At 42.5% G+C, this 134252-nt stretch overlaps 1 protein-coding gene across 3 annotated transcripts; it reads left to right on the top strand.

Moving 5' to 3' along the window:
* The first annotated feature begins 21845 nt into the window (after positions 1-21845).
* Positions 21846-90136, top strand: ZC2HC1A (zinc finger C2HC-type containing 1A). Of its 3 annotated transcripts, none has more exons than XM_075826098.1 (9): positions 21846-22088; positions 33356-33423; positions 41370-41486; positions 48120-48261; positions 49387-49535; positions 51830-51929; positions 55030-55135; positions 63128-63229; positions 83244-85097. In XM_075826098.1, the coding sequence occupies exons 1-9, from the start codon at positions 22073-22075 to the stop codon at positions 83425-83427; spliced, it is 984 nt and encodes a 327-aa protein (XP_075682213.1). In that variant the 5' UTR covers positions 21846-22072; the 3' UTR covers positions 83428-85097. The 3 variants fall into 3 exon arrangements, with proteins under 3 accessions (XP_075682213.1, XP_075682214.1, XP_075682212.1); XM_075826099.1 differs by lacking the exons at positions 21846-22088; positions 83244-85097 and adding exons at positions 22197-22724; positions 89811-90136; XM_075826097.1 differs by lacking the exon at positions 21846-22088 and adding an exon at positions 22216-22724.
* Positions 90137-134252: the final 44116 nt, after the last annotated feature.

Below are 134252 nucleotides of genomic sequence, written 5' to 3'. Positions count from 1 at the left end.
GGCCATATACTACTGTACAGTATGCACATATCACCGCCACATAGTGCCAAAATACTGCCATACAGTGGCAATATAATAATGCCATGTAGTACCCAAATAATATGCAGTATCCAAATATTTCTCCCATAAAACACACACAGAATACTGTAATTCAATGACCAAATACCACTATACACAGGGCTGGGCTGCCCATCTGGTAATCCTGGCAAATGCTAGATGGGCCAATGTCCACAGTGGTCCGTTCCCTTCTTTCTCCTTGGCAGTCAGCTCTAACGCTCCTCATCCCGCTATCCCTGAGCGGTGCTTGCACTACACAGCCCACTTCGAGGAGGAAGCAGTTAAGGAAGCCAATAACCTTCTGTGGAGCCAACTGGATGATTTTAAATACAGCCAGGGCTCTGTCTTCAGTGTACTGCAGCACTGTCAGGACCCATTGGGATCCTGTCTACTTCTCCCTCTCCTGCAATTGTACAAGAGCACAGCTTTTTGCTGTTACAAGATACAGAGTGCTCCGTAGTCGAAGGTGTAGAAGAGTAACACAGAGAAGTACAGGAAAAAGATACAAGAATCTTCTGCCCCCCCCTCCCTTAGCGGCTCTCATCTGTCCTCTTCCCCCTCTGTCTGCTCTAACCTGTCTTCTGCCCCTTCTAGCTGCTCTCTCCTGTCTTCTGCCCCCTCTAGCTGCTCTACCATGTTCTCTGCCCCCCTATTGTTGCTCTCACCTGTCCTCTGCCCCCTCTAGTTTCCCTCACCTGTCCTCTGCCCCCTTCTTTCTTCTTTCCTGTTCTCTGCCCCGCATGCTGCTCCCACCTGTCCTCTGTCCCACTCTAGCTGCTCTCACCTGTCCTCTGCGCCTCCTCTAGCTGCCCAAACCTGTCCTCTGCCCCCTCTAACTGCTCTTTCCTGTTCTCTGCCCCGCATGCTGCTCTCAACTGTCCTCTGTCCCCCTCTAGCTACTCTCACCTGTCCTCTGTCCCCCTCTAGCGGCTCTCACCTGTCCTCTGTCCCCCTCTAGCGGCTCTCACCTGTCCTCTGTCCCTCTCTAGCGGCTCTCACCTGTCCTCTGTCCCCCTCTAGCTGCTCTCACCTGTCCTCTGTCCCCCTCTAGCTGCTCTCACCTGTCCCCTCTAGCTGCTCTCATCTGTCCTCTGCGCCTCCTCTAGCTGCTCCCACCTGTCCTCTGAGCCTCCTCTAGCTACTCCCACCTGTCCTCTGTCCCCCTCTAGCTGCTCTCTCCTGTCCCCTAGCTGCTCTCACCTGTCCTCTGTGCCCCTCTAGCTGCTCTCTCCTGTCCTCTGCCCCCTCTAGCTGCTCCCACCTCTCCTCTGCCCCTCCTCTAGCTGCTCTCTCCTATCCTCTGCATCTCTAGCTGCTCTCACCTGTCCTCCAGCTGCTCTCACCTTTCCTCTGCCCCCTCAATCTACTCTCACCTGTCCTCTGCCCCCCTCTCGCTGCGCTCACCTGTACTCTGCCCCCACTAGCTGCTCTCTCCTCTCCTCTACCCCACTCTAGCGCCTCTCATCTGTCCTCTTCCCCCTCTCTCTGCTCTAACCTGTCTTCTGCCCCTTCTAACTGCTCTCTCCTGTCTTCTGCCCCCTCTAGCTGCTCTACCCTGTTCTCTGCTCCCCTATTGCTGCTCTCACCTGTCCTCTGCCCCCTTCTATCTGCTCTTTCCTGTTCTCTGCCCCGCATGCTGCTCCCACCTGTCCTCTGCCCCCTTCTATCTGCTCTTTCCTGTTCTCTGCCCCGCATGCTGCTCCCACCTGTCCTCTGTCCCCCTCTAGCTGCTCTCACCTGTCCTCTGCACCTCCTCTAGCTGCCCAAACTTGTCCTCTGCCCCCTCTAACTGCTCTTTATTGTTCTCTGCCCCGCATGCTGCTCTCACCTGTCCTCTGCCCCCCTCTCGCTGTGCTCACCTGTACTCTGCCCCCACTAGCTGCTCTATCCTGTCCTCTACCTCACACTAGCTGCTCTCGTTTGTCCTCTGCCCCTTCTAGCTGCTCTTTCCTGTCCTCTGCCCCCCATGCTGCTCTCACCTGTTCTCTGCCCCCTTTAGCTGCTCTCACCTGTCCTCTGCCCCCCTCTTGCTGCTCTCACCTATCTTCTGCACAAAAGGTAAGTGTGTGTGTGATGTGTGTATAAATACTGTATATGTGCGTGTCAAGTGTATACAGTATTTGTGTTTAATGTGTAACATTTGTATTCGTGTGTGTAATGTGTGTATGTGCATGTAATGTGTGTACATTTTTACTATGTATACGTGTGTAATATATATCTATGTGTGTGGGTAATATGCCTATATGTGTGTAGGTTTGTATATTGTGTATAGGTGTGTAATGTATATGTGTGTACTGTGTATACTTATATGTGTACAAGTTTGTAATGCATATATAAGCGTGAAATGTGTTCTATTAATTGTACACTACATGACACTAATTTTTGCAGCGTATGTCCTTATAATTTTAACACTATCTTCAGCAGGTTCCCATTCTCTTTCTGCGCGGCTCATATATTTCAAAACTAATAATCAGACAGTTCATGTATAAAAGCCGTAACCGGTGAATACATTCTGCCTATTACATTCTGCTCTCATGTAGCAATTTTGTGGGATTTACTGACTTATGAAATATTTCAGCAGCATAGATGGAAAATGGTGCTTCAGGGAGCATCGGGACGTGAGTTCCGACATTAATAATTCTAAACTGAACATACATTGCTTTGGTTTAATTGGAGGGTGGGCCCAAGGACCCCCAGTGTGACACGGTCTACTTTCCTGAGTCCACTGGCTAGACCTTCTCATTGTCGCTAAGGGGAAGGGGGGCCCCCCACCAGCTTTTTGCTTCTCCAGAATACCTGCACTGCGTGAACATGTTTCCCTTCCGCCTACCCACATACTTTATTGTGCAGTGGCGCGATCAGCTCGCAAACCTGAAAACAGAAATAGTACGATCCTTGGCTAGGGCCAGGCAGCATAGGTCTGAAAATAAAGTTTGTCCACTAACTACCCTCCGCCATTAGGTAAGTAAATATATTTACAAATTACTGTCATCCCCATCCTGTCCATGTGGAACCATAACTCCCTCTCCATGTGGAACCATAACTCCCAGCATGTACTGGCAGCTGTAGACCTTCGGGACCTGCAGGAAATTATAGTAGGCCTGTGTGCTTTAAAATGCCGTGGCTAATTTTAAGTACAAGTTCGGCCCTGGTAGTCACGCTTGTTGTCTCTGCTCCATCCTATTTACCCAAATGGAGGCAACCGCTACAGCAAAATCGCACCCACAGGGTAGGCCACTGGCCTGTGTGGGAGGCAGATGTCTGACCTTGACTCCCAAACAAAATTAATCAAACCAAAAATGAAACAATAAAGATACAAAACATTTTAATTGGGTGTTAAATGTTCTCATCTTTATTAAAATTCACATGACTACACTGAAAATGGCAAACCCCCGACTCACAAAGAGTCATCCTTCAGCACTCACGAGAGGAAAAACCCCTGTGGAGGAAAACCTCTAGGGAGCCATGGCTGAGGAATTGCCCTTACCTTGGGCTTAGAAGGTTAGTGCCAGAATATAATATAGCTATTTTTTACAGAATTTGGGCATTTTAATGTATTTACACAAATATAAATAGACATAAAAGTATGCAAATTACAAAAGTCCTACAGGTAAAAAGGTGAAATAAACACTTATATAGCATTTAACAAGGTAAATGGAAAAAGCCTCTCCGGGCCACACACATGAAGCAGCAAGTGCTGGATAAGAGGGGAATCTGTCTGCAATGTCATCCCATTTCATTTCAGCTGATCTGGTGTGGTAGAGAAATGTCCCCTTTCTCCTTGTGGACCCTCTTCTGTTACATTTATATGCCCTAACAAGACAAATATTATATGCAGCTTGATGAACCTCTGCAGACCACCTGTGTAGAACTGATATCTGACCATTACAGTGGTCCCTCGAGTAACAATATTAACCCCTTCAGGACTGAGCCTGTTTTGGCCTTAAAGACAAAGCCGATTTTTTTCAAATCTGACATGTATCACTTTATGTGGTAATAACTCTGGAATGCTTTTACCTATCCAAGCGATTCTGAGATTGTTTTCTCGTGACATATTGTACTTTATGTTAGTGAAAAAATGTGGTCGATAAATTCAATATTTATTTGTGAAAAACACCAAAAATGTGCGCTTTTCTAAATTTAAATGTATCTGCTTGTAAAACAGATAGTAATACCACACAAAATAGTTACTATTTCACATATCCCATATGTCTACTTTATGTTGGCATAGTTTTTAGAAATATCCCACATGTGGCCCCAGTGTGCTTATGGACTGAAGCACAGGCCCCAGAAGCAAAGCAGCACCTAGTGGATTTTGGGATCTTCTTTTTATTAGAATATATTTTAGGCACCATGTCAGGTTTGGAGAGGTTTTGTGGGACTAAAACAGTGGAAACAATCCCAAAAAGACACCATTCGGCACACTACACCCTTCAATGAATTTATCAAGGGGTATAGTGAGCATCTTGACTCCACAGGTTTTTTGCTGAATTTAGTGGAATGAGGCCGTGAAAATGAAAATCTAAATTTTTTCCAATAAAACGTAGAAATGTTAAATTTTTACAAGGCATAAAGGACAAAAAACATCCCAACATTCGAAAAGCAATTTCTCCAAATTACGGCAATACCCCATATGTGGTAATAAACTGCTGCTTGGACACACGGCAGAGCTCAGAAGGGAAGGAGCGTCATTTGGCTTTTGGAGCTCAAATTTTGCGGAACAGATTTTCGGATGCCATGTCGCATTTGCAAAGCCCCTGTGGGACCAAAACAGTGGAAAACCCCCAAAAGTGTCCCCATTTGGGAAACTACACCCATCAAGGAATTTATCAGGGGGTACAGTAAGCATTTTGACTCCACAGTTTTTTTGCTGACTTTAGTGGAATTAAGCCGTGAAAAAGAAAATCTAAGTTTTTTTCTAATAAAATGTAGATTTACCGCAAGGATTTTTCAATTGTCACAATAAATAATGGAGAAAATCACCCCAAAATTTGTAAAGCAACATCTTCTGAGCACAGAAATACCCCATATGTGGTGATAAACTGCTGTTTGGACACACGGCAGGGCTTAGAATGGAAGGAGCACCATTTAGCTTTTGGAGCTCAAATTTTGCTGGAATGGTTTGCGGCACCATGTCACATTTGCAAAGCCCCTGCGGGACCAAATCAGTGGAAATCCCCAAAAGTGACCCCATTTGCGAAACTTCACCCCTGAAGGAATTTATCTAGGGGTATAGGGAGCATTTTGATCCCACAGGTTTTTTGCCGAATTTAGTGATATTATGCCATGAAATTGAAAAGCTAAAATTTTTACGATGAAACGTGGACATTTTCAATATTCACAAGGAATAAAGGAGAAAAAGCACCCCAACATTTGAAAAGCAATTTCTCCCGATTACGGAGATACCCCATAAGTGGTCATACACTGCATTTTGGACCCATGGCACGGCTCAGAAGGGAAGGAGCACTATTTGGAGCTTAAATTTAGCTGGAATGGTTTTCAGGTGCCACTTCATATTTAAAAAGCCCATACGGGGCCAAAACTGTAGGAGCCCCCCAAAAGTGATCCCATTTGGGAAACTATACCCGTTAAGGAACCCTATCTAGTGGTATAGTGAGCATTTAGACCCCACAGGTCTTTTGCATAATTTATTGGAATTAGGCCGTACAAATTAATATCACATTTTTTCCACTAATGAGTTGAATTTTTTCATTTTCACAAGGGATAAAGGAGAAAAAGTCGCCCAACATTTGTAAAGCAATTTCTTCCGAGTACGGCAATACCCCACATGTGGTCATAAACTGCTATTTGGATAGGAAAAGATGGTTGGATCCAGCGCTGACAGTAGTTAAAAGGAAACTTTTTCCAAGTTTTAATAGTTCTTTGTTAAAAGAAGATTTTCATTGGCGTATATAGTATATCTTGCAATGTTAGATTGGAGGTAGGTAGCCTACGCGTTTCGGATGGTGTCTCCGTCCTTATTCATGGCTTAGAAATCCTCCCTATTTTTGCTTGGTATTTGGATACACAGCAAGACTCTAAAGGGAAAGAGCGCAATTTGGTTTTTGGAGTGGAGATTTTCCAAAATTAGATTTCGGACTTTATGTTGCATTGAGCTGAAGTACCAGTATATTGGAAAACCCTGAAAAATTACCCCATTTTGGAAAATACATCCCTGAAGAAATTTATCTAGAGGTATTGTGAGCATTTTGACCCCACAAGTGTTTTGCATAAATTAGTGCACAGTGGATGTTGCAGATTGAAAATTGCCATTTGACATCTGTGACCAATATGTTGTGCCAGCTTGTGCCACTGGAGACACACACCCAATAAATTGTTAAGCGGGTTCTCCAGAGTACAGTGATACCCCATATGTGGTCATAAAAAGCTGTTGGGCACACGGTCAGGCTCAGAAGGACCGCCATTTGGCTTTTGGAGCGTAGATTTTGCTTGGTAGTAGTTTTGTTTGGGTTACTACATGGATTGGTGTGGTATGCTTTGAACCAATGCTTCACGCACAGACCGGGTTTTTTTGGGTATTGTACAAACTATGTTCGCTCCAGGATTGCCTAATCTTTGACTTCTTCACTACCCCTATAAGGCCCTAAAGTTTCCTCATCTCCGCTGCATCTACGGGTTCCACCTGTGGGGTCTAGCAAATGACGATGTGGGGTTATTAGTGAAAACCTACTGGAGCTAAAAAAAAATTGTCTGGGCCGTCATTTAGCATCATTTTGCATCTTTGCATTTTGAGAGTCATAACGTGTTATTTTTTCATTAACGGAGCTGTGTGAGGGCTTGTTTTTAGTGTAACGAGCTGTAATTTTTATTGGTTCCATTTTGTGGTATATGCAATTTTTTATTTTTATCACTATTTATTCCATTTTTTGGGAGACGAGGAAACCAAAAAACAGCAATTCTAGCACCGTTTTCTTTTTTCCTTTTTCGAGCGTTCACCGTGCAGTACAAACAACATGTTGACTTCATTCTGCTGGTTGATACCATTACAGCGACACCAAATTTATATAGTGTTTTTTACGTTTAACTAGTTTTCCACAATAAAAATAAACTTTTTTAAAAAAAATCATGTTTTAGTGTCGCCATTTTCTGACAGCCATAACTTTTTTATTTTTCAGTTGATATCGCTGTGGGAGGGTTTGTTTTTTGCGTGACAAACTGTAGTTTTTGTGGGTACCATTTTGGGGTACTTGCGACTTTTTGATTAAATTGATTAAAATGATCACTTTTTATTACATTTTTTCTGAATCAAGGTGACCAAAAAAAGAAATTCTGTCATTGTTTTTTAAGGTGTGCACCGTGCAGTAAAAATAACGTGATATTTTTCTATTTCTTGCCGTTCAAACGCGGCGATACCTATTATGTATAGTTTTTTTTCCCTTTTTTTCTAATTATAAAGGACTTGATCAGGGAAACAGGGCGATTATAGTTTTTATTACTTAAAATTTTTATTTATTTATTTTTCTTAAACATTTACTTTTTTCAAATTTATCTGGGGACTTGAAGATCTGATCTTCTGATCCCCTGTACAATACACTGCACAACTTGTGTAGTGCAGTGTACTGCAACAGTAATTTTTCAACTGACAGTTAAAGAGGCTCTGTCACCAGATTTTGCAACCCCTATCTGCTATTGCAGCAGATAGGCGCTGCAATGTAGATTACAGTAGCGTTTTTATTTTTAAAAAACGAGCATTTTTGGCCAAGTTATGACCATTTTTGTAGTTATGCAAATGAGGCTTGCAAAAGTCCAAGTGGGTGTGTTTAAAAGTAAAAGTAAAAGTAAAAGTAAAAGTCCAAGTGGGCGTGTATTATGTGCGTACATCGGGGCGTTTTTAATACTTTTACTAGCTGGGCGCTCTGAAGAGAAGTAACATCCTCTTCTCTTCAGAACGCCCAGCTTCTGGCAGTGCAGATCTGTGACGTCACTCACAGGTCCTGCATCGTGACGGCCACATCGGCACCAGAGGCTACAGTTGATTCTGCAGCAGCATCAGCGTTTGCAGGTAAGTCGATCTTACCAATGCACTGAAAAGTGGATGTATACAGTAGATCGATAGTGGCCTGCAAGAATTGGTGATCCCAAGCAACCCCAGTCTGATACTGCCACTATATATAGGGGTTATACATAAAAACTCTTACTAAATTATTAGATTGCAATTCAGACAATTCTCTATTGGCTCTGTGCATGAGCTGTGACAGGATCCGATTTACTATTGGTCTCTCCTCCATTGCTTCAAACAATAAGTAGAAATTCAAGAAAGTCAACATTGCAATGTATAAACTGACAACAAGATGATCAATTCATGTTAGTTGTACATCAGAACGCTGATACTAAACCTCAGCTCGTGTATTCTATAATATTGTAACGCCGGACTCCCCTTCAAGCTGCCAAGCATGGCATCATGTCCCGATTCGCTGCTATCGGCAGCCATGTATCTCCCTTGCTAGGTGCGTTCCTCTCCCGGCCTTTTAAAGGGCCAATGCCACCAAAAGCCTCCTCTCACCTGCTGCCCTAGGTGTTTTAACCGGTTAAGGACTAGGCTGTTTTACAGCTAAATGACCAGAGCAAATTTTACAATTTTGCTATGCGCTTCTTTAGATGACTATAACTCTGCAGGTGAATAAAGTTCATCTTTGAATTTTACACTCTTTTTAAAGGACAGATCGGGCTTTGTTTTAGTGGCATTTGTCAGTATATATCATTTTTATTTTTCTCTCTAAAGTGGGCAAAATTGGAAAAAAATGCAAGAATTTAGCAATTGCGTCAGTTTATGCTAGCATTTTTCACACACGGTATGGACCACGGACAAAATTCATCTCCTTTCACATTCTTCCACTTCTCCCGTGCATGGGGATACCAAATATGTGTGCCTTATTCACTGTGCGGGCATGTGCCAGGGCTTGGCATAAAAGGAGGCTTTTTGGCCTTTTTGGTCCAGGAATTTTGCATTTGATTTTATAGCCGCATACGGTTTTCTGGGGGGCCTAATGCTGCTGAAAAATTAGAATCACCCCATAAATGACTTCATTCACACAAGTAGACCCCACAAGGTTTCCTTCAAGAGGTTTATCATATTTTTAGCAAGTCCAGTTTTCTTCTGAAAGTTTCTTGAATAAGATGGAACAAAATAAAATCAGCGCTTTTTTAGCAAATACGTCAGTTTATACTAGCATTTTTCACACACGGTATAGACCACGGACAAAATTAATCTCCTTTCACATTCTTCCACTTCTCCCGTGCATGGGGATACCAAATATGTGTGCCTTATTCACTGTGCGGGCATGTGCCAGGGCTTGGCATAAAAGGAGGCTTTTTGGCCTTTTCGGTCCAGGAATTCTGCATTTGATTTTATAGCAGCATACTGTTTTCTGGGGGTCTAATGCTGCTGAAACATTAGAATCCCCCCATAAATGACTTCATTCACACAAGTAGACCCCACAAGGTTTTCTTCAAGGGGTTTATCATATTTTTAGACAGTCCAGTTTTCTTCTGAAAGTTTCTTGAATAAGATGGATCAAAATAAAATGAGCAATTTTTTAGCAAATGCGTCAGTTTATACCAGCATTTTTCACACACGGCATAGACCACGGCCAAAATTCATCTCCTTTCACATTCTTCCACTTCTCCCGTGCATGGGGATACCAAATATGTGTGCGTAATTTATCACATAGAGACGTAGGAGGGCGGACGATAGAAGAAGCTTATTTCACAAATCGCTTTTTTTCAAAGCTGGTTTTACAAAACTCAACAGAGTTTCTATAACACTTCCAAAATATCTGCTCTTGAAGCAGAAATCCCAAAATATTCATCTAGGGGTATAATGGGAATTAATTTTTTGGGGTTTTCTAAAATAAGAAATTGCAGGTTTATGCAAATGGAGCTCTCCAGCAGATGAACTTTAGAAAACATCAAACATGACATCCACCCCCCACCCATTCCCTCCCTCACCCTTGGAGTAAAATCAGGGGAAAAATAAAAATGTAATGTAGGACAAATATATTTTCAACGAATTAACTAAAATCTAATAATTCAGAACAGTGTGGTATTTTTTTAAAACATGGCTCAATGCACAGGCCTGGTTGCGAGGGACATGAGGGACAGAAATATCGGGAATCTTTGCGGTGCCCGTCTTTTCTGCAGACGCGGCACTTTTTCTGGGGGTTGCTTCTGGTTGGTGTTGGGGGAATCCGACTGATGAAGTGTCTTTCAGTCAGTCGCGTGACATGCTCAGACTGGGGGCATTCTCGGGTGTCCTGAACATCAAAAATGAGGCCTTCAATAATTTTTTCCTGGAAATCCAGGTATGTGTCTCTGCCTCTGTTTTTTTTGTAGAGCACAAATGAATTGTGGATTGCCACCTGTAGAAGATAAATGGCCACTTTTTTGTACCAGGTTTTAGTTTTGCGTTTTACTAAATAGGGCTGTAAAACCTGGTCGCTTAAATCCACCCCCCCCCCCATGTACTTGATATATTTGGACACGCTCACTGGTTTGTGCTTGTCCGATGTTGCCCCCCTTTCCCTCACTGCCACTGTTCCTGCGGTATGAATCGTGCTTAGCACATACACATCTTTGCGATCCCTGTACTTGACCGCCAGCAATTCCTCAGATGCATAAGCACAGGAGTCCCCCTTTATCATGCGCTTCCCCACTAAATTCTGTTTTTGCGCATTGTACCACATGCCCCAGTCCTTGCAGCATGCAAATGCCTAAACAGGGGCACACTGGAATAAAAATTGTCACAGTACAGGTGGTACCCCTTGTGAAGCAGAGGCTGCATTATCTCCCACACGATCTTACTGCTGGTGGAAAGATCAGGGGGGCATCCAGGAACATTTATTGAGCGGTCCCGCCCTTCATAAATCCTGAAGGCGGTGGTATATCCTGACCCGCTTTCACACAATTTGTAGAGCTTAACGCCATATCTTGCCCTTTTTGAAGGTAGATATTGGCGAAAGCTAAGTCTTCCATGAAAGTTGAGGAGGGATTCGTCCACACTTACATTCTGCTCAGGGGTGTAAAGTTGCAGAAATAAATTATTCATTGAATTTATTAGCGGTCTTATTTTGAACAACCGTTCCCGGTTTGCATCGGTACTTGGGGGGGCCTGTGCATTGTCATTGAAGTGGAGGAACCTCATTATTGTCTCATAACAAGACCTGGGCATTACTGCAGAATATACTGGGGTGGTTTGGGCGGGTCTTGTTGACCAGTAAGACTTAATGGAGGGCTTTTTGACAATACCCATATTTAGGGTGAGCCCCAAAAAAAATTTTTCATTCCTGCAAATTGGTGGGCGTCCAACCTCTGGCATAGGTGGATGAAGGTTTCTGCCTTATATATTGAGTGGCATATAAATTTGTTTCGTGGACAATCTGATTTAGGATGTCGTCCGTTATAAATAAATGGAAGTAATCCATTTGGACAAAATTTGTATTGTCCACGGTTATGCCAGGAGTGGCAGTAAATCCGTGGATTCTAGGCCCAAAAGATGGGGCAGGTGCCCATACAAGAGCCTGGACTGAAGGGACCAGGCTGTCCCGTGCTACAGCGCTACTAGGCACTGCGCTTTCATGTTCTGCAGTTTCAACTGCATCAGGGACAACGTCCCCTGAAGATGAACCTGAAGTGACGCTGTCATCGTCACTACCTAAAACAGGTTCCAACTCTGACGCCATCTCTGATGCGGTCTCCGACTCAGACCACAGCATGGCGTATGCCTCCTCGGCGCTAACAACTTCCTCGCCATAACGTAACTAACACTAACACTAACTAAACAAATTTTTTTTATTTTTTATAAAACACACAAACTAACTGGTATATATATCTACACTACCGCTAACAAAAAAATAAACCACTATTGCTATATATATTATATATATGTGGATATATATATAATTATATACTCCCTACCTGCCTATTCTAATAGAATAAAAGAAAGAAAGGTAGATAGATAGATAGAAAAAAAGATAGATGGATAGATAGATTGTATAGATAGATAGAAATCTATCTATACAGAGAATGTTTTATAGTGTAACTGTATATTTTTGTAACTGTAACTGTATTCTTCTGGCAGCAATTCTCCCGAGTCTCTTCTTCTCCTCAAACTGAAACAATGTTTGAGGAGAAGAAAAGAGGCAGGAGATTTACTGCCAGAAAAGTCAAAATAAAACAAATGTGGTCGCTGTGATAGGTTTTCACAGCGACCACATGTTCAGGGACCATCAGATTAGTCCCTGATACTCTGCCCAGTGCCCAGAGCTGTTGGTAACAGCGTGGGCACAGGGCTGTGTGCATGCGATCGCGTGCACACTGTTTTATATGCAGAAATGCATGTGATCGCTGTGATTGGTTGTCACAGCGATCACATGTTCAGGGGCCAAAAGATTGGCCCCTGACATTCTGCCCAGTGCCCATAGCTGTTAGCAACAGCCAGGGCATAGAGCTGTGTGCATGCGATCGCGCGTGCACAGTCTCTGAAGTGCCGCCGTAATTAGTCTATACGGCGGACTTCAGGGACCCTGACCGCTGGCCGTATATATACAGCCAGCAGTCGGGAACCTGTTAAGGTACCCTAGCAATTAGGTTATTTTAATTCCTATGTTGCGCAAAGGTGTTGTTTAAGTTCTAGATCTCTTAGCTTTCACCCCGCTAGTTTTCTGACCACGTCGATCTGTCTGCTGCCTGCCCTGACCTCTGCCTGTCTACAGGTGTAAAGAAAATCTGCCTGCCCTGACCTCTGCCTGTCTACAGCTGTAAAGAAAATCTGCCTGCCCTGACCTCTGCCCGTCTACAGCTGTAAAGAAAATCTGCCTGCCCTGACCTCTGCCCGTCTACAGCTGTAAAGAAAATCTGCCTGCCCTGACCTCTGCCTGTCTACAGCTGTAAAGAAAATCTGCCTGCCCTGACCACTGCCTGTCTACAGCTGTAAAGAAAACCTGCCCGCCCTGACCTCTGCCTCTCTACAGCTGTAAAGAAAATCTGCCTGCCCTGACCTCTGCCCGTCTACAGCTGTAAAGAAAATCTGCCTGCCCTGACCTCTGCCTGTCTACAGCTGTAAAGAAAATCTGCCTGCCCTGACCTCTGACTGTCAACAGCTGTAAAGAAAATCTGCCTGCCCTGACCACTGCCCGTCTACAGCTGTAAAGAAAACCTGCCCGCCCTGACCTCTGCCTGTCTACAGCTGTAAAGGAAATCTGCCTGCCCTGACCTCTGACTGTCTACAGCTGTAAAGGAAATCTGCCCGCCCTGACCTCTGCCCGTCTACAGCTGTAAAGAAAGTCTGCCCGCCCTGACCTCTGCCCGTCTACAGCTGTAAAGAAAATCTGCCTGCCCTGACCTCTGCCCGTCTACAGCTGTAAAGAAAATCTGGGGTAGTAACTTGGGTATTCGCTGTGGGAAAGTCCATACCTCCATGCGGGGGTTCAGGGTGAAGAACTCACAAACCCTTAGACTCCGCTCCCTGGTTTAACCCTATGCCTAATTTGTAGGGGTAATTTCATAAAGACATCCCTTGTCCATATGCTTTCTTAGCGCAAATGGACTTCATAAAGGGAGCTACCACTTCTAGGACCCCCGTCTACAAGCCAGTCTCTAAAAATGGTTCCTGCTCTAGCGGACCCGACCCATCGATGCATTACATGGCAGGCGATTCATCACAGTGACCAGCATGTGATGCCACAAGTATAGACATATGTGGCTTCTGCCGGCGATAACAGATGATTGCTGGAAGTTATAGAGGTCGACCAGGCTTCAAAAGGGTGAGACAACCCCTTTAATGTATTTACACCAGTTTTTGTTTTTATGTATGAAGCCCTTGTGACACTTTTTATGACAAATAACAATGCAAAAAGTGCTTTAACCCCTTCCCTCTTTAGCCACTTTTGACCTTCCTGACCGAGCCTCATTTTTCAAATCTGACATCTGTCACTTTATGTGGTAATAACTCCGGAATGCTTTCACCTATCCAAGCGATTCTGAGATTGTTTTCTCGTGACACATTGGACTTTATGTTACTGGCAAAATTTGCTCGATATGTTCAGCATTTAATTGTGAAAAACACCAAAATTTAGCGAAAAATTGCAAAAATTAGCATTTTTCTCAATTTAAATGTATCTGCTTGTAAGACAGGCAGTTATACCACACAAAATTGTTTCTAATTAACATCACCCATATGTCTACTTTAGATTGGCATCGTTTTTTGAACATCCTTTTATTTTTCTATGACCTCACAAGGCTTAGAACTTTAGCAGCAATTTCTCACATTTTCAAGAAAATTTCAAAAGGCCATTTTTACAGGGGCCAGTTCAGTTGTGAAGTGGCTTTGAGGGCCTTATATATTAGAAACCCCCAAAAAGTCACCCCATTTTAAAAACTTCACCCCTCAAAGTATTCAAAACAGCATTTAGAAAATGTCTTAACCCTTTACACATGTCACAGGAATTAAAGCAATGTAGAGGTGAATTTTACAAATTTCATATTTTTTTGCAGAAATAAATTTTTAGTACAATTTTTTTTATAACACAGAAGGTTTTACCAGAGAAATGCAACTCAATATTTGTTGCCCAGTTTCTGCAGTTTTAGGAAATATCCCACATGTGACCGTAGCGTGCTACTGGACTGAAGCACCGGCCTCAGAAGCAAAGGAGCACCTGGTGGATTTTGGGGCCTTATTTTTGTTAGAATAAATTTTAGGCACCATGTCAGGTTTGAAGGGCTCTTGCGGTGCCAAAACAGTCAAAATCCCCCAAAAGTGACCCCATCTGGGAAACTACACACCTCAAGGAAATTATCTAGGGGTACAGTGAGCATTTTGACCGCACAGCTTTTTTACAGAAATTATTAGAAGTAGGCCGTGAAAATTAAAATCAACATTTCTTCAAAGAAAATGTAGGTTTAGCGATTTTTTTTCTCATTTTCACAAAGACTAAAGGAGAAAAAGCACCGTAAAATTTGTAAACCAATCTCTCCCGAGTAAAACAATACCCCACATGTGGTAATAACCGGTTGTTTGGAGACACGGCGAGGCTGAGAAGGGAAAGAGCGCTATTTGGCTTTTGGAGCTCAAGTTTAGCAGGAATGGTTTGCGGAGGCCATGTCACATTTACAAAGCCCCTGAGGGGACAAAACAGTGGAAACCCCCCACAAGTGACCCCATTTCGGAAACTACGCCCATTGAGGAAATTATCTAGGGGTATAGTGAGCGTTTTGACCCAACAGGTTTTTTGCATAAATTATTGGAAATAGGCCCTGAAAATGACAATCTACATTTTTTCAAAGAAAATGTAGGTTTAGCTAATTTTTTCTCATTTCCACAAGGACTGAAGGAGAAAAAGCACCGTAAAATTTGTAAACCAATCTCTCCCGAGTAAAACAATGCCCCACATGTGGTAATAAACGGTTGTTTGGAGACACGGCAGGGCTGAGAAGGGAAAGAGCGCTATTTGGCTTTTGGAGCTCAAGTTTAGCAGGAATGGTTTACGGAGGCCATGTCACATTTACGAAGTCCCTGAGGAGACAAAACAGTGGAAACCCCCCCACAAGTGACCCCATTTTGGAGACTACACCCATTGAGGAAATTATCTAGGGGTATAGTGAGCTTTTTGACCCCACATGTTTTTTGCAGAAATTATTGGAAGTAGGCCCTGAAAATAAAAATCAACATTTTTTCAAAGAAAATGTAGGTTTAGCTTATTTTTACTCATTTCCACAAGGACTGAAGGAGAAAAAGCACCACAAAATTTGTAAAGCAATTTCTCCCGAGTAAAACAATACCCCACGTGTGGTAATAAACGGCTGTTTGGAGACACGGCTTGGCTTAGAAGGGAAAGAGCGCTATTTGGCTTTTGGAGATCACATTGAGCAGGAATGGTTTGCGGCGGCCATGTCACATTTGCAAAGCCCCTGAGGGGAAAAAACAATGAAAACGCCCAAAAAGTGACACCATTTAGGAAACTACACCTCTTGAGGAATTCATCTAGGGGTGTAGTGAGCATTTTGACCCCACAGATGTTTCATAGAATTTATTAGAATTGGGCAGTGAAAATAAAAACAATCCTTTTTCTTCAATAAGACGTAGCTTTAGCGCAAATTTTTTCATTTTCGCAACAAATAAAGGAAAAAAAAGAACCCAACATTTGTAAAGCAATTTCTACCGAGTACGGCAATACCCCATATGTGGTCATAAACTGCTGTTTGGGCACACGGCAGGGCTCAGAAGGGAAGGACCGCCATTTGGAGTGCAGATGTTTCTGGATTGGTTTCTGGGCGCCTGTGGGCCCAAAACAGTGGAAACCCCCCAGAAGTGACCCCATTTTGGAAACTACACCCCTCAATGCTTTTACCTAGGGGTGTAGTGAGCATGTTAACCCTGCAGGTGTTTTGTAGAAATTAGTGTGAACTCGATGTTGCAGAGTGAAAATGGGATTTTTTTCCGTAGATATGCTAATATGTGGTGCCCAGCTTGTGCCACCATAACGAGACAGCTCTCTAATTATTATGCTGGGTTTCCTGGTTTTAGAAACACCCTACATGTGGCCCTAATCTCTTGCCTGGACAGTCGACCAGGCTCAGGAGTGAAAGCGTACCATGTAAAATTGAGGCCTAATTTGGCGATTTACAAAGTATTGGTTCACAACTGCAGAGGCTCAGATGTGAAATAATAAAAATAAACCCCTGGGAAGTGACCCCACTATGGAAACTGCACCCCTCAAGGCATTTATTAAGGGGTGTAGTGAGCATTTTCACCCCACAGATCTTTTCCATAAATGAATGCGCTGTGGATGGTGCAAATTAAAAATTTATATTTTTCCCTAGATATGCCATTCAGTGGCAAATATGTCGTGCCCAGCTTATGCCACTGGAGACACACACCCCAAAAATTGCTAAAAGGGTTCTCCCGGGTATGACGATGCCATATATGTGGAAGGAAACTGCTGTTTGGGCACGCTGTAGGGTTCAGATGGGAGGAAATGCCATTTGGCTTTTGGAGCGTGGATTTTGCTTGGTAGTAGTTTTGTTTGGAGTCTTACTGGTGTTTCCGTTTATAATGTAGGGCATATGTAAGCCGGGCGGAGTATATAAGGGGCATAGTCAGGTGGTATAATAACGGGGTAAAAAAAAACAATAAAATAATCCATAGATGTGTGTTACGCTGTGAAGCAATCCTTTCTGCACAGGCCGGTGTCGCACTGATAAATGGTGTCATTTCTTATCCCCCTTTTGGTCCACACTCCGCGCCTTTGTAGTTTGGGGAATTTTGCTGGGAAGTGTTGTCCTGGTATAATACGGGCACCGTCGCTTCCAGCGGATATGTTTGGGCCCTCCCTTTCCTGGTTCCCTAATTTTAGGTCCTTGAAAAATCGCCTCTTCAAACAGAAGAAACGTTCCCCTCGGGCACAACTGCATATTTTTTTATTTCCTGACTTATTGGAGCCATAACTAATTTTATTTTTCATAGACGTAGCGGTATGAGGGCTGGTTTGTTGCGGGATGAGCTGTAGTTATTATTGGTACCATTTTGGGGTACATGCGACTTTTTGATCACCTTTTATCCTATTTTTTGGGATGCCAGGTAAACAAAAAAACGCAATTCTGGCACAGCTTTTTTCGGGTTTTTTTTATACAGCGTTCACCATGCGTTATAAATTACATGTTAACTTTATTCTGCGGGTCAGTACGATTCCGGCGATACCTAATTTATAGAACTTTTTCATGTTTTACAACTTTTTTGCACAATAAAATTACTTTTGTAAAAAGAATGTATTTTTTCTGTCGCCAAGTTGTGAGAACCATAACTTTTTAATTTTTTTGTCGACGGAGGTGTATGAGGGCTTGTTTTTTGCGGGACGAGCTATAGTTTTTATAGGTACCATTTTTGGATACGTGCGACTTTTTGATCACTTTTTATTCTAATATTTGTAGGGCAAAGTGACCAAAAAACAGAAACTCTGGTAACGTTTTTTACGGTTTTTTTTACGCTGTTCACCGCGTGCAATAAATAATATAATATTTTGATACCTCCGGTCGTTACGGTCGTGGCGATACCAAATACATATGGTTTATTATTATTTTTCAATAATAAAGGACTTGATAAGAGTAAAAGGGGGATTGTGTTTTATTTGATTACTTGAAACTTTTACTGTTTTCAAACTTTTATTTTGTGCACTTTTTTTTACACTTTTTTATACTTTTTTTACACTTTTTCTCAAGTCCCACTAGGGGACTTGAAGTTCCAACGGTCAGATTTTTTTTTTTCTAATACATTGCACTACCTATGTAGTGCAATGTATTAGATCTGTCAGTCATTCACTGACAGCAAGCCGATTAGGCTTCGCCTCCCGGCGGGGCCTAAATCGGCTTCCGTAATGGCAGAGCAGGAGACCATTGTGTCTCCTGTTGCCATAACAGCAGTCGCCAGTCCCGATTGCCTGTCAGGGCTGGCGATCTGCTAGTAACCGCTACGATGCAGCAATCGCTTTCGATTGCTGCATCGAAGGGGTTAATGGCAGGGATCGGAGCTAGCTCCGGTTCCTGCCGTTACAGGTGGATGTCAGCTGTACAGTACAGCTGACTTCCACCGCTGATGACGCCGGATCAGCTCCTGACCCGGCGCCATCTTGCCGACAGCTACGGAAGCCGATCAGGCTCCGCCGCCGGGCGGATCTTGACCGGCTTCGGTGCTAGGCAGACCGGGAGGCCAGTATTAGGCCTCCGGTTGCCATTGCAGCCACCGGAACCCCGGCAATTTCATTACTGGGGTTCCGATGAGCTGCAAACACCTTAAGTGCAGCGATCGCGTTTGAGCGCTGCACTTAAGGGGTTAATGGCGGGGATCGAAGCTAATTTCGGTCCCCGCCGTTACAGTCGGATGTCAGCTGTAAGATACAGCTGAGATCCGGTGATGATGGGACCGGCTCAGCTTCTGAGCCGGTCCCAAACATTTGGCGTACATGTACGGCAAGATGCGGGAAGTCAGTACTTTCCATGACGTACATGTACGGCAAATGTCGGGAAGGGGTTAAAACATGCCAGGTCTGCAAGATTTATCAACAGGGGGACAGTAGTATAAATATATCTCGTCCAATACTGGACCCCATCGTCTTTTCTCACGTTCTCTGCCCATCGACAGCGAGTTGTTCAACGATCATTCATCATTAGCCAAAAAGCGCGCAAATACACAATGTTATAAGATGATAAGATAAAAAAAATCCAGTCGAGCACAAATGAAATTGTTGAAATTGCCCATTACGGCCAACAGTTATTTAACGCTAATGGATGACAGTGAATTTATACAGATTTGTGGACGTCTAAGAAGCCCGCTGGCGAGGCAAAAGTCCAATTACTATGGGAGACAGAACAATCCACAATATAATGGAGGAAACTGTGTTCTCTATCAACCTTGTGCTAATCCGGACATGGACAAATGGTGAGATAATTCTAATAGCAGCTTGGGCGAACACGTCATCAAAGTGGAACCAGTGGCGTAGCTATAGGGGTCGCAGCGGTCGCAATTGCGACCGGGCCCCGAAGCCAGGGGGCCCACGGCCCCCCGCACCACATCAATAAAAAGTTACTATAGTAACTCGGGCCGCGGGCCCCTGTTACTATAGTAACAGACTGTACTTACCTTCCTGGTTCCGGATCGCAGCGGAGGTCCTGACGTCAAGCGCTGTGCGCAGCGCATGACGTCACAGCAGAGCACCGCGCACAACATCGAGAGGACAGAACTTCCGCCACGGCTGAAGAGGAAGGTAAGATTAGTAGCCCTGACTGCTAAAGCTGACTGGCGGGGTCCGACTCCCGGGACCCACCAATCAGCTGTTTTGAAGGGGCCGCAGCACTCGTACGAGAGCTGCTTCCCCTTCATTCCGGTCACTTCATTCCAGTCACACTGTGAATCGGTGTCGGCGATTCACAGTGTGAGCGAGTAAGTGAAATGAAGGGGAAGCAGCTCTCGTACGAGTGCTGCGGCCCCATCAAAACAGCTGATTGGCGGGTCCCGGGAGACGGATCCCGACACATCAGCTATTGACGGCGTATACTGAGGATAGGCCATCAATGTTTAGGGACTGGACAACCACTTTAAGCCTACGATGTAGCAGGCTTAGAGGGCCCATGAGACAGGATCACAGATTGTGTGATGCTGTCTGCTGGGCCCTGTATCTAAGCCAATCACATGGGAGGCTTAGATACATGGCCCATGTGTGAGCCTGTCTGATGGGCCCTGTATATAAGCCTACCACACTGTAGGTTTAGATACAGGCCCCAGCACACAGTAATCTTATACTGTATAAGATTACTGTCTAATGGACTCTGTATCTAAGCCTACCTTGTGGTAGGCTTAGATACAGGATCCCACAGACCGTATCACACATGGGCCCTGTATCTAAGCCTAACACATGTGTTACTAATCGGTTTTTTTTTGTGTGTTTTCTTACAGGTTCGGTCGTTGGACTACGTCGGATTCCAGGACTACTTCGATGACGGCTTTTTTTATTATCAATAAAATGGTTAATTAGGGTTGTGTGTTTTTTTTTATTTCAATAAAATATTTTTTCTATGTCTTTGTGTTTTTTTTTAAACTATATTACTACCGCCTTAGCGTTAGCCGGTGCAGAGGCAAACACTGACCACCTTTATTACCCCGGTACCCACCAGGGGTGCTGGGAAGAGCCGGGTACGATCCAGTACCTGACCATCTGTAGTGATGGTCGGCCACTGGGGCGGCCGCAGGCTGGTATTATCAGGAGGGGAAAGGCCAAAAACACTGGCTTTTCCCACCCTGGTAATGCTAGGCTGCTGCTGCTTTATTGTATCTGGCTGGTTATGAAAAATGGGGGGGACCCCACGTCATTTAAAAAAAATAAAAAAATAAAAATTGGAAAGAACGATGTCGGGTACCCCCCGCAATTTTCATAACCAGCCAGATACAACACAGCAGCAGCAGGCAGCATTACCAGGGTGGTAGGTGCCACTGTTTTTGGCCTTCCCCAGCCTAATACTACCAGCCTGCGGCCGCCCCGTTGCCAATAACAACTTTTGCATCGGGGCTTTAGCTACGCCCCTGAGTGGAACATTTCTAGATTTGCTTGCAGTTTTCTACCCAATAAGCTTGAGATGCTATATGGGGAGTATAGGGGCGGGCATACCATGTGTGCATCTGTACAGTGGTCGGATGGGCATGAGGACCGTCTCCATGCCAAAAAGAGAATGACTGCTCTTCCTACAGTCTGCTACATTGCATGTAAGGCACTGTGTTAAACTTCAGAAGCTTTAATCGTTGGGGTCCGGGTGCTGAGACCCCCACTCCCCCTGAAATGAAGCCGCCGAAGGGCTCAGCTGAGCGCCGCACCTCTTCGGCTGTTGCCAGATTAATTCTGTGCGTCGATCCAGCCTCAAGGTGGTGGAGTTCAGATTTCATTGCATTTTTTGTGATGGGGGAATCTCCTCTCTTCCATTCCTGCCCACATGCTTCTCCCTGCCGCCTGGTACAACACATAGAACGGGTCACGAAGATTCTACATTCATACTCCGACTGACAGATACACATGGAGCACCATCCATCCATTGGCTGGCAACACAAGCAACTGCACAAACGTGACACACCCCCTCAAGCGCTGATTGGACAACACTCTCCCTTACCAACGGAACACGCCTATCATGGAGTTTACACAGCCCATAGCTACAGACAGAGGTCACGCCCCTCACATGCTGGCAGTCATAAGCAGCACATTGACTGCAGCTTTGTTCCCGCAGGTTATACAGACCAAATGCAGTAGGTTACAAGACCACGCCTCTTTGACAGTTAGAACACACCCCTTTTAGACTACTGACGACATTCTCCCCCCATAAGACACGCCCACTGTTGTCTCCTCGGTGCTTGGTGACACAGCTCGTTCAGCCAATTAGCATTGTGGTGTCGGGGATCCGGGCGTGCCTCGTTGCCGTGGTAGCTGGAGAGTGCGGCGGAGCGATACATATAGGGGGAGTCAACATGGAGGATCTGGAAGGTAAGGAGGGGCTCCGGTGGGTATGGTGTGGGTAAAGGCATATCACCACCGCGGGCAGCACGGTATCCCACAGCATCAGCTGGTTGTGGGATAGAGGTCTGCTCTGTCATCTGCACAAGACAACGGAGATGAGAGCGGCTGCTGCCACCGGGGATGATGCCTGAAATCCTATAAGAAGCCTGGCAGGCCTGCGCCGCCTCATCACATCATCTATCACTGGCAGATGCCAGCACAGACTGGCACAGATTGCTTGTCAATGACCTCTGGGGCCGGCTGCTGCTTACCAGGGCCCCTCTGACTCCTCACTTCTGCCAGGGCTGTGGCTACATCGTGCATCCTCCCTTGTTTGTGACTGACCCTGGTCTCTTGTGCTGTATCCTGAGATCTACCAGTGCCCCTGTCCCATGCCGTCATCTGTCAATGATCATTACTGCACACATTGGGCCCATGTGTAGAGAGAAGGACAAAGGGAAGTGATCCTGAATACCCCGACACAAGACACTACTAACAAGTCAATAAGATAAATGTTTCTTGCTACGCTGTACCGTTCACTCATCAAGGCGCTGACCACGTAACACGTCACCAGTATGAGCGCCCATCATCAGCTGTTATCACTGGCAGAAGTAGGCAGCCAGGGTAATGAAGCACTAGATGGCACCCATTGAAATCCATGGGCAGCCAGGTCCTCCAAAGGTTGAGACAATCTTTGCAGCATCTCGTCGCTCTGGTCAATACAAGGGCCTTCCAAGCTGAGGACTCCTCTCCGTCACCTCCGTATGTCCTAATAGCATGGACTGCCGGGGTAGATGGCGTAGTAACTGCTATAGAGCCCAGGAGTTAAGGGTTATCCCACATAACAACTTATCGCCCCCATACAGAATAGGTGAGTAACGTTTGATCGCTCGGGGCCCACCGCTTGTATTGAGTGGCGGTTGTGTATGCGGGCTGCCACTCAATTCATCCTGAATGGGACTGACGGAGATCGCGGCGTACAGCGCTCAGCTGCCTACGTCAGACTCCTAGAGAATGAATGTCGCACCTATATGACCGCCTCTCCATTCAAACAGAGGACGCGGAACCCCCATTTTCATAGGTGGGAGCCCCAGCGATCAAAAACTTGTCACCTATCCTGTGGATAGGTGATAAGTTGTTGGCCCACCTCCACTCATAGGTGGATAATGAAGGGTTAAGTGGATGGGGCAATGCTGATATGATGGAGGCAAACAGGCTTTTTAATGTCACGTACTCGCTGCGGCAGGTGGTCATGGTGAAGTGGGGCCCTATTCCAGGTTTTAGTATAGTGCCCCCATGGTTACTTACAATGCCCCTGTCTAATAGGGCATGGGGATCGGGTTTGTATAAGGGTATGTTCACACACACTATTTACGGACGTAATTCGGGCGTTTTAGCGCCGAATTACGTCCGAAAATGCGCCTCAATAGGGTCAGCAAACATCTGCCCATTCATTTGAATGGGTCTTACGATGTTCTGTTCAGACGGTCATTTTTTTTTACGCCCCGCTGTCAAAAGGCGGGGCGTAAAAAAGACGCCCGCGTCAAAGAAGTGTCATGTCACTTCTTCAGACGTAAATGGAGCCGTTTTCCATGGACTCCATGGAAAACCAGCTCCAGTTACGTCCGTATTGGACACGGCGTTCAAGCGCTTGCACATGCCGTTACGGCTGAAATGACGGGGCTGTTTTCTCCTGATTTCGGCCGTTACGGACGCTGTAGTGTGAACATAGCCCAAGGCTTCATTCAGACGAACGGGAATTACGTCCGTGCAACGCGCGGGATTTTCACTCGCGTCGCACGGACCTATATTAGTCTATGGGGCCGTGCAGACATGTGCGTGATTTTTACTCAGCGTGAGTCCGCTGAAAAAAAGTCACGATATGTCCGTTCTTTCGGCGTTTTGCGCGATTCACGCACCCATTGAAGTCAATGGGTGCGTGAAAACCATGCATGCCACACGGCAGCAACAGCTGTCAAAAGGATGAATGTAAACAGAAAAGCACCACGTGCTTTTCTGTTTACAAACATCCAAATGGAGTGTCATAATGATGGCGGCTGTGCGAAAATCACGCAGCCGCGCATCATATGCTGCTGACCCACAGAGCTCTTAAGTGTTTTTTTGCACACGCAAAACACCGCGTTTTTTCGTGCGCAAAAGCGCCACGCTCGTGTGAACCCAGCCTAAGGCAGACAGCCCCTTTAGGCTTCTCTTCCATAACATCAGCTGAAAATACAAACCTTGGGTATTGTATAGGTGTGGACGTTCTCGGTAGTAACTGTTCACACTTGTTGCAGCATTATCTTAAGTATTAATTTCACGTCCTTATAAATATCCTATACGGTGTTCCTGCGTGGATCTTGCTGGGAGGTATGTCTGACCCCGCTCTCTGGTGGTGACACTTAGCTGGTCTGATAATGATAGCGCTCATGTGAGGGTTTACATAGCAGATACTTGTGAATCGCAGAGGGACAGCTGAGAATCTGCTCTGGAGGTCACCTCTACAGAAGAACATGTAGTCCGCTCATTTATACCACTCATGTGGGGTGTAGGTTACCATTCAGGATTATTGTCAGTTATTGTCAGTTAAGAGGACGCACCTCCCATGTCACTAAATCTAAAACACTACAAAACATCAACTTCTAATAATACAGTATACAAACCAACGTTTTCACCTACAGCAACTCTCCAGTAGATGGCAGTGCTTAGCGACCACCCGCTGTCTTATAATGGCGGGAGGTGCAGGTCCCCAGTCTACAGTGACGTCTTTTGGCGTTGCTCTAGAAAAGGCTTATGAGATTTTCTAAGAAGAAAATCGCTTTTTCTTATATTTATGCTGCAAAAATAAATTCTATGACTTACACAGTAATTTAGCTGGTCATTTAGGGGTTAAGTCAGCTGTTATCTACAACTGTTCCTGTGACAACCAGTATGGCCACACAGACAGGGGATGTCACCCAGCTCTCCGAGACTCTTGAATTGCAAATAAGACATGCTCAGCTCATGTGTTACTGCTCAGATTTGCTGTTCAGGATTCTGGGAAAGCTGGGTGACTACTTTGGTTTGTCCTGCAGATCCATCGTCCGGAATTGGCTGCAGTTCTATAGTCCTAAAGCGGTTGTCCCAACCATTCCCAAGAGCAAGGAGGCCTTAGTCCCCACTCTCGGGTGGAGAGAAGAACGAGCAGGACCCTGCTCACTGAAGCCAGGAATGGGGACTAAGGGCCCCTCGTTCTCAGCAATTGTCGGACCCCCACCTAACAAACCTTTAAAAGATGTCTGATCGACCGATCGTGGTCTTTTTGCTATTTTTGTCAGCGCATGGGGCCCGTATGGGAATTTTCCGAAGGATCTGCTGAAACATCTGACCTTGCCTTGTTATTCTGTTTTTTCTCAAACTGTTACATATTTTCTTTATTTTAGTTTTTTTCTCCCTTGCAGATGTTAAGTGCCATAACAATGACCTCACTCATCTGAAACGTTCTTTCCAGTTACATGTGAATGGCAGACCTCACAGCGTCGTGTACTCCACAGTTCTGCAATGCGTTCAGCTGTCCACAGATCTGTCATTGTCCGCACTCTCGTTCATTTCAACCTGTTCTGTCCAATTGTTTTCCTAGGTGTCGGGCTCCCTCCGTAGAAGGACTAACCAACAGGCAATGTAAAAGGGGTTGTCACATTAGTCCACCGCCCCTGTCCATATTCTCCATTAGGGGATATAAATGTCATAAAAATGGTTACCTGCTTGGACATATGGATGTCATAGAGGGTGTCCCCCTCATAGAGCGGCTCCCTTTCTGGAGGATTGTGTGCGTGATCGTGGGTTGCGTGGTCGCCTATTGATCTACATGGGCGGGTGTAACATCTTCCCCCGATAATAACAGCAAATGGCAAATTATATCCTAAACTGGCAATAGATGGTAACTTTGTTGCCTGATCCAGCTGTTTTTGATGGGATCTGCTAACAATTTGATGGGTATAAGGCAGACACTTGAGTAAGGTCTTCTGTTGGGGGAAAGCAAGGATGCAACAAGTAGAGTTTGTCCTTTTGTTTGTAATACCATTTATACAACAATGTACTACATGCTACACTATATAGCCAAAAGTATGTGGACACCCCTCCTAATTGCTGAGATCAGATGTTTCAACCACACCTATTGCCAACGGGTGCAGAAGATCAAGCACACAGTCATACAATCTTCATAGCCAAACATTGTCTGATCTGCCACAGTCAATTGTAGGTTCTATTATTGTGTAGTGGAAAGGTCTAGGAATAACAACAGCTGAGCCTCAAAATGGTGGTCTACAAAAACTCACAGAGCGGGGGTCACAGAGTGATGAAGCACGTAGCGAAAAAAAAAATATATCGCTCATTCTCTGTTGTATCAAAAACTTTCTCTGGAAGTGACATCAGCTCATGAACTGTGTATTGAGAGTTTTATGAAATTGGTCGAGCAGCTGCACATAAGACTAAGATTACCCTGTCCAATACCAAGTCGATTGGAGCGGTGAAAAGCACACCGCCACTGGAATCTGGAAGTCCCGATAATGCTACAGCAGACATAGACATTCTAGACCAGTGGTTCCCAAACTTTCTGAGGCTGGACCCACTTTTGGACGAGACTTTTGTTTGGGACCTCCCACCACTGTACTTAGCCCCCTTGGAGCGGGCGTGCTCAAGGTATCCTGCTGCAGTGCGTCGCTGAGGCCCGACTATGGCGGCTGATGGTGGGTCAAGTGGCCCATCCATCAACAGCCATATCTGGACTGCAGCGCCACACGGCATATCTGTGAGTGGATCACGACCTCTCAGGGGGTCGCGTCACACAGTTTGGGAAAAACTGTTCTAGACAATTGTATACTTCCAACATTGTGGGAACAGTTTGGGGAAGGCCCTTTTCTGTTACCACATGACTCTGCCCCAGTGCACAAAGCAACGTCCATAAAGACATGGTGGGATGAGTTTAGTGGGGAGAATCTCGAGTGGCTGCACAGAGTCCTGACATCAACCCCACCCAACACCTTTAGCATGAAATAGAATGGAGATTGCCAGCCAGACCCTCTCCTCCAACATCAGTGTCTGACCTCACAAATGCTCTTTAGGCTGAATGGGCAAAAATTCCCACAGACACATGCCAAAATCGTCTAGAAAGCCTTCCCAGAAAAGTGGTAGATGTTATAGTAGGAAAAGGGGGCACCATTTCCATAATAAGGCTGGGTTCACATGACCTATTTTCAGACGTATTGGAGGCGTTTTACGCCTCGAATTACGTCTGAAAAAACGGCTCCAATACGTCGGCAAACATCTGCCCATTACTTTCAATGGGTTTGCCGATGTACTGTGCCGACGACCTGTCATTTTACGCGTCGCTGTCAAAAGATGGCTCGTAAAGTTACAGCCTCGTCAAAAGAAGTGCAGGACACTTCTTGGGAAATTTTTGGAGCCGTTTTTTCATAGACACCAATGAAAACCGCTCCAAAAACGGCCGTAAAAAAATGCTGCGAAAAACGCGAGTTGCTCAAAAAACGTCTGGAAAATCAGGGGCTGTTTTCCCTTGAAAACAGCTCCGTATTTTCAGACGTTTTTGACTCTACGTGTGAACATACCCTTATACCCATGGTTCTGGAATGGAATGTCCAAAAAACTCATATAGGTGTGATGGTCAGGTGTCCACATATTTATGGCTATATAGTGTATGTATAGGTAATTTCTGCAAATAAAGAAGTTTTCCATTGGAGGGAAATTTAATCACTCAAACAGAAAGTTTTCTTTCTCGGCAGTTATTTTGCACAAACCATGTAAAATATTTCTGATCGAGTAGCACCGCGTCGGTGCAGTGGAGTAGCCATGTCTTGCTACAATGGGAGTGGTTTTTCATTTCCATAGTAGCAGAAAAACATTCATAGAGATAAACCCAATGTCTGATTCGTTTATATCTTTTACATAATCTTCTTGGCTACATTGTTTAAACTGATTATAGTTCCTTTTAAAGTTTCCACTAAAGCTGCCCATGAATTATAAACTAATGGGTGCTATGACCTCACACTATACAATTCCCAGAAATTGTTCGGGTTCTCTACTGTGCCTGGAATCTAACTGAAAAGGACATTTGGGGTGCGCAGTGTGCTGTCCATCAATTGGCTGCCCTCAGCCAGTCAGCATGACAGAAAAGTCTCTCAGAAATGCTGATTGGCTGAGAGCAGCTGGCTGGTACGGCTTTCCTTACAATGCTCCTCCCACATGTTCTTTCTAGCTGGATCCCAGTACTATATACAGCCACCTAAACCCAGTTACTGGGAACTTTATATTGATCATGATAGACGTGGCCATCTTTCCTTTTTTTGCAAGAAGGACTTTACAATACTTAAAAATACTAAGGATAAACCTCTGTATTTTTGAGTAGAGGAGCGGGTCATTTTAGGGTATGTGCACACGACCACTTTTCAGACGTAATGGAGGCGTTTTACGCCTGAAAAGACAGCTCCTATACGGCGGCAAACATCTGCCCATTGCTTGCAATGGGTCTTACGATGTTCTGTGCAGACGAGCTGTCATTTTACACGTCGGTGTCAAAAGACGGTGCGTAAAATGACGGCTCGTCAAAATTAGTGCAGGACACTTCTTGGGACGTTTTTGGAGCCATTTTCTCATAGACTCTATTGAAAACAGCTCCAAAAACGGCCGTAAAAAACGCAGCGAAAAACGCGAGTTGCTCAAAAAACGGCTGAAAATCAGGAGCTGTTTTCCCTTGAAAACAGTTCCGTATTTTCAGACGTATTTTGTTAATCATGTGAACATACCCTAAGAGAACCACCCAACAACCTCTGGCACAAGGCAATTAAACCAAGATTAGGTCACTGAACCTATTAAGGAAAACAAGACTTGAAGGTGACATTTTTCCTTGAAGTTCTAGATCATAAACCTTAATTGCTTCATCCAGTTTTGTACAGTGATTTCATTCCATTATGTGTCCTCGCTGTAGTTAGTAATGTGCGAGTGAAGTCATTTAGTTTTGTATTGTGTATTAACTGGTTCAGGACCAGGCACCATTTACCCACTTTTAACACACGTTAATTATAAGGCTCTAACGTTTTTATTTGTTGGGCCAGCGACGTGATTTTTTTTTTCTTTTTCGGTGATCAATGCAGATTTATTTTCTTATATTTTTATACACATAATGTTTGTCTTTTTTTTTTTCTTAGCATTTTTAGGCTTATAGTTTAAAAAAAATATGCTTTTTTACATTTAGCTATTTTTTTTTTGTGGTAATAATAGAGTGTTACCCTAAAATAGACTTTTAATTAGTGCTCACCATTGTCTATCGTAAATTTTGATATATTACATGTCTATTTTAGGGAAATTGGGTCAGGGCTAACGTTACAACAATGATTGGTGTGGAAAGCATCTTTTTTATGTGCCTTTTTCCCTTTTAGCTTTTATTTTTATTTTTTTACTTTTTTTGTTTTATTATTATGGCCTGTCCCTCATAGGTCAGAAAAAAACGTATTTTTATCTCTTTTACACTATACTTTCCACTGTATAGTTGCTATTGTCACTGTAAGGCCGGGTTCCCACACATTGTAAACGCTGCAGAATTTCCGTAACAGGATTAAAGTAGCAGCAATGTGGATGAGATTCAGAAAATCTCATGCCCATGCTGCGGAAAAAACCCGCAACGTAAACATTAATAAATGACAGAATTGAATTCCGCAGCATGTAAATTTATGCGGCATTTTTTAAATTCAATGGAGATGCAAAAACCGCAACAGAAAGCCAAGTGTTACGACTATTGGTGCGAATTCACAGCATCTACGCCGCAAAAATCGCGACTGCAGAAAAAAAAAAAATCATACTTACCCAGAACGCCTTCCTCCTTCCTGCAGTCCGGCTTCCTGGGATGACGTTGCATCTCATGTGACCGCTGCAGCGATAGTCACATGAGATGATACGTCATCCCAGGAGGCCGGCCTGGATGACGTCCGAGGCCAGCCTTCTGGGATGACGTATCATCCCATGTGACCGCCTCTTCAGCCAATCACAAGCTGCAGTGGTCACATGGGCTGCAGCGTCATCCAGGGAGGCTGGACCGGACTGCGTTGGAGTGACTTTTTCGCAATAACAACGACCTACGTAAGAGTATAAAAGAGTATCCAGCACACCAATTTTGAAACAAAGGTATTTTGTTTTTGTTTTTAATGCCAGTGGCAGAGTGCGATGTTTCGGTCTAAGTGACCTTCATCAGGCGGTGAGCCGTGCTAGAAAACTGCATAGACGAGCGCTAGTGGTGCTGATAGCAGCTGGCCATGACATGATGAGCGCCATGACACAGCGGCCAGCCGCTATCAGCACCACTAGCGCTCGTCTATGCAGTTTTCCAGCACGGCTCACCGCCTGATGAAGGTTACTTAGACCGAAACGTCGCACTCTGCCACTGGCATTAAAAACAAAATAAAAATACCTTTGTTTCAAAATTGGTGTGCCGGATACTCTTTTATACTCATATTTGGGTTGGGCCCTTATCCGTGCAAAACCCCATCCTTCCACGTATCTGGTGCTGTCTGAACCTATACACAAACGACCTACGTAAGTATGAGCGGTTTTTACCGCTGCTTTCCGCAGCGGAAATTCAGTTTGATAAAAATGCACCACAATGTGGTGCGGTTTTCGGACGGAATGTACTGTGTGTTCCAGGTCGGATACGCTGCGTGTTTTTTATGCAGCATATCTGTACCATGGGGACCCAACCTTAGGCTGTGTTTACACAGGGCGGATACGCTGCGTCATAACACACAGCGCCCTGTGCGCTGCAGGGAATTCCGGATGAAAAAGCACACCAAACTGGTGCAGATTTTCACCTGGAATATCTGCTGCGGAAAACTGCAGTACCTAGCCGGCCGGCCTCCTGGGATGACGTTTCATCCCAGAAAACCGCTGCAGCCTGTGATTGGCTGCAGCGGCGGTCACATGGGATGAACGCAATAGCTGATATTTGTTGTTTTATCTCCCTATTGAATTCAATGGGGAAAACCTGCAACAAATAAACAGCATTTACGCAAATGCAATTGACATGCTGCGGAATAAAATTCCGCACTGCAGGTCAATTATCTGATTTTTTTTTCTGCTCAGTATTTACGCAGCGTGTGGATGAGATTTGCTTTATCTCTTCCACTTTGCTGTATTATACTTGCTGCGGATTTTCCGCAACGAATTCCGTTGCGGTTAAACCGCAGTATTTATGCAACGTTTGAATGGACCCTTAGGGCTGTGCTTGGCCTAATCAGACCCAGCAGCAGCCTCTGACTACCGACCTCCTGGGCAGTCACATGACCATATTCACACAGGGCGGAAATGTCTGCAGAGTATACAGCTCAAAACATGCAGGGAAATTCAACCTATATATTTTTGCGCCAAATGGTGTATGTCTATTCGATTTCCTGTCGTGGAAAATGCCTGCTACAAAAATGAAAAAGGCCAAAAGGCCTATACTTACCTTTCCTGGCGTTTCCATAGCGATGCGTCCCTACTTTTTCAGGTGCACTATAGTCTGTAATGAAACATCAGCACAGGTGGCAGCACACAGGGTAACCGAAAGAGCAGGAAAGCATTGCTATAGCAGCGTCGCTAGAGGTAAGTATACAGATGTGTCCACCCTTACCTTGAATTTGGTTAAGGACTCCCAATTTCTCATGAAACAAATTCAATACAATATCGGGACATGCTAGCTAAACCCTTAACAAGGTGCAATTCACATCACAACCACCGGGCAGCCATTCACAGACATTTCATGAAAGACTCGCAAAATCTTGTTTTTCTTCAAAGCTGGTCATCTCGTGCCACACATCACAGGATATGTTGAGGTAAGGAAGGACACATCTGTAGGCTTTTTTTTTTTTTTTCATCTGCAGAATTTGCTGCAAATACACAGCGTAGAGGCAGCAAATTCTGCAAATAATGGCATTTTTTACAAAGTTTGATTTCCCTTTTCTGCAACAAATGCGAAAAGCGAATTTGCAGCAAAATTGACATGCTGCAGATTTCAAATCCGCACCGCAGGTCAATTCTCTACGGTGTGTGGATGAGATTTGTTAAAATATCATCTACTTTGCTGCTACTGTATTACGCTATGTATTTTCCACCGGCAAATCTGGACAAAAAAATCTGCTAACATACCATGAATCAGCCTTTCAGACTCCGGCTTTCATTCCCCATAGGAGAGGGCATCTGGTCTATTATACTTCCAACTTTGAACATCATTTTGTTATTAGGTCCACTAGGACAGTATGTTCAGGAACAGCAAGTCCCTGCCTATTGGAATAACTGCAGGGGTTTGGCTCATTAGGCACAACACTATTCCAAGTCTTATGTGTAATCTGGCTGTCGGCTGCTCCCAATCGTGTGAACTGCTCGTGTCTGCTATTGTGGAAGTGAAAAAACCTTGGGATTTATTACAGGCTTCAGTGATGATTGCAAAGATTCGGATAGTCAGGCCGATACGGATGAAATGACTTAGGTTACTTTATTAGGGGACAACGCGTTTAGAAAATGGACAGTTCTCCTGGACCTGATGAAGAGAATGGGTTGTTACCTAAATAAAGGGATATAAAGAATTTCATCTGTATCTGCCGGACTAGCCTCATCTAACTCACTGGACAGTCATGGTAAATTATACAATTCTAGCTGCATTTCAAGCACCACTAGGGGGAGCAATCAGAAGACTAATTTATACAACTCACATTGAACTTAGTAATAAATCCATATGTAGTTAATGTGTAAGCTCCCCCTAGTGGTGGCTGCAGGCAGTTAGAATGTTATCATTTAACTCTATGGCTATGTGAAAGGAAGCAGGGGATTTAAAGCTCTGTATCAGAAAAATTCATCTCCAACCCCTATATAAATATATTATGAAATTTGACTTTGATAAATGTCTTACTTTACGCTCCCTGGAGAGATTCAATAAAAATATCGTTACTGCAGCCTGGTCCCCAGTTTCTCTTCACCCGGTGTGTTTACTAGGGTTCCATAGTAATGTCATAATACGTGAGCGCCCCGGTATGTTATATCACAAAAAAGGTGTATGTTTTCTGTATCGAGGGGGGCAGTTCTAGACATTTTGTGGACATCCTGGGTAACATGAGGTTGGGCTTCAAATGTCCAGCAATTTGGGATAGCAGACCATGAGACCCACTGCATATGAGGCGGGTGTTATGTTTTATAATGGAGAACTGTGTATTTATTCTGCAATCTATATTTTACAGAAACCGTTTCACCCGATAGCCTCAAGCCATGCAAAATCTGTGGTAGAACTTTTCTTCCTCCTGCCTTGGTACGTATGACGGGTGCACTACATGAAGACACCATGCTATAATTATGACATAATGGGGGGAGATTTAGCAAAACAAAAAGTGGAGAAGTTGCCAGTAGCAATCAATTAGGTTGTTGCTTTCATTTTCTAAAGGGCACCTCAGAAGCTGAGAGCTGGACTCTTATTGGTTGCTGTACTTTTCCTTTGCACTCAGTTTGATAAATCTCCCTCAATGTATATTACTAAAAGCCCACTTACACGAGAAGATAATCCGTCAGATTCCAACGCTTACGAGCGATTGTGCGCGAGAATCGCTTAATGTGAATAGGTTTAGCAACTGATTGACTAGAGATATAACACTAATTGATTGTACATCTAATTTTTTTTTTGCAAACATAGAAATAATCATTGGTCATTCTGATATTGTGGTATGTAAACATGGATCGTTGATCTATAGCAGACGTGACATTGTTAAATAGGCGATACATTTTTATCGATTATTGAGACAATATTATTGTGCGTAAATACTTATTTGTAATTGCTATTCGATCTCTTACAGCAATCGTATAGAAGATCGCTAATATGAATGTCTGCTCTTGTAAATGGACCGTAACATAGAGCTTTAATTATGTATAATTTTACTGCACCTTTAAGTGTATTCTGGAGCTCGGAGCAAGATGCCATCCGGTGGTATCTATATCATTGGGTCATATCCACCTTCAGACTGGTCAAATACACTTAGTCTGCGACACAATGTACTATGTAGCTGTGCTTGATTGCCCCGGGGTATCATAGTCCCGCACATGCTCATCTACTGGAGGTATTAGAGCAGTGGTTTCCCATTTGTTCTTGTTTTAACCATCCGCTGCCCTGCCCTATGGTTCCGGAAGAGCGGCAGCAGTTGCCATAACCTGCCACCCCGTTAATGCTGTGGAGCCATTTGCTGTAGTTGCAGGGCACTGACATCACTGCCCACCCTCTCCCATGACTGCCGACATTGTATAGCATTAAAGATCATTATACTTTTTTTATATCTGATTCCTCCTGCTAGGGGCACCCAAATGTAGGAGGATTCAGTTATACAAGTGCATAAAGCACTCCAGAGACTTATAAAGTGGGCAGCAGTGGGTGATGGGGATCTCAGTGCCCTGCAGCTACATCCAATTTCTACAAAGCTGTATTCTGCCCACTTTAAAGAGGCTTTTCACCCAAAACCTAAATATTGCTATATAAATTAAATTGCTATTGATGCCAGATTAAAGGAATTCTATTAAAACTATATTAGAAATAATGATCACCTGTTATGAGCTCTATTAAATACATGATATTGCGTTCAATAAGAATAAAGGATGTGTACAGGACTAGACAAAGTGTAGCTTCAGTCTCACTCTCCTGCTCGAATTGACATCTGTCGTGGAGATGCTCCGGTACCCTGGGCTGCTCGGTTGCCGTGGCAAGTGTACGACACCCGGAGAATATAGTGCACGGCTCCTATTAATTAGAATTGGACCTGTGCACAATACTTTCTGGGTGTCGCACGGTTGCCACGGGCAAGCTTATGGACAAAGTGGCGTTGTTTCCGTGGAAAAAGTTATTCTAATACCATTCAATGACAAATTTAGCTCTACTACTGTATGCAGACTCCAAAGTACCTGTTACTGTTACTGTGTACCAGCAACAAGTTTGAAATCCTTGTAAGTGATGTGACATCATCTTTCAGCGGTATAGACTAAAGAAGAAACAACTACTTATGCCCGTGGGGCTGTGTCTAGTATTGGCCCATCCTATTTTCTGTGCTTACAGAGTCCATCCATTTCTGATCTCCCCTCCGGTCTGACATCGGAGATACGCTGGTGCACGCTGGACGGTAGATTTCCCAAGGCAACCATATGACGCCAAGAGAGTATCGTGCAAGGGTCTAATTCTAATTATTGGACTCTGCACAGGTCGTATTTTGCCACAGTGACTGTAGTGCCCAGGGTCTCTCCACGCTTGATCTCAGTTCAGACGGGAGCCTACTAATGGAGCTACACTTTAGAGCTGGAATTCAGGCACAAGTCTATCAGGAGGGGCTGACATAGGGAATGTGTCAGGTAATATTTTATCATGCATATTTTGTTGTTTCCAGATTCATGAATGATTCTATTATTGGAAATATAAGTTGTTTAAAAATAAATGAGTTCGGCATCCTGGAAATAACAGCGTCAGAAATGCTCGAGTGCACTTACATCACTTCCTGATCTCACCGAACATGTTTTATTAAACTCCATCTCCTGCCAAAGACGGAAAACCGTTTTGGAAGAAGATTAAATATCCCAGCATCCCATTTCCTTCCCCAGGACTTTCTTTTAATAGGAGTGTCCCCCTTTTGCAAGTTCTGGGGTAGTGTGAGACAGCAATCCGGGCAAAGTGAACAAGGCTGCCCATGCTCGATGCCATAACCATACCCCCCTTTCTCCATACGTATTACAAATCCTGCATTTTTTTTCTATTTCTTATAGAAAGGATGTTTCATTTGCCCATGTTAAAGGGGAATTCTAATTTAAGAATAACCAATCGTATCCCCTTTAAAGTTCTCTACTATTTCATGAGTGAAATGTTTCACTGTCTTAGAGTGTGTATGATAAGGATGAATAGATTATAGGTGCTGGATTATCAGATATGGATTATCAGATATTCAAGATTATTTGATGTTCATAAAACAGGTCATCTGGAAGGATATGGAGCCAAATAAAGAATTAACCCAAATTCTGCTGCTTTAATTTTTAATTTTTTTTAACCCTCTTTCGTGATTAAGTTCTGAAGGTTATACGGAACATACGTGGGCCCACTTCACATCACATATTTTTTTTACCTCGGAGGTATGCTTCAGACTCCCCATGTAGAGGTGTGAACGTATCGCACTGTATATGCAGAGCGCTACGTTTTTTTTGCGGGAGACCTCAGGATGGAATAGCATAGTCTACTACGCTATTCCATCCTACAAAAAAAGAAAAACGAACATATACCAGTTCAATGGAAGCCAAAAGGACACTCTTCTGGTCTCTTTCGGGCTAATGGAGCCCTATGGAGACGTTTAAAGTGTACGTCGGGAGCTTTCCTGATGTACACAATAAGTGTAATTCTAGGGCTGGACGATTATGAACTAAATCAAAATCATGATTAATTGAATATGTAACTTCAATTTATGATGTACGATTACTTAGGTCACACCCCTTTTTGCATATCACGCCCCCTATTTGCATGCTATGTGATTGAATTTATTTTTATCCCCTGAGCCTGCTGTCCACTACTGTATATAATATACCCCCTGACAAAAAAAAGTTGAAGATACCGAAATATCCAAGATGGCTTCGGTTAATTGCACTGAATTTCGGTTTCAGGGTTCTTTCGATTAATTGCCCAGCCCTATGTAATGCACAAATGCTATGTAAAGGGGCCACATCCAGCACTGCTATTATACATTTATGCAAGTATGAGAAATAAAACAAGTGTCCTGGAGACAAATGTGTAAACATGTAAAACATGTTATGCTTCCTAGGTCACACCAGTGGATCAGGGTATCGAGGGAGGAGAAGTAAAAAGGAATATGGGGAGGGAGTCCGCTAAACCTGCAGATGTCCATGCAGATCAAGTATCTAGGAATCCCCCCTGCTTGTTTCTTGTTGCAGGGTATCTATCATGTGTTCGAATTTATAGCTGATATTGAATTTTTGTACTAAGTCTTTACGGAGGGGTCAACTATTGATTTCCACTTCATTGCCATGGAGGACATCAATATGTGGCAAATTATGACCCTATGGTGGGGTGAATACAACTCTACACCCAGGCAGAGTAGGCCGAGATCTGGAGTAAGGATAGTGGGAATATTTAATACTCTGGAAATCAGAATAGAAAGTGTCGTCCAAAAGGCAGTTATGAGCGTCCATTCTCAGACGACGTGTAAAAGTGTGCTGTTTGATCACAATTTCTCCAACATTTGGGACTAGATGTGGAAAACGTTTTGAAGAGTTTATAAGAAGAATGTAATACCATCTAAACAATATTTAATTTCATGATGATCGACACAAGAATAGCTTTTTAAGGATGTGGTGTAAGCTTCGGACCACTGTTGGGTAGAGTATGTGCTTTTCAAGTCTTTAGACCATTTAGTGATACGTGAGATTGTGGGTCAGGTATTTCCGTAAGGGTAGAATAGAAGAAAATTATTTCTTTCATTGTTGAGTTGGACTTTTGGTAGAAGTTCAGGATCGCGGCGAGTAAGACAAAAGGAGCATTTTTCTGTAAGCAAGATCAGATTTGCAAGGATTTATAGAAATCTGATATATGTAATTGGTATTGTGTTTGGAGGTCTAAGTATTGTGGTAATGTGGGCATAGATATTGTGGGCATACGTATTGTGACCATAGGTATTGTGACCATAGAGATTCGATAACTGTCTGAACTGCAGAACACTGCTGGTTGATGTTTTTTAGGAATGTGAGAGGAAGCAGAACCTTAGATTGCAGGAAAATGTTAGTACGTAGGCTCAATAATTCTCTCCATGTTTGTGGTGTGGCTAGAACAGGGAGAATGTTGCTTGGGTATTTTGGTTGTGATATGTCTTTTAAAGTGGAAGTTTATAGAGCTGATTTGAGGTTTGTGGATTATAGGAGTTGTTTTTCCAGGATCACCCAATTTTTCCCTTCTGATATCCATTAAAGGGGTTATCAAAAGGGGTTATTGCATTGCAATAATATATTTATGTGAAACGAAGTAACTTACTAATGTACTTTAATTTTAAATTCTGTACTAAATGGTGCAGTTCAAACCTCGTGAATTGTTCCCGGAAGTGCTGGAGCTTTTCTAATAATGATGACGCTCCCACACGGCCCCACGTGACTGATCTCTTTCTTCATGTGCTGTTCGTGAACATGACATCAAGCAGCTGTCACATTGCCTATTGCTTGAGTCCTGAGCAGAACATCAGCTAGCGCTTTGCTTAGGACTCCAGCACTGTTCCCAACATCCATATTTGGTCAATCCAGAGGTTTCCTATCACTGGAGTTCCTGAGCAGAGCATCAGGTGATGCTCTGCCTGGGGACTCCAGCACTTCTGCCAACGTCACGGTCACTGTCCATAAATGGACAATGACGTCGGCAGCACTACTGGAGTCCCCGAAATCCAGAGGTTTCCGATCACTGGAGTTCCCGATATGAGCATCAGCTGATGCCCTGCCTCGGAACTAGAGCACTTCTGCCAACGTCACTGTCCATGTATGGACAATATCGGCAGCTGTACTGGAGTCCCCGAGCAGAGCATCAGCTGATGCTCTGCTTGGAAACTCCAATGATAGGAAACCACTGAAGTCATTGATCATATATGGATAGTGACGGCTGGAGTCCCCAGGCAGAGCATCAGCTGATGCTTTGCTCGGGGACTCCAGTAGTGCTGCCGACGTCATTGTCCATATATGGACAGTGACCGTGACATTGGCAGAAGTGCTGGAGTCCCGAGGCAGAGCATCACCTGATGCTCCTCTCAGGAACTCCAGCGATAGGAAACCTCTGAATTGACCAAATATGGATGTCGGGAGCAGTGCTAGAGCCCTGAGCAAAGCGCTAGCTGATGTTCTGCTCAGGACTCAAGCAATAGGCAATGTGACAGCCGCTTGATGTCATGTTCACGAACAGCACATGAAGCAAGAGATCAGTCACGTGGGGCCGTGTCGGAGGATCATCATTATTAGAAAAGCTCTGGCACTTCCGCGAACAATTTACGAGGTTTGAACTGCACCATTTAGTACAGAATTTTAAAGTGTAGCTAAACGTTTGACAAACTTCTGATATGTCATAGTAACGTGTCAGAAGTTTGGATTGGTGGGGGTCCGAGCAGTGAGACCCCCACCAATCGCTATAAAGAAGCAGCTGAAGCACTCGTGTGAGCGCTCAGCCGCTTCGTGTATGTCCGGCTTTTTCCAGAAATAAATGTATCGGTGTACGGACTCAATAGAAAGTCTATGGGCCCGTACTCTGATACATCGGCTTTCCGGAAAAAGCTGAACATAAACTAAGCGGCTGAGCGCTCACACAAGCGTTTCAGCTGCTTCGTTCTGGCGATTGGTGTGGGTCTCAGTGCTCGGAACCCCACCAATCAAAACTTCTGACATGTCAGAAGTTTGTCAAACGTTTAGCTACGCTTTAAATTAAAGTACATTAGTAAGTTACTTAGTTTCACATAAATATATTATTGCAATGCAATTTTTAGTCCCTGGGTAACCCCTTTAATCCTTAGACTGGTTCAGTATAGAGGCTTTATGGTAAGCTAGCAAGTCCGGTAGACCCAAACCACCTTATGAGGTATACAAAGTCATGGTGCAAAAATGGAAGCGGGGGTGTTTACCTACCCAAACAAAGCCATTAATTTGAGAGTGCAATTGCCCAAAAAAATATTTTGATACAGGAATCGGAAGAGTTTGTAAGAGATAAAGGATTTTTGCCAAAATAAGCATCTCATAAAGTGAAATCTTCCAATCCACGAGGATTCCAATTTTGCCGGTCTCTCAAGTTCAATTTGCAATTGTGCAATTAAAGGTTGAAAGTTCTAATGTCGTTCAGTGGAGCCGGCTAATTCTATTCCTGAATATAGGTGTAAATGTTCCTGCCAGGGAACAGAAAATTATGATTAAATGCGTTGTTACAAGCTGTGGGGGATATGGAGCCCTAAAATTTGGAATTTAGAGTTGTTAATCTTATAATATGAGATAGAGCTGAAATATTATAAATGGCTTTTCCCCTCCCCGTCATTTGTTTCCATTGAAGTTACTTATTATATTGCAGTTTTGTGCTGGAAATAAGTTTGAATTATGAGATGCCAGATTTAAATGGGGTATCTCACTAAGACGACCTCTTTCCATATGCCCTAGTGGGCCATTTGGACGTCACAGGGAGGGTCTTTTATTCAGGACCCCTCTCTATAAGCCAAATCGGAGAGCCGCAATCAAAGAACGACCACCATGTAATTCTACATTTCCCCTGCAGGGGCCCATTTCCATCATGCCCACTTTCATATACGGTATAATAACCGCCTCACACGACTGGGACAACATCATGATTTGTACTCTCAATGGCATTGGTGTCAGCATAGAGTGACACCGCATCTCACCTTGGCCCTTAGGGCATTGTATCACAGTAGTCAGAAAAGGGGGGCATGCACCACACAGTGACCCTTGATGGGATGGCTTTTTCTGCTGACCGGAACCACCTGTAATATGGTGCCAGTCCAGGGAGCTTTTTATTACTGTGTCTTGGCATCTGCCCATGCATTGTGTATTATGTTCTAAAAACTTATACTAATTGTTCTTTTGATTCCTTGAGTCACCAGACTAAAATCCTGCTGTACAGAACATCATACATTATAGGTCATGTGAAAGATCTACATTCCTTGAATCCGACATCTGATAATCCAGAATATTTGATACTCTGGCAGTTATTTTATATAAGAGATCTGAAATGTTTGGTGTCTGTCATTCTTGCTGTGGCAGTTTAACCTATCTTTAGACTATATATCCATCCAACAGCAGTTTGTGAGACTGTATGATCTGCGTTCCCACAATGTACCGCCCTCTGATAATAGCGGAATTTAGAATTCCACTAATAATAGAGATAAGGGGAGATCTTCGGTACCATCCTCATACGGTAAATCTGCTTTACCGTCGCTTTACTTTTGGGACATGGTGGGAACAGTATGGTGGTTTTTTCCTACAAAAACTTATAGCAGCTCTGTAGGATCGCATCATCAAAAACAGGGATTACTGGTCCCTAGAGATGCTGTTTTCTTATAACTGACCAGTATTCTCAGTGACCACAGTGTTACCTATATGTCCCGTTCAGGCCCAGAAACATCTATAGCAGCTCTATACATGTACATTTATCCGTGTTAATGCATATCAAGGTTTCTAATACACATTTTCTTTTTATTTCTTTAGAAAAAGCATTCCCCAATATGCCAAAAAGCCGCAGCTAAAAAAAGGAAAGTGTTTGACTCCAGCAGACAGCGAGCAGAAGGAACAGATATTCCCATCGTCAAACCCATAAAGTCAAGGGTAAGTAGAGAAAATGTAAATTTACTGCACTAATGAAATCCACGCTATCAGGGACATTCTTCTTCTATTACTACTACTACTACTACTACTACTACTACTACTACTACTACTACTGCTACTGCTGCTGCTGCTGCTGCTGCTGCTGCTGCTGCTGCTACTGCTACTGCTGCTACTACTGCTCCTACTACTGCTCCTAATACTGCTCCTAATACTACTTCTACTACTGCTCCTAATACTACTACTTCTACTGCTCCTACTACTACTGCTCCTAATACTACTACTCCTAATACTACTACTTCTACTGCTCCTACTACTACTACTGCTCCTACTACTACTACTGCTCCTAATACTACTACTGCTCCTAATACTACTACTCCTACTACTACACTACTGCTACTACTGCTACTACTACACTACTGCTACTACTACACTACTACTACTGCTCCTAATACTACTACTACACTACTGCTGCTACTACTACTACTACTACTGCTGCTCCTACTACTACTACTACTACTACTACTTCTACTACTACTACCCCTTCTACTACTACTGCTCCTACTACGGCTCCTACTACTGCTCCTACTACTACTACTGCTCCTACTACTACTACTACTGCTCCTACTACTACTACACTACTGCTGCTACTACTACTACTACTGCCCCTTCTACTACTGCTGCTCCTACTACTACTACTACTACTACTACTTCTACTACTACTACTACTACTACCCCTTCTACTACTACTGCTCCTACTACGGCTCCTACTACTGCTCCTACTACTACTACTGCTCCTACTACTGCTCCTACTACTACTACTACTACTACTTCTACTACTACTACTACTGCCCCTTCTACTGCTCCTACTACTACTACTACTACACTACTGCTACTACTACTACTACTACTACTGCCCCTTCTACTACTACTACTCCTATACTACTACTACTCCTATACTACTTCTACTACTACTACACTACTGCTCCTACTACTGCTCCTACTACTACTACTGCTCCTACTGCTCCTACTACTACCTACTACTACTACACTACACTACTACTACTACTACTGCCCCTTCTACTACACTACTGCTCCTACTACTACCACTACTTCTACTACACTACTACTGCTCCTACTACTACCACTGCTACTACTATTACTACACTACTGCTACTACTCCTACTGCTCCTACTGCTACTGCTACTACTACTACTACTGCCCCTTCTACTACTACTACTACTACTACTACTACTAGTGCTCCTACTACTACTACTCCTACTACTACTACACTACTGCACCTACTACTCCTACTACTACTCTACTACTTCTACTACTACTGCTCCTACTACTACTACTACTACTGATCCTACTACTGCTCCTACTACTACTACTGCTACTACTACTGCTACTACTACTACTGCTCCTACTACTACTACTATTACTACACTACTGCTGCTACTGCTCCTACTACTACTACTACTACTATTACTACACTACTGCTACTACTCCTACTGCTCCTACTACTACTGCCCCTTCTACTACTGCTGCTCCTACTACTACTACTACTGCTCCTACTACTACTACTCCTACTACTTCTACTACTACTACTGCCCCTTCTACTACTGCTACTACTACTACTACTCCTACTACTTCTACTACTACTACTGCCCCTTCTACTACTACTACTACTACTACTACTACTACTACTACTACTACTGCTGCTCCTACTACGGCTCCTACTACGGCTCCTACTACTACTACTACTACTACTACACTACTGCTGCTACTACTACTACTACTACTGCCCCTTCTACTACTACTGCTCCTACTACTGCTCCTACTACTACTACTACTACTGCTCCTACTACTACTACTGCTCCTACTACTACTACTGCTCCTACTACTACTACTACTACCGATCCTACTACTGCTCCTACTGCTACTACTACTGCTACTACTACTACTGCTCCTACTACTACTACTATTACTACACTACTGCTGCCACTGCTCCTACTACTACTACTATTACTACACTACTGCTACTACTCCTACTGCTCCTACTACTACTGCCCCTTCTACTACTGCTGCTCCTACTACTACTACTGCTCCTACTACTACTACTACTACTCCTACTACTTCTACTACTACTACTGCCCCTTCTACTACTGCTACTACTACTATTACTCCTACTACTTCTACTACTACTACTGCCCCTTCTACTACTACTACTACTACTGCTGCTCCTACTACGGCTCCTACTACTACTACTACTACTACACTACTGCTGCTACTACTACTACTACTGCCCCTTCTACTACTACTGCCCCTTCTACTACTACTGCTCCTACTACGGCTCCTACTACTGCTCCTACTACTACTACTGCTCCTACTACTACTACTACTGCTCCTACTACTACTACTACTACTTCTACTACTACTACTGCCCCTTCTACTGCTCCTACTACTACACTACTGCTACTACTACTACTACTACTGCCCCTTCTACTACTACTACTACTCCTATACTACTACTACTCCTATACTACTACTATTACTACTTCTACTACTACTACTACACTACTGCTCCTACTACTACTGCTGCTCCTACTACTACTACTGCTCCTACTACTACTACACTACTACTACTACTACTACTACTACTACTACTACTACTGCCCCTTCTACTACTACTACTACTACTACACTACTGCTCCTACTACTACCACTACTTCTACTACTGCTCCTACTACTACCACTGCTACTACTATTACTACACTACTGCTACTACTCCTACTGCTCCTACTACTACTACTACTACTACTACTACTACTACTGCCCCTTCTACTACTACTACTACTAGTGCTCCTACTACTACTACTCCTACTACTGCTCCTACTACTACTACTACACTACTGCTCCTACTACTAGTACTACTGCTCCTACTACTACTACACTACTGCTGCTACTACTACTACTACTGCTCCTACTACTACTACTGCTACTACTATTACTACACTACTGCTACTGCTCCTACTACTAATACTGCTCCTACTACTGCTCCTACTACTACCTATTACTACTACTACTGCTCCTACTACTACTACACTACTGCTGCTACTACTACTACTACTATTACTACACTACTGCTACTACTCCTACTACTACTTCTACTACTGCCCCTTCTACTACTACTACCACTACTACTACTACTACTGCTCCTAATACTACTACTCCTACTACTACTACTGCTCCTACTACTACTACTACACTACTGCACCTCCTACTCCTACTACTACTCTACTACTTCTACTGCTCCTACTACTACTACACTACTGCTCCTACTACTACCACTACTTCTACTACTGCTCCTACTACTACCACTGCTACTACTATTACTACACTACTGCTCCTACTACTACTACTACTACTACTACTACTGCCCCTTCTACTACTACTACTACTGCCCCTTCTACTACTACTACTACTAGTGCTCCTACTACTACTACTACTACTACTACTACTGCCCCTTCTACTACTACTACTACTACTACTAGTGCTCCTACTACTACTACTACACTACTGCTCCTACTACTAGTACTACTGCTCCTACTACTACTGCCCCTTCTACTACTGCTGCTCCTACTACTACTACTGCTCCTACTACTACTACTACTACTCCTACTACTTCTACTACTACTACTGCCCCTTCTACTACTGCTACTACTACTATTACTCCTACTACTTCTACTACTACTACTGCCCCTTCTACTACTACTACTACTACTGCTGCTCCTACTACGGCTCCTACTACTACTACTACTACTACTACTACACTACTGCTGCTACTACTACTACTACTGCCCCTTCTACTACTACTGCTCCTACTACGGCTCCTACTACTGCTCCTACTACTACTACTACTACTACTACTGCTCCTACTACTACTACTACTACTTCTACTACTACTACTGCCCCTTCTACTGCTCCTACTACTACACTACTGCTACTACTACTACTACTACTACTGCCCCTTCTACTACTACTACTACTCCTATACTACTACTACTCCTATACTACTACTATTACTACTTCTACTACTACTACTACACTACTGCTCCTACTACTACTGCTGCTCCTACTACTACTACTGCTCCTACTACTACTACTACTACTACTACTACTACTACTACTACTGCCCCTTCTACTACTACTACTACTACTACACTACTGCTCCTACTACTACCACTACTTCTACTACTGCTCCTACTACTACCACTGCTACTACTATTACTACACTACTGCTACTACTCCTACTGCTCCTACTACTACTACTACTACTACTACTACTACTGCCCCTTCTACTACTACTACTACTAGTGCTCCTACTACTACTACTCCTACTACTGCTCCTACTACTACTACTACACTACTGCTCCTACTACTAGTACTACTGCTCCTACTACTACTACACTACTGCTGCTACTACTACTACTACTGCTCCTACTACTACTACTGCTACTACTATTACTACACTACTGCTACTGCTCCTACTACTAATACTGCTCCTACTACTGCTCCTACTACTACCTATTACTACTACTACTGCTCCTACTACTACTACACTACTGCTGCTACTACTACTACTACTATTACTACACTACTGCTACTACTCCTACTACTACTTCTACTACTACCACTACTACTACTACTACTGCTCCTAATACTACTACTCCTACTACTACTACTGCTCCTACTACTACTACTACACTACTGCACCTCCTACTCCTACTACTACTCTACTACTTCTACTGCTCCTACTACTGCTCCTACTACTGCTGTTCCTACTACTACTACTACACTACTGCTCCTACTACTACCACTACTTCTACTACTGCTCCTACTACTACCACTGCTACTACTATTACTACACTACTGCTACTACTCCTACTGCTCCTACTACTACTACTACTACTACTACTACTACTACTGCCCCTTCTACTACTACTACTACTACTACTACTAGTGCTCCTACTACTACTACTACACTACTGCTCCTACTACTAGTACTACTGCTCCTACTACTACTACACTACTGCTGCTACTACTACTACTACTGCTCCTACTACTACTACTGCTACTACTATTACTACACTACTGCTACTGCTCCTACTACTAATACTGCTCCTACTACTGCTCCTACTACTACTACTACTGCTCCTACTACTACTACTACTACTACTACACTACTGCTGCTACTACTACTGCTCCTACTACTACTACTACTATTACTACACTACTGCTACTACTCCTACTACTACTTCTACTACTGCCCCTTCTACTACCACTACTACTACTACTACTGCTCCTAATACTACTACTCCTACTACTACTACTGCTCCAACTACTACTACTACACTACTGCACCTCCTACTCCTACTACTACTCTACTACTTCTACTGCTCCTACTACTGCTCCTACTACTGCTGTTCCTACTACTACTACTGCTCCTACTACTACTGCTCCTACTACTACTACTCCTACTTCTACTACTACCACTACTACTGCTGGTACTACTACTACTCCTACTTCTACTACTCTACTACTACCACTACTACTCCTATTACTACTACCCTATGACATAAAATTAAAATCATGTTTGTGAAAAGAAGAAAGCGTATTAGATTATTTTTATAAACCTTATAGTTGTATTGTTATTAGTGTATTTACCCATATCGCGGTGATGTCACATAAGTTAGAAAACTTGATATGATATGATGATGATCTTGTTTTTTTCCATAGGACTGTAGTTAAATGGGTCTGAAATAGGTTACCTGACATTAGAAAATGGCATCTACTTTTTTTCCCCCTCAAAAAAACAGCGCAACTATTGTTCACAGGCTTTGTTTGGTATTGCAGGTCACATTTATTCATGGTAATGGGGCTGAGCGGCAATATCAGATACAGTATAGCATATGGGCGAGTAACTGTTTCTAGAAAAAAAGTTACTATGATACAGAAAAGAAACCATTCAATGGCAAGTTCAGCTCTACTGCTTCTGTATGCAGACTACCTGCAACGTATACATATGTTCTTATGACAATGTGACATCATCCTTCACCAGTATAGTCTAATTCTAAAGAAGAAACAACTACTTCTGCCATGCGGCGCTGAGTGTCTCAGTGTTGGCCCACCCTACTTCTTTTCCGTGCTTACAGTGTTCCTCTACTTTTGATTTTCCGCCCGATCTCACAGCAGCGTGGAAATACGCCAGCGCACGCTGAGCGGTACAGTTGCTGTGTCAACGATGCGACACCTGGAGAGTAACGTGCACTGGTCCTATCCTAATTAATAGGACCCATGCATGATACTCTCTGGGTTTTCTGGGCTATACAAATAAACTTGTATTATAATATACTTATCTTATAAATTTCTCTTTGTTCCTACGCTGCTGCTCCCCGGTTCTGTCTGCGAACATTATAGCGTGACGTCCATACTAATGTTATTTCGCCTGATCACGGTGGCCAATTATGACGTGATTCTCCTATGAACATTACATTATCTTGTTCCAGATTTGTATGACCCAATAACTTTCATTAAATTAGTTTGGGCTCTTTTTTTACTCATTTATTTCAGCCAGAACCTCCAAAGAAGCAATCCAACTGGAGAAGGAAACATGAGGATTTCATCGCCACAATAAGAGCTGCTAAAGGACTTGATCAGATTTTAAAAGAAGGAGGAGAACTTCCTCCACCGCCTCCACCTTCATATGACCCTGGTAAGTAAAGAAAGTATTCTTACTTGGTTTTTAAGGAAGTAGATAAGAAATTTAAGTGGGGTCGGTAGCCACTACCCACTGATAATCATTAGGGAAATAAGCACAAATGATCTGTGGATATGTCCAGTGGTGTCCTGTATTTTTTATTTTTACTCTAAACGTTTTTTCTTTTAATAAACTTTATTAAGCTTTTTAATTACTTCTTTTTTAGTACCACTGGGGGACTTCACAATGCGATCTGCTGATCGCTTAAATAATACTTTGCTATACTTATTATGCCGAAGCATTACTGCTTGTCAGAAATGAACTGACACGCAATCTATTGGGCAGTTCTATTGCAGCCCATCACAATCGAAGGGGCACCGAGGGAGCCCCCATCCTCTGTCAAACCGATTAGATGCCGTGATCGCTATTGACCGCCGCATCTAAGGGGTTAAACTACCAAGATCAGAGGTTTCTCAATCATTGCTGTGCTCCCGTATTGATCGCACGGGCACAGCATCTAGGTACATGTAGGTCATTTTGCGGAAAGGGGATAATCAGCAAGAAAAGGAGTCAATAATGTTGTAAAATCAGTGATTGCTGCAGCTAGAGAATTAACTGGGCAGCATATGATCACCTTTCTAAAATCTCTCTCCCCGGCTGCATTCTCTAGTCTATACTAGATCTAAAAATGTGCAATATATATTAGTATATCACAATTACACAACAAATGTATACATGACTCTGGTTATAGTCACGGCAATAGGAATGAAAACATCCAGTGTTGACTCTGCTTTCCTCCATCAGACAGCTGGAAAGAAATACGGTTTATAATCACAAGATATTTCACCTTTTAATTCCTGACCAAAAAGTTTTATTTCTAAAAAAGTAAATTACACATTGGAGTCATAACTTGAAAGAATATTTGGCATTGTACTTCAGGCACATTGTGTTCCCCTTAGTCATTTTAGTCCGCCGCGTGTGTCCTGGAATAGAACTGCATTTTTAGTCAATAACGTGAGTTGTGGCATCATAAATATTTCATCTAGAAAAAAATGGCCAGTTTTTCTTTTGGTTTATTTTTGAGACCGAGTGTTACTAAACCCTGACTCGGCATGTTTTATTCCTGCTTTATTTATTTAGACTACGTTCAGTGCCCATACTGTCAGAGAAGGTTTAATGAGAATGCTGCTGACAGGCACATCAGCTTCTGCAAGGAACAAGCCGCTCGCGTAACCAATAAAGGCAAATTAGGCGGAGATACAAAAGTGAAAGCAATTCCCCGGACTCAGGTAATTCAATTAGTTTGTCTGAATATCGTGTATGGATTTTGCACTGAACAGCGTCATCTGCCTTATCCACCAGGGGGGGCTTTAATGCCATGTCCGGATGTGTCAGGTTTGGCGTGTATGCCACATGGAAAATTTGCAACAAAGCCTCATTCACATGTGATGGAAAAAAATCTGTGCAGATTTTCAAACCCATCTCATGCCCTTTCTGATGTGGATTTGTTGCAGAATTTTGCACATTTGGATTCTGCTGCAGAAAATTTCTAAACGTAGCCTCAGAGAACACAATGAGACATGTTTACTAATACTGGCAATTTGCCAAGTTGTACGCCAGTATTCATTTATTTCCTGTTGCTTATATAGCGCCAACCTATTCCGCAGAGTCGTTCTGAGATTGTCATCAGTCCTGAATTAGTCCCCTTTCTCACACACGCACATAAGAAACAAATTAAGTCATCAATATGTTTTTGGAGTGTTACAGGAAACCAGAGAACTCGTAGGAAACCCACACAACATACAAGACCGCATACAGATTTGGTTAGATTTGAACTCAGGACCCCAGTATGCGCCATATTTGACAATAAAGTGTATACGCTGATTGAGAAAAATGGCACAGCATCTGAGATACGCCAGGTTCTACCTAGCATACAAAAGGTTCACAATGTGCGATTGGCAGGCGCCACCTTTTCTCAACATAAATTAAAAATTTGTGTAGAAAAAAAGGTGTCCGGGAACTTGATGAATATGGTGCTCATCCTGAGCTCCCTTCTTTTCAATGCAATTAAATTGGCGTAATTACATTAATAAAAATGTGCGGTAGCTTCTTAGGAGACCAGAAACACACAAAATTTAGATTCAATTAGCGCTTCAGACATGAAAAGATCCCTATCTTTTCATGTCTGAAGCGCTAATTGAATCTAAATTTTAGTCCCTAATTTTAGTCCCTGCCTTTTAGTCCCTACTAAAAAAATGAATTGCATCAGGAAGGGGCTGATCAGAAGGTTCATTGAGAATAGGTGGATTCAGCAGTACATTGTCTGTAGTACAGGACATTTAAACGGGTCAGTGAGGAGCTTACTGCATAACGGATATACATTGAACTCAATAATAAAACAGCATGCAGTACTCCCTCTAGTGGCAAGTGTATATCTATGCAGGGATTTGGAGATCCATTTCTGTTTGATCGCTGACTGATCTGTTAAAAACAAATCGAGATGGATGCATTGATTCTTAATGGGATCTGTCATGTTTTTTTTCCTGGCTTACCATGAGAATGGTGTAGCAGACTGCGCTATTCTGACTGACAAAAAATATTTTCCAATATACTTTCTGTATCAATTCCTCACGGTTTTTAAGATCTCTGCTTGCTGTCATTCAATAGGAACCTTCTTTGTTTTCTTCTAGTGCAGCCTATGCCTAACCTTTTATATCATGGAACATCATGGGAAAAAATGATTATGTAGGGATTCTTCGAGAGAAGCCTTTTTTTCAAGACTTTTCCGAATGCTAAAATGGTTGGGAATCACTGTTTAAAGTAGCCAATCGCCTATGAGATCATCACATGACCAGGACAGATTTTTAATTGACAGCAATCAGATTTTTAAAACTGGGAGGAATTGATGCAAAAAGTATATTGGAAAATTGTATCATTTTTTATTATATATAAAAAAAAGAAAAATCACATTTATTTGCTGAAACGGTAACTGTGCTTTAATTATATGGCGCATATCAGGGAGAGTCTCCTTCAGCTCTGGTCTTGTATTACTGAGCTTTCATCGTAGGGCAGTACCCTAGCTGGAGTGGTTTACTTGCATCAAAGCTCAACCACTCTACTAAGAACACTGTTCACTATAGGATTACATTATATATTTCTATTAATGAATTGATGTTATTGTTACAGACTACAAGCAAATCCTGTGTCTAGTTTGATCCGCAGTCATGTGTTACTTCCCTCTTCTTGATAAGTCCGTGTAAGAGGAGATGAAGAGAGAAACACAACTTCAGGATCAGACTACACAGAATTTGTAGTCTGTAACCATGGAGACACTTAGGACTGCATAGGAGATCTACACAAACCAATACGGTCCAAAGCCTTTAACGTTATTTATGAGATCCCATTGGGGTTTAAAGTAACTTCGATGTCCATAACACCTTTGTAAATGTACTGATGCGGTTTGGCTTCATAGCAGCTTTGAATTTTGAGGTGAATTACCTACAATAAGCAATTGTTCTTTTTGTAAAATAACCTTTTTAGATGACTTCTTGTATATAACATTTATCTGTAACTGTCTTTATAGCTTAAGCCCCCGTCTATTAAGAAGACTAATTCCCCGGCCTCTGTGTCCACGACAAATTCCCGCTTACCGCAACCACCTAACTTGGGTAAACCAGCTTCAGGTATGACATTTTAAGTATAACTAATCTATGTTGTATGTCCTTATAGTAACAGACCTGCAGGATTCTCAATATAATATTATATTATCCACTGCTGACAGCAGTTTATTATGATATTCTCATCATACAAGTCAGGCTGACCCCGAAGTATTGGAAATCCTTCTAGAATTTCTGCAATGGAACTGGAAATAAATCCAAAATGGTTATGTAATAATATGTTAGGGTGTATTCAAATAGTGCGGTTGTGCTGCGCGTCCAAGAACCGTTAGGCAAAACCGCATACATATTTACCGCGATTAGCTGCAATTCCGCAGCGAGTACAGAAACCGTGGCAAATTGCGGTAAACCGCATGCAGTTTTGTGTGGTTATCGGCCTCGCAGGAAAAATGCTGCACAACCGCACCGTGTGAATACCTACTTAAAATGTTTAAGACTCTGCTCACGGCTGCATCACTTTTTTCTTTCTTTTTGATCATCATAATAGCATAACATGTTGCACTATTGTATCCAGTAAAATAAATGAATACCGGATTATAAGTCAACGAGGGTCATATCCCTTATTGATCCTGTAAGGACGGGTGCCATGATGCTAGTGTAAACTAAGCCAAACGTGTTAACATACTGTAGTAAGGTTGAATAAAAAAAAAATCAACATCAACACTTCAGGATAATAGGTCGAACTTGATGGACAAGAGGAAGGCAAAAATGAACAACCGCGTTGGATTCTTCTCTTACTGCCAGTGACACATTAAATAGTGATGCCTACATGTTCTACATATGCCTTTTAATCATAAAGTGGGGTCCCCCAACAAATTCCAAAATATGCTGTAAGAACATCCCAACTGATTGTCGGAATCAACTGTTCTCCAATTGCGAGGAGCTCTTTTTTTATTCAGTGAGGTACTTATTTTCCGGCCAGGTTCTGCATGTCGGTTGTAACATTATGATTTCCGTTGGAACTGACGTTATTTGGGTTTCCTAATGTAGTTTTGGTTTCAATAATGTAGTAAAAAAATATATAATAATAATAATAATAATGAGTAGTTTTGGTTTCACTAATATAGTAAAAAAAATTAAATAATAATAATGAGCAACACAATAATAGTAGTGGCAACTATAATACAATAATTCCGTATTCTGGCTATAAAATATTCATCATCGGTTGGGAGGAGACAGATACATATTTATTTATGTGTAGGAACATTATGTCTGTGCGCCTAACAGGGATAAAAATAAAGGTTTGAGGATTCCGCTCCTGCCACCCAACTCTGTATTGTAAAATATTAATGCTGTGGCTTATTTGTTTTTCCTTCTGCTCTTCAGTTGACATCGATCAGCCACAACATTAAAACCACTGACCGGTGAAGTGACTATCACTGATTATCTTGTTATAATGGCGCCTGTCAAGGGGTGGGATATATTAGGCAGCAAGTGAAGAGTCAGTTCTGAAGTTGATGTGTTGGAAGCAGGAAAAATGGGCAAGTGTGAGGATCCGAATGACTTTGATGAGGGCCAAATTTTGATAGCTGGACGACTGGGTCAGAGTATCTTCAAAATGGCAGGTTTTGTGGGGTGTTCCCGGTTTGCAGTGAATAGTACCTACCAAAAGTGGCCCAAGTAAGAACAACCGGTGACACCGATCTCACCGATCTCACAGAAGAGCTACTGAAGTACAAATTGCTAAAAAGGTAATGCTGGTTATGATAGAAAGGGGTCACAACACAGAATGCATCACAGCTTGCTGTGTATACGGCTGCGTAGCCGCAGACAGGTCAGAGTGCCCATGCTCACCCCTGTCTACCGCTAAAAGCGCCTACAATGGCCACGTGAGCATCAGAACTGGACCATGGAGCAATGGAAGAAGGTGGCCTGATCTGATGAATCACATTAAGCATCACTTACCTGGAGAAGAAATGGCGCCAGGATGCACTATGGGAAGAAGGCAAGCCGGCGGAGGCAGTCTGACGTTCTGAGCAATGTTCCGCTGGAAAACCTTGGGTCCTGTCTTGTAGATGTTACTTTGACATGTACAACCTTCCTAAACATTGTTACAGACCAAGTCCTTCATGGCAGCAGTATTCCATAATGTCAGTGCCCCCGGGGTTGCAGCAGGTTAATGCGGTTTGAGAAACATGACAAAGAGTTCAAGATGTTGACTTGGCCTCCAAATTCAATAGATCTGATGGTTTTAATGTTCTTGCTGAACGCTGTAAACTCTAAGGTCATTTTAGTATTGGGTTTTGTCTTCCAATAACCTCTAAGGCATTCTATATTGATCACATGGATTTATGTGTGATGGTTTTCTCCCCATTAAATATTTTATAAATCAGATCTGTACCAATCGTACACTTCACACTGTGCCGTGCGGTTATCTAGTGGGTGATCCTGTCAGCATGTACTCGACAAGAGTTACTATAACCTTCGGTATTTTTACATTACATGTGTAGTAGTGGTATGGACATTTTGCTGAATATCTAATCTTCAATAGTGTTACAAAGTCATGGGTAAATTCAGGGTGAGTAAAGTAACATGTCTTAATATTCACGACGCCTAACAAAATGTATTAATAGTTTTCATAGCAAAATATTTTAAGCATCACTGTGCAGTAGGTTTGGGATCCACCGGAACATGTGTCTGGGTACTGAAGTAATACAGCCCAATGGGGGAGATGTATCAAAACTGATAAAAAAGGTAAAGTGGAGTAGTTGCCCATGGCAACCAATCAGCTTGTTACTTTTATTTTCTAAAAGGCCTCTGAAAAATGAAAGGTGAAATCTGATTGGTTGCCATGGACAACAACTCCGCTTTTACTTTGCACCAGTTTTGATATACAGTATCTCCTCCCATAGCCCATCCCATTCCATTTATGTGGATGTATAGGATGGATTAACCAATTTCATCTGGTTGTGCATTTGAATCTCCTTGGCTTTACAACATTGATCCAGATCCCTTTTAATGTAGAAGCTTTTTTGCAAAAAAGCAGTGTCGTTCCCTGGTATATCTTATAGAGCGGAATAGTGAGGGTCTACTGGCATGGGGGAGACATCATTGATTTGCTTCAATTCCAGCATTGCCTCTATATGTTACATTTTGTGTCATGTAGGTATACCATCAGGAAAACCAGCAGTGAGCGCTGCACTAACCGGAAACCGTCTTCAGACACATTCGCCAGCCCATAAAAATTCCGCCATATCAAGTCCTCAGACTGGGTAGGTTCTTTAAATATTGCAGAAAGTCTATATAAAAGGAATTAGGTAACATTGTAATTGTCTTTATAGTGTGTACGTTGTTATGGTGGGGGTGGTGATGGTGATGTCTTTATGGTGACGGGACTGTCAGGTTTATATAACCATTTCTTAAGGAAGCAAAGACCTGGATTTACTTTATCAGAATTAATCCTTTTTACAAACGGCAACTTTCATTAATAACCTGTCAGAGCTATCGGTATTTCCTAATTATTGTCCGCATAATACAAGAGCTATTTATGGCATCCTGTTTACTATTAATACTGTTCAATCAGATTTACAAGTTATGATGCGTTTACGTCGCTCACACCATTTAACAAAAAGTGGGTGGGGTTTAAAAAAGGAGGCGGGTTCACCTGCAGCCCCACACATTTACTATAATTTACGCCAGTAACTGAAATTCATATCTGGCGTAGATTTCCCTGTCTGGCGCACGGACAGCAGAAGATGTGACAAATGGATTAGGCCTCATGGACACGGCCATGCCCATAATCTCGGCCCGCGGGCCGCCGATGCCTGTGGGCCACATTTTTGTGCTGGGCTCCCATACAAAATATGGGAGCACGGCCCGTAAAATCCGAAAAGTAGGACATTCTTCATATTTCCCGGCACGGTTCTATGGCACGGACACCCTTCCGTAGCGATACGGAAAGTTGTTCCCGGCCAATATAACTGGGCAGGTCCGTAATTTAAGGACCGCATTGTGGTCCGCAGTTACGTTTTTTTGCGGTCGTGTGTATGGGGCCTTAAGAGTTAATTCAATCTAATAATTCCTGTAAACAGCCACTTCAGGTTGGGGACAGGGTGACTGTTCCTTGTTGGGATTATTGGCCGTCCAGTAAGTAAAACAACTACTTTATATCACATATCTACAATTTTTGGAACCTTTGAAACCATTTCCATCCGTACATACGTGTCTATTTATTATATTTAGCAGCTCTTTTTACTCGTATTAGCGTTTTATGTCCGCTTTATTGGTCCATAAACGTTATTGGTCCTCCTAAAACCCTTATGTGGACCACAGATAGGGCAGCTTATCTGAGCTGACATTCTGCACTTTAAAACTCTCTAGGTTTCTGGCACTCTATGGGAGAGTATAGATATACTGTATTTTTTCAACTATTAGACACACTTTTTTCCTAAAAACTGAGCTGTAATCTTCTGGTGCGTCTAATAGTACGAATACAGTCAGCTGCCAGTGTATAAAAAAGCAGGAGACTGAGCTCCGTGTTTCAAAGGTCCTTGCAGTGCAATGTTATGGGAGCAGCAGGTCTTGTGCCATGTGTAAAGAATCTGTGTGTTATCTGATTACTGAACAGTCCCATCTTCCAGACTTCTATAAAATCAGACTGTTCAGTTTGCAAATAACAGACATTTGTACACACAGCTCAGTAAATCTGCGCAGGCACTGATCTACAAGGATTTTCTAGCCACTTGTATGAACAGCGTCAACTCTCAAGCAGCGACCTGTGCAAATTCATCTCCATTAACCCCTGTCTCTCCACACCTCTGATGTCTGGTGAGTTCAGGAGAAAGTGAGGACACTATCGCTGCCAATATAATGTATCACTGTGGCTGGCATTGTGGTGGGGTACTGTATATGGGCCTTATTGCCTGAATATTACCTATGGAAAATATAGAGTAGATTTTTATTTTTTTCCTGCTTCAAATTATGGGTGCATCTCATGGTCCAGTGCGTCCTATAGTCTTAAAAAATATGGTAACTTTAGTTCCTGTTAAACTAGAAGCATAAAATTCCATATATCTCTATCAAACTTGACATAAAATACACATTCTTGGTGTTGGTTCTACCTGGATGAGCTAGCTGGTAAGTTTATGCTCCACTACTATCCACTGCAGTCCGTCATCTTCACAGTGCCACCGATGTCCCCAAAGCTGGTGCCATCATAATAGAGGTCTTGTTATGTCATAGATGGATCGATATACATCCACACACATATATACTGTATATCTGCATCATCTCCATGCCAGGGCCTACATTGCTGTATATATATTAGTATTTAGTGTGATCTGAGGCACATGGGAGTACATGGGCATACACAGATAATTTTTGTTAATCTGGCAGCATGCTAGATTATTAGGATTTCAATGTAATCTAATGAAATCTCGTTAAGAAATATTCCAAGTAGCGAAACGCAAAAAGTAAAAATTCCTAGTTCTTTAACATACTGAGCATAGGCAAGCCCGAATGTCATTCCTATCTCAGCACTTTCATCGGTTTCTCGTCTCCAACATCAGTCGTCACTTCTGGAGGCAGGCCGAAAATAATATTGTCAGGGTCCCCTAGATAGCAATAGCATTTTTCTATTTATTGATTTCCCTTCCCACCATACTACTACATATAATACTTAGGTATTTTTAGGAGTCATAGGGGGCTAGTGTGTGGCCCAGGCACAACATTTGGCTCGCTGGCCTCTTTCCTGTGGCTCCTGATTCTCAACCTCATGACAAACAGAATTCAATGAGAGAGTCAATATTCATTGCACTGTTCTGGAAGGACCATGGAGGAGATGAGAATGTTGTATTAAAGGGCACTTCCCACGCTACATTTGTATGACCATTGCTGTAGCAGTACCCACTTTGTGTGTCACTTTTGGTGATTATTTTATGGTTACTTCGAGTGGACATTTTTGGGTAAATCTGTGTGGTATGTGATGTAGTAGTTAGTGTGGGGACATTCTGCTGTGTTCAATACAATTTAGAACGTATTGAGGGTTCATTTGCATCACTAAGTCTGGGGGCATGATATTGAGAACTAGGGTTGGCTTACATCTGAACAATTTTCTGTGGTGTGTGTGTGATCCTATAATTCCAGGAATGAAGCTCCTGAAAGGCCGATAGCCGTTATTGAGGCTCCTAAAAGGCAGAGACTACGGGCGGTCAGGCATCCACAGCGGACTGTGTGGCATCCACAGTGGCACTTGCCACTCCAAGCGATGTGATGTAGAAGGTCCACTCTAATAAGAGTGTGTTGTCTTACGCAGGTTGCGATCATCTTTGCTCCCCTAAGGAATTCTGGGACACCCCTGAAAGAAACGCATTGGGAAGACAGGGCATAATAGGGGTACTTTAGTGACAGGTTCCTGCATAGGGCCTTTTCGGGGCAATTTGTCATATTCCTCAAGATGGAGACAGAACTAGTTTAAAAGGGGAAAAAAATGGCTGAATCATGGTAGGAGGGTTAAACACCCGCACTGACTAATATATATTGCACTTCAATATTTCTTAAATTTATTGATTTTATATCATTTATATGATGAAATTGTATATTTTTAATGTTAAATCATTATGAATGAAAAGTTATTTTTTAGCGCTATGTAACTTTCCAGTGATCGTAGCGTTTACATATAGCAGAGTCTTCTGTCATTTGTTTGGAGGGGTTAATTTAGATTGGTCACTATTGTTTGATGCTCCTAAAAGTGAGATAGCCGCCAACAGTGGTATATACGTACGTTATTTTCAGTGTTTTCTCCATTTGTAAGGCATGTGTAGTACAATAAACTGTACATTAAAATTCCTTTAATCCAGCATTAATGGGACCTGAGAGATGCCAGATTATTAGATATGTTGGATTTTAGGACTATTAAAACTGAGAACCTCCTAGAAGACCGTCAAAGATGAGGATTACTTTATTTTGTGGGTTGCACAGCTCCACCTAAGAATTAACATTTTATATGCATTCATCTTATACTACATGAGCAGTATATATAGGTTTAGAGTATAGAGAATTTAATTAAACAGTGAATGTAAAATTCTGTTCATCTGACATCCGTTGTACTTACTATTGTGTTTAATATATGGATTGTCCTCTGGGTGTCACTCTTCACCCTACAGTTTAGTAAACCTGCAGTTATGGGCTGTTCATTATAAATTCTGTATATAGAGTTGGAGATCATTTGTTTTATAATAAGAATCATTATTAATCCCCCTTCATCCTGATCAATAAAAAGTGTGAATTCTCATTGGATAGGCGATCATGTGTGTTGCATTGACATGTGTAGGTTGTTGGTTCAATTAGGATCCAAGCAGAAAACTGCACGGACAAAGCATAATCAGACCTAAGAGGTGCGTTACGCAATGTTACTACTGTACGCTGGCCCTGGCCTATGGAAGGCTTACATGAAACATTTATAGTGCATGCTATATGGTGCAGTCCAAAATTTACTTTGTTTTTACTTTACCCTATCTTTCCCTCATCCATCAGTGTTTACAGATCTAGGAGGTAAATTAAAAGTATAGTAAAGGTTTCCACAGGATAGGTGATAAATGTTTGATCACTAGAGATCGCTAGAATGGGGGTAACATATCCTCTGTTCCTCCTCACTGCATGAACGTGTGGAGAAGGAGCGCTGTACTAAGCTGTTTCCGTCATTCCCACAGAGTAGATTCAGCGGCAGCGCACATGTTTAAACTCCTCCTTATCATGGTTGTGCTGATGAGGAAGAACTGTCAATTCAGGACCCTCCCCCTTATAGCGATCAGTGAGGTTCCCAGCGATCAAATGTTTACCACCTATTCTGTGGTGGATTGCCATATTATTAAAGGAGTTGTTTGAGGCTGCATGAATGAAAAAGCAAGAGACCTACCAATATACTTTATTTAAAAATTGGGGAATGGCATGACCTGACTGCTGCCGAGCTGTAATTCCTCTATATGCTGTCAGTACAGTGCCAACCTTTAGAGCAGACTAGTTGCTATGGATATAACTGCCTAGCAGCTACAACATTTTCTATCGGATTGTCAGGCATCACATCCACAGCCTTTTACGTGGGCAGATGAACAAGCGCTCGTATGAACACTTGCTCCGTATCATTGCCTGTGTAAGGGTGAGCTCACGTTTGGCGTACTTGCATTGTATGCCTATAGGAAAAATATTCTGAATATTTTTCCCATAGGACTACAGAAATACAATGCAAGTACGCCACTTGTGAGCGCAACCTAAAAGTGCCCAGCGATCAACCCACAAATGAGCAAACGCTCCTTTGTCAGCTGCCACATTTTTTATGCGGGTATTAAAATCATTGGTTTGTCGGCAACACATCATCCCGTGTAAATAGATATCTGCTCTCGACTATAATGAACCTGTATGTGCTCCTATGATTGCACTAATAATCGTTCAGTCACATACAGTACCGATGATTGCTCATTGTAGATAGAGCTAAACAAGCGCTGATCGACTTTATATTTGGCGCTTTTTAGCGGCAAAAAATTTGCTTGTGTAAAAGGAGCCTTAGATGACTAAGATATTCAGTTGAGGGCTGAACTGGTACTGAGCTGAAGGCAGGAAAGAAGTGAGGAGACCTGACATTACACATACAGAAGTAGTGGAGCCGAGTCATTGTAGCAGCTTCTTCTATCTAAAGTTTTTCATAGGACTTCAGATAATAAACCTACTTAGTTATGTTAAGCTCTCAAACTAAGCATATGTGGAGGCAAAACACTTTTCTTTTATTGCTAACTCCCACAACAGCCTCCAAAGTTTTTTCACCGAAACAGCTAATCTGGCAAATGGGGTTTCCAAGCAGAGACTCCCTCGCAACCCGCATCTCTGAAAGCAATCATTCCCAGTGATGTGGTTATAACAAGAGCTCCAAATACTATTGATTAATATTGACAGAATGATAATGAAGGTCTAAACATTTATATCTATGATCATAGACATTAGAAGTCAGTAACATATATAGGGAGATTTCTATGGCAAGCAACGACACAGGTTTTAGAGTGAACCAAATTCTTCCACATCCACCATTGTCAACACATTGCACCAGATGTAGGGTTGGTAGATAGTGGATAACCATATTTCAGTTGTCTTTTATCAATTAGATGATACTCTAATAGATGAGGGTCTTGAACAGGGTACCCACCTCAATTTACTTAGAATTCCCTAAAAGGTATTTGAACATGAGTTTTCTGAACCAGACAACCCTTAAAGTAGGAGCTCAGCCCATATGAGTTTACGTTCTATAAGCAAAATGTATTACTGTGACATGATGATATAACAGGTACGCTAAATGAATCGGCTTGCTTAATTCTTCTTTCTAGCGTGTTATTATTATAAGGCACGCTCTATTTGCTTTCTTTGGCAGCTTGGCTTCTACCTAGAGCTTTAGATGCAGTGAGATCTTGTGACTGGGATAACATTGCAAAGTTATAATGAATGTTCACTTACATGAATATTTAGGAAATTGTTAGACATCATTATCTTATCAAAATATATATATATACACACACGTACACATACACACACACACATTTACAAAGTATATAGAAAGTATATACTTTGTATTCCCTGTGCACCCTAGTGTTACAATAGGCAGGCAGGAATAGTAGGTAAGGCTATGTTCACACCTGTGTTGTCATTCCCTTGTTCTGCTCTGTCAGTGGAGCAGAACAAGGGATTAACGGAACCAATGGACACCGCCAGTTGCCGACGGAACCTATTGACTTTAATAGGTTCCGTTAGGGTGTCCGTGATTTTATGGGACACAAAAGCGCAGCTTGCTGAGCTATTTTCTTCGGTAAACCCTGACGGATCTGCGACGAAGGCAAAGAACGGAGACTCTGACGCAGATGTGAACCGAGCCTTAGTTAGATTAAGAACTCTAAAAAAAATTAAAAATGGTTAAGTTATCTAAAATATTTCAAAAGTTTTAACTGTGTAAAAGAACGTATGCCAAAACTTTAAATTTGGCCTGGTCATTTAGGAATCGAAGACCCTTGGTCCTAAAAGGGTTAAGAGTCTATAGGCTAAAGGAAACTTAAAATTCCCTGTTAAGCCCCATGCACACGAACGTAAAAATGCCCGTAATCATGGGCCGTAATTACGGGCCCATAGACTTCTATTGGCCACGGGTACCTCCCCGTATGCTTACAGGAAGGTGCCCGGGCCGTTAAAAAATATAGAACATGTCCTATTTTAGGCCGTAATTATGGCACGGGCAGCCCATAGAAGTCTATGGGGCTCCCGTATTTACGGGCACGGGTCCGTAAATACTGGTGCAATACGGGTCGAATACGTGTGACCAAGGACCCGTATTTACGCCAGTGTTTACGGGAGGGAAAAAATAAGTTTGTGTGCATGAGGCCTTACTCTGTATGTTATTATGGGATGATACTTACAACTAGAGGGAGCAATTTTAGTAACATTATAATAGAGAAATGCTTTCTGTGCAATTCTTTAATATATTCTTAAAATCAGAAGACTGCTAGAGCTGTCACTCAAAACAGAAGGGAAAGGCTGGGGAGCGTTCAGTTCAGAGAGCCCGGAACACTACACATGAAGTTGCAATTGTGGTTCTGGGGACATTAAAACCTGGATTTCTCGGTCATTCTGCATGACCATCATCCCAGGTACGGTAACCCTGCTCTTCCCGTCCTCTTTATAGTGATGTTAACAGTTTTGAGGGGTCAAAACTGCTGTCACATTCTCTTTTAATGCAACTGTGACACTGACTTATTGTGAAGTTAATTCAACAGAGACTTGGGTATGACAACAGTTGCACGCCAATAGATATGGTGAAAAGGCAAGTGTGCAGCTGTCATGTGACTCTTCCCGTTCGCAGCTTTTGAATTTTGACTTTTGAAAATTTGTACTACTTGACTTGAATACCCGGTGTCATCTTCAGGTCGCTAAATTGTCATATTCTGATTCAGGACTTACCATATGTTGTGAGTTGGTGGCACATCAAGGAGGAATGGTGCTGGTGATGACTTTACCCCGTTACTTCAAAGTTCACTTCATCATAATACTCTGCGGACTTTACCAGGCACAGTGCTGTACACATCCGTAGCGGCTGTGCCTGGGATTGCAGTTCCAGTCCCATTTAAGTGAATAGCGGAAAACCTCTAACGCCTACAGAAATATTGTACTTCTTAATAAATATTTCTGTCATATTTTGCTACAGTATTTTTAAACATTGTTTGTTTGAATTTTAGGGGGACATTAAAGTCAAAAACACCACCAAGCATGGCTAGAAACCCAACATCAGTTCCTTCCGCTAACAAGAGGAAAACTTACAATACAGACAACTACTCAAGGTACTGTGCGCTTTTCTTCTCCTGTATCAGCCTCAAAGAGAATTTCAAGTTTTATGTGAATTAAAGTGGAATCATTGTAGAATATTTAAGAGCGCTGCTTTTTGTTAGTGAACAGAAACATTCATTGTTTTCATTCTGAAATCTTCCGGATCATGTCCATCTGACAGCTGCACGATTTAGTTGGGCATAATCAGGAAAGGTTCACTGGCTATAAACAGTGAATCTTTCCATTCACCAACAGGAATCCGAAATCTTGGAAATGGGAACACTAATATCACAACCAAGACCTAAGGCTTTTTTTCTAGATCAGTTTAATTAATTCCATGTTTTACATTTTTATTATGAGCAGACAAATCACAAAAAATGTGAAAAAGACACTTTTTTTTGTAATTTTTTATATACATTTCTTTATTATGTATGTATGTATGTATGTATGTATATATATATAGTGCCACATTGCCCACTGTAGATAGTGCCAGTGCCCACATATATAGTGCCCATGTAGGTATCGCCACAGTGTCCCCTGTAGGTAGTGCCCATATAATGCCACAGTGCCCATGCAAGTAGTGCCGCACCCCCTGTAGACCGCACCACACCCCCTGCCGATAGTGACACCCCCTGCAGATAGTGACACCCCCTGCAGATAGTGACACCCCTGCAGATAGCGCCACCCCCTGCAGATTGCACCATCCCCCCTGTAGATAGCGCCACCCCCCTGTAGATAGTCCAACCCCCCTGTAGATGGCAACATTCCCTTTGTAGATCGCGCCATTCCACCTGTATGTATCAGCACCCCTCCCCCTGTAATTGGCACCCCCTTCCTGTAAATAGCACCACTCTAGCTCCCTGGAGTGGAATCCATCTGGCTGGGGATTCCGCTCTTACAGGGAGCCCCTGATGTCTGTCCATATATGAACAGTAACACTAGGGGCTAACTCTAAAGCCGTAATCCCCTGCCTCAGCGTCGGCAGCACTGTGGCCGGGGATTACGCTCCAGGAGTAGCCCCTGACTTCACTGTCTAGTGATGCCAGGGGCTTCTCCAGTAGCGGAATTCCCGGTCATAGTGTCGGCCGGGGAATCCACTCCTAGAGAGAGCCCCTGACGGTGGACAGTGACGTCAGGGTCTCTCTGACGGGGATTCTGCTTCTAGAGAGCGATCTGACACCGGGGATGCCTCTCCTAGTGGGAGTTTAGGTGGTGCTATCTACAGGGCGTTGCTATCTACAGTGGGGGCACCATTTACAGCGGGGATGGAGAGACGTTGGGGGCTCCTAGGAGTGGAATTCCCGGCCAGAGAGCTGCCCGGGGATTCTGTTCCCAGAGGGAGCTTCGGTAGCGCTATCTGTAGAGGGTTTTGCGCTATCTACAGGGGGTTGTGTGTGGTGCTATCTACAGTGGGGAGTGTAGTCTGGGGCTTTTAAAGCCCTGGCAGACGTGAGAGTGCAGCGCTGCTCACACTGAAGCAGCACTGCACTCATTAAACCCCGTTCAAGGCCGTCAATGTTTATACACACGTGGCAACTGCACGGGGCATCGGCAGTTGGAACGTATATAGCCGTATGGCAGTCATGAAGGGGTTAACATTACCATAAATAAAACTTGTTTTTTTTTAATACTTTGTAGAGAATCCTTTGCAGGCAATGACTGCCTGAAGTCTGGAACCCATGAACATCACCAAACGCTGGGTTTCCTCCTTTGTGATGCTTTGCCCGGCCTTTGCAGCTGTCTTCAGTTGTTGCTTGTTTGTAGGTCTTTCTCCCTTAAAGGGAACCTGTCACCAGCATTTCAACTATTGAACTTTACTTATCCCTCACTGGCCGCTGCTATCAAAAGTTCATTGCCGTTATCCTAAACTCCTCCTCCAACTGTAGATAACGGTCCTCAAACATTTTGCGCCTTTTATCGTAATAATCCCGTGTCCATTTGTGCGTACGCACCAGAAGAGGACATCAATGCACAAGCGCAGGATTTTGTGTGCTGGGGGAAGGCGAGGAGCTGTCAATCAAAAGTAAGGAGGCGGGGTAAACTCGGAAACACTTGAGGAATGGAGATATGACTCTTTTCAAACAAAGATATGACTCTTATGCTCATTAGCATACAGTGTGGGAACACTAAAAAACTGAATACTAAAGGTACAAAATCATGAAAAATCGTTTCTATGTAACCTATAATTATCTTCTAAGTAGGCTTTGTTCCTTTAGTATTCCATTTTTTTGTGTTCCTGCACTGTATGCTAATGAGCATAAAAGAGTCAAATCTGCTTTTGAAGAGTCAAATCTTCATTCCTCAAGCCTTTCCGAGTTAACCCCGCCTCCTTACTTTTGATTGACAAGTCCTCGTCTCCCCCCAGCACACACAAAGTCCCGCTCTTGCGCATCAATGTCCTATTCTGGTGTGTGCGCACAAAGGGACACACGATTATTACCATAAAAGGCGCAAAATGTGCAGACCATTATTTACGGTGGGAGGAGGAGTTTAGGAGAGGGGATAACAGCAATGAACTTTTGACAGCAGCAGCCAATGAGGGGTGAGTTGCTGGTGACAGGTTCCCTTTAAGTTTTGTCTTAAAGAGGCTCTGTCACCAGATTTTGCAACCCCTATCTGCTATTGCAGCAGATCGGCGCTGCAATATAGATTACAGTAACGTTTTTATTTTTAAAAAAACGAGCATTTTTGGCCAAGTTATGACCATTTTTGTATTTATGCAAATGAGGCTTGCAAAAGTACAACTGGGCGTGTTTACAGTAAAAGTACAACTGGGCGTGTATTATGTGTGTTACATCTGGCCGTTTTTACTTCTTTTACTAGCTGGGCGTTAGGAATGGGAGTGTATGATGCTGACGAATCGGCATCATCCACTTCTGTTCGTTAACACCCAGCTTCTGGCAGTGCAGACACACAGCGTGTTCTCGAGAGATCACGCTGTGACGTCACTCACTTCCTGCCCCAGGTCCTGCATCGTGTCGGCCACATCGGCACCAGAAGCTACAGTTGATTCTGCAGCAGCATCAGCGTTTGCAGGTAAGTAGCTACATCGACTTACCTGCAAACGCCGATGCTGCTGCAGAATCAACTGTAGCCTCTGGTGCCGATGTGTCCTCGCTCGTCCGACACGATACAGGACCTGGGGCAGGAAGTGAGTGACGTCACAGCGTGATCTCGCGAGAACACGCTGTGTCTGCACTGCCAGAAGCTGGGCGTTCTGAAGAGAAGTGGATGATACTTCTCGTCAGAACGCCCAGCTAGTAAAAGAAGTAAACACGCCCAGATGTAACACACATAATACACGCCCAGTTGTACTTTTACTTTAAAAAAAGCCCAGTTGGACTTTAGCAAGCCTCATTTGCATAAATACAAAAATGGTCATAACTTGGCCAAAAATGCTCGTTTTTTAAAAATAAAAACGTTACTGTAATCTACATTGCAGCGCCGATCTGCTGCAATAGGAGATAGGGGTTGCAAAATCTGGTGACAGAGCCTCTTTAAGCAAGTGAAATACATGCTCGATCGGGTTGAGATCTGGTGATTGACTTAGCCATTGTAGAATATTCCACTTCTTTGCCTTAAAAACACCTGGGTTGCTTTCCAAGTATGTTTTGGGTCATTGTCCATCTGTTTTGTGAAGTGACGTCCAATCAACCTTGCTGCATTTAGTTTAATCTAAGCAGAAAGTAAATCCCTGAACACTTCAGAATTCATCCGGCTGCTTCTGTCTTCAGTCACATCATCAATAAACACTAGTGACCCAGTGCCTTTGGTAGCCATGCATGCCCATGCCATCACACTGCCTCCACCATGTTTTACAGAGGATGTGGTGTGCTTTGGCTCATGAGCCGTTCCAAGCCTTCTCCATACTTTCTTTCCCCCATCATTCTGGTACAGGTTGATCTTAGTTTCATGCCGTTACAGTACTGGGCGGCTTCTTTCAATGTTGTTTGGCAAAGTCTAATGTGGCTTTTCTATTTTTGAGGCGGATTAATGGTTTGCACCTTGTGGTGAACCCTCTGTATTTGCTCTCATGAAGGCTTCTCTTTATGGTAGACTTAGATACTGATACACCTACTTCCAGGAGAGTGCTCTTCACTTGGGTAGATGTTGTGAAGGAATTTTTCTTCACCATGGAAAGGATTCTGCGATCATCCATCACTGTTGTCTTCCGTGGACGTCCAGGCCTTTTGGAGTTCAGGAAATCACCAGTGCGCTCTTTTTTTCCCAAAAATGTAGCAAACTGTTGATTTGGCCACTCCTAACATTTGTGCTCTCTCTGATGGATTTCTACATTTATTTCAGTCTAACGATGGTTAGACGCATTGAGAGCTCGTTTGACCTCATGTTGTGGGTTCACACCAACCGCTTCCAAATGCAAATTCCACACCTGGAATCAACTCCAGACCTTTTACCTGTTTAATTGATGATGTAATAACGAGGGAATAGCCCATGCAGCCCATTAAATAGCTTTTGAGATAATCGTCCAATTACCTTTGGTCCCTTATAAAAGAGGCAGCTAGATATTAAAGAGCTGTAATTCCTAAAGCCTTCCTCAAATTAGGATGTGGATACCCTCAAATTAAAGCTGAGATTCTGCACTTTAAGCCCATTTTGATTATATAACTGTATATTCAATATGTTTTGGTAAACCGCTAAAATGCCAACACTTCTGTCACTGTACAAATAATTCTTTACCTAACTGTACATCAGTATGTTCTTGTTAAGACCTGTTTTACATAGCAATGCATACTGTCAGGCCCACAATGGTTTAAAAAAAAAAAGAGCTCCTGGTTTAGGTGTTTTGGTTGTCAAATGATTGCAATCCAAGCTCTGCCAGGGATACTTTGCTCTGTCTAGACAGGTTATGTATGAATATATTCCCCAGAGATAAATCCAAGCTTTCATGTTAACACACACCACAGAACCTTTCTTTTTTACATACAACTTTTCATGTCACTATAAGTACATTGGGCTTTCAGAAGACCCTGTAGAAAATTGTTTTTAAAGAGGCAAAGTGGGTAAGAGAAAAACACAGATGGAGCTTTTAAGAAGGGACTTCAGCTTTAAACATAGGGTTATGAAACACATAGCGTTTAATATTTGTTAACGCTGTCAACATTTAGGTTCATGAATGTATAGGGTGCCATATGGCTGTGCACAAAGACAAATGTATATAGCACATCCTTCTAGCAGGAACTGCCGTAGTCCAGGACATCAGTTTTTGGGTACTGACTTTTGATTTTGTTGTACTGGTGTGTGTACATTTTACATGTATATGTCGATAGTAGAATTTCCCTAACTCTAAAACGTACTCCATATAAGCTACACATTGTAAACGCTGGGCAGAACAGAACAATTTTTCTTACCACTGATGAGTGATCGGTGGTTTTAAAAATTGTGCCAAGTATCTATGGACAATTCCATCAGAGCAATTCATATCAGTAAAGATTTTCAACTTGAATCTTTCGCTCATTTCGATTCAATGCGTCATTCAAGTGCTCCCTTAATTCTTTAGTGCGGTCTATTTTACATGCAGCCAAACCACCGCCATCCATAAGATGCAAATTCAAACTTAATCAGCGGACTCTTAGGCCTCATGCACACGACCGTGCTTTTTCGCCCACAATTTTTCTGCAGTTTTGCGGATGAATTGCGGACCGATTCATTTCTTTGGCGCCATGCACACGACCGTGGTTTTCACTGATCAATGCTGGGGCAGCGAATCCGGACCGCAAAAACTCAGAACAAATCATTTTACTGTCCGGATTTGCAGATTCACAAACTGGCAAAATCTTTTTTTTTTTGCTATTTTTTGCGGTTCTGTAAATCTTGATGACACGTTGATACACAACAAACTTTTTTTTTTGTAGTTAAATGGACCGCAACATAGCTGTGGTTTTGCGACTTGCAAAACCACTATGGTTATGTGCAGGGGGCCTAAGGAGTAATATCCAAATCTAAAATTAAACTAAATTGGTCTTACCCATATGTAATTATGCCTGGTCCTTGCTACTAATGCCCTAACACACGTTTGACGTGTTCATCGGGCTACAGTTTATAAAACTTTTTGTGGAATCCTAAAACATTTTTATTGGAAAGTGTACCAAAAAAAAGGTGTAGTGCAGCTAGAAATGTTTTTTCTAGTCTATATATTTTTTGGCCTTTTCTGTGCCTCTGTTTTCTCTCTGTGACAAGTGGGCGGTGTCTTTGTAGTGTGGAGCTGTGTGCTCCACCCTGTCAGCTGCCTCCCTCTATTGCTCCCCTTCCCCTCTCACAGCATGAGGACCCATTTACACAACCGTGGATTTCATCCGTAATTATGGTCCGTAATTACGAACCATAATTACGGATCCATTCATTTCTATGACTTACGGACTCCTTCCCGTATATTTACGGGGAGGTGTCCGGGCCGTAGAGAGCATCCGTAAAAAAATAGGATGTGTCCTATTTTTTTATTTTACTCACCGTGCTCCCATACTATATAATGGTAGCACGGCCCGGAAATGCGGTTGACTGTCCTCGGCTGGCCGTGTCTGTAATCGTGCACCGTGATTATTGGCACGGTCGTGTGCAGGGGGCCTGACTCTGACACACAGGCCGAGTCATAGAAATAGCAACCTGATTCACTCCCCTCACACAGCATATGTTTTATACAGACACTGAGGATGAGATACTGCTGCAGCGTCCCACAATATGAAGTACATGGTTATTGTGTGGGCACAGCTGTTATGCCCACGCAATCACCAGTGGGAGTGTGATTGACAGCGACACTCCCCCCCCCCCCCCCCCCCCCCACTAACAGTCGGGATGGAGGAAAACTCGGTTCTTGCCCGTTTAACCCTGTAGGCACCACAGTCCGTACTAGGCTCCCTCCTTTTTGTCCCCCCAGGATTGTCCATTATGTCTATATATTTTTTGGCCTTTTCTGTGCAACGGTCAAAAAAGTGATGTATGTATGTAATAGATATGACATTACTTTATAATTTGTAATGGGAATATATATATATTTTTTTAAAATAAAATTATTATGTATAAAACAATAATCACACACCACATAAAAATACAATAAACCATTATTTTTTTAAAGAAAAAGTAAATAAACGGTTAAAAATATATACACATTGGGTGTCCCCACATTCGTAATGACCCGTACAATGCAGTTATGGCATCTACCAAGGTGAAGAGTGAAAAAGTCGATGTTACTAACGAAATCAGGAAATCTTACTGTCAGCAGACATCACATCACAGGCAGGATTACAATAAAGAACCTCTATTATAATTCAGATAACACTGGATCACACCAATAAAGACGACCTGTCACTAGTTTAGTAAAAGTCCAATCTCTTAGCTAATCTAATAGGCGCTGTCACATTGATACTAGTGAAAATTGTGTCCCAAAACGTTTATTATTTTAAAAGTTATGAGCTTTTTTAAAAAAATATGCAAATGAGCCTTTATTAGACAAATGGGAGGTAACAGCAGCGATTCCCCTGAGGTGGAGCCTCCTCACAGCCTCTGACGCTGTCCTATCAGCATGAAGCTGCTCCACACAGTGTGAGAGACAGAGGCTGGAGGGAAAGGGGGCCACTTCAAATAGCCATATCCCGGGCTGCGGACCACCTAGAACAGTGGTTCTGGTTTCACATGGAAGATACAGTTCTAGCTGTGAAACAACCAGAGGTATCACCAGTTGAAAACACAGTCGAGAATGGAAGTTGTATACTATATGATCATGTTGTGTTGCTGGGCAGGGAAGAGGAGAACTGTATGACGCGGATTGGACAGCGTCCTATAGAAAACATTACTTCGCCCAGAGTGAAAAGAACGAGTCACCTCCTATTTGTCTATTAGAGCCACATTAGCATATTTAGAAAAATGCTCATAACTTTGTAAATAATAAACGTTTCGAAACACAAATTACACTGTAGTTATCAGCATCTTAGCGGCTATTTGATTAGGCGGGATTCACACGACCGGGTCGCGTCCGAGCCCGAGTGCCGGCCGGTAAAATCGGCCATTCTGCCCGGCCGGTTTGCATAAAGTTATGCATCCGTGCCGGGCCGGGCAGATCCGGACAGTGACATCAGCGGCAACTCCTGAAGGGGAATCCCCATGTGTTCGGGGATTCCGCTTCAGGAGTTTCCCCTGATGTCACTGCCCAGATATGGACAGAGACATCAAGCGCTCTGTCCAGGAGCGGAATCCCCGAACACACTGGGATTCCGCTCCTTCAAGGAGCTAAAGTGCGGCTAGCACATAGCAGAGCGGGGAGATACCTCCCTGCTCTGCTATAGTGGCGTCGCTGCAGTAGTAGCAGCAGCAGCAGTAGCTGCTGCAGCTGCTAGCGGCGCCATCAAAGGTGTCGCCGTGCCAGGGCGCTTTTAAAACAAGCAGGAGAAGGGAGCCAGCGCAGCGCTCCCTTCCACCTGCTGTACACCCCGGCCCTGCCACACCGTGTACAGCGATGCAATTCGTCAGAATGGCATCAACTCCTCCTCCTCACATGCACTCTGCGCTGTGAGGAGGAGGAGATAGAGCGCAAGAGCCGGAAAACCCGGCCGTCACTCGGAACACATCCCGGTGATGGCCGGGTATTACCCGGCCCCATAGACTTCTATGGGAGCCGGGCGGCCGGGTACCCGGGCGAAAATAGAGCATGTCCTATTTTTTGACGGGCGGTTTTCCCGGCCGTCAAAAAATCGGTCGTGTGAATAGCCCCATTAGGGGTCTATTATTCCTAATGCAGCCGGGTGCCGGCCGATTTATGAACGGCCGGCACCCGGCCGGGAAACCCTGCCGTGTGAATGAGGCCTTAGTTAGGAGATAGGGAATTATTAAACTCGTGACCAATCCTCTTTAACCCCTTAAGGACACGGCCAATTTTGGCCTTGAGGACAGAATTTTTTTTTTATATTTACATAGTTACATAGTTACATAGTTAGTACGGCTGAAAAAAGACACATGTCCATCAAGTTCAACCAAGGGAAGGGAAAAGGGAAGGAAAAATTTCTACACATAGGAGCTAATATTTTTTTGTTCTAGGAAATTATCTAACCCTTTTTTAAAGCCATCTACTGTCCCTGCTGTGACCAGCTCCTGCGGTAGGCTATTCCATAAATTCACAGTTCTCACTGTAAAGAAGCCTTGTCGCCTCTGCAGCTTGAACCTTTTTTTCTCCAGACGGAGGGAGTGCCCCCTTGTTTTTTGAGGGGGTTTTACAAGGAACAGGATTTCACCATATTTTTTGTATGTGCCATTAATATATTTATATAAGTTAATCATGTCCCCCCTTAGTCGTCTTTTTTCAAGGCTAAATAGGTTTAATTCTTTCAATCTTTCCTCATAACTTAAATTCTCCATGCCCCTTATTAGCTTCGTTGCTCTTCTTTGTATTTTTTCCAACTCCAGGGCATCCTTTCTATGAACTGGAGCCCAGAACTGAACTGCATATTCTAGATGAGGCCTCACTAATGCTTTGTAAAGTGGCATTATTACATCCCTGTCCCGCGAGTCCATTCCTCTTTTAATACACGACAATATCCTGCTGGCCTTTGAAGCAGCTGATTGACACTGCATGCTGTTATTGAGTTTATGATTTACAAGTACACCCAGATCCTTCTCAACAAGTGAATCCGCCAGTGTAGCGCCCCCTAGGACATATGATGCATGCAGGTTGTTGGTACCAAGATGCATAACTTTACATTTATCTACATTAAACTTCATTTGCCAAGTGGACGCCCAAACACTTAGTTTGTTTAAATCTGCCTGTAATTCATGAACATCTTCCATAGTCTGAACTATATTACATAGCTTGGTGTCATCTGCAAAAATAGAAATAGTGCTATTAATCCCTTCCTCTATATCATTAATAAATAAGTTGAATAATAGTGGTCCCAGCACTGAACCCTGGGGTACACCACTTATAACCGGGGACCATTCAGAGAAGGAATCATTGACCACAACCCTCTGGATACGGTCCTTGAGCCAATTCTCAATCCAATTACAAACTATATTTTCTAAACCTATAGTCCTTAATTTACCCATTAGGCGTCTATGGGGGACAGTGTCAAATGCCTTTGCAAAGTCCAAAAACACTAAATCCACAGCGGCCCCTCTGTCTAGACTTCTGCTCACCTCTTCATAAAAACAGATTAGGTTAGTTTGACAACTTCTGTCCTTAGTAAAACCGTGCTGGCTGTCACTTATAATGCTATTTATTGTCACATACTCCTGTATATAGTCCCTCAATAGCCCCTCAAACATTTTCCCCACGATGGATGTTAAGCTTACTGGTCTATAATTACCCGGGGAAGACCTAGAGCCCTTTTTGAAAATAGGCACCACATTTGCCCTGCGCCAGTCCCTTGGCACTATACCAGTCACTAGAGATTCTCTGAATATTATGAAAAGGGGGACAGAAATAACTGAACTAAGCTCTTTAAGAATTCTAGGGTGTAACCCATCTGGTCCCGGAGCCTTGTGCACATTTATTTTATTTAATTTAGCTTGGACCATCTCTACATTCATCCAATTCAGTATATCAACTGATATATTAACATCACTGGCACCGGCTACATCAGCTGCTCCTTCTGTTGTATATACAGAGCTAAAGAACCCATTTAGTAACTCTGCCTTCTCTTGATCCCCTGTGATCAACTCCCCATTACCATTATCTAGGGGTCCTACATGTTCAGACCTTGGCTTTTTTGCATTTATATGCTTGAAGAATTTTTTAGGATTTGTTTTACTATCCTTGGCCACCTGCCTTTCATTTTGTATTTTTGCTAATTTTATTACATTTTTACAGATTTTATTAAGCTCTTTATATTTTACAAAGGCTACAGCTGTACCCTCAGATTTGTATTTTTTAAATGCCCTTTTTTTGTCATGTATTGCCCCTTTCACAGAAGGTGTAAGCCATGTGGGGTTTAATTTGAGTCGTTTATACTTATTACCTGTAGGAATAAATTTTGCACTATAATAACTCAAAGTAGATTTGAAAATCTCCCATTTATCATTTGTTCCATTATTTGACATTAGTTCTTCCCAGTCTATATCCTGAATTGCAGCCGTCATCCTGGGGAAATTGGCTTTCTTAAAATTAAATGTTTTTGCCCTCCCAGCCTGCGATTGTTTTTTACAGTATAGGTAAAATGTAACTATATTGTGATCACTGTTACCGAGGTTTTCACGAACATTGACATTCCCAACAAGATCTGCATTATTAGAAATGACCAGATCCAACAGAGCTTCACCTCTAGTCGGGTCTTCCACAAACTGGCCCATAAAATTTTCCTGCAACAGGTTGAGGAAATGTCTCCCCTTTGCAGTTGAAGCCGAACCATGACACCAATTAATATCCCGGAAATTAAAATCTCCCATTATCACTACAGTACCCGCCTGTGCAGCCCGCTCCATCTGTTTATATATCTGACCTTCCATCTCCTCAGTTATATTGGGGGGTCTATAGATTACACCAAAAGTAATTTTTTCAGTGTTTACCTCCCTTTCTAGTTCCACCCACAAGGTTTCAACCTCCTCACAGTCTTCACCCACTATTGTCTCTTTCACACTCGCCTTCATATCACTTCTCACATACAGACATACACCACCACCTTTCCTATTTGTCCTGTCTTTACGAAAAAGTGTAAAACCCTGTAGATTTACAGCCCAGTCATGTGAAGAGTCCAGCCATGTTTCAGCAACACCAACTATATCTATATTTTCTTCCAGTATCAAGGCCTCCAGCTCCCCCATTTTGCTTGCTAGACTTCTGGCATTTGTGAACATACACTTTAACTTGCCTGTCAGTTTTTCACTTTTATTATCAGAAATGTGATTTGACATTAATCGGTCCTTTTTATTTACACTGATGTTTTGTAACGAAAGGATCTCCTTATCTTGTTGTCTAGTCCTCTCCCCACATTCTGTTTCTCCCCCCACCAATATAGTCTGACCCCTCTCTAACCTGGCTACCCCTTTTTTTTCTACATTTCCCTTTTTGCATCCTGACGCTCATAACTTTTTTTTTCATTTTTTGTATGATGTAGTTGTATGAGACTGGTTTTTGCGGGAAAAGTTGTACTTAATGTATTTGTACCAAAAAAAGGTACCTACATAATCGTTTAATTTATATACATTTTTATTTTGGCGAAAATGCAGAAAAAAAAACCAGTTCCGCTGCAGCTTTATTATTTTATTTTTTTATACCATACACCTTTTATCATAAATAATGTTATACATTTGTTGTACAGGTTGTTACGGTCGTGGCGATACCAACTTATATTTTAAAAAGTTTATTTATTGTAAAAAATGTGTATTTCTGTGTATTTTTTTTACTATTTTTTTTATTTAACATTCTATATATTTTTTTAATTAATTTAAGTTGTTTTTTTTTATCCCATAGAGAGATTTCTTTATTTTTATTTTAATTTTTTAACTGTAATGCACTGGCAGTACATTAGCTTGTGTACTATTTCTACACAGGCAGTTGTTAGAGCATACCTCAGTATGCCCTAACAACAGGAAATACGGTCAAACAGCCCTAGGGTCCTTCAATGGACCCTGGGCTGTCTGGCCATACAAGTTATGGGCTTTGATCACGTCACAGAGATTTTCTGTGACGCGATCAAAGGGCAGTTCCCCCTCCTTTTATTTACTTTGAATGCCGCGATCAGTTTTGATCACGGCATTTAAGGGTTAACAGTGTTTCTCTTCTCTCCGCTGTTGGAGCGGGCCTGCGTCTGTGTATTACAGCCGTTGCCTTGCTCCTGATCACGCGCGGACACTTGCTGTCACACAGGACGAGAATGCTTGTCCTAATGAGCGAAGTACCCGCCACTCAGGACGAGTATTCTCGTCCTGTGTCGGCAAGTAGTTAAGATGCGCTGTAATGTAGATAACAGTGGTTTTTATTTTGAAAAATGATAATTTTTGAGCAAGTTATGAACAATTTTAGATTTATTCTAATTAATGTCCAACTGAGCGTTTTTTAACTTTTGACCAAGTGGGCATTGTAAAACATCAGCGTCATACACTTCTCTGAATTCATGTCCATTTGTATTCACAGCACAGCGTGATCTCGCGAAATCACGCTGTGCTGTCACGTACACCCACCTTAACTTTACTGAAGTGTCTTGAGAGTGAATAGACATCGCCTCCAGCCAGGATGTAATGTCTATTCACACTCCTGACACTTAGGTAAAGGACTTACTCACGGCACAGCACAGAGAGATCACGCTATGCTGTGTGATTAAGTCCCACAGAAACTTTACCGAAGTGTCGGGAGTCTGAATACACATCACATCCTGCCTGGATTCAATGTCTATTCACTCTCAAGACACTTCAGCAAAGTTAATGTGGATGTATGTGACAGCACAGCGTGATCTCGCGAGATCACACTGTGCTGTGAATACAAATGGACATGAATGGAGAGAAAAGTTTATGACGCTGATTGGTCACACCCATTGGTTACAACGCCTACTTGGTCAAAAGTTAAATAACGCCCAGTTGGGCATTAAGAAATGAATTCGCATAAATCTAAAATTGCTCATAACTTGCTCAAAAATTATCGTTTTTCAAAATAAAAACCACTGTTATCTACATTACAGCGCCGATCAGATTATGTAGGAGATAGGGCACTTATAATCTGGTGACAGAGCCTCTTTAATGCGTTAAAAGTCAAGGTAAAGACGGCTACATCTGTAGGCTCCCACAGCCTGTATCTCTCAGTGATTGTGTGAGAGGCTGAAAGAGCCTGACTCCAAGCCCATTTTTAAAAAATTATTAGAATAAAAAAATTATACATTGTTTTTAATTGAATTCATGCAGTTATATTATTTACTATTATATAGTGTCATTTTGTGAAATACTATGAATGACTTTAAAGGGGACCTGTCATATTTCTTGACATGTTTGTACTAGTAAATAATTTTATTTCTTATGAAATAAAAATGGTGGTGTACCTTTTCTTAGAACCTAGCATTGTGCCATTCCTCTATTATCCCTCCTAGTAATGTATGAATAAATTGACAACTGGGTGTTCCCATTCTCCTTGTCAATAGGTGTGTGGACACACAGGTGCTGGGATCGTTACAGTATGAGTATCAGAGCTGTGTCTTCTAATGATACCGGCACTTGTGTGTCTATCACATGACCATGGACAGAATTTTATCCACTAAAAGTAAACAATGAATGTTCCTTCTGAATAACAAAAAGCAGAGATATTTAAAGCCGTGAGGAATTAATACGGAAAGTATATTGGGAAATTGTATAATTTTTTTAAATATACAAAACAATAACATTAATTTGCTGAAACTGGACAACCCCTTTTGACTTGTCTACCTTCTATTAATAATGACTCATTATGTCCCAGTTTATGCAGCAAAGCCAACACAGAGTTACAGAAATCAGGATGTCAGTTCATTGTGACTGCCCTAGTGGCCAGTGTGAAAACTACATTGTCATGTTTTTCTCTTGACAGTAACATTAAAAAAAAAAAAAAACAGCAACACTTTAAAAAAAAACGTCTAAAATAAAAACCTGATTTATTTTCTGATCATACAATCCCTTTAAAAGTACAACTTCTTCATTACTATTCTGATTTTCTCATAGCTACAGTATTACTGTCTTTATCTCTTTGTTACTCATGACTTGCCTTACTGTTCAACAGTCAAGGTTTTCCTATCTCTAAATACTACACCTGTTTACAAAGAGCACATATGTTCCATACATTTTTATTTGCTTTTTTTCTGTTAAAGTGTCTTTTCAACAGTATATACATTCCAATAAACCTCCTGCTTGCAGGGAATGTTGGAGCTCAGATCAAAGTTTATTTCCTTTTAAAATGCATACCTTACAAATAAAAATACTACTTAGGTTCCATAATTACTTGCCTTAAGCAATTTGTTTTTAATAAGGTTTCTTAAATACCATTATGTTACCATTAGCCTACCACACCGTACACGTACCCCTGCACCTTTAATGTTTAACCTAGTTTATCTTTACAGCATTGCTTTCTTTAAAATGAATGTTCGTCCTTTAGAATAATTTTGTATTTTTATTCTAAAGAAGTCCAAAATTTTGTGCTGAATATTCTTTTAATATATCTTTATATTTTTAAGAGTAGAACCGATAAAAACAAGGGGACATATACAAAAACACCGAAAACGGCCATACTTACAAATGGACACAGCCAGGTCAGAAACGCTGATGAAGGAGAGTGAGCATCAAAGACCCGGCTGTGTCCAAGAGAAGCGAATATACATAATAATGAAAAATACCTGGGGTATTGGTAATCATTTTGGCCAAAAGGACACAAGCTCGCAATCCACGACAAGGATCCCCAGACTTGCGAGTCCCTAACTCCTAAACTGGAACAGAACGTTCCTGATGCACAAACAGAACCGATAAAAACAAGGGGACATATACAAAAACACCGAAAAAGGCCATACTTACAAATGGACACAGCCAGGTCAGAAACGCTGATGAAAGGGTGAGCAGGTGCTTTAAATAATGATAGCCACTCCCACTGGTCTTGAGGGGAGTGGTGTGTGTGGTGCATGGGATGTGTAGTAAGAAATAATAAATGAATAGTGTGTGTGCAAGTGTAATACTATAAGTGAAATATAGGGGGCAGTAATGAGTGAAGTGCCTCAATAGAAATAAATGGATAATGGGGTGCAAGTGAGTGAAACATGGAGGGATAGTGTGTATGTCATCAGCGTTTCTGACCTGGCTGTGTCCATTTGTAAGTATGGCCTTTTTCGATATTTTTAAGAGTGCCAAAGCCCCCATGTGTAGCTATACAGTTAAATGATAAAATTCTCTGTTCCGGCAGCCACCACTAGGTGGAGCTTAGGAGTATACCGTTTTATTATGGTATTACAGTAATTCTTAAACTCCCTCTAGTGGTGACTGCAGAAAGACAAATTATTTTCCTTTAACTCTATAATATGCAGGGTATTTGGAGCTCTGTATCAGAAAAACGGAGTTCCGACTGCTATTAAGGTATATTAAAGGGAAACTCCGGCCAAAACGTTCCCATATGTACCATTATGGTATTCCATGCCAGTCTCTCGCCTGTTATTTTTCTTGCTGCTTCTATCTCTATATATCAGACTGGGATGGCTGCTTAGCAGCGGTGTGAATTTGGCTTGGTGACACGCTTTCTCCACTTAAGTCTATGGAGATCCATATGTCACCCATTACAGGCTGCAGCAGTTCCTGTACCACACTAGTTTTTCACAGGGGGGCAGAAGCTTCTATTGTCAGCCACGACTGATTCTTAGACCGGTTCCTGTCACACAGGTATAATGTAGAAGAATATAGTGAAGTCTCCCTAGCTGTATACTTATGGTTTCTCAGCTTATTTAGGAGAATATAGAGAATGATAATCACAGTGTCCCCCAGCATGCAGAAATAATATGGTCTTTAGCTGGTCATGTGATGCTGTGCTAAAGCATCACGGGATTGATATCAATACAGAGAGGAAGAGAAAGCTGGAGAAATCTAAGAATCAAGATGGAGGTTTTTTTTAAAGCACAGACAAGGCAGCAGTTTAAAAAGTAAATACAGTATAGATAAATGAAGTGTAGAGTGGTATACAGTCAGGTGGGGAATGCAGACATGGAAAGTTGTGTTACCACTGGGGGTCTTTTTAAGTTAATCAGCACAGAATGTTGCACCAAAAATGACATGCTTTTAAAACATGAACAATCTCAGATCTCAGCCCTTCAGAGTTTTTACTCATTCCACATGCCCTAGATTATATACTCTCCAGTTTACCGAACCATCTTCTTCTCTAGTGCTTTTTCAGCCTATAGTAACATCTGTAACAAGCGGAAAAGTCCATAAAGCTTTTCTTTTGACAGTAATTGTAAGTCAAGTAAGGGACATGACTCTTCTTTTCCTTACTGGTCCAGTCATTGTGGCACCCCTAGTACCAGTGAAATTACCATACAGCATACAGTATTCAATTTACCATATTAGGCTATGTTCGCATCACATTCTTTGCCTATGTTTCACAAACAGTTGTGCCCTCCCTTAACTTATTTCTAGACCTGACATATCCCAAGATTTATGGCGTGAGATGTTAAACAAACATGTCAAAAAGACGTTTACTTCCACCGGAGCCCTCCAACGGACGCTATCCAACGACCATAGACTTCCATGTTTTAAAAAAACATATAAGTTTATCGTATACTTTTTTTTTTTACTGAATGGCACGAGATTGCATTGAATTGGTATCATGACAAATTGTATAACATATTGCAAGTTAAAGGCGGATAAATCTGTTGGCTGCAGCGGATATCTATCAGTGACATTCGTCATCCATAGACTATAATAGTATCTGTTTAATAGATACATCATGAAATGAGGTCATGACGTATCCGTTAAACTACAGGAAAGGAACTTGGAAAAGGAGCAGGCTCCACTGCTGGAGCATCAGCCGGCTCCATAAAAGCCTGCACCGCACCGCTGAAGGCAGCGTGAAACGGGACTTAGATTTATTTTATTATTTTATCACCTCCTTGGTACACTTAATTTTAGAGGCATTATGGAAGAACACTTTTATTAAAAGGGGCTCTCTGGGGGAACACTATGATTGGGGGCACTCTGGTGGAGCACTATTACTATTTGGGTCTCTCTGGGGAGCACTCTTATTGGGGCACTCTAGGGGAGCACTATTAATGGGAGAACTAAGGAGGACCACTGTTCTTAATGGGGGTACCCTGGGGAGCACTGTTTCTAATGGGGTCACTCTGGGCTAGCATTATTATTATTGGGGGCCACTGCTATTAATGTGGCACTATTGGCTACCATTATTACTATTGCCGGCCACTATTACTAATAGGGGCACTCTGGGGGACCATTATTACTAATGGGGACACTATGGGGGAGTACTATTATTAATGAAGTCACTCCTCCTCCCACAATTATTGGAAGTGTGAGATGAGACGTCTGAACCCGACGCGCGTTTCGGCAACTGCCTTCGTCCGGGTTCAGACGTCTCATCTCACACTTCCATCATGTCCACCGGTATGTTTCATAACTTTTGTCCTGTCTAGCAGCTATTGCCTTGTTATGTCCATCATCTTTGGTTACCTCCCTTTGACTCCAAATATATTCGATATGTAACACTGTCCTATAACATCGTTTATCCAACTTCCTGCGATTTATACTTACCTCTCATACTTATTCAGATATCGCTACAATCACTAGTACCTCATTTTTGTACTGACCATATCGGTGTTCTTGGACATGTCTGGCTCTTATTTGCTGTGATCTCAACTGGACACAGTTTCCTCTGTTATCATATGCATTTCCTCTTGCTGCTACAATGTAAACTACTTACATGTTGACACAATACTCATATCCGACCTTTTGATTGATGCAACGTCTTTTTATTGTGTGACTTATTCCCTATTCCATCTTTTAAATTGTCTTATGTCTGTAATTTAATAAAATTTGTATATTTTTTCCAATATTGTGTGCCGTAGTCGATCATATTTTCTTGGTTTAGCCCCAAGTTAAAAAGAAAAAGGCTTACGCCACAGCCTCCCATTAAAAAACGTATATAGTAAATGTATGCCTTTTTTGTACCATGGGGTTCTATGACTTCCATGCTATAAAACCATATATGTTTTAACATACTAGTATACTTGTTTGTACTGAATGTCTGTAACGATTGCCTCTAAAATATGCCATCCCTCGCCTATGAACTCCCATGATAAAAAAAGTTTCATGTATACTTTTTTCCCTAAGCTGGTGCGATACTGTATTGAATTGGTATCATGACAAATTGTACAACTTAAAGGGTAACTAAACGTTCAACAAACTTCTGACGTGTCATAGTGACATGTTAGAAGTTTTGATTGGTGGGGGTCCGAGCACTGAGACCCCCACAAATCGCTAATTCAAAGCTGCAGAGATGCTCGTGTCAGCGTTGACCCGCTTCTTTTCTGTTCGGCTTTTTCTGGAAAGCCGATGTATCGGAGTACAGGCTCATAGACTTTGTATTGAGCCCGTACGTCGCTACATTGATTTCCGGAAAAAACTGAACAGAACTAAGCGGCTGAGCGCTAACACGAGCACTTCTGCCACTTCGGTTTAGCAATTGTTGGGGGTCTCAGTGCTCGGACACTCACCAATCAAAACTTATGACATGTCAGAAGTTTGTTAAACGTTTAGTTACCCTTTAGTTAAATTCAAGAAAAAGTAAAGGTGGACACATCTGTATGTATTGTAGCGCTAAATTTAATTAAAAAAGTAATATCCACTAAGGGACCGTGTCGTTTAAGACCCCAGCAATGCCCCTGATAACTTTCACACCATGAGCCAGTTCACATCAGAATAGACCAAATCTGGACCACTCATCTCATTTAAATCAAGTTTTAAAATATGAATTATTATTTATTTTAAAGTGCCATCAATATCAGGGTGCTGTATATATGATTGATATATACACACACACACACACACACACACACACACACTGTACTATACGTGTGTGTGTGTGTGTGTGTGTGTGTGTGTGTGTGTGTGTGTGTGTGTGTGTGTGTGTGTGTGTGTGTGTGTGTGTGTGTGTGTGTATATATATATATATATACACACACACAGTAGTGTGTGTGTGTGTGTGTGTATAAAATTAATTTTAGATTTTTTTGTGGGTTTTTCTTTAGGTGACTGTCGATATGAAAAAATCTTTAAATGTTTGTGTTGGAGCACACTAAAGACTGGCCTTTCCTTTTTCTGCAGCTCAGTGATAAGCTTTGCAGTGTAGACTGGTACAGGGACAGCATTAGGCAGGGATTAAATGATAGCTCTATTGTATTGCTCTAGACCGGAGACAGTATAGCCACACTATATACACACACGGCTCTTTCTACAACTCCCTTTCTGGAGACTGTATTAGTTTATTGATTTTTCTGTTTTATGCCCGGGGCATATCACAAACATAAAACAATGTTGTGGACATATCTCATGAACCACTTATGTCATTTTAATTTCTTTTTGAACTTTCAGGCCTGATAACAAAATGGGTTACGAGACTGGAGACCACACAGATGCCATAAATGGTGGCCGCATGAAAACTGGAGATAATGGATATGGGCAACTGACAAAGTTTTGCCATGAGTGTGGCACCAAATACCCAGTTCAGTGCGCCAAGTTCTGCTGTGAATGTGGAGTAAGAAGAATGGCTCTTTGATTGTTTCCTGATTTATCCTGAAGGAAGCCAAACATATCTATGTGGGTTTACACACCTATGCCTGGGCTTACATTGACTGTTTACATTTATGGTATATAAATTACTGAGAATACGCAATGCGGATGAGAAAACTCAGTCTACGTTTGCAAAGTTTTCCACGATTTATCGTCTTGGAATCTTCAAGAAAATTACTTCATTGCTTTATCATACTAGAATATTAAAATCACATCCAAATGTAAAAAGTTCACCTGTATCTGCATCTCACAATCTCACCTTTACATTTATGTATACTCTGGTATGATATGGCAGTGGCATATTCTGCAGAAAAGAGCAATAAGACCTTGTGTGGTACTTTAGATAACAAAGCTGGCCATAGACGGTCGATTTTTGTTGACCGGTCTAATGTCTATGGTGGCTGTCAAATGGTCCCCAATGCCAAATATTGGGGCGAGGTGGGACATATTATTGAGGAAGTTTGGATTTTTCTAGCAGACACTTATCTCCTATTTATTGCTTTTTTGTAATAGTGTGCATTTGGCCAAGTCATATGGGCATGTTAATTGGGGAATCAAGAATGATAATTATCGGCCAACTGTTATCCTATATCTATGGCCAGCTTAACAGAAGAGCCACATATATTGCACTCGTAAGTTCTGGCACTGGAAGCTTTAAATTGTTAGAATTGCATGACACTAATACTAGGATTATTCTAAGAATGCGGAGTATGCAGGACTGTGATTTTATGGGACTTCTTGTTGGTTTTGTTTGCTTGGATTTATTGGCGTCTTTGAGTAAATAGTCCAATCTGGGTTGTTCTCCAACATTTACACGTTGGCTTTTACCATTTGTTCTGAATGTCTTATTTATTTGTATTCCTTTTCCAGGGGGCTGGGTAAGTGGGTTCATTCCTTCACAATGGCTTGCTCTCTCACTCTCTGATTTACAAACTCACTCTGTTTTTAAACCAATTAATCCAATTTTATTTGCAAGAATCTTCACCAAGCCCTTCTTAAAAAACATTAAGGGAAGATAGACATTTTTTGGCCCCCTTGTAAATAAACATTTTGTAAGGTATGAAGTCTTTACTGGTGTCTTCAGAGCTTCCTTCCCTCCTCCTTACATTAACTTCTGAAAATTAGCAGGCATCATATTACATTTTTAGATCTGTGAGATATTTAATTTCTGTATTCACTAGACGGATCTTGTATAATTAGGTCATCTATTCTATAAGATGTCCTAACAAATGCAGCTTAGTGGATGCTATTGCATTTCTAAATTGTCCTGCACAAGTTTTAGGTTTTGTTAGAGCTACACAAACTCATTAAAAAAAAAAGAATTAAAGGGGTGTCACACGACAGACTTTATTCCCAAACTCCCCCAAAGTCCTAGAATTGGTCACAGGAAGGGTTAAGAGTGTGTAACATTATTCAGTCGTACCTTTTTTTTCCTACATGCCCGAATTCTTTCTCTGCCGAACCCTAGACATTGTGGGAGAGGCACATGTGATGGCACTAGAGAGGCTGTTTGCTATAAGTCCCGTAATACGTTGCGTGTTCTTCCTGATTAGCCCTCCCCAGTCTTTTTCAAAGAGTTTAAAGGAAGGGTGTCGCGAAAAAAAAAATGTTTACATAATTTTGCTTTTAGTGTTTTATTAAAAAAAAGTTTATTTATTTGTGTGTTTGTGTTTTATTTATTTTTTTCAAACTTTTTCTTCTCTATGGGGCTGCCATTTTTTTTTTCATCTCTGTGTGTGTCGATTAACGACACATACAAACATGGAATACGGCACATACAGCCCCATAGAGAATGCGAATGGGAGCCGTTCCATTCACTATGCTGTACGCCGACTGTGTGGGAACGGTGCATGCGCCGCTCCCACACAGTCCAAATGGAAGGTCTTACTTGGGATGTATACACATTTTTTTTAATGCTTCCCATGGAGGAAAGTCTTCACATAAGCAGTACTTTTAGTGGCACGTTCCCCCGTTTCCCCACTTCCTCTGTCTGAATAGCATTTGTAGGGCTTGTTGCTACCAAGTAAAGCACAAAATACTATAAAACTATATATTTCTGCGCTTGTATCTTATCCTGCTATCAGCAGCATAGGACACATGACCTGTCCGCTTTGCAATGTAAGGACACAGGTTGATTGCTTACAAAACTATCAAACCCCAATAAACCCCGTACTATCAGCTGGAGCTGCATTTTGCTCATATACATCCAATAGCGATCGGCCGAAATGTTAATTCCACAGGAACAAAGCAGATAGCTCCGAACACTGCATAGCGGCCGGGCTGCAGAACTGCTGCTATTCTGTGACTGGAGCCATCTGCTTGCGGCATGGACATCCGGTGCACAGAGGCAGCCGGAGCAGCTGATCGGTGCGGGGTCCGGGTGTCGGACCCCACTGATCATACACTGATGACCTATGCTCTGGACAGGTCATCAGTTGACTGTGCCCGGACAACCCTTTTAAGTCACAGTAATGTCTCTTGCTAATCCTCTTCAGAATACTGCGGAGAATGAGAAGCCGGAGATAACTTATTCTGACAATTTACTCTTACAATTCTGACACAGAATTTGTACATATAAATGTCATGAAAGTCATTGGTGGATATCCATTTAGACTAGGGCTACACTGCAACTTTGACCAAGGCACAGTGAATGTGGCCGTGTTGTGGTTCGCAAGTTAACGCAACTTGCAGGGTGCAACGCAACCACATTCACTTACATTACTGCGATGAATGCAGCGCGTCACAGCGATGCCGGACAAAATCGCCGTGTAGCCCAAGCCTTACTGTACAGTAACTCACACTTTATTCCAACTACATTATAAGCAATAATCTGTTATGTCAGAATCACTTGAGTGTTATATAAGCCAAGCCTGCAAGAGTTTATACATGCATGTCATAACAAGGGACTCTCCTGTGTCCTTTTTACCAATAAGATTAGAATTGGGGGGGGGGGGGGGTTCTTGCTTTTAGCAGATTCACACACGTTTGTACATTTTTCAGTGAAAGTTTTTAGGAAGGTTTTTTTAACCGGTCACTAAAGCCAAATACCAAGTGTTGAAAAAATTTGACCTTTATTTCACACAACTCTCAGGTGGAATATCAATGACTTAAGTATATTGAACTTTTTGAAATGTATTGAGTTGGGTTTACTCAAAAACTTGAAACAACTAATTTCCGCATTTATCGCAAACAGCGACAACTTTATCGTAAACTTATTAATTGCACCTTAAGTCATTGTAATGCATAAATAATACAAGAAAATCATTACTTTGTGTTTGAGGACTATGTTGGGTAGCAGCATTTATAGTTCTATATGTGTAAGTATGTGTTCCTGCATTAAGTTATATAAATGTATTTTTTAATCTGGTTTTATGTTTTAATATGCGAGTCTACTACCAGGTGAAATTTTTAAAACCCGTCTGAGGGGAAAAATAAAGGCAAAGAAGGAGGCTTGGTCCAGTGCAAACTTAAAAGGAAGTAGTATTCCAACTTTATTCAAGCGATATTAAAATCCAATACACAAAGGGGTGGTTGCAAGAAACAAGCCTACGCGTTTTGGACAAATCACTTGTCCTTACCCATGGCGTGTTGTATGTGCTGCTTAATACACCTTGCATTTATATCTGGTGAGTTCACGGAGAAATACACGGAGACATCTTACTCCATATCAAGTAGCTGGAGCAAGGTGGAGAAAAGGTCAGAGTTTGCCCAAGAATGGAAAGAACTGAATAAATGAAGCTGGTACGAGAAGCCCTCATATGCACCTGTGCTATTCTGCCTCTACCTGGGTGAAAAACACACACACACACACACACACCTATGATGTAAGCTCCATAGTGTCGGCGAGGAGATTCCGTGCTAAACCAATATAGCGGATGTAAATGCAAGTGTGTAAAAACGACCTAGTTAAAATTTCCTGAAAAATTAAAAACCATATATTATAAGAAATACGATTGTCAAAGGATGGATGCAAATACAAAGTTGAATACAATGCAATGTGTAGTCTAATTCCTCTACAAGGTAAATCACTTATATCGGAACGGATACATGCAGTTCAAAGCGTTATACTTAATAAAGAGAGAGTGACCTTTTAGGTAATAAGACACTAGTAGTGGTAATGCTAGTATAACAGATTGTCTCACTTCACAAGTGCCGGAATTCATTGAAAATATTTTAAAATATAGACGTAGCATGTTAAAGTGGGAGACCACACTCACTCAAGAAGTCAAAATAGATAAGGTATATAGTCCCTCTGATAGTGGGACATAAAATCCTATTATGGATTTAATTCGGTATATGTAACAAAATACGATTTCAATACCGTATATGATGTATTCGATCGTCCAAAAATCAATAGTAAAATTTCTATATCAGAATTGTGGACACATATAATCAAGTATCATTGATGTAACTAAGTTGACTTATTGTATTTATTTTTTTTTTTTTTGCATGATATAGATTGTTTAGATGGAAAGGTAACCTAAGTTGTCACAAAGATTAAGATGAAGCAAAAAATATATATAGAAACTGCTACCTGAGATCTAAACCCCTTAGTAGTGGAACGTGAGTTCTTTCTTCAGATTTAAACCCATAGGAAATCTAGTTCTAAGATGATAAATCCAAAAAGCCTCTCTGTCTAGGAGAGTGTGTTTGTGATTACCTCCTCATGGTGGACTCCTAACTCTTTCTATAGTATATGTAATGAATGTCCTCACAGATCTACTATGGCACATAATGAAATTTTGGCTGAATTTGAGCTGTTTAAAATAGCAGGGTTTCTGATATAACCTAAGTGTTCCAGAATTCTAGTCTTAAACTTCCTCGTCGACAGCCGACATATTTGAGACAGCATTCTGTACACTCAATGATGTAAACAACGTACTCGCTGGTACAATTTATATAATCCTTGATCGGAAATTTTTTATCCTTGCCAGAGTCATAGAAATTTCTGCTCAGTCGAACATATGTGCACACCTTACATGGGTTGGGACCACATTTGAAAAATGGACAGAATATTACCAAGTGTTGGTGCTCTCCTGGAGACAACTCTACAACCTGATTTTTAATATATTGTCCGAACCTTCATTACCCACAACGATTGGAATATATCTGTAAATTATATCCCTAATTTGGAAGAATTGGTTACTATAGTGTAACACAAGGGTATGCTTATCAGGACATGAAGTGTCCCATGATATTTTGTTTTTAAAAAGTAATTGGTCCCGCGTTTTGGATTTAACTATGGATTTTGTCCTATTGAGTGTCCAATTTTTGTAACCTCTTTTATTGAGCCTTTGAAAGATCATTGATTGCTCCTTATAGTAGCTTTTGCTGTGCCTGCAATTTTTCTTGGCCCTAACCATTTCCCCCACTGGAATAGATGCAATAGTATGCCTAGGGTGTAAAATTGGATTTCCTGGTTACCTTTTTGCGGAAGGTATTTGAGACCATTTATTTGAAAGGGCACTGTGTGTCTGAGTAATGGAGGACAGGACAGGCCTTCCAAAGTGAGAGACGCTTTTTGTAACCGCTCTCCACTCTGGCCCAGAGATGAGGACCATGAACAGAGGATCCACCTCTATTAACTCAGAATATAGGCTATATGAAAATGGGTTTTCTAAACTGGACAGCCCCTTTAAGGAACACTCTGGACAAATCGTACACAGTGTTATTCCTAATGCAAGGCCTGAGGGTGTGGATTTAAAGAAAAACACAGAGAATCCCTGTGTGGTACATCGCCCCCTCAAGCTGTACACTAGGCATAATACAGTGAATCCGTTTTGCCAAGAGTGTTCTGTTACACGATTAGATGCCATGACTTTATGAGTTTATTTTTGCAGGTTGAGTGGTAGCTTCATGTTTTTAGGAAATATCCTTCGCTCTGCCTCCTTATACTTTATGTTGACCTTTTGTGATCACATCCATTTAGTTATATGTTAAGTAATGCTCATGGAAACATTTCTCTTCCACTGACTATAACCTGCATTCACTACATGCACAAATCCAGATGCAGACAGGCCATTGGCATTGCTAGAATCCGTAACATATTATGTGGCATATTGGGCCTCACGTCTTGCAGCCTTCTTTTTCATAGCAAACAATCAAATAACAGCATTCATTTTCTAAACTGCACTAAACAGAAAAGAATCATGAATTCTGATTGGTTGGTCTGATCACCGAAACAGCATTTTCGCCGAAACATTTTTAATACATAGAACACATTGCATGTTTTCTGTAGAACTACATAGTACTATATTTTAATGTGTTGGTACACTGTTCTTGGCACCTAATGCATTTGATAGTCATAGGAATTTTGAGGAATAAATAAAGTTTTGTAATATCTGTATATTGTACAATCTTGTGTTCCAGGTAATCGATCCAGTCCACACACTGGGATACACTGCACTGTGCGCGGAGGTCCACATTGGTGGACATGTTTATCGCAATACAAGCATCACATGTTCTGAGTGGCTGAATAACAGTACCACGCTCCTTCTGTAAAGATGTGGAATTTTTGAATGCTTCTTGTACCATTTTTGTTTTTCATAGAATCTTGTCAGTACATTCTTCTAACAACCCACTGTCAATGGAATATAGTGGTCCATTTAGTATTTTCTGTTGCTGGTAATATGCTGACCATTTCACTCTGTACAGAACACTTTTGCCTAATTGTGAAGCTCCAATAAAACCCGTCCAAATTGTCTGATGTGCTTTACTGAGAGGTATTTTACAACTGTGTGTGTCTGAAGATCATGGGCCCCATACTAATCACTACATCCATGATCCACTAAAATTATACAAAATACATTTGAAGAGCACTTAGGGGGAAATATATCAAAAGGTTTACACCAGTTTTTTACCCGTAAAGAAGTCTGAAAATTTGTGGCACACTATAGTTGCTCTACAATTTGCGATTTTTCCTTTTCTCGACACTATACAAAAGTAATGATAAAAGGTGGCAGGGCCTCCGCCGGAACGACAGATTTATCATAATTTACGCCAGAAACTGGCATAAGTTATGGCGCAAATTAGTGGCGTAACTATAGGGGTCGCAGCGGTTGCAATTGTGACCGGGCCCCCCTGGCCTGTGGTCCCCGCACCACATCAATGAAAAGTTAATATAGTAACTGGGTCCTATGTAATAAACTACACGTGTCCCCTTTACTACAGTAACCGACAGTACTTACCTTTCTTGTTCCGGAGCGCAGCAGAGGTCCTGACATCACAGCACTGTACGCATCGTATGACGTCACAACGCTATGCGCTACACACAACATCCTGACCCTGGATGGAGTCAGGACCTCCGCTGCGGCCGAAGAGGAGGTAAGTTTAATGCCACTGTTTGCTGGAGCTGATAGGTCAGGGTCCGACTCCCAGGACCCCCGCCAATCAGCTGTTTTGAAGGGGGTGCAGCACTCGTACGAGCGCTACTTCCCCTTCATTCCGGTCACTTTCTCACACGGTAAATCGCCAACACAGACGTGTCAGCGATTCACAGTATGAGCAAGCAAGGGAAATGAAGGGGAAGCAGCGCTTGTATGAGCGCTGCACCCCCTTAAAAACAGCTGATTGGCAGAGGTCACGGGAGTCGGACCCTGACCCATCAGCTATTGATGACCTATCCTGAGGATAGGCCATCAATGTTTAGGGACTGGACAACTCCTTTAAGCCATACTGTATAAGATTACTGTCTTCTGGACTTAGATACAGGGTTCAACAAACAGTATCACACATGCACATGGGCCCTGTATTTAAGCCTACCATATTTGTTAGGCTGTGTTCACATCACCGTTGCCCTTCCATTGAGGGGATTCGTTGCAGGTTTCAGTCAGGTAACCCCTCAACGGAAAGGCAAGCTTAAACCTCAGCTTCCGTTTTCCTCACCATTGATCTCAATGGTGACGGAAAGGTTGCTAAAGGTTTCCGTTTGTCAATGTTGTGACAGGGTTCCGTTGATCTTGACGCAACCATTAGCGCAGTCGACTGCGCTATTGGTTTTGTCAAAACGGAATCCTGTGACAACGGTGTAAAACGGAAACCTTTGGCAACCTTTCCGTCACTATTGAGATCAATGGTGAGGAAAACGGAAGCGGAGCATTCAGTTTGCCTTTCCGTTGAGGCGTTAACCCGACGGAAGCCTCCTATTGAACCCCTCAAAAGGAAGGGCTGCGGTGATGTGAACAGGCCCTTACTAATGTTTTTTTTGTTGTCTTTGTGGTTTTTTACAGGTTTGGTCGTTGGACTACTTCGGATTCGAGGACTACTTCGATGACGGCTTTTTTTTATTATCACTAAAATGGTTAATGAGGGTTGTGTGGTGTTTTTTTATTTCAATAAACCTATTTTTACTACGTTTTTGTATTTTTTTTTAAAGCTTTATTATTACCGCCTTAGTACTGGCCGCTGACTGATTGACAGCGTCCATTACTAAGGTGGGGCTTAGTATTAGCCGGTGAAAAGGCTAACACTAACCCCCATTATTACCCCGGTACCCACAGCCACCAGGGGTTAGGGAAGAGTCTGGTACGATCCAGTACCCAACCATCTGCAGTGATGGTCTCGCACTGGGGTGGCCGCAGGCTGGTTTTATTAGGCTGGGAAAGGACAAACACAGTGGCCCTTTCCCCCCTGGTAATGCTAGGCTGCGGCTGCTGTGTTGTATCTGGCTTGTTATGAAAAATGTGGGGGACCCCACATCATTTTTTAAAATAAATAAATAATTGGAAAGAACGATGTGGATTTCACCCTTTTTTATAACCAGCCAAATACAACACAGCAGCAGCAGGCTGGGTGGGAAAGGCCACTGGTTTTGGGCTTTCACAGCCTAATAATATCAGCCTGTGGCCACGCTAGTACCCAACCATCACTACAGATGGTCAGGTACTGGATCGTACCTGGCTCTTCCCTGTACCCCTGGTGGTGGTGGGTACTGGGGTAATAATGGGGATTAGGGTTCGCCTCTTCATGTCTAAAATTAAGCCCCGCCTTAGTAATGGTCGTTGTCAATCAGCCAGCGGCCATTACTAAGGTGGTAGTAATAAAGTTTATACTTTACAAAGACATAGAAAAAATATTTTATTGAAATAAAAATCCCACACAACTCTCACTAACCATTTTATTGAGAATAAAAAAAAAAACGCTGTTATCGAAGTAGTCCTCGAATCCGAAGTAGTCCAACAACCAAACTTGTAAAAAAAACACAAACACACAAAAATAATTAGTAACACGTAAAAAGCAAAATAATTCTTAGGCTATGGTCACACGCTTGACAAAAAACGGCTGAAAATACGGAGCTGTTTTCAAGGGAAAACAGTCTCTGATTTTCAGCCGTTTCTTAAGCAAATTTTTAGCAGCGTTTTTTACGGACGTTTTTGGAGCTGTTTTTCTATTGAGTCAAAAAAAACGGCTCCAAAAATGGCTCAAGAAGTGACTTTTTTTACACGCCGTTTTTACATTTTCCCATTGAAATTAATAGGCAGATGTTTGGAGGCGTCCAGCCCCCATATTTTTAGCCATTTTTCGGTGCGTTTACGGCCCGAAAAACGGCTAAAAATAGGTTGTGTGAACATACCCTTATACTTACATTTCCTGGGTCCAGCGCTGGAGCCACAATGTCATCGAGCTGGGCCCTATATCTAATCCTATCATATATGATACTGTCTGCTAAGCCGCTGTATCTAATCTTATCCATAGCAGTAGGGTCATAGTACTATAAATATGCTATCTCCCATATTCACATACGCACATTTTTTGGGGGGTATATGTATTGGGGCTATTTCCCCTGACATTTCAAGACCTTAGTGACGCCCCTGGCTGCTGGTGCTGCATCGTTGGGTCACTTAGGAGACCCAGCGATACAGCTGAAAGCTGCTGGCCATCGGCCATGAGAAGTTTGAGGGGGGGGCCCAAGAAGAACCTTTGCATCAGGGCCCATGAGCGTTTACCTACGCTCCTGGTGCAAATCTACATCTGCTCGCAGCAGGCATAGATTTGCATATCTGTCGCACGGGCAGCCAAAATATGCCAAATGTAAATTAGTTTGACTGCCGTTTGAAACGCTGTCTTAATATATTCCCCCCCCCCCTTAAACTTACTGTACCTTACCAAGGGGGCGCCGGGCCCCCTCTGGCCTAGTGACTCCAAGCACTATCGTATTGCCCGAATGGTCAAATCCTCCCCTGTCTGATGCACACCAAAACAAAAAACAGGGCCTGTTTAGGTTCCGTTCATCTGTTCCGTTCAACCTTTCCATCAGAGGAACCGATGAACGGAAAGCTGAACGGAAACTATTGACTACGCTATTGTTTCTGTGAAAAAACAGAAACTTTACGGAACTGAAACAGAAGCCTTACCATTGAAATCAATGGTGATGCAAACGGGAAGGTCGAACGGAACCCGAATTCTGATGTGAGCAGGTCCTGAGTTACATTTTTTTATATTATTGAGCTGTCAGACACTATCAGCATCTCTTCTAAGCAAGGACAATTAAATGAAGTTGATATTTTTCTGTCCAACACTATTATTTTTCCCTGGAATAAACTGTGCCAGAGATGTCTGCGGCTGCTTACTCCTCCCTAGGATTAGAACCAAAAGTGAAAATTATCAGGGGAAAAGCTGAAAGATGACCAACAGTTACCGCATAACTGGACAGCTTTACTTTTTCTTCTGTAATCCATTTCGCCTTGTTTACTATGGGAGTGCACTACAACATAGGACTAGGGTAAAAATGCCCTTGTAAAGGCAATCCAATGATCATGGGGGGGGGGGGGGAGGAGGCATGTAACCAGTAAAAAGCTTACATGTAAAAGAAAATGTAAGACTGACAAATATTTTATGAGTCTCACTTCCCGCCTCAGCACATTTCAATTTAATGACTTTCTTTGGAATATGATGATAACACTAATTTTCAGCTCAATATAAAAGTTCCTCTAGACATTTGCTTTTATGTCATTACAGGCTATGAATTTCTATTTAAAATAATGATAAAGCCTTTTGCTGCTGCGACAATTTTCATGCTTTTAAAATGCACAAATAAACTGGAATTTTATAATTAGAAAAATCATATTATATCCCCCATACTCATATATTTTAACACCTTACAAATTGTCAAAATGCCACCCAGCACTTTGCACTCATGACCGCCTTTAAGCAAACTTTGCATCAAAGCATAACATGGATAAAAATGCATAAACAATCATGTTTGTGGACAAAAGTCTGACCCAAGCAGATCCTGAGACACTCAACTCCTAAAAATGTTAGTTCAAGATGTACTGCAGTCTATCCATTCCATTTAATACTTTGGTTGCCTGCTCCATGTCTGCTATGTCTTTCTTAAAAAATACCAGCAAAAAAAAAATGGGACATAGATAAACTTCAAAAACACAGAAAAGTTCATACTTACTAAGAGGCGAAAACCCATTCCCAGCAGGTCGCAGACAGGTAAAAAATGCTTCAGAAGGAGACTGCTATGTATTTCTTGTTCACTAATGCCCAAAATTGTACTCAATATTTCATAATGTCTGACTTGGGATTTGTAAAGTGGTATAACTATGTCCTCATCATGCTGCCTGCACTGGTATTAACTTCCTAACCTCCTCACGGACCACATAGCAGTTGCTGGGCCTGCCTCTATGGTATTTGTCCCGGTGGGTGTGTGGACCCACTGGGCCATACCGTCGTAGCGGGACAGCAGCTGGCCAAACAGGATACCAATGCAAAGTCAATAGTTTGGATAAGGGTATCTGTGACAATACAGACAGTAGCGATGGCAGGCTTGTATTGGACCTTGGCAGCAGGCAGACACCAGGTGCAGTGAAATACAGCAGGCAGTGGCGTAACTACCGTGGTAGCAGCCGTAACGGCTGCTACGGGACCCGTGGCTTGAGGGGGCCCATGCCGCCAGCCGTCATGCCCCCCCCCCCCATATGCCCGGTGGCGCCGCTAGCAGCCGTTATGGCTGCTACAGGGGTAGCGCCGCAACTATGGGGCCCGCGTGACCGAGCTTCCAAGTATGGGCCGGACGACACAGGCCCTCTCATGCCTGTAGGTGTCGCTAGCACCCGGTGCTAGCGACAGCCGAATACATGCCCGACCATTCATCGCCTTACAATGACGCTGATTGTCTAGCGACGCGATGACGTCATCACGCCGCTTCCATGCTTGAAAGGCGCTTATTGACGGGGCAAGTCATTCTGCCCCGCCAATCAGCGTCATTGGACGACGCTCGTTCAGCTCCAGCAGACCTGCCACAGCGTGGGAACGGGATCATGTGAGTATGTAAAGTTTTGTTTTTTTTTCTCATAAAACTGTGAGTGGCATTATATATAGTGGGGGCTCTATCTACAGGGGGGTCGTCTATATGTGGGTCACTATATACAGGGGGTCTATATTTGGGGATGCGGGGCACTAGGTACAGAGTTGGTCTGTATGTGGGGATGTGGGGCACAATCTACAGGGGGGGTCTATATGTGGGGATGTGGGCCACTATCTACAGGGGGGGTCTATGTGGGCCACTATCTACAGGGGGTCTATATGTGGGGCACTATCATCAGGGGGGTCTATATGTGGGGCACTATATACAGGGTGAGCTATATGTGGGGCACTATATACAGGGTGAGCTATATGTGAGACTATACATTGGTGGGCTATATGTAGAGCACTATCTATAGGGGAGCTATTTTTAGGGCACTTTCTATAGGGGTGGGCTATATATGGGACACTATATGCAGAGTGGGTTACCTGTGGGGTACTAGCAACAGGGTGGCTATATGTAGGGCACTGTCTACAGGGGTGGGCTATATGTGGGACACTATATACAGGGGGATCTATATGTTGGACTATCTACAGAGGTGAGCTATACGTGGAACACTATAGGGGAAGCTATATGTAGGGCATCACGGTGGCTTAGTGTTTAGCTCTATTGCCTTGCAGCTCTGGAGTCCATATGTGGGCACTATCTACAGAGGGTTGTATGTGGGACACTATCTACAGGGGCTTCTATGTAGGTCACAATCTACAGGGGGCTATGGGGGCACTATCTACAGGGGGCATGGTGTGTGTGTGACAGTGTATGGTACTATTACAATCAGGGACACAGTCTATGGCGCTATTATAGTTAGAGGTGCAGTGTATGGCGCTTTATAATATTTAGAGGTGTTGAGAATTTTTACTTTGTTTATAGGTGCAGAAATGTTTTAAAAGTGAGAAGTTGAAGACATCTGAGCGGAAAACTGCAGAAATGGGTCATGGCTAGTAGAAATCCAACATGGAGGTCTGGACCGGAGGGAGAAGAAAAGAGCTAGAATCTGAGATGTCACTGGTGAGTCACTTAATGTAAATGTTTATTCTGCCTCTAATCAGTATTGTAGTCACTGTATGATCTGCAGCGAGATGATGAGTGGTATGATTTTTTTTTGGGTAAAACAGCATCTCCCAGCAAATCCTTACCATTGTTCGGGCCATGCTGGGAGCTGTAGTTTTACACCATACAAACCCATACGGCTGGGGTTGTACTGAGCTTGGTTCTGGTGCTGTATATACGTATGGGATTGGTTTTGATGTATTGTATACACTACCGTTCAAAAGTTTGGGGTCACCCAGACAATTTTGTGTTTTCCCTGAAAACTCACACTTATATTTATCAAATGAGTTGCAAAATGACTAGAAAATATAGTCAAGACTTTGACAAGGTTAGAAATAATGATTTTTATTTGAAATAATAATTTTCTCCTTCAAAATTTGCTTTCGTCAAAGAATGCTCCATTTGCAGCAATTACAGCATTGCAGACCTTTGGCATTCTAGCTGATAATTTGCTGAGGTAATCGGGAGAAATTTCACCCCATGCTTCCAGAATGCCCTCCCACAAGTTGGATTGGCTTGATGGGCACTTCTTGCGTACCATACGGTCAAGCTGCTCCCACAACAGCTCTATGGGGTTGAGATCTGGTGACTGCGCTGGCCACTCCATTACAGATAGAATACCAGCTGCCTGCTTCTTCCCTAAATAGTTCTTGCATGATTTGGAGGTGTGCTTTGGGTCATTGTCCTGTTGTAGGATGAAATTGGCTCCAATCAAGCGCTGTCCACAGGGTATGGCATGGCGTTGCAAAATGGAGTGATAGCCTTCCTTATTCAAAATTCCTTTTCCCTTGTACAAATCTCCCACTTTACCAGCACCAAAGCAACCCCAGACCATCACATTACCTCCACCATGCTTGACAGATGACGTCAGGCACCCTTCCAGCATCGTTTCAGTTGTTCTGCGTCTCACAAATGTTCTTCTGTGTGATCCAAACACCTCAAACTTCGATTCGTCTGTCCATAACACTTTTTTCCACTCTACCTCTGTCCAATGTCTGTGTGCTTTTGCCCATATTAATCTTTTCTATTAATCTTTTTTATTAGCCAGTCTCAGATATGGCTTTTTCTTTGCCACTCTGCCCTGAAGGCCAGCATCCCGGAGTCGACTCTTCACTGTAGACGTTGACACTGGCGTTTTGCGGGTACTATTTAATGAAGCTGCCAGTTGAGGACCAGTGAGGCGTCTATTTCTCACACTAGAGACTCTAATGTACTTGTCTTGTTGCTCAGTTGTGCAGCGGGGCCTCCCACTTCTCTTTCTACTCTGGTTATAGCCTGTTTGTGCTGTCCTCTGAAGGGAGTAGTACACACCGTTGCAGAAAATCTTCCGTTTCTTGGCAATTTCTCGCATGGAATAGCCTTCATTTCTAAGAACAAGAATAGACTGTCGAGTTTCACATGAAAGCTCTCTTTTTCTAGCCATTGTGAGAGTTTAATCGAACCCACAAATGTAATGCTCCAGATTCTCAACTAGCTCAAAGGAAGGTCAGTTTTATAGCTCCTCTAAACAGCAAAACTGTTTACAGCGGTGCTAACATAATTTCACAAGGGTTTTCAAGTGTTTTCTAATCATCCATTAGCCTTCTAACACAGTTAGCAAACACAATGTACCATTAGAACACTGGAGTGATGGTTGCTGGAAATGGGCCTCTATACACCTATGTAGATATTGCATTAAAAACCAGACGTTTGCAGCTAGAATAGTCATTTAGCACATTAACAATGTATAGAGTGTATTTCTGATTAATTTATTGTTATCTTCATTGAAAAAAACTGTGCTTTTCTTTCAAAAATAAGGAAATTTCTAAGTGACCCTAAACTTTTGAACGGTAGTGTATATGTAATAAGTTTGGTTCTGGTGCTGTATATATATATATCTATATATATATATATATCTATATCTATATATATATCTATATATATATCTATATATATATAGATAGATATATATATATATATATATATGTGTGTGTGTGTGTGTGTGTACTGAGCTTGGTTCTAGTGCTGTATATATGTACTGAGCTTTGTTCTGGTGCTATATATATGTCAATGCTTGGTTCTGGTGCTGTATTTATGTACTGAGCTTTGTTCTAGTGCTGTATTTATGTACTGATCTTTGTTGTGGTACTGTATTTATGTACTTTGCTTGGTTGTGGTACTGTATATATGTATGAGCTTGGTTCTGGATCTGTATTTATATAGGATATATTTATAATAACAAAATTGCAGGGCAGATGGAATTGTTCTCAATTTATTGTATATTTAATGTGAATCTGTCAGGTAGTTTTAACCCCTTGAACCGCCACCATGCGGTAATACATGACCTGACAATATTTCCAAACATTCCGTTGTATGTTTTTTTCAGATGCAGCAAAATTCTTAAAATTACTCATTAGAGGGTCATGGGGCGGTGCCGCTATCCTGAAGAGTCAAATAGTCCTGCCTCCAAACCCACCTTTCCATGTTTGAGTGACATCTCCCTGGCTGACACAACTGTCTGGGATGCACCATTGCCTTGTGGCACTATACACAAAGGGGGGGGGGGCTGTATGGCACTATACACAAAGGGGGTCTGTGTGGCACTATACACAAGGGGGAGCTGTGTGGCACTATACACAAGGGTGAACTGTGTGGCACTATACACAAGGGGGAGCTTTGTGGCACTATACACATGGGGAACTGTATGGCACTAATTACAAGGGGGAGGGCTGTGGCTCTATCTACAGGGGCTGAGTGTGGCGCAATCTACAGGGGTCTGTGTGTGGCACTTTCTACTAAGGGGGGGCTGTGCTGCACTATATACAAGGGAGAGTGGCTGTGTAGCGCTATATACAGTGGGGGCTTTATAGCGATATCTACAGGGGGGCTGTGTGGCACTATCTACAAGGGGGAAGTGGGGATGCTATCTACAAATGGGGTGTGACACTGTCTATAGGTGGGGCTATATAGCACTGTCTACAGGGGGGCTGTATGGCACATTCTACAGGGGGCACTATTTATAAGGGGGACTGCTTGTGGCACCCGGGGGTGCCCCGGTCAAGAGTTTGCTATGGGGCCCAGTCTTTCCTAGTTACACCCCTGACAGCAGGCATAGTATACGACAGAACACGACTCCAGCTCTCTACAGCACAAGAACAAGGTATTACAGGATACAGGAAGCAGGAACAGGAACACTGAGAACTGGAAATCACTAAGGGACCATTTGCAAAGACTAACACGGGTAAACACAACAAAGCTCAGGCAATGAAGGAAGGGCAGGGCCCTTCTTTTAGTCCAGGGTGATCACCGTGCAGGACAAGACAAAGTCCATGATGGTTTTGGGCAGCGTGGGCCACCAAAAATGATGGACAATCAGGTCACGGGTCTTACGGGCACCCGCGTGACCTGCCGGTCTGGAGCTGTATCCCCAGTGAAGGATTCCCCTTCTGTCTGCCAAGCACACAAAAGCCCTCCCTGGAGGGATGTCTCTTACCTGCAGAGGGTTGACAGAGATAATGCAGGATGGATCAATGATATTTTGTGGAGACTCCATGGTGTCCTCTGTCTCGAACGACCTGGACAAGGCATCGGCCCTCACATTCTTGTCGGCAGGGCGGTAGTGGAGCTCAAGCTGGAACCGGGCAAAGAGCAGCGACCACCTGGCTTGACGGGGGTTCAGTCATTGGGCCGTCTGGAGGTAGGTAAGGTTCTTGTGGTCAGTAAATATCAGGATGGGATGAATTGCATCCTCTAGTAGATGTCTCCAGTCCTCCAGGGCCAATTTGATGGCCAGTAACTCCCGATCCCAAATCGAGTAGTTGCGCTCTGCGGAAGAGAAAAGTTTAGAGTAATAGCCACACACCACTGTCTTGCCCTTGGGACCTCCCTGGAACAGAAATGCGCCAGCACCAACACAGGAGGCGTCCACCTCTTCAGGCTATTAAATGCGGATTCCGCATCTGGAGTCCACACCTTGGCGTTCATACCGCCGTAGCGGGACAGCAGCTAGCCCAACAGGATACCAAGGCAAAGTCAATAGTTCGAATAAGGGTACCTGTGGCAATACAGACAGTAGCACTGGCAGGCTCGGATGGGACCTTGGCAGCAGGCAGACACCAGGCGCGGTGAAATACAGCAGGCTTAGTATACGACAGAACACGACTCCAACTCTCTACGGCACAGGAACAGGGTAGCACAGGATACAGGTAGCAGGAACGGGAACACTGGGAACTGGAAACCACTAAGGGACCATTTGCAAAGACTAACATGGGTAAGCACAACAAAGCTCAGGCGATGAAGGAAGGGGCAGGGCCCTTCTTATAGTCCAGGGTGATCATGGGAGCAATCAGTCAAACTAAAACGTGTGTGCTCTGGCCCATTAAGGCCGGGAATGAGCTCGAGCGTGCACCCTAGTGGTCATTGCAGGACAGGACGGCCGCATGTGCTGGCGTCTCTGGGGAGGAAAACGTCTGCAGGATGATAGGAGTCTGTGGTCTGCAACCGCGGACGTTACAGTATTACACTCATGGATCATGGATAAAACTAATGCTGAGGGAAAACCAATTGTGAGTAAGCAAGCACCATTCTATCATTGGCATTTGGAATATGAATGGTTGCCGCTGTTCTTATTATCACTAATTGCATAATTCCCAGAATATGTTTAATACATTCTGTCTTGATTGTGAAATTTTTGTACAGCTGGCATGTGAACATTAGCTCTTAGGAAACAAAAATGTGACAGGAAACTTTACATAGTAGGAAATTTCTGTGGAAAAGGGTTTAGCTCTGACGCAATTATTGAACTCTCAAAGTTCACTATAAAAAATTATGTAATGAATTTAGTTATGTAATTCTTATTGAGTCATGTTTATGAATACCTTAGCAGCTACAATAGTTCAAAGATTTTCATGTCACTAAGATTTGAAGTATATCTGCCACTATCGGGTACGAGAAAGATGATTTAAAAGCAGGGGCAGGCATTCAAGAGATGGAGATCTACTGTTGTAACTTGGGAGGGTCTCAAGATCTCAAGTTGTGACAGGACCATGTGGGGAATGGTATGAAAGTTTGAAGTATGAGGTACAGGCAACTGGAAAGCCTGACAGTGATCCTAAACTATGGCTTTTTTTTTTTACAAAGTACATTATATCCTTTCTAATTTTGGCAATTGAATTTTTAAGATTTTTGGAATTTGTTAATGATCAGTTTTTGGCAGAGAAGAAGACTAGATTATTAACCCCTTAACGACTGGCGTATAGGGTTTTTATGTCGGCCGTTTGGGGTAGTTCTTCTGAAGCGCCGCCTTTTCACGTTGGCACTTCAGAAGAACTTTTCCCGCATCGGGTGTGGATCTCCTGAAGCCCGTACAGTTGCTAACAGCCTCGGGCTTCAGGGCAATAGCGACCGCCGCATCTGAGTGGTTTTAGAGGGAGGGGGCTCCCTCTCACCCCACTGGCATCCCGCGTGCATCGCAGTATGCCGATGGTATCTTTGGCAGCCTGGGCGCCTAACAAAGGTCCCCAGGTCTGCCTTTAGTGATTGCCTGTTTGGCCATGCCAGGTGCCTGTTTTACGCTGACAGGCAATAATACACTGCAATACAGAAGTATTGCAATGTATTACAAAAGCGATCAAAATATCACACAGTAAAGTCCCTTAGTGGGACTAAAAAAAGTTAAATAAATTTTACATAAATAAGTAAACAAAAGTCCCAAGGAAAAATAAATTAAAAACCCAGTTTTTCCCCTTACAAAATACTTTATTATGAAAAAAAGTTACTCATATTTGGTATTGCCGCATCCGCAACGAACCCAACTATAAAACTATTACATTATTTAACCTGCACGGTGAACGGCTTAAAAATAAAAAATAAAAAAAATGACAGAATTGCTTTCACCTTCAAAAAAATTTGATAAAAAGTGATCAAAAAGTCACATTTACTCCAACATGGTACCAATAAAAACTACAAGTCGTCCTGTAAAAAAAAAGCCCTCATACAGCTGCATCGGTCGAAAAAGAAAAAAGTTATGGCTCTTAAAATATGGCGACACAAAAACAAATAATTTTGAAGAAAAAGTGTTTTTACTGTTTAAAAGTAGGAAAACATAAAAAACCTATATAAATATGGTATCGCTGAAATTGTAAGGACCCGCTGAATAAAGTTATTATGTTATATATACCACACGGTAAACTGCGTACATTTAAGACGCAAAAAAGAATGTCAAAATTTCTGTTTTGTTTCAAGTAACCCACTAAAAAGTTAATAAAAAAACAATCCATAAATTATATGTACCGCAAATTGGTGCTAGACAAAATTAAACTTGTCCCACAAAAAAAGTCCTTATACAGCTATTTTAATGCAACGATGGAAAAATTGAAAAAATTGCTTGGTCATTAAGGTTTAAAATACCTTTGGTATTAAAGGGGTTTTCCGGAAGCAAAAAATTACTTTTAGTTAAACTAAAAAATGGAAAACATATAACTTTGTAATGTATTTACGTTTGATTAGATGAATGTAGCATCGTATCCCCTCTTCCGTCACGTGACCGCTTGGTAATGTAAAATTTGCACTTCCTGTGCAGACCCGTCCATTCGCGCCTAACTTCCGGTTTCCGGTTTTCATAATGTACGGTTACGTCATGACGTAACCGTACCACGTGTTTCCCCATCTGCTTAAAGCATGCGTGGTTGACACACTCCACCACGCATGCTCTGTTAAATGATATGGCTGCGTCTTCAGCAGCCGTGTATGTTCCATTGCGCATGCGCAAATTTTAACTATGTGGTGTCGGTGTGTAGTGTAACAGCCGTGTCTTCCGTCGCTCGCTCTCTCCTTCTCCTCCTCACAGTGCGAAGCGCATGTGAGGAGGAGGAGGAGAGTGTTTTTTTGCTCCCTGTAGGAGCGGAATCCCCGGCCACAGCAACGCTGTGGCCCGGGATTCCGCTCCAGGAGAAGTCCCTGACTTCACATCAGGGACTTCTGAAGCAGAATCCCCGGCGATGTGGCCGGGGATTCCGCTCCAGGAAAAGTCTCTGCCTTCACTGTCCAAAGAGTGGACTCAATGACGTCAGGGACTTATGAAGCGGAATCCCCAGCGATGTGGCAGGGGATTCCGCTCCAGGAGAAGTCTCTGCCTTCACTGTCCATATATGGAAACAGTGACGTCAGGGACTTCTGAAGCGGAATCCCCGGCGATGTGGCCAGGGATTCCGCTCCAGGAGAAGTCCCAGCCTTCACTGTCCATATATGGACACAGGGACTTCTGAAGCGGAATCACCGGCGATTTGGCCTGGGATTCCGCTCCAGGAGAAGTCCCTCACTTCACTGTCCATGTATGGACAGTGAAGTGATGGATTTCTCAGAGAGCCATCCCCTACAGGAAAGTAGGGGGGGGTGACTATGTACAAGGTGGCTGTGTAGCATTACATAAAGGGGGGCTGTATGGCATTGCCTACAGGGGGGCTGTGTGGCATTACCTACAGGGTGGCTGGCTGTGTGGCATTACCTACAGGGGGCTGTGTGGCACTACCTACAGGGGGGTTGTGTGGGACTACCTACAGGAGGGCTGTGTGGCACTAACTACAGGGGGGCTGTGTCGCACTAACTAAAGGGGGGGCTGTGTGGCATTACCTACAGGGGGCTGTGTGGCACTACCTACAGGGGGGTTGTGTGGCACTATCTACAAGGGCGGCTGTGTGGCATTGCTTACAGGGGGCTGTGTGGCATTACCTCCAGGGGGGCTGTGGCAGTAGCTATAGAAGGTAGTGTGTGGCATTATCTACAGAGGGCAGTGTGGGGCAGAAAATTTACAAATGAAATTCATCTGTTTTTAAAATGGACAAGGAAAAAAACGGGTTAAAAACGGAAGCATGGCCCGGAACGAATGAAAAACGGCCGAGAAAACGGACCAAAACCGCAGTTTTTATCAGCCGGCACTCGGACCCTGTCGTGTGTATAGAGCCTAAAGGTAGTTGATGACTCTACACAGTCGAAAGTGCTGTCTTAGCAAAGACACAGAGCAACATCAATCATAGAACACTCCCCCCTCCTCCTATCTCGTCGTCCACACCACCTTTTCATTCACTCTAGGATTTTCTGCGCTGCCTTGCCACCTTGTCTCTCCTCTAACACTCAAGGGATCAAATACTTATTTCCTTCACTGTATATATATATATATATATACACCGTGTTCCAAATTATTATGCACATTGGATTTAAGTGTCATAAACATTTAATTAGTTTTTCAATTAAACTCATGGATGGTATTGTGTCTTAGGGCTCTTTGGATCATTGTAATCAATCTCAGACACCTGGGATAATTAGTTTGCCAGGTGTGCCCAATCAAAGGAAAACTACTTAAGAAGGACGTTCCACATTATTAAGCAGGCCACAGGTTTCAAGCTGGTAGGCCCCTTTAGGGTCCCTGATGGTGTGAAAATGACCTCTGCAAAGTACGTAGAGTTTAGGACTGACCACTTTCTTCTGTGGTACAAATAGAAGAACCGTGCCTTCCGTAGCAAAATTATCTTCATGCATGAGAATGCACCATCTCATGCTGCAAAGAATACCTCTGTGTCATTGGCTGCTATGGGCATAAAAGGAGAGAAACTCATGGTGTGGCACCCATGTTCCCCTGACCTCAACCCTATTGAGAACCTTTGGAGCATCCTCCACACAAAATCAATGGAAAGCGATTTCGGACATTTTCTGGCGCTGATTTCGACGCGGGTTCCGCATCAAAAGCAGCACCCAGAAAACTCACTGTAAACTGTATTTACAGATCCATTCTTGTTTACAAAAATGCCGCTCTCCTAACCTCTCTCTACCTGCTTGGACTATCTCCTTTTATTAAAATCCCTCATCCACTACTAAAAGTGTTTGTTCTTTTTATTCTACCTTCACGAGTAGAACGAACCTGCAGTCAACTTCGCATGTTACTTAGAGCCAGTTCACACAGAGTTTTTTGACTAGTTTTTTGAAGCGGAAACCGCTTCAGAAAATACGCCAAAGAACATCTGAAAATGCCTCCCATTGATGGCGTTTACGTCTCTGACCTCCCATTGACATTAATAGGAGGCAGAGAAAGCATACTTCTCTGCGTTTTTTGCCTGCGGCGCTCAATGCCCACGGGCGAAAACCAGATGGAATTTTGAGGCAGAATCTTCTGCCTGCAAAAAACGCTGTGTGAACATGCTCTGCTCTGGTGGGCTTGCTGCACAAGTGGTTTGTATATCAAGTGGAGTTATAAAACCGGATTGACTTGCTGTGTTCGTGTGTGACAAAGTGTGGGCTATTTTATGTGATATATAACTTGAGTGCTTACTAAAAGAAGTTTGCAAAACTGACACAATTTAAAACCCTTTTTTTCTTTGCAGCTTACTTCCTGCTGAGCAGCTGACTAGGGGGAGGGGTTAACTGGTGGCATAAATTAGCCCTCAGGACTCTGTAGAGCCTGCTCTGGTGGGCTTGCTAAACAAGTGGTTTGTATATCAAGTGGAGTTACAAAACAGGATTTAAAAAGGAGTTACAGCCCATGTAAGTACTCATCTTTTCTTTTACTTTAACAATTGTTCACTGTTTTTTTTTTTGGCAACAGGGATAATGGATAGCACGATTGGAGGTTTTCTTCAGTGCACAATTTGCCTTATGTATGCACGATTGGAGCCTGAGTTCCAGGGTGAATACCTGTGTGGCAGATGTGAGAATGTTGGTCACCTGGAAGCTCGCATTAGAAATCTGGAGGAGCAGAATGCAACACTGAGGAGGATAGATAATCTTGAGCTGAGCTTGTTGCTGACGGAACATGCAGTTAGTGGGGTAGAATTGGAGGGTGAAGACATGGGTCACCAGGATCAGGCAAGTAGCTGGGTTAATGTAGTTAGGGGCAGTAGAAAGGGGTCCAAGAAAAAGAAAGCCAATCCGGTTTCTGATATTCCAAGCAAAATTGCCAAGTTGGGTGATGATGCGAGGGTGTCTGTCTCACAAATGGCAGCCCTAGTGGATACTGATATCCCTAACAGCCGGGAGAACAGCCCAGCTAGTAGTCAGTTGGATGGTAATGCAGGTAAGGCAAGACAATTGATAGTTGTTGGGGATTCTATAATCAGGAAGACGGATAGAATAATTTGTTGCCAAGACCGCCTCAACCGAATGGTTTGCTGTCTCCCTGGTGCCAGGGTTCGGCCTGTGGTGGAACGGATGGACAAATTTCTGGGAGGGGTTGGTGATGATTCAGCTTTTGTGGTCCATGTAGGTACCAATGACAGAATAAATGGTAGGTGGAGGAGCCTTAAGAATAATTTTAAAGAACTAGGCTACAAGCTGAAGGGAAGGACCTCCAAGGTTGTATTCTCAGGAATACTGCTGTGCCATGCACATCACAGGAAAGACAGCGGGAGCTCAGGGAGTTAAATGTATGGTTTAAGTCTTGGTGTAGAGGAGAAGGCTTTGGGTTCCTAGAGCACTGGGCTGACTTTTCATTGGGGTACAAACTGTATTCTGCAGATGATTTGCACCTAAATCGAAGGAGGTCCGCCGTGCTGGGGGAGAGAATTCTAGCTGGGGTGGTGGAGTATTTAAACTAGGGCTGAGGAGAGAGGTCAATGTAGAAAATAAAGGGGTAATCAGGTTAGAGAGGAGTCAGACTATATTGGTGGGGGGAGAAACAGACTGTGGGGAGAGGACTAGACAACTGGATAATGAGATACTTTTGTTACAAAACAGCAGTGAAAATAAAAATGCCCAAATAATGTCAAATAATCACATTTCTGATAATAAAAGTGAAAAACTGAAAGGCAAGTTAATGTGTATGTTCACAAATTCCAGAAGTCTAGCAAGCAAAATGGGGGAGCTGGAGGCCTTGATACTGGAAGAAAATATAGATATAGTTGGTGTTGCTGAAACATGGCTAGACTCTTCACACGACTTGGCTGTAAATCTGGAGGGTTTTACACTTTTTCGGAAAGACAGGACAAATAGGAAAGGCGGTGGTGTATGTCTGTATGTGAGAAGTGATATGAAGGCGAGTGTGAAAGAGACAATAGTGGGTGAAGACTATGAGGAGATTGAAACCTTGTGAATGAAATTACAAAGGGAGATAAACACTGAAAACATTACTTTTGGTGTAATCTATAGACCCCCCCAATATAACTGAGGAGATGGAAGATCAGCTATATAAACAGATGTAATGGGCTGCACAGGCGGGTACTGTAGTAATAATGGGAGATTTTCATTACCGGGATAATAATTGGTGTCAAGGTTCGGCTTCGACTGCAAAGGGGAGACATTTGCTCAACCTGTTGCAGGAAAATTTTATGGGCCAGTTTGTGGAAGACCTGACTAGAGGTGAAGCTCTGTTGGATCTGGTCATTTCTAATAATGCAGAGCTTGATGGGTATGTCAATGTTCGTGAAAATCTCAGTAACAGTGATCACAATCTAGTTACATTTTACCTATACTGTAAAAAACAGACTCAGGCTGGGAGGGCAAAAACACTTAATTTTAAGAAAGCCAATTTCCCCAGGATGAGGGCTGCAATTCAAGATATAGACTGGGAAGAACTAATGTTAAATAATGGGACAAATGATAAATGTGAGATTTTCAAATCTACTTTGGGTAATTATAATGCAAAATTTATTCCTATAGGTAACAAGTATAAACGACTAAAATTAAACCCCACATGGCTTACACCTTCTGTAAAAAGGGCAATACATGACAAAAAAAAGGGCATTTAAAAAATACAAATCTGAGGGTACATCTGTAACCTTTTTAAATTATAAAGAGCGTAATAAAATCTATAAAAATGTAATAAAATTAGCAAAAATACAAAATAAAAGACAGGTGGCCAAGGATAGGAAAACAAATCCCCCAAAATTCTTCTAGTATATAAATGCAAAAAAGCCAAGGTCTGAACATGTAGGACCCCTAGATAGTGGTAATGGGGAGTTTGTCACAGGGGATCAAGAGAAGGCAGAGTTACTAAATGGGTTCTTTAGCTCTGTATATACAACAGAAGAAAGAGCAGCTGATGTAGCCGCTGCCAGTGCTGTTAATATATCAGTTGATATACTGAATTGAATGAATGTAGATATGGTCCAAGCTTAATTAAATAAAATAAATGTGCACAAGGCCCCGGGATCAGATGGGTTACACCCTAAAGTTCTTAAAGAGCTTAGTTCAGTTATTTCTGCCCCCCTTTTCATAATATTCAGAGATTCTCTAGTGACTGGTATAGTGCCAAGGGACTGGCGCAGGGCAAATGTGGTGCCTATTTTCAAAAAAGGCTCTAGGTCTTCCCCGGGTAATTATAGACCAGTAAGCCTAACATCCATCGTGGGGAAAATGTTTGAGGGGTTATTGAGGGACAATATACAGGATTATGTAAAATAGTATTATAAGTGACAGCCAGCATGGTTTTACTAAGGACAGAACCTGTCAAACTAACCTGATTTGTTTTTATGAAGAGGTGAGCAGAAGCCTAGACAGAGGGGCCGCTGTGGATATAGTGTTTTTGGACTTTGCAAAGGCATTTGACACTGTCCCTCATAGACATCTAATGGTTAAATTAAGGACTATAGATTTAGAAAATATAGTTTGTAATTGGATTGAGAATTGGCTCAAGGACCGTATCCAGAGAGTTGTGGTCAATGATTCCTACTCTGAATGGTCCCCGGTTATAAGTGGTTTACCCCAGGGTTCAGTGCTATTATTCAACTTATTTATTAATGATATATAGGATGGGATTAATAGCACTATTTCTATTTTTGCAGATGACACCAAGCTATGAAATATAGTTCAGTCTATGGAAGATGTTCGTGAATTGCAAGCGGATTTAAACAAAGTAAGTGTTTGGGCATCCAGTTGGCAAATGAAGTTTAATGTAGATAAATGTAAAGTTATGCATCTGGGTACCAACAACCTGCATGCATCATATGTCCTCGGGGGAGCTACACTGAGGGATTCACTTGTTGAGAAGGATCTGGGTGTACTAGTAAATCATAAACTAAATAACAGTGTAATGTCGGGGTAGGGAGACAGATGGGTGAGCCCTAATCTACCCGCCACTCAGTCCCTGCCTACTTGCACGGCCCATCTTAGGCGACGGCGTACAACTGGGCGACGGTCCCTACGCTCAATAAGTGCACGACAGACAAACAGACAAGGGTACACAGAAGCTAAGTGAAATGGGGCAGTTGGACACGGCAACACTGTGAGCAACAAGAGTAGTGAACAAGCAGAGTCAAACCAGGAGTGTACGAGGTACCAAATTCAGAGCAGGAGAGTAGTCAGTAAAGCCAGGGTCAATTTGAAGCAGAGGTCAATAGTACTAGCAGGAACAGCAGAGCCAGGTAACCAGACAGAATCACAGGCAAAGGAAGAGCAGGAAATGAAGGTATAAATAGACCGAGGGCGGGAGCTAGCTCCGTCTGGCCAGGCTGTGATAGGTTCTCCCACTCCTCAGCCTATCAGCCTGAGTGGTAGCAGATCAAGTCACTCTATCAGACCTAGGAGCAGATGAAGACTGATTAACAACAGGCGTTGACACTGAAGCTGTGTCTGGCAGATCCTTTACAAACAGCATGCAATGTCAATCAGCTGCTTCAAAGGCCAGCAAGATATTGTCGTGTATTAAAAGAGGCATGGACTCGCGGGACAGGGATGTAATATTACCACTTTACAAAGCATTAGTAAGGCCTCATCTAGAATATGCAGTTTAGTTCATGGAAAGGATGCCCTGGAGTTGGAAAAAATAAAAAGAAGTGCAACAAAGCTAATAAGGGGCATGGAGAATCTAAATTATGAGGAAAGATTAAAAGAATTAAACCTATTTACCCTTTAAAAAAGACGACTAACGGGGGACATGATTAATTTATATATATATATTATAATGGCACATACAAAAAATATGGTGAAATCCTGTTCCATGTAAAACCCCCTCAAAAAACAAGGGGGCACTCCCTACGTCTGGAGAAAAAAAGGTTCAATCTGCAGAGGCGACAATCCTTCTTTACTGTGAGAACTGTGAATCTATGGAATAGTCACCGCAGGAGCCGTCACAGCAGGGACAGTAGATGGCTTTAAAAAAAGCCTTAGATCATTTCCTAAAACAAAAAAATATTAGCTCCTATGTGTAAAATTTTTACCTTCCCTTTTCCGGTCTGAAATTGATGGACATGTGTCTTTTTTCAGCCGTACTAACTATGTAACTATGTAACATAGCCTAAGGGGTCTAAAGATCTAAATGCCACTTCAAAATGGATTCGAGCATACTTAATTTCAGTCAAAAGGACTTCATGTATTAACCACTGAGAAATCTATTTTAAAATGTTGTATAGATGGTATTATACCCCATATCCTGTCCAAGATGTTCCCCACTGCCAATCTGGTATGTTGGAGAAATTGTAGTCACCTTGGCACCTTGCCACATGTATTCTGGGTTTGCTTGTGTCTCATACCTTACTATAAGGTGATAAATACTTTTACTTCTAGGATTATACATATACCTGTTACTCAAAGGGTATGTTCACACGGCCTATTTACGGACGTAATTCGGGCATTTTAACCCCCGAATTACGTCCGAAATTACGGCTTGAAAGCGTTGACAAACATCTGCCCATTGAAAGCAATGGGCTGACGTTTGTCTGTTCACACGAGGCGTATATTTACGCGCCGCTGTCAAAAGACTGCGCGTAAATAGACGCCCGTGTCAAAGAAGTGACCTGTCACTTCTTGGGGCGTAATTGGAGCCGTTATTCATTGACTCCAATGAAAAGCAGCGCCAATTACGTCCGTAATGGACGCTGCGTTCAAGCGCCTGCACATGCCGTTACGGCTGAAATTACGGGGATGTTTTCTACTGAAAACATCCCCGTAATTTCAGCCTTTACGGACGCTGCCGTGTGAACATACCCTAACCCCAGACTCAGCATTTTTCGTCTGCAGATAGACTCATATTCTCATCACAGAACCATCATCTGCCACATTTTAACAGTCACTGTCTCCGTTGTAGCGCTCTTCCCTCTATCACAGATATATCCCAAAAGGTTAATACCAATTATAAGTTTGAGTGTTACGGTCGCGGTCCCGGACCACGACCTCCACTCACCTGCCTCCCGCAGATCTTCAGCTTCCCTCCGACGTCTCCCTCCCCGGAGACGTCAGCACATGAATCCGCTCTGTCCCGTAGTGTTCACTAGAGGGCGCGTGCTGGTTCCCGGCCTTAAAAGGCAAGCGCGCGCATATGTAATTAATTAATCAATTAATTAATTATGCTCACATCAACTTGAACTATAAAAAGGGCCCTGCCCTTTTGATCCTTGCATGAGCATTGTTTGTAATTCCCATGTTAGTCTTGCAAATGGTTCCTTAGTGCTGTCCTGTTCCCAGTGTTCCTGTGCCCTACTACCTGTATCCTGTATCATGTGCTGGGTTATTGTTCCTGAGCCTGTTTAGTGATTGGAGTCGTGTCCTTCTGCACCCGATGTCATCCGCCTCGTCTGGCGCAACCTACTGCACCCGTTGTGATTCGCCAGGTCTGTCGCAACCTGCTGGCATCCGCCACGACTGGCGCAACCTGCTGCACCTACTACCATCTGTGCCAGAGCCCCTGCCACCATCTGGACTATTTCAAGTACACTTGTGCTACGAACTTGTGCAGACTTTTGCATAGACTGTGACTTGGCCAGCTGCCTCTCTGCTACGGCGGAGCGGCCTAGTGGGACCACATGCCCCTAGATCGTGACAATGAGTACATGATTTCTCGCAATAAACAAAAATCTGATCTGTTTTTGGAAACTTGGGAGGCCTGGTCATCCTCAGGCTGGCAAGCCTTCTTCCATGACCCTTTATTTCCTCCTACATACTGCTAATTTTCATGATGGATCTCCAGACATGTTCTGGTTCTTTATTTTTTATGTTTGTATAATAATTCTCATTGTGTTATGTGGGTTTTTTTTATGTACCTATATAATGTCGCCCACCATTTTTGCAACATTTTAAAGTAATATATGCTCAATTACTTCTATTTGAGTTACAACACTTGTATGTTCTACTTGTAAAAACTAATAAAGAAATACTGTTAGAACAAAATACACAAACTGACAAACTAGTAACATTTTTCAGAAAAGCACCTTTTGGAATTCTTCCTTCAGAATCAAGATGATGTTCAGATGTGTTTCCAATTCGTAGACTGTTTGTACTCCTGATTCTAGCTGTGCTTTTAAACTTGGAAAATGTTTCAGGTCTCCATTCTTCAGATTTTTCTCCCAAAGGTCCAAATGATCTAAAAATGGTTTTATTTCAGAAATCATATCTACAATAAATGTATTTTTGCCCTAGCTGCAAATGTAAATATTTTCATTTTTCATTGTTATCTACCAAAACGACAAAATCTTGAAGGAACTCCACAAACTCCACAAATGTCTTCTCACCTCGCTCTTTGAAAAATGTTTTTAGGGCTGGCAAACCAGCTTGAAGCGAAAACTGACGTTTCCTTTGCCAATGAACCTCTGTATGCAGGAGTTATTCTCCATACTCTATGGAAGTAAAAGCCAGGGCTTCATCTATGGTATTACTGGCTGTAGCGTCCATGACCGCGGGCCGTCGGATTCACTCACCTCCCGACGCCCGCAGCCATGGATCTGTGAGAGCTGGTCCCAATCTCCTTCCTAGGAGACGCAAGGGCTCACTTCCGCTTCAGTCCGCTGTGTCCCGTAGTGTGCTCGTGCCCGCTCTTAAAGGGCCAGGGCGCACATATGAAAATCATCATCATCATCAACCCACATGATTTCCTGGTCTATAAGAAGGCCCTAGCCCTACTGATCGTTGCCTGAGCATTCTTAGTTTATCTCAAGCCTGTCTTGCAAATGGTCCCTTAGTGTTTCCCGTTCCAGTTGCTACGTGTGCCCTGTTACCTGCCTACTAGTGTTGGAGTCGTGTCCTACTGCACCTGCTGGCCACGTCCAGTGTCTTCTGCCACGTCCAAGTGTCTTCTGCCACGTCTTGTACTGCCCGCCACGTCTGGTGCAACCTGCTGCAACGGCCTCCATCCGTGCTGTAGCCACACCCACTGTCTGAACTAGTTCAGGTACCTGAGTGTTACGAACTGCTGCAGACTTTTGTATAGGCTGAGACCAGGTCAGCTGCCTCTCTGCTTCGGCGGAGCGGCCTAGTGGGTCCACATACCCTGTGACCGTGACACTGGCAAGCCTATTTATTGCAATATTTTCAGAAATAAAATTTTACTGTTTTACTTCCCAATAAATATCTTCGGTTCTAGTGTGACCATTCAAAGGAAGTATTTTCATTCACCGCGTTCCAAATTATTATGCAAATGTTATTTTTCGCTGATTTTCCTAAATAGTCGATGCAAATGACAGTCAGTATAATCTTCAAGCCATCAACCGTTGGAGTATAATGCAAATTTTATTGAACAAATCTCCTAATGATAACAGATTTTTTTTTAGAAGTAAAAAACTAAAAATGCACTGTTTCAAATTATTATGCACAACAGAGATCAGAAAGTTTTAAAGGTTGTAAAAAGAACTAAAATGGTAATTTGTTGAATTTGCAGCATCAGGAGGTCATATTTACAGAAATCAAAAGCTCTTTCAATCAAAAAAAACTTAACAGGCCAAGTTACATGTTAACATAGGACACCTTCACAATTCTTGCATCCATTGAATTTGTGAGTATTTGGACAGTTTCTGCTTGAATATCTTTGCAGGATGTCTGAATAGCCTCCCAGAGCTTATGTTTTGATGTGAACTGCCTCCCACACTCATAGATATTTTGCATGAGGATGCTCCAAAGGTTCTCAATAGGGTTAACGTCAGGGGGACATGGGGGCCACACCATGAGTTACTCTCCTTTTATGCCTATAGCAGCCAATGACACAGAGGTATTTTTTGCAGCATGAGATGGTGCATTGTCATGCATGAAGATCATTTTGCTATGGAAGGCACAGTTCTTCTTTTTGTCCCATGAAAGTGGTCAGTCATAAACTCTACGTACTTTGCAGAGGTCATTTTCAAACCGTCAGGGACCCTAAAGGGGCCTACCAGCTCTCTCCCCATGATTCCAGCCCAAAACATTACTCCGCCACCTCCTTGAGGACTTTGCAGCCTTGTTGGCACATGGTTTCCATTCACCAACCATCCACTACTCCATCCATCTGGACCATCCAGGGTTGCACGGCACTCATCAGTAAACAACACGGTTTGAAAATTAGTCTTAATGTATTTCTGAGCCCACTGCAACCGTTTCTGCTTGTGAGTAATGTTTAGGGGTGGCCGAATAATAGCTTTATGCACACTTGCAAACCTCTGGAGGATCCTACACCTTGAGGTTCGCGGGACTCCAGAGGCACCAGCGGCTTCAAATACCAGTTTGCTGCTTTGCAATGGCATTTTAGCAGCTGCTCTCCTAATCCTATTAATTTGTCTGGCAGAAACCTTCCTCATTATGCCTTTATCTGAACTAACCCGTCTGTGCTCTGAATCAGCCACAAATCTTTTCACAGTACGATGATCACGCTTAAGTTTTCTTGAAAGATCCAATGTTTTCATACCTTGTCCAAGGTATTGCACTATTTCACGCTTTTCGGCAGCAGAGAGATCCTTTTTCTTTCCCATATTGCTTGAAACCTGTGGTCTGCTTAATAATGTGGAACGTCCTTCTTAAGTAGTTTTCCTTTGATTAGGCACACCTGGCAAACTAATTATCACAGGTGTCTGAGATGATTACAATGATCCAAAGAGCCCTAAGACACAATACCATCCATGAGTTTAATTGAAAAACTAATAATTAAATGTTTATGACACTTAAATCCAATGTGCATAATAATTTGAAACATGGTGTAGGTCTTCTTTTACTGCAGTCACTGAAAACCATTCTAACAAATATTGCGAACTGTGACGCATCTGTCATATTAACAGATTCAGCAACTTAAAGACAAAAATAAATGAATGCGTCCAAGTCTTTTTTCAATTGTGAAATCATCTGACATATTTTCTACTCTTCTTGTTACTGTTCTAGCAGAAAGCTAAAAGGAATTTATTGCAGATACTATTTCAGACATATTTTTGAAGTAATCATATATAAAACACTATTCTGTCTTCAATTACTTTCTTGTTTAAAAATACAACAGCGAATTAGGCAGTTAAAACAGTTCAGTAAAAGAGAAAATATACACGCAGCTTTACACAAAAAAGAAATACAAACAAAGGTTATCAAGGTCTTAAATTGTTTTCATAGACAGCACTTGCAGTCTCTGTAAGACACACTGGGCACTTTTCTAGCGCACATTGCCAATCAATCCACCTTGTTGCCAGGGTTTACCACTTTCCACCTGGACGCTGCACCCTCAAACTCCCTATAGGAGAAGACGAGAAGACAGCCTCAATTGGTGAAGAACCACAAGATTTATTTCTACTCATAAGAAACCAAAGTTAAAAAAGTATTGAATAAAACCATAAAAATGCTTGGCACCGCCTCGTGGCAAATAGTCCGCCTAACTTGAGTTTCACCTCTTGGACTTCTTCCAGAGCTTGGCTACGCTCAACACCTATCTATGTATTAGGCCTGATTTACACGAGCGTGTGCGTTTTGCGCGCGAAAAAAACGCTGCGTTTTGCGCGCGCAAAAGGCATTTGACAGCTCCGTGTGTCATCCGTGTATGATGCGCGGCTGCGTGATTTTCGCGCAGCCGCCATCATAGAGATGAGGCTAGTCGACGCCCGTCACTGTCCAAGGTGCTGAAAGAGCTAACTGATCGGCAGTAAGTCTTTCAGCACCTGCGACAGTGAGTTCCGATCACAATATACACCAACCTGTGAATCAAAAAAAGACGTTCATACTTACCATGAACTTCCTGCTTCCTCCAGTCCGGTCTCCCAGCCGTTGCCTTGGTGACGCGTCCCTCTCTTGTCATCCGGCCCCACCTCCCAGGATGACGCGGCAGTCCATGAGACCGCTGCAGCCTGTGATTGGCTGCAGGCTGTGCTTGGCCTGTGATTGGCTGCAGCTGTCACTTGGACAGAATTGTCATCCCGGGAGGTCAGACTGGAGGAAGAAGCCTGGAGTTCTCGGTAAGTCAGAACTTCTTTTTTTTTTTTACACGTTCATGTATATTGTGATCGGAAGTCACTGTCCATGGTGCTGAACCAGTTTAACTCTTTCAGCACTGTGGACAGTGACTGTCTCCTGCCATCGCGTACCCGAACATTTTTTGCCGGGTTCGGTCAAAACGAGTTCGGCCGAACCCGGTGAAGTTCGGTGCGCTCATCTCTAATTTGACACTCCGTTTGGATGTTTGTAAACAGAAAAGCACGTGGTGCTTTTCTGTTTAGATTCATCCTTTTGACAGCTCTTGCGCGAATCACGCAATTCGCACGGAAGTGGTTCCGTGCGGCATGCGTGGTTTTCACGCACCCATTGACTTCAATGGGTGCGTGATGCGTAAAAAACGCACGATTATAGAACATGTCGTGAGTTTTACGCAACGCACTCACGCTGCGCAAAATTCACGCATCGTCTAAACTGCCCAATAGAGTAATATAGGTGCGTACGACACGCGTGAAAAGGACGTGCGTCGCACGCGCGTATATTACGCTCGTGTAAATGAGGCCTTAGTTGTAGTCACATATTCCAAAAGCAATAGCCAACATCCCAGTAATATATTAAATCACACACAGGATTCTATTCAGCTTTTCAAATATACTTCTACATCTCTGCCCCATTTAAAATCGGAAAAAAATCTGGCAATCACAATAAAGAAAAATATTTAGAATGCTGTATATAATAAATGGAAACATCCCATTACAAAATAAAGAACAATCACATGGTTCCTTCTGGCCATTCAAAGCATCCAAAAGGTTTTACTTCATAACTAAAAAGAATGCGTGGTTCATTTATGTAGTAACCAAAACTATGTGACGTGAATGGGAGGTCACGGATACAAAGGCTTAAATACTGAACAGGTGAAAAGGTTTTTTAAAAGCAAACTTATGCAAAATATAAACTAAATTAAAATTTAGGTAATATCAGTAGTTTGTCGAACGTTTAGTTACCCTTTAACAGCCTTTTAGTAAGCTTGTGAAAATAGAAAGTAACTAACTGTACTAAGAGAAAAGTACTCATATATTGCAGGGCCCCTTTAACTCAAAAAACATTACTGAGCCAAAACCTGTTTAATTGAAACGTGTGCAGTAACTGGACAAGCTGTTTTTTTTTTAATTATCCATTCTTTAGGAACTTTAAATATACAGCCACAAATAGCGTTGCAGATAAAAAAAAAAACCTTCTGCGACACACAGAGTTTGTCTCTTTCACGTTGCTATCAAACATTTGTAAGCATGGCAGCCTGACAAAAAAAGCAGGAGGAAATGTGGTAATTAATTTCTATATATAAAAAAAGGCCAGAAAGTAAAAATAAAAAAATGATTTGGTGTAAAAGTGCCAGGGTCATTGTCAGGGTAACTTCCTTTTCCCCTGTTATTTCACACCGAATAGCCACCTCTGTAAATTGGAAACTGAGTGCATGCATGGAAGAAATATACCAGGCAGTGAAGTTGGTACACATCCTCCTTCAGTGAAGCGGGAAGTAAGTTTAAACTTTATTGAACAAAGAATGTACAAACCTCTTCCCTAGAGATGTGGGACGTGCTTAAGCCCTATTGGCTCTATTCAGCTGTAAGTTCATGTGTACACTCGTCTTGCATTCCAGGGGCAGTGTCTTCCATAGGCGTGTTCCTCATGCAGACTCCATTTTGTTACATTCAAGTTCCTTGTGTAATATACTGATATATATATATATATATATATATATATATATATATATATATATATATATATGTAAGGATAATATTTTTGCAGACAATATACATGCTAATGATCCCTCACAGTCCCCCCTAAAAATATTATTACTCTATCACTCTATCCCTGAGTCTTGCCTAGCAACCTACTACTGACCACTCTTACCAGGCGGGTAGGGGTTTTGGATTTCTTCACCAGCTTGAGGACGAGCTACTCCTTATGAGTAACCCCCCTTTGTACCTGGACTTCCAAGGTTTCGGAATGGTCCTAACTTTCCCTATTCTCCTCAGGATACAGGATGGTTGTCTTTAAAGTGACTGTCTGTGTCACCTTGTCTATTTGTGTAAACATAGTGGGCGCAGTTGAGGTGGGCCCTAGTTGGTCGGCTAACCCTTGTAAAGCATCTCGGGTATAATTTACAAACCGCTGCTGTTTGTAATATATATAATTAATCTAGTCTACATTTTATTAACGGTAATAATTGTAATAATTATCGCACTGTCACTGTTCTAATGGGACTTTTATCCCTGCAGATATAACAGGTCATGGGCAGCATCTTCCCCAAACCTAAAGGCACCCGGGTAACATAACCTCCGGGCTCTCATTGCTGCCATATACTTCTTACATGTGAGTGACAACAACCAGTGACCTTCACCTCACACCTCCACATAAAACTCCTCAGATCGTAATTTGCAGTACCGTGGCATATTTACGCACATTATAATTATAAACCTCAGACAATATAAACAATAGGGCCTCAATTAATAATATAATGCTATCACCAATCTCATGCTATCACCCTCAGGTTTTGGGTCCCATCAGTTCATTGCAAGTCCTGTACATCATCGTCCTCTTCTTCTCCTGTCTTCTGCTCTTCATTGACTGTCACCCTCAGGGTAACCCACACAATTGTGAAGTCAGACTTTACAGTGGTGTCCAATGGAGGATTTATTATTATCCTCCACCTGGTCACTTACTTATTAAAACACTTGATACTGCAGACGTATTCACTCAGTTGTCTTTGGTCTTTACTTTGATCTTTGCTGATGTCATCAGGTCTTGGTTTGGTCCTTCTCATCTTTCAGACACCGTCTCTTTTAGTATAAGTCACCGGGCTGTACATAGCACCTCATGCTGTGAGCCTGGGGTGAGATCCCACATAGACGGAGTAGTGGAGTTTTATTGTGACCACCACAAACCCTCCGCATCTGTCCTCTTCCACTGGCAAGTTACTTGTCTGGGCGGCTGCTTAGAATTGTGACACTGCCGTCAGTTCATGATAAACGCGTTGTACTGGCTCAGGCTGCGCCTGCCGCATCTCAGTGATGGAGTTCATCATATTAAAAGTCTTCTAGTTCATGTTTACTGGGACTTGCTGGGGACCCCCAACCCTTGTCAATTGTTAAAATAAATACTAATCTGGTGATAACATCATCCGCATACATTATAAACGTTGTTCTAAGTACATACAATAATAATGGCAGGCCCTTAAACGACATCAAACAAACAACTTTATGTAAGAAAAACTTTCTCTGTTCCACTGGACAGGGCACCTAGAAGATGTGTAATTACTGGGTACATTGTATTTGCACTTGGTGTTACACTTTTCAGCAGGACTTGTACCTTGATCTCAGCTGATTACCTGGAACAGCTCCTACTCACAGAAATATACACAGATTCCACATGTTTATCAGACAAGTGTCTCAAACCAATTTTTCTCCCCCTACTCTGGTTCGTTTTACCTGGGAAGGCCTCTCAAGGTCTGTTCTCTTCGTGGGAGGCGGGTATGATAAGGTTGGCATCGGTCTGCCAGGACTGTTCTGTAGGCAAATCAAACAGCTCTAACAGAATTTACCAGCATCAGCTGTAAAGCCTGGGACATACCAATTAGATCTTACCACATCAATCCTTGCAGTCTTGGGGCATATGTGAGGTCATACACCATCAATGCAAGTTCCATCAAGAGAGCCTTGGGTGCTACCGGTTTACCTTCCTTTATCCGTCCACATTCTGTTAGAATCTGGTTCTCACGCCTTCCGCTCCCAGTTGGACACTTCCTGTGGAGAACAATCTTTTCATCGCATAATCAGTAATTGATCTTAATCAGATAATTAATTTGAAGAAAAACATTAACAAATAACATCTTTACATTAAACGTTCACATTGAGCAATAACTAAAACTGATATATACAAACTGATTCTCCTTCTCTTTATATATATATATATATATATATATATATATATATATATATATATATATATATATATACATACATACATACATACACATATACACTGTACAGAATTCTCTGCTCTAAAATTTTCCTTTCACAACAAAAATATTTTCAAATGGGAATCTACTTGCACTGAGAAGTTATCGTTTACACAAACATAATACTGACGCATGCCTCCAATAGTCCAATGCTGAGGCTGGTCCAGAACTTTACATAAAATTTAACCTGAGTATTCAGTATTCCCACAACACTTTCTAAATATCGTTATTGAACAAACTAACTTTGGAATAACATCTGGAGAACTGCTGACATCTTATCATTGTACAAACACCAGTTCAATACTTGGGATAAGCACTGTTCCCCTGTCACTACACACAACGTCTGCAGCGGGGAAGATACAGGCCGGGCTTCAGGCCCCCCTGAGAACAGGTCTACACACACGACACATTGTCATACACTTCTACCTCGGGTAGTTGTATGTTCTGGAGTCGCTGGGACGGGTAATCTGGCCAGGCTGCACTTTTCACAGGTACCTTGGCTGTTTTACCTATGTCATGCCGTGTGCACATCATGCAGGCTGCTACAAACCTAGTGGTGGCATTATTGTATCCAGGGACAAGCCAATTTACTGACACCTGGCTGCACATTCTCTTGTTGTCAGGTCTGTCTTCCCTTGCTCTCTCAATTGGCTTACCCGATGATCCAATAAAGTTCCTACTACCAATGAGCCCATAATTGTGGGCGATGCCAAAAGCGTACCTAGAGTCAGTGTAAATGTCGGCCGTCTTACCTTCTGCCAGGTTACAAGCCTCAGCGAGCACCTCCAGCTCTGCTCCTTGAGATGAATGAGAAGGTGAAAGTGGTTTCTGGATAATTTACCTTGTGCCTCGTATCCTGTATTGTACATACTGTATAAAGTATTTCTACATTAGAAATTTACATTAACCCCTTCACGACCAGCCCACGTAGATTAACGGGCTGCAATGTTGGGCTTTTTTCCTGCAGCCCGTTAATCTACGTTCTGTCAGAACAGAGTGCACAGCGCTCTCCCTGTGCTCTGAATCTCTCAGCACACACTGCTACTAGCAGCCTAAGTGCTGAGAGAAGACATCAGGACCGGATTGATGCCGGTCCCGATGACGTGATCACCATGATAAAGCTATCATGGTGTTCACAGCAAAGTTTGTTGCAGCAACAAACTTACGTGCTGTTTGTTACAATGTTTCTCCTCCCTCCCTGTCAGATCGTTCTGAGACAGTGGGGGAGAAGAAGCACTGTGCCGAGCAGCTGCTGTGTGTCTCCTATAAAGACACAATGACTGTGAAAAACACAAAAAAACACCTCCACATAGTTTAGTGTAGGCAGCTAACTATAGTTTAGGTAGATAGTACTCAGACTAGGACAATTAATTAGTTAATTAATAATCAATTAGGGCTTATAATGTCTGTATATATATATATATATATATATATATATATATATATAAAATCATATAGATATATATATATATTTATATACGGTATGTGTGTGTATATATATATATATATATATATATACACACGTCTATATTATAAATATATATACACACACACACACACACACACACACACACACATAATATATATTATATATAGACATATATTTAAAATTTGTTGTTAATACTAAAAATTAATAATTAGGAATGTTATATATCTATAACATCATATAGATATATACGTACATGTAATATATACGTATACACACATAAACTTATATAAATCTCTTCATGTATTTTACACGTCTGTAAATTCTAAATACATTGATTCGTTGTTAGGCTGTGTTCACACAGAGTTTTTTGCAGGAGGAAAACATTCTCCTGCAAAAACTGCTCTAGACGTTTTTTGCACAGTGGTTTGACAAAAACTCGTCAAAACACTCGTCGAGGTGTTTTTTTTATCCTTCTGACTAATTGAACTGGGGTTTTGGAGGCGGAAACCGCCTCAAGATGGGTCATGTCGCTTCTTTTTACCGCGATGCGTTTTTTTTGCTCATGGTAAAAAAGCTTGTCCAACTCCCATTGAAATCAATGGGAGACATGTTCGGGCGGTTTTTGACGAGTTTCCGCGCCGAAAAACTCGTAAAAAAACTCTGTGTGAAGAGGGCCTTAGGGTTGTTCATAAATTTTTTGATCAATGGATTAGTGGACTTTTTCTTTGTTACTTTTATTAAAACCTGTTTAAAAAAATAAGTAAAAAAAAAATACGTAAAAAAATGGCAAGCAAGTTATATAACACTGAAGAGGCATTTGCTCTCTTGGATTCTGATAGTGAATGGGGTCACTTTTGTGGGGTTTCCGCTGTTTGGGTCCCTCCAGGGCATTGCAAATGGGACATGGCACCGAAAACCATTATAGCAAAATTTGAGCTCCAAAATCCAAATGGCGCTCCTTCCCTTCTGAGGGCTGTAATGTGTTCAAATATAAGGTTATGAACACATATGGGGTATTTCCGTAATCAAAATAAATTTCTTTACAAATGTTGGGGTGCTTTTTCTCCTTTATTCCTTGCAAAATTTGAAAATGTTTCTTCAGAAGTAATGTAGATTTTCATTTTCACAGACTAACGCCAATAAATTCAGCAAAAAACTTGTGGGGTTAAAATGCTTACTATACAAGTAGATAAATTCTTTGAGGGGTGTAGTTTCCAAAATAGGGGTCACTTTTTGGGGGTTTCTACTGTTTAGGTACCACAAGACCTCTTCAAACCAGACATGGAGCCTAAAATATATTGTAATAAAAAGGAGGCTTCAAAATCCACTAGGTGCTCCTTTGCATGTGAGGCCTGTGTTTTAGTCCATTAGGACACTAGGGCCACATGTGGTATATTTCTAAATAGTGCAGAATCTGGGCAATAAATATTGAATTGCGTTTCTCATGTAAAACCTTCTGTGTTACAAAAAAAATTCTATTACAAATAAATTTCTGCAAAAAAAAATTATATTTGTACATTTCACCTCTACTTTGCTTTAATTCCTGTGAAATTCCTAAAGGGTTAAGAAACTTTCTGAATGCTGTTTTGAATACTTTGAGGGGTGATGTTTTTAAAATGGGGTGATTTATGGGGAGTTTCTAATATATAAGGCCCTCAAAACCACTTCAGAACTGAACTGGTCCATGAAAAAATAGGTTTTGGAAATTTCTTGAAAATGTGAGAAATTGCTGCTAAAGATCTAAGCCTTGTAACGTCCTAGAAAAATAAAAGGACGTTCAAAAAAAAAAGCAAATATAAAGTAGACATATGGGGGATGTTAACTAGTAACTATTGTGTGTGGTATTAATATCTGTTTTGCAAGCAGATACATTCAAATTTAGAAAAATGCAATTTTTTGCAAATTTTCTCACAATTATGGTGTTCTTCACAAATAAATACTGAATTTATCGACCAATTTTTTTCACAGATGTAAAGTACAATATGTCACGAGAAAACAATCTCAGAATCGCTTGGATAGGTAAAAGCATTCCCAAGCTATTACCACATAAAGTGACACATGTCAGATTTGAAAAAATCACCTGCGTCCACAAGGCCAAAACAGGCTGTGTCCTGAAGGGGTTAAAAACCCATGTCACATATAGATAGAACATTCCAAAGGGGTGGCGTCTTCATTCTCTAAAATATAAACAAATGTTATACACGTCTCCACACTCATCTGATAATCCAGAACACTTTGAGAATCTCACTTTTTATCAGGTTCTGTAAATACTTGATTAATACAAAAACAAATAAAAATTACTAAAATCTTTACATAAAATTAACAATGCTTAGATAATTTTCGCCTCCTTCCCTACTAAATCTGTAAAGACTCATCTGTGAGTGACCTCGGCCTCTTGTGTAAAGTTGCTGGAGTGGGATGGTCTCTTACACATTTTGTAGATCTCCTGGAACCAAATTAATTAATTCAAAACAAACCAAAATTGTACCTGATTAGTCCCTCACTATTCCCCCCGTGTTGGACTCTGCGAAAGTAATTTAGCAGGATTCAAAACTACATCTCAACATAATAAGGTTGGGCACTCTATCTGGGGGGCACTAGTTTAACCCGTTGTAATACACAACAGCCTGGAACAAAAATGACTTTCTCCTGACAAAAATAAATTTTATCTTTAAAATGACTTGCAATCATTAACCTGTAAAACATCTCACATTTTCCAAAATAACATTTAGGCCGCACTATAGCACGTGCCTCATGTGTAAAAACAAAACAATTGTAATTAGTTATCCAATAAAACAGAAAATAATATATATCTGCTAATATTAATTACTGCAAACCAATAAACTGTATATAAAAATAGGGAACAGTGGGGGTACATACATTTTCAAGACCCATGTCTCACAATATCTGCATTTTAATTCATTTGAATTAACATCAAAACATTCCAACATTAAATCTTATCACATCTTAACACATAAATATGCAGCGTTACTTTTATCTTTTTGCTGGCAAATCCAGCGGTCTGTAATATTTTCCTCGCTTGGTGTAGTTACGGACAACAGCGCATGTGCAAAGATAAGAAACTTTCCTTTACACAGAAAAAGAAAGAAACTGGTTTTAACCCCATACACAAAACACTAAGAATTTTTTTTTAGACATTACTGCTGGTAAAAATAAGAGCATACAATATAGATCTAAAATCAGTGCAATATTGTAATCCCTTGTGTCATCAGTCCACGCTCTATATACAAGCTTATATTAAGTTCTGGTCTCAGACTTCACACTGCACACATCACACAGCACCCCTCTCTGTCACACTCTATCACACACGTTACATTAAATTCTACAGGAGGGGGTCACACACTCACTCCTCACAGCTTCTGTTCTCACAATCTTAACAATTTCAATGCCGGCAAAAATTCTCCCATACAATGAACCTCCAAGAGTCACACATCTGTACAACAACTCAAGATAACGTACGTATCGGCAATCATTCATCACACTATTGTATAGGAATTATCTACGTTCAAAACATCAACCACATAATCTGTAACTGTGTCCAATCTGTCGGCCACTATCTCTATATTATGATGACGTCTTTTCACCAGTACACAGCGTCCTGCACCCCTGGGATGGACTCTAGAATAGAAGAAAACACTGCAGCATGTGTTACTGTCAGCTCTTTACTGAGGGAAATGACAAAATTAACAAGGCTATCATTTCATACTGATTAGATTGGGCCGGGCGTGACCTCATCAGGGGGTGGGGGGCAGCCCCTCCCACAGGAAACACACTGCTCAGCTGTGAGGGGGTTTTACTGCCCACAATGAGGACACACCCAACATGAGGGACTGCCGCTATTATAGGGCGGTGGCTGGTCCTGTGGTTTCTAATACATATAACATAATACAATGCCTTTCTTATTTCCAACTTCCCTTTGTCCTCTCGAATACCTTTTGCCCAATCTCCGGCTTGTAGCCGCCCTCCCCTATGCATTGCGCACACTTCCATAAATTTCTTCTGTTTCCCTTCCCTTCGCTTCACCAAATCATACGAATAGGATCGTTCGGGTACGGGTGATCCTGATGATTTGAATATGGACCGTAAACCATCCATTTTAACCTTCTATATCCTTCACGTAATTTATATAACAACTTTTGGTCTGCAACCCTCTGGTGACCGGTTTCACCGTGGTCTGGCCAACATATTATCTACGACTTATCACACGACTTATCAGTGCGTTACACACCTCCCGTGCGCCTGTCCCACGACTTATCAGTATTTTATACACACCCCGCGTGCACCTGTATAAGACAGGTTATAATACTACCCACGACTTATTGCACATGTATTGTGCCTGCGTGCCCCTTTATAAGACAGGTTATATTGTCTATCTAGTTCCTAATTAACCAAAGGATGGTTAGTCGGGCGCGACTAATTTCTTACGGGTTCGTGACCACACAGCGGGGATGTTGCTCCTGTCGCCTGAGCTAATCCAGGCAATCGACCAGGGTTATACAGATTCCCACAAGACCATCCACTAACACAGATAAGTCGAAGATTTATAAAACCAACTGACTTACCGTGTTATTGTGGAGGTGATCAGGCTCCTTCAGTGGGCAGTCCGGGTCGTCTGTTTCACCCTGTGATTGTCGGTTGTCCGTATTCCGAGATCCCCTCGAGTGTGGCCCCACGTTTTGGGCGCCAATTGTCAGGGTCATTGTCAGGGTAACTTCCTTTTCTCTATTATTTCACACCGAATAGCCACCTCTGTAAATTGGAAACTGAGTGCATGCATGGAAGAAATATACCAGGCAGACAAGTTGGTACACATCCTCCCTCAGTGAAGCAGGAAGTAAGATTAAACTTTATTGAACAAAGAATGTACAAATCTCCTCCCTAAAGATGTGGGACGTGCTTAAGCCCTATTGGCTCTATTCAGCTGTAAGTTCATCTGTACACTCCTCTTGCATTGCAGGGACAGTGTCTTCCATAGGCGTGTTCCTCATGCAGACTCCATTTTGTTACATTCGAGTTCTTTGTGTAATATACTGATATATATATATATATATATATATATATATATATGTAAGGATAATATTTTTTCAAACGATATGCATGCTAATGATCCCTGACAAAAGCACCTCTCCACTGCTTTACAGGCCAACTTGCAATTTTAATTTGTTTCTTTTAGTACAGTCTGTGTGCTTCTCACAGATTGTTCTGCACGCCAACAGAGTTCTGTTAAATATACACTACCGTTCAAAAGTTTAGGGTCACTTAGAAATTTCCTTATTTTTGAAAGAAAAGCACAGTTTTTTTCAATGAATATAACATTAAATTAATCAGAAATACACTCTATACATTGGTAATGTGCTAAATGACTATTCTAGCTGCAAACGTCTGGTTTTTAATGCAATATCTACATAGGTGTATAGAGGCCCATTTCCAGCAACCATCACTCCAGTGTTCTATTGGTACATTGTGTTTGCTAACTGTGTTAGAAGGCTAATGGATGATTAGAAACACTTGAAAACCCTTGTGCAATTATGTTAGCACCGCTGTAAACAGTTTTGCTGTTTAGAGGAGCTATAAAACTGACCTTCCTTTGAGCTAGTTGAGAATCTGGAGCATTACATTTGTGGGTTCGATTAAACTCTCAAAATGGCTAGAAAAAGAGAGCTTTCATGTGAAACTCGACAGTCTATTCTTGTTCTTAGAAATGAAGGCTATTCCATGGGAGAAATTGCCAAGAAACTGAAGATTTCCTACAATGGTGTGTACTACTACCTTCAGAGGACAGCACACACAGGCTCTAACTAGAGTAGAAAGAGAAGTGGGAGGCCCCGCTGAACAACTGAGCAACAAGACAAGTACATTAGAGTCTCTAGTTTGAGAAATAGACGCCTCACAGGTCCTCAACTGGCAGCTTCATTAAATAGTACCCGCAAAACACCAGTATCAACATCTAAAGTGAAGAGGCGACTCCGGGATGCTGGCCTTCAGGGCAGAGTGGCAAAGAAAAAGCCATATCTGAGACTGGCTAATCAAAGGAAAAGATTAATATGGGCAAAAGCACACAGACATTGGACAGAGGAAGATTGGAAAAAAGTGTTATGGACAGACGAATCGAAGTTTGAGGTGTTTGGATCACACAGAAGAACATTTGTGAGACGCAGAACAACTGAAAAGATGCTGGAAGGGTGCCTGACGTCATCTGTCAAGCATGGTGGAGGTAATGTGATGGTCTGCGGTTTCTTTGGTGCTGGTAAAGTGGGAGATTTGTACAAGGTAAAAGGAATTTTGAATAAGGAAGGCTATCACTCCATTTTGCAACGCCATGCCATACCCTGTGGACAGCGCTTGATTGGAGCCAATTTCATCCTACAACAGGACAATGACCCAAAGCACACCTCCAAATTATGCAAGAACTCTTTAGGGAAGAAGCAGGCAGCTGGTATTCTATCTGTAATGGAGTGGCCAGCACAGTCACCAGATCTCAACCCCATAGAGCTGTTGTGGGAGCAGCTTGACCGTATGGTACGCAAGAAGTGCCCATCAAGCCAATCCAACTTGTGGGAGGGCCTTCTGGAAGCATGGGGTGAAATTTCTCCCGATTACCTCAGCAAATTAACAGCTAGAATGCCAATGGTCTGCAATGCTGCAATTGCTGCAAATGGATCATTCTTTGACGAAAGCAAAGTTTGAAGGAGAAAATTATTATTTCAAATAAAAATCATTATTTCGAACCTTGTCAATGTCTTGACTTTATTTTCTAGTCATTTTGAAACTCATTTGATAAATATAAGTGTGAGTTTTCATGGAAAACACAAAATTGTCTGGGTGACCCCAAACTTTTGAACGGTAGTGTATTTGGGCCCCGGCCTCACGTCTTCCACCTCTTATCATGTCTAACTCATGTTGGCAACTTATCAGTGTGCATCACTCCCACCACAATTCAATAGAATAGCTGTGTGATGTTCGTTTCATGTACAGAGGCTGGAGCGGGGAAGGCAACCCCCTTCCCAGGTTCCTCTGCACTAATGTCAGTATATTCAGAGGACCCAGCCGTGCCTCCATGGCCAGGGCCGCCATCAGGAATTTCATGGCCCCATACAGCTACATTTTCTGGGCCCCCCAACCGTGGCACCACCTGTTAACGGTACTCCGTCCAGCACTATATCATGCTACCCAGGGCCGCCATCATGGGGGTATTAGGGGTACTGATGTGAGGGGCCCGGCCAAACCTAATTGAAAGGGGGGCCCGGCAACTGCCGCGACTTGCCTTTGGTAGAAAAAAAACAGGCCCCTGCAATGGGGCTCGTTTTTTTCACCAAAGGAATGTCGTGAGCTGCGGGGCCCCCCCTCTCGTCATGGGGGCCGTCAAACACCGCCCGCGTGACCGATCGCGCGCACCCGCAAACTCCCGCGCGTGCGTACTCACGAGCGTCCGCAAGCGTGCACCCGCGACCGACCGCGCATGCGTCCACCAGCGCGCACCAGCGACCGCACGTACCCGTGACCGCCCGCGCACCCGCGACCGCCTGGAACCGCACACCGAATTTTGAGGCAGATTTTGACCTGCCCACACTATCTTGCCGCGTTTTTTGCCCACGGCGATTGAGGACAGCAGACAAAAAATGCAGCGAAAAATGCATTTTCTGCCTCCCATTGATTTTGATGGGAGGTCAGAGGCGGAACCGCGGCAAGAAAGGATGTGCTGCTTTTTCTTTTTTCCGCGACTGGCTCCCATTGATTTCAGATTAAATCAATGGGAGGCGGTTTTGGAAGTTGTTTGGTGCAGATTCTGACGCAGTGTCCGAGTCAATATCAAGGCCCAAAAACTCTGTGAACTGGGCCTTATTGTTAGGGCTTATTCAGACGAACGTGTAATACATCCGTGCAACGCGCGTGATTTTCACGCGCCTTGCACGGACCTATGTTACTTTATGGGGCCGTGCAGACTGTCAGTGATTTTCACGCAGCGTGTGTCCGCTGTGTAAAACTCACGACATGTCCGATATTTGTGCATTGTTCGCGCATCACGCACCCATTGAAGTCAATGGGTGCGTGAAAATCACGCCCAGCACTTCCGCAGCAGTATGAACTATGAATGAAAACAGAAAAGCACCACGTGCTACAAACATACAAAAAGAGTGTCATAATGATGGCAGTTGCGCGAAACTCACGCAGCCGCGCATCATACGCTGCTGACACACGGAGCTGCTATGGACCTTTTGCATGCGCAAAATGCCACGTTTTTTGCGCGCACAAAAAGCACACGCTTGTGTAAATCCGGCCTTAGGGTAGGAACACACTAGGCATGAACACTGCAGATTTTATGCAACATGTGCGCCCGGGCAGTCTCGAGTGCGGGCGTTTGTGGGTGCGCGCTTGCGAGTGCGCACGCGCGGGAGTTTCCTTGTGCGCGCGATCGGTTTGACGGCCCCCCATGACGAGAGGGGGGGGGCCCGCAGCTCACGACAGGGGCCCGTTTTTTCCTACCAAACCCCCCTTTCAATTAGGTTTGGCCGGGCCCCTCACACCAGTACCCCTAATACCCCCCTGATGGCGGCCCTGTCCATGGCAACTGGTAAGCCGAGCACTAAGTCAGCAGTGCAGATTCAGTTTTATTCTGCAGTACTGACAGAGGCCTCCCGCAATCTACTTGGCACTATTGGTAATCGATGGCTTTAAACTTAATAACCTTACAAGGCAAACTCCCAACAGCATATACCTTTACTTTTACCCAACTTTCGGTCTTCTTTTATGGCTTCATGAAAACTAAAAATGTAAAGCCACTCTTGCAAATTTAACCTAAAATCCTATGATGGTAAAATCTTTTTTGAAACTTAAGATTAACCCCCTTATAGACACGGCCTATTTTGTCCTTCAGAACACAGCAATTTGTTTTTGTTTTTTTCACTACATTCCAAGAGCCATAACTTTTTCTTTTTCCATTGATATAGCATAGCCATTATTAGTACCATATTAGGGCACTTTTAACTCATTGATCAACTTTTATGAAAAAAAATTTGTGTGAAAAAATACATATATTTTGCAATTTTTTTTAATTTATCTTTTTAAACCATTCATCGTATAGTATAAATAACATTTTAACTTTATTATACAGGTCGTTATGCTGATACCAGATATGTATAGTTTTTTGTACAATAAAGGCACCTTGTGAAAAGGGGCACTATTTATTTGCCAAATGATAATGACGTTGCATGCCTGCAGTGTGTCCTCGATCCGAAAGTGCGGCGTAGTGCTGGGACTGACCTCTGCGTACTATGTTATGGAGAAGGATGCTATAGTGATTCGCAAGCTTACACCCGCTCGTGGATCTTAGAGCTCCATGGCTGGAGACATTTGGAGGAACAGGCAGAGGGTTGGGAGAGATCTCTGGAAGCTAGGAAACGGGAGTGTAGCTGGCGCAGGGGCCTTGCCACCAGGAACTCATATTATCACTATATAGTGTCTGCATAATATCACCCTACTGTTACTGAATAAAACCACTATACTAAGACCAAGATTACCACCGTACAGTGAGCATATAGTGATAAATATAAATTCTTCACAGGCGCTCTGCAGATCATATAAGTGAATATCGTACAGTCAATCCAGTGTCTCACAGGTGAGTTCTTCTCTGGTTGTAGTGATTCACTTTTCTTTATCTGGCCCAGACCTCCATGGTGACTTTTCCCAACCACGACTCGTCTCTGCAGAATTTGACACACAGACATCTTGGGCTCTTCGATTTTTTTTAGCACACTTTCTACGTTTTCCCCACCTTCTACAAAAACTCACCATCCATAGTGCCCCAGATGGTGATAATGCCGCATTTAGCCCCACACACAGTAATAGTACATATCTTTTGTGCTCTACACAGTAATAGTGCCCCAAACAGTAATAGTTCCATCACACAGAAGTAATATCTTATTTTCTGCCCCCACACAATAGTAGTCCTCTTTTGTGTTCCCATATAGTAGTTAGGCAGCACCACATAGTAGTTAGGTGCAGTATTTAGGCCCGTCATATAGAAGTTAGGCCCCCCTATAGTGGTTAGGCGCCCCATAGAGTAACTCGGCCAACCCATTAATAGTGGCCCCTTTAGCTAATGAAAATAAAAAAAATAAACTCAACTAACCCCATTTCCACGATGAGCCGCTGGATCTACTGCCCAGGACAGGCTACTCGATACATGATGTCATCACGCTGCCTGCGCAGGGATGTCAAGCTGACGTCCTCCCAACCTCTAGTAGGCCATAGCCCTGAAACAGCCTTTGACTTTCCAGAGTAAGTGGCGGGGAAGGGATCCAATGGCTCTCTGCTTTTTTGTAGTAAGTGGGCCAAGCTTCTCTTCCACTCTGTTCACTATTGCACCTTGTGGTGTGTGCCGAGCAGTCCAAACCCCTCTGATAATGTGGGCCTTGTAGCAGTCGATACAGCTGCAATGGCAGTAGTTCCTCCACTGTCAGAATAAAGTATTCAAAGTTATCAGAGATGTGTGCATGATCTGGCACTTGTTTTTACAACAATTTTTCATCAATCTTCAAGTCAGTGAGTGGTTCATGCCTTAAGAGGCAGGTTATTGTACTAGTGCCAAAAAAGGTATCTATGAATGATTACTGTTCGGTAGCTGTACCACCGTTAGTAATTAAATCCATAAAAAAACAGTTCCTGTCGTACATTAATACGATTTTGGCTGGTAGAGTAAATATCTTTCAATTTGCATATAGGGACAACAGGTCCACAGTGGATAGGGTAGCATCTGCTAAGCATGCAATTTTAAAATATGTTGATTCGGGTTGTAACTGCAAGAGATTTGCTTGTTGCTTTCAACTCTGCTTTTAACACCATTGTACCCTCGCTTCTTGTGGCTAAGCTAGGGTTGCCATGGGAATTATAGAAGTGGCTGCTAAGTTTCTTGATTGATAAACATCAAGTGGTTAGGGTGCGAGGCCAGGTATCTTCCCCAAGGAAGCCGATTTGGGGGTACCACACGGTTGCTCTCTGAGCCCTGCATCGTGTTCCTTTTATACTTCTGACTGTGAAACAAGTCATAATAAGAGATGAGGGAATCGATTTTACACTAATTAAATTTGTTAGGTATTTCCAAAAAGTTTAAGATTTTAGCAAATCCGAAACTTTTGGCATTCGTCCCGCACTAATTTCGCAAAATGGCAACCGCCTTTTTACCCTTAATGGCCGCAGGCAAAAAATGTATGCGAATAAAGCGACAAAAGGAATGCAGGCAGGTCAAAATCTGCCTCAAAATTCCAGACAGAATTTTGAGGCAGATTTTTCTGTCTGCAAAAAAACTCAGTGTGGACAGGGCCTTATATTTCGTACTTTTACGGACACGGCGATACCAGTTATGTTAACTTTTCTTTTTTTAACATTGCTTTAGGGGAAAATGGGAAAAATGTTTTTTTTGAACTTTTACGTTTTTTTTTGGAACATTATAAAAATCTTTATTTGACTGTCTTTTACTTTTTTAGTAGTCACCCTGGGGGACGTGAACCAGCGATCCAACTAATACTAATGTATTACAGTATATCGTGATTCTGACAGTCTCCTTTACAGCCCTGCCAGAGGCAGGACTTCAAATGAGTACAAAGATGGCAGACCTGGGGGCCTTTATTAGGCCCCCAGGCTGCCATAACAACCATAGTCACCAGCCGACTCTGTTGCAGGGGGAGGCGCAATGCCATGGTCGAGGGGGTGCCCTCCTGATTCTAACAATTTAAATGTCGTGGTCGCGATTGACAGTGGCATTTAAGGTGTTAAATGGGCAGAATCAAAGTGATCTTTGATTCCGCCCGCTGCTCTGAGGTGTCTGCTGTATAACACAGCCGTCACCCGCTGAGTATGGAGCAAGCTTATCCCGTGAGCCCGCACCATACTTCCCCTTAACGGCTACTGCGTACTAGTACATTGTATTTCGTAAAGAGGTTA

This window comes from Rhinoderma darwinii, chromosome 5 (genome assembly GCF_050947455.1).
Source record: "Rhinoderma darwinii isolate aRhiDar2 chromosome 5, aRhiDar2.hap1, whole genome shotgun sequence".
In the NCBI taxonomy this organism is placed as follows: domain Eukaryota; kingdom Metazoa; phylum Chordata; class Amphibia; order Anura; family Rhinodermatidae; genus Rhinoderma; species Rhinoderma darwinii.
The sequence above is the reverse complement of the archived record's forward strand: the minus strand, read 5'-3'. Positions and strand labels throughout refer to the sequence as shown.

Coding starts and splice junctions, on each gene's coding strand:
- ZC2HC1A (XM_075826097.1), top strand. CDS start 22,676: ATGAGCGCCCATCATCAGCTGTTATCACTGGCAGAAGTAGGCAGCCAG. Junction 51,930..55,029: donor CTTGGGTAAACCAGCTTCAG/GTATGACATTTT, acceptor TGTGTCATGTAG/GTATACCATCAGGAAAACCA. Junction 55,136..63,127: donor ATATCAAGTCCTCAGACTGG/GTAGGTTCTTTA, acceptor TTTGAATTTTAG/GGGGACATTAAAGTCAAAAA.